Source organism: Balaenoptera ricei, chromosome 10 (assembly GCF_028023285.1).
Source record: "Balaenoptera ricei isolate mBalRic1 chromosome 10, mBalRic1.hap2, whole genome shotgun sequence".
NCBI classification, from domain to species: Eukaryota; Metazoa; Chordata; class Mammalia; order Artiodactyla; family Balaenopteridae; genus Balaenoptera; species Balaenoptera ricei.
The window spans coordinates 54,103,085-54,247,263 of record NC_082648.1 but is presented as its reverse complement, the minus strand read 5'-3'; the positions used below and the strand labels follow the sequence as shown (position 1 = coordinate 54,247,263).

General features: G+C 40.5%; 1 protein-coding gene across 4 annotated transcripts; it reads right to left on the bottom strand.

Annotated features, from left to right (window-relative positions):
• Positions 1-45,662: 45,662 nt before the first annotated feature.
• Positions 45,663-133,099, bottom strand: TBC1D30 (TBC1 domain family member 30). 4 transcript variants are annotated; one of them, XM_059936413.1, is made up of 13 exons: positions 132,490-133,099; positions 127,907-128,071; positions 88,020-88,081; positions 87,426-87,491; positions 84,697-84,822; positions 82,274-82,459; positions 72,854-73,022; positions 70,768-70,936; positions 66,502-66,607; positions 57,671-57,783; positions 55,823-55,962; positions 52,582-52,788; positions 45,663-49,344 (listed from the first exon to the last, which is right to left on the bottom strand). In XM_059936413.1, exons 1-13 carry the CDS (start codon positions 132,926-132,928, stop codon positions 48,563-48,565), a joined length of 2,730 nt encoding a protein of 909 aa, XP_059792396.1. In that variant the 5' UTR covers positions 132,929-133,099; the 3' UTR covers positions 45,663-48,562. The 4 variants fall into 4 exon arrangements, with proteins under 4 accessions (XP_059792396.1, XP_059792397.1, XP_059792398.1 ...); XM_059936414.1 differs by having other exon boundaries at positions 45,663-49,272; positions 132,490-133,096; XM_059936415.1 differs by lacking the exons at positions 127,907-128,071; positions 132,490-133,099 and adding an exon at positions 92,687-93,200.
• Positions 133,100-144,179: the final 11,080 nt, after the last annotated feature.

Genomic DNA, 144,179 nt, shown 5'->3' with positions numbered 1-144,179 from the left:
CAGGGCTTTGAAAGCCATTGCCTTCCCTGAATGATTCCAGCTGGTACTCTCCTTTGTGCTGGCTTTTACAGGCTGTAAGGACAGATACATAAGGTGTAGGTCAGTTTTTTACAGAATGTAGAAGTCTTGCCCTCTCAACTCGACACATGCTTCTCTTTTCTTCCCCCCCCCTCCCTCCTGGAATTAATGGGGATCGAGATTGCTAAAGCATCTATCTAATTAAAAGGTTTTAGATCATTGTGGTCTGTACATAGACTGACTAGAAAACTGACTTCATCTGAAAGAGGAGAATCAATATATGGGGGAAGGAAGGGAGATGTGTTTATAATATGTTTGTTTTCCTGACCCTTGTCTAACTCACAGGCAATTTCCAGAATAAAATTCTCACATGTTTTTTCCATCAAATGGAGAACTTGAATCAATATTAATAGCAGAGTTTTTGCTTATTTAAATTTCCCTCCCACCTCACAATGTGTCTGCTACAAGTTTGGGTCATAAATCCCAGCATAAAATTCCCTGTTGCTTTTTTTTTTTTTTTTTTTTTCATGTAATGTCTGAAACATTTATATTAACATGTTTCCATACAAATAACCCAATGAAAGTTTAGTATTAGTTGTTTTGTTTGTTTTTTTTATACTGCAGGTTCTTATTAGGCATCAGTTTTATACACATCAGTGTATACATGTCAATCCCAATCGCCCAATTCAGCACACCACCATCCCCACCCCACCGCAGTTTTCCCCCCTTGGTGTCCATATGTCCATTCTCTACATTTGTGTCTCAACTTCTGCCCTGCAAACTGGCTCATCTGTACCATTTTTCTAGGTTCCGCATACATGCATTAATATACGATATTTGTTTTTCTCTTTCTGACTTACTTCACTCTGTATGACAGTCTCTAGATCCATCCACGTCTCAACAAATGACTCAATTTCGTTCCTTTTTATGGCTGAGTAATATTCCATTGTATATATGTACCACATCTTCTTTATCCATTCGTCTGTTGATGGGCATTTAGGTTGCTTCCATGACCTGGCTATTGTAAATAGTGCTGCAATGAACATTCGGGTGCATGTGTCTTTTTGAATTACGGTTTTCTCTGGGTATATGCCCAGTAGTGGGATTGCTGGGTCATATGGTAATTCTATTTTTAGTTTTTTAAGGAACCTCCATATTGTTCTCCATAGTGGTTGTATCAATTTACATTCCCACCAACAGTGCAAGAGGGTTCCCTTTTCACCACACCCTCTCCAGCATTTGTTGTTTGTAGATTTTCTGATGATGCCCATTCTAACAGGAGTGAGGTGATACCTCATTGTAGTTTTGATTTGCATTTCTCTAATAATTAGTGATGTTGAGCATCTTTTCATGTGCTTCGTGGCCATCTGTATGTCTTCTTTGGAGAAATGTCTATTTAGGTCTTCTGCCCATTTTTGGATTGGGGTGTTTGTTTCTTTGATATTGAGCTGAATGAGCTGTTTATATATTTTGGAGATTAATCCTTTGTCCGTTGATTCATTCGCAAATATTTTCTCCCATTCTGAGGGTTGTCTTTTCGTCTTGTTTATGGTTTCCTTTGCTGTGCAAAAGCTTTGAAGTTTCATTAGGTCCCACTTGTTTATTTTTGTTTTTATTTCCATTACTCTAGGAGGTGGATCAAAAAAGATCTTGCTGTGATTTATGTCAAAGAGTGTTCTTCCTATGTTTTCCTCTAAGAGTTTTATAGTGTCCAGTCTTATATTTAGGTCTCTAATCCATTTTGAGTTTATTTTTGTGTATGGTGTTAGGGAGTATTCTAATTTCATTCTTTTACATGTAGCTGTCCAGTTTTCCCAGCACCACTTATTGAAGAGACTGTCTTTTCTCCATTGTATATCTTTGCCTCCTTTGTCATAGATTAGTTGACCATAGGTGCGTGGGTTAATCTCTGGGCTTTCTATCTTGTTCCATTGATCTATGTTTCTGTTTTTGTGCCAGTACCATATTGTCTTGATTACTGTAGCTTTGTAGTATAGTCTGAAGTCAGGGAGTCTGATTCCTCCAGCTCCATTTTTTTGCCTCAAGACTGTTTTGCCTATTCGGGGTCTTTTGTGTCTCCATACAAATTTTAAGATGATTTGTTCTAGCTCCGTAAAAAATGCCCTTGGTAATTTGATAGGGATTGCATTGAATCTGTAGATTGCTTTGGGTAGTATACTCATTTTCACAATGTTGATTCTTCCAATCCAAGAACATGGTATATCTCTCCATCTGTTGGTATCATCTTTAATTTCTTTCATCAGTGTCTTATAGTTTTCTGCATACAGGTCTTTTGTCTCCCTAGGTAGGTTTATTCCTAGGTATTTTATTCTTTTTGTTGCAATGGTAAATGGGAGTGTTTCCATAATTTCTCTTTCAGATTTTTCATCATTAGTGTATAGGAATGCAAGAGATTTCTGTGCATTAATTTTGTATCCTGCAAGTTTACCATATTCATTAATTAGCTCTAGCAGTTTTCTGGTGGCAGTTTTAGGATTCTCTATGTATAGTATCATGTCATCCGCAAACAGTGACAGTTTTACTTCTTCTTTTCCAATTTGTATTCCTTTTATTTCTTTTTCTTCTCTGATTGCCGTGGCTAGGACTTCCAAAACTATGTTGAATAATAGTGGTGAGAGTGGACATCCTTGTCTCGTTCCTGATCTTAGAGGAAATGCTTTCAGTTTTTCACCATTGAGAATGATGTTTGCTGTGGGTTTGTCATATATGGCCTTTATTATGTTGAGGTAGGTTCCCTCTATGCCCACTTTCTGGAGAGTTTTTATCAGAAATGGGTGTTGAATTTTGTCAAAAGCTTTTTCTGCATCTATTGAGATGATCATATGGTTTTTATTCTTCAATTTGTTAATATGGTGTATCACATTGATTGATTTGCGTATATTGAAGAATCCTTGCATCCCTGGGATAAATCCCACTTGATCGTGGTGTATGATCCTTTTAATGTGTTGTTGGATTCTGTTTGCTAGTATTTTGTTGAGGATTTTTGCATCTATATTCATCAGTGATATTGGTCTGTAATTTTCTTTTTTTGTAGTGTCTTTGTCTGGTTTTGGTATCAGGGTGATGGTGGCCTCATAGAATGAGTTTGGGAGTGTTCCTTCCTCTGCAATTTTTTGGAAGAGTTTGAGAAGGATGGGTGTTAGCTCTTCTCTAAATGTTTGATAGAATTCACCTGTGAAGCCATCTGGTCCTGGACTTTTGTTTGTTGGAAGATTTTTAATCACAGTTTCAATTTCATTACTTGTGATTGGTCTGTTCATATTTTCTATTTCTTCCTGGTTCAGTCTTGGAAGGTTATACCTTTCTAAGAATTTGTCCATTTCTTCCAGGTTGTCCATTTTATTGGCATAAAGTTGCTTGTAGTAGTCTCTTAGGATGCTTTGTATTTCTGCAGTGTCTGTTGTAACTTCTCCTTTTTCATTTCTGATTTTATTGATTTGAGTCCTCTCCCTCTTTTTCTTGATGAGTCTGGCTAATGGCTTATCAATTTTGTTTATCTTCTCAAAGAACCAACTTTTAGTTTTATTGATCTTTGCTATTGTTTTCTTTGTTTCTATTTCATTTATTTCTGCTCTGATCTTTATGATTTCTTTCCTTCTGCTAACTTTGGGTTTTGTTTGTTCTTCTTTCTCTAGTTTCTTTAAGTGTAAGGTTAGATTGTTTACTTGAGCTTTTTCTTGTTTCTTTAGGTAGGCTTGTATAGCTATAAACTTCCCTCTTAGAACTGCTTTTGCTGCATCCCATAGGTTTTGGGTCGTCGTGTTTTCATTGTCATTTGTCTCTAGGTATTTTTTGATTTCCTCTTTGATTTCTTCAGTGATCTCTTGGTTATTTAGTAACGTATTGTTTAGCCTCCATGTGTTTGTCCTTTTTACGTTTTTTTCCCTGTAATTCATTTCTAATCTCATAGCGTTGTGGTCAGAAAAGATGCTTGATATGATTTCAATTTTCTTAAATTTACTGAGGCTTGATTTGTGACCCAAGATGTGATCTATCTTGGAGAATGTTCCGTGCGCACTTGAGAAGAATGTGTAATCTGCTGTTTTTGGATGGAATGTCCGATATATATCAATTAAATCTATCTGGTCTATTGTGTCATTTAAAGCTTCTGTTTCCTTATTTATTTTCATTTTGGATGATCTGTCCATTGGTGTAAGTGAGGTGTTAAAGTCCCCCACTATTATTGTGTTACTGTCGATTTCCTCTTTTATAGCTGTTAGCAGTTGCCTTATGTATTGAGGTGCTCCTATGTTGGGTGCATATATATTTATAATTGTTATATCTTCTTCTTGGATTGATCCCTGGATCATTATGTAGTGTCCTTCCTTGTCTCTTGTAACATTTTTTAATTTAAAGTCTATTTTATCTGATATGAGTATAGCTACTCCAGCTTTCTTTTGATTTCCATTTGCATGGAATATCTTTTTCCATCCCCTCACTTTCAGTCTGTATGTGTCCCTAGGTCTAAAGTGGGTCTCTTGTAGACAGCATATATATGGGTCTTGTTTTTGTATCCATTCAGCCAGTCTATGTCTTTTGGTTGGGGCATTTAATCCATTCACGTTTAAGGTAATTATCGATATGTATGTTCCTATGACCATTTTCTTAATTGTTTTGTGTTTGTTTTTGTAGGTCCTTTTCTTCTCTTGTGTTTCCCACTTAGAGAAGTTCCTTTAGCATTTGTTGTAGAGCTGGTTTGGTGGTGCTGAATTCTCTTAGCTTTTGCTTGTCTGTAAAGCTTTTGATTTCTCCATCAAATCTAAATGAGATCCTTGCCGGGTAGAGTAATCTTGGTTGTAGGTTCTTCCCTTTCATCACTTTAAGTATATCATGCCACTCCCTTCTGGCTTGCAGAGTTTCTGCTGAGAAATCAGCTGTTAACCTTATGGGAGTTCCCTTGTATGTTATTTGTCGTTTTTCCCTTGCTGCTTTCAATAATTTTTCTTTGTCTTTAATTTTTGCCACTTTGATTACTATGTGTCTCGGCGTGTTTCTCCTTGGGTTTATCCTGTATGGGACTCTCTGCGCTTCCTGGACTTGGGTGGCTATTTCCTTTCCCATGTTAGGGAAGTTTTCGACTATAATCTCTTCAAATATTTTCTCTGGTCCTTTCTCTCTCTCTTCTCCTTCTGGGACCCCTATAATGCGAATGTTGTTGCGTTTAATGTTGTCCCAGAGGTCTCTTAGGCTGTCTTCATTTCTTTTCATTCTTTTTTCTTTAGTCTGTTCCGCAGCAGTGAATTCCATCATTCTGTCTTCCAGGTCACTTATCCGTTCTTCTGCCTCAGTTATTCTGCTATTGATTCCTTCTAGTGTAGTTTTCATTTCAGTTATTGTATTGGTCATCTCTGTTTGTTTGTTCTTTAATTCTTCTAGGTCTTTGTTAATCATTTCTTGCATCTTCTCAATCTTTGCCTCCATTCTTATTCCAAGGTCCTGGATCATCTTCACTATCATTATTCTGAATTCTTTTTCTGGAAGGTTGCCTATCTCCACTTCATTTAGTTGTTTTTCTGGGGTTTTATCTTGTTCCTTCATCTGGTACATAGCCCTCTGCCTTTTCATCTTCTCTATCTTTCTGTAACTGTCCCTGTTGCTTAACTTGCCCATAAACTTGGAGCATGTAGTCATGTTATACAATTCCTGACCTGAACATAAAGTTCCCGTAGTCTAGAGGCACCTTAAGGAGGAGCTAATATGTTCACCTGCTTGTTTTCCAGGCAATAAACCCAGAACAGGTGAAATGAGGAGGAAATTTTAAAAAGATCAAAAGACAGGTTCAAACGAATAGAAGTCATCTGGAAAGCCTCAGGGCCGCCAATCTCAAATACGAGACCCGGAGGAAGTTTAAGTGGAATTTCTAGTTTTCCCTTCTCTCCAACCTCAACTTTTCTTTAGGAGGAAGCTCATTGTCCAAGAGGATGGGTCAGACACTGGCAAGAGAAAAAAAGATGAATTTCTTCTAAGCCCGTTGTTGACAACCTCTTTCTCCTCTTCATTCTCCTGGCCTCCACCCCTGTTGCTTCAATACGAGTTTAGCTGTTGCTAGCATTTTACATTGCAGAATGAGGTTGGGGTGTGAGGAAGGTATTTGCCGAGTTAGTATAAGGGGAGCATTTAACTCTGGATTTCAAATTACTCTGCAGACGACAACACTCTACCGCCGAAAAGAATTTGCTGAACAAGAAACAATTGCACAGGTAGGAGTATAAATTGGTACAGCCTTCAATACAATTTGGCAATATGTATCAAAATTCTTAAAATTATGAACACTATTTGACCCAGTAATCCCACTTTTATTAATTCATCCTAAAGAGATAATTGTACAAAGGCAAGAAGATATATGAACAAGGATGTTCATTGGGGCATAGGAAAAGTTGGAAATAATCTAAATGCCCAGTAATGAGATTGGTTAAACAAATTCTTGTGTATTGAAAATTAAGAATATTATATAGGCATTAAAATGATGATGGAGATCAAAGGTTTTGACAAGGAAGAACATCTACTTATAATAAGTTAAAAAAAAAAAGCAAGTTACAAAACAATGTATATAGTTATTATCTCTCTAAAATTCTTTATACACATATATATGATTTATGAAATGTCTCCTATGAAATTCTTTTTAACAGACCACACATACTGAAGTTCAATAAATACAAATCAAGCAATTGTCAAGCAAAAATACCATTATGTTTTCTCTTCCAATTATAGTGAGGTAAAATCAACAAATATTTCCCATGAAGATTTGGGCCTTTAAAGCCTCTTCAATGTTGGGCTCATTAACCTCATGCTATTTTGGTCAACATGACATACATCCTTCTTCCACTTTGAAATGTTTTTCATTGAAAAAACAGGTTTTATTTGTGGGAGTTGTTAGGAGCCCTGACATAAATAAAGACACACACATCAAGGACAGCTATTTCCACATAGTGTCAGAAAATATTTCATTGTAGTGGCTTCTCTTGATTGGAGGCCAAAGCCTGAATTGGAATTGAGTAAAAAAGAGAAAAAAAAGACTGACAAGTAATTTTCTCTAAAACAGATTTAGTACACATTTCTATGAAAGAGCTTTACACACATTTCCATTCTAATTAAAAACATAATTGGTCACATACGTCTTTATGCTAGGAATATTTTGGTAAAGGAGGTTCAAAGACTAGCAGTTACATCCATCTCTCAGAAGGCTAATTATTCACTTTAAGGAGTAACACAGAAATTTTTCAACAACCAACAGCAAAAGCAATTTGCGATATTCACTTTTGACATCTAATTCTCCGACTTAGGTGACTTCCTATAAAGGATGCCGTAAGCTGGAAATCAAAGACAAGACTCTTACTTTAGCCACTAGTGTAACCCTCAACCCTGGCTGCCCCATAAAATCACCACCCCACTAGCGATTCTGATTTAACATGTCTGGGTGGGAACTGGACATCAGGATTTTTAAAAATTTCTTAGGGAATGTAATATGTAACCATAATTTAGAAGACCTGTACCTTGATAATTGCTTTCCTCCACTAGCAATTATTCAGGAGACTGAAATGGATGAAGTGTTACAGTCTGAAAGGGACTTAAAACATCATCTAAACCAACCCTTATTTTGGAGAGGGGGACACTAAGGCCTGGCAAATTCCTTGTAACAGCTTCTTTATTTTCTTATTTTGGTGACAAATAGAGGAAATGAGACCAGGGGATCTCCTTCCTCCCCTCTCACATGCACTCAGTTCTCAACCATTTTTTGCCACATATGCACAAAGTTCTACAGCCACCATCTCCCTATTCAGTGAGTGGGATTTTACATTCTTAATGAGGATTAAGACAAAAGCTACCATTTGATGAATGCTTTTGCTACATGGGGCATTGCCTCACCTCACCACAACTCTATAACATAGGTATTATTCTATTCCCATTTTATAGATAAGGAAACTGAGCCTCAAATAATTTGCCTGAGGGTAGGCAGCTAGAAATGGTAGAACTGGGCTATGAACCTACATCTACTCAACTCCAAGGTGCTCTACCCTGAGCAAACCCACAGTGCAAAATCCTAATTGTTATTACTTTAGAGATGAGATCTCAGAAGAGCCTCCCCAAAAATCTTCATTTCCTTAAGTGCTGCCAAGACAGCAGGAAGGGGAAGAATAGCAATTCAACGGGGAAATGAGAAAAATCAAGCTCTTGATACCAAGGGTAAAGGCTTTGCTGAACAAATACCATAAGCAAACTACATAGGCCTTTACTTGTAGAACAAAAGTACAGTTGGGGGCACTCAGCCTTCATGGGAAGAGCCTTTGCCGTGATCCCAAGCAAGCCACTCGAGCATGGCTAGGACTTGCTGTGATCCCAAGCAAGCCACTCGAGCATGGCTAGGACTGATGTTCTTTGACGTGTGCTACAGGTCTCACCTATCCATTTGCACATGCTCCTCAATCTTCTTGGAACTCCCTTCCCCTCCTCCTTCACCTGGCTCACTCCTGCTCATCTTTCAAGACTGTACCATCATTCAGTGTACCTGGGCCTCTCTGACCTCTGAAGACGGATTACATAGTCCTCTTTTGTGCATCCATAACATCCAGTGACACTGCACTCAAAACACACAAGGTTGACTTGTCTGTCTGCTTTTCTGCCTGTCACCAAAACACTGGTTCCTTGAGGTAAGGCCTGTGTAGACCAGTGCTTAGCCCATTCCCCAGCACAGAGTGAGCACTTAAGAAACAGGTGTGGAAGGAATACACAAATAAACAGTAAATGGGTACTCCTTACACATAGGTGGATGGAATAAAGCATCCAGATGTATAGAACAGAGAAAATATGTTATAATTTTCACAGCTGGCATGAGAATCTTGGAAAGAGAAATAGTTTGGTCAGAAAAATAATTTTAACAAAGACTGGAGTGCACAGTGAGACCCTCTCCTCTCTCCCCATTTTACCCCTCTCCCCTGGTGCAATGGACTGAATGTTTATGTCCCCCACCAAGTTCATACGTTGCAACCTATTCCCTCAACACAATGGTATTTGGAGGTGGTGTCTGTGGGAGATGACTAGGTCATGAGGGTGGTGCCCTTATGAATGGGAGTAGTGCCCTTATAATAGAGACCCCAGAGAGATCCCTCACCCCTTCTACCATGGGAGGTTATAGCAAAAAGATGGCTCTTTATGAACCAGGAAGCAGTTCTCACCAGACACTGAATCTGCCAACAACTTAATCTTGGACTTGCCAGCTTCCAAAACTTTGAGAAATAAATGTCTGTTTTTTATAAGCCATCCAATCTATGGCACTTTGTTATAGCAGCCTGAATGGATTAATACACCTGGTTAGGTCCTATATGTCGGCTAGAACCAGAGTTAATGAGAATTGGATTATTCTGTATTTAAGAGGAATGCATTTTTGAAGTTTCACAGGCAATCCAGGAGGAAGGAGTGAGGAGGAGATAAGAGAGAAACAAGTGAGATGATGGAGGTCTACATACTATGCAACGTGGTAACTCATATTGACACTCTGAAATTATTTTAAAAAACACTGAATTCATGAATTCTTAATGCAAGTAGTTTTAACATTTTATAGATTTAAAGTCTAGGCCAAGTTTCACATTGGAGTAGATGTGAAGTGAGATGGAGATAGCCCATTAGGACAAAAGAGCCAAATATAGTGATTCATCAGCTTCCTCTAATGGTCTCATCTGAAAATCAGAGCACTGAATAAACTGCTGACAACACCAACACCTAGAAGGTGACAAGCAACAAAGCAGCCACTGAAGTGAACCAACAAATGAGATGTGGCTACAGTTAACTACACCAGTACAAATATTAGGTTTACAGCTTATGTTATAGGTCTAATACAGTTAAATCTGGCCATTCAGATGCTCCAATGTCCTATAATGCCCTGGGGCAGCCTAGCACTCACAACCAGGTCTTCCCCATTTCCTAAGTCACTGTGCCATCAAGATGGCCTTGGCTACCACATGGAACACAACAGTCCAAGTCCTTCTACACGGGTGACTACAAATGCCCACTGGTTGGAGGTGAGAAGAGGAAAGGCAGGACAGCTCAGACACGTCCTGCTATGCAGAATGGATTCAGAACTAGGGTGGGGTCCCAGACACAGGAAAATGAGAATGACTGTGGACAGTCAGGCAGCTACTGAACTCTGGCTAAATAACCGGTTCTCTGAATAGATGACTAAGTAACATCTAAAATCTGCTATTCTTGGAAACTGCCTACTTCCCAGAGGTCTGCAACCTGACCACAACCAATAAATAAAATCAGTTGTGAGACCAGATGCCCTCCCTCTCCATTGACTCCTTAGGCCTATAATTAAATAATGAGGACAGAGATATGAACTATGTTAGACAGAGGGCTTAAAGAAATGAAACGTGGCAGCATTTATTTTCTAGAGAACAAATGCCTTGAAGCTAGTGCCTGATCATATTAATATTTCATTTTTATATTTCTCTTGCAAATGATCCCCCGGCCCTTTCCCGTATCACAGAATTCTCAGGCTTCAGAAGTCATGCGTCAAAAAATGTTTTTAAATACACATTCTTATAAAAACCTATTTATCCTCTGCAAGAAGGGAGGGTTAAAAACACCCAGCATCCAAAAAAAAAAAAAATTACCAACAAGCCTTTAATTTGGCACATGTCCTTCCTATGATTTAAACTCATCAAACCACAGCCATGTCTGGATAAATTTAGAATCAGACATAACAAAAACAAGACATATAGAAGACGACTGGGGACAATCTTCAGAGAAGATAAAACATAATGTAATAATAAATATATATAGAAACTTTGCAACTGTAGATATACCTAGGGCAATCTATTAACGCAAATACTGGGAAGAGATATGGCATAAAAGTTGAATAATGTTTTCTTAAAACAAGGCAGTGTTTTCACAAAGCACCTTTCATCAAGCAATCACACAGCTTCAGAAAGCACTGGAGAGAGAATGGGAAATACTCCCCAAATCCAATAAAGTTCACTTGTAGCACTGAAAATCGCCACCAAGAAATGGGACATTCAGGGACAGAATTTTGGATCAAACTACTATGTTATTATATCACTATTTAGAAATGGAAAACTCAGTTGTGCCACTGAATGGCCTGCCTGTTCATGAATTACTAAAAGGCTTTGAAAGAATACACGAAAACTTTCTTCTCAGATCCCCTCTCACTCGGATAAGGTGCTCTCTGTACTTTGCACTCAGATACACGTCTTTCAGATGCAAACTGTTCTGTCTAGAAATTCCTGTGCAAATGTATTTTCTGCCAAGGCAGATTACAAGGATTACAGCGTTTACTTTAAGCTTAGCACAATAGTGATTTTTGTATGGTGATAAGAATTTCCAGAAGTGGGTCTCAGGGGGAGACTTCGTGTTTTTGGTGGTGGTGACTTAAATTGCACACTCTCTGTGTTTTTCAAAAGCCAAACTCTCATTCACCTGTAAATAAGCTAGAAAGTGAGGTGACGTATCAGTGAAATCATGCCCCACCTCCTGGCTGATACTAACCAGTACACAGTCTAAAAGAGCACAGTAAAAAGAGACCCTCAGGCTTGAGGAAATTAAGACATGAGGATGCACGGAAAGATCAAGACAACTATCTCTGGCCCCAGTCGGGTTTTGAAAGGAGCTGATGAAGGTAAGTTTTACCTCCCTTCTGGAATTAAGAAACTGAAAACTCCTTCTGGTCTTGTAGGTTTCTTTTGAACAGAGTTAGGAATTTAACCATGATCCAGGTCCCATCTGGGGCTACTGCCTCCAGGATCAAGTTCTTCTGTATCAGGAACACCATATAACTGTCTTCAGCACAACCTCCCAGGCAGATGGAAATCAGAAGGCATCTACCACCTGAATCCTACATCCTCTTGTGTACACCTATCCCTTGGGTGGGATAGGTTGGGCAGCAACTCTGGACCCCGCATTTAAGGGGTGGGTGGGCAAGAAGCATTAGGGCACTGCACCATATCCTCTCTTCTGAATATCACTAACATCTTTTGCAAATTTTTGGTCCCAAGAGGGCTTTGAAAAATGGTGACAGAGTGGACTCCTTTCGGGTGAGATTCTTCAGGGTGAACCCCACGCAGGTTTTGTTACTCCAAGCCCAGAACCCTCCTCCAAGGTATAACCCTGCTTTAGTCTACATTCCAGTGGCGGCTTCCTCTGGAGTCCTGGGAACCCGGAAGGAAGTCGTGGGAGATCCTGCAGTACCAGGGGGAATCTCTCCACCTCCAGGAATGGGTCTTGTGGGTCCTCAAGAGGGAGAGACACTCCAGAAATGCACAGGATATAGGTAAGTGTTTTGTCTTTCATGGGAAGCAGTTTTAATGTGTCCTCAGAGACTTTATCTCTGAACATATTTCTAAATCTAACATTAAACAAATTGATGCCTCAAGCCATCCTTTGGGTTGATTACTACTTAGATTTATTTTTGTCCAGGGAGTCACTCTCAGTAGAATTCACCGGTGCCAATAATCAGTGAGCAACTGGATATAAGCCCAGGGATGAAAATGTTAGAGAAACTTTTATTCTGTGTCTTCCTCCTCCTCCCTTAGCTCTAGGCTCATTGAGGTTATGTTTCTATAATGCAGGATGCTGCCTTTGATTTTTCTTTTGGAAACTGCAAATTAAAATTTTTGAGGGCCAATGTAACTTCTTGGGAAGAACAAGAAAAAAAGACAGAATCCCAGTGGTGCCAGAAAGGCTTGGGGGTACATAAACCTCCAGGCCGGTATTGCCCAGAAGCTAAAAGAAATCATAATAAGACTTAGTGTCTTTTCATCTTCAAAGTCCTTCTAAATCATTCATCCTCACCATGCTACTGTAATCATGCGATTTGGCAGATGAAATAGACCTTTCATCTCTGTGTCTCAAAGCACTCTATAAATGCCAATTAATCCTTACAACTGGTCTGTGAAGCAATGAAATATCAGCTAACCTACTTGGTACAGAGAGAGGTTAAGAGATCTGATCCAACCCACATAGCAAATTGGCAGAAGAAGTAAGTTGAGAACTTGGTCTAGAGATTCTATTCCTGGGTTTGGAATCTGTGGCTGAAAGCCAAATCTGTATTTAAAGTACCCATATGGTAGTTGGCACATAGTAGGTGCTTAGGTAACAGTTTTTGAATGAATGAATAAGTCAGATGTCCATATCTCCAAATGCCTGCCAAAAGTGTCTGAGTGCCACTAACATCTTCAACTCAGGTTCAAATTTCCTCTCTAAACTGCCTTGGACTCTTGGGTTTCCATTCACTCATTCTCCAACCAGAACACCCACTATAGTAGAGGCCCCTTCTAAGCTTTGGAGATAGTGGGAATGAGACAGGCAGCAACCTTTTCTCAAGGAATTTACATCCAGAGAAAATGAGGCATATAATCACCAAGAAGACAAATAGCATTAGAGACAGTAAGTGGGGTGATGTGACAGGAAATAAAAACCAATCACTGAAGACCAAAGGCTCATCCAGTTGCCACTGTAGGTGCATGGCAAGAACTTTATGCCAGGGCCTAGGACACTGTAAGAATTTTGCAATATTCTAGCAACTTAGAGAATGAAATTCTGATTTGCTTCTATTCCCCTACAATTGACAGCAAAACCCTTAAGTCAAAAAAAAAGCCCAATCATTTGCCTTCAGGGTTGATGGGGAAGAGGCAAGCTTATGGTTTTGTGTTTCGAGGAGTCCAGGAACAGAGTGGGTGATGGCAGCTTCCCTGCCTGGGGCAGGGGACAAGGCTGGTCCCCAGAGGCAGCCTGCACCTGAGTGGTAACCCAGGGCATAACACTAGAAATATCCCTGTGTCCCAACACAGACAGGCCACCTCATTTATTTCACTTATCTATTCATTCACTTTATACTTATTGAGTATCTATTATGTGTCATGTTCCAGGCTCACCTCTCCTCTTGGTGACCCCACCAGAACCGAGGCCAGCAATGACCCATCCCTCTAAGCTTTTTTAAAAACATATTATATTTTCCATCATTATTATGAAATGATTTTTAGCTCAGTAACAATGAAAAAGGGGGCAAATACAGATAAATGATTGGTAATTTTCAAAGTGAACTACTCAACACCGACTGTGTTTTCTTTTTCTTTAACAGATTTTTTAGAGCAGTTTTAAGGCTACAAAAAAATTGATCAGAAAATAACAGAGTTCCCACATACTCGCTTTTCTCCCTCTCTCTCTACCCTTGGTCACTCCTGGAAATGTGCATGCCTGCTTCCATAAAGGACTAGAGAGACCACTAAGTGCATTAACCCCGTGCTTTTTCTGTTCCTCCAACTGCACAAAAACACTTAAATGTTGAAAGAACTCGGGTTACAGAAAATCTAGCTCTTGCTTTTCTGCCTCGGACTTTACAGCCAGTTGCATCCAAATAAATGTCCATTCATGCTTCTTGGACCTAAGGTGGCATTACTACAGAAGCACACCTCAACAGCCCTCGCAGGGCTCTGGATTTCATCGTAAACTACTTCTCCCCCATCCTGAGTTTGACGTAGTGGGATGGAAGAAGAGAAGGGGAGGACTGGCCCTCAGAGCTGGCCCTCCTGCAGTAGTCTCAGCAGTACCTAGAGGTCTGCAGGGATGGTGGACTCAGAAGTGTTTTCATTTATCTCAAGGCACATGAGAACACCCCAAGGCCCTTGGCAGCTCTGTAAAGAGGAATTCTTTAGTCCTGTGTTCTCTATCTTCCTACTGCTTCTCCAGGTCATTGTAGTTTCTTCTCTGAACATACCCAAGTGGGTTTAAATTCCAGCAAACTCATGTACTGTAATTCTGATTTAGCCAAAGGCAGCAGAGCTTTTCCTCACTGCTATACATAGGGTGTTCACTTCTTTTTATTTCCATTGAATCATGGAAATACCAGGGCAGAGTAGCCCAAAAGTAGACAGTAGAAGGAAAAGGTGAATTTAAAGGCTGAGAAGATCCTCAAATTAAATACTTTTTCTCTATAAGTGAGGGTTCATGGAACAAATTCTCCTGAACTCACCTTTCTAAGAATACGGTGGTCAGCTCCAAGATCTTTAAGAAAATCTGAAACCATTCAGGCACTCCAGTAAGGCATTCATAGATCAGCTGAAAACACTGACGGGTCCATCCTTAGACAGCATTTAATCCAGTCTCCTGCGGGACTTGCAGATGAAGCAATTAAGGCCCCAAACAGTGAAGGGGCCAAGCCTCTGTCAGTCACATAGTCAGGATGAGCTAGAATCTGAATGTCCATACTCTTCCCAAGGTGACGAGTTACACTCATTATGCACAGATATTGGTCCCTACACACATATTTAAAACCTACTGTTTAGAGTTTAAGGTCACCTTAATCATCTACAGACGGAAAATGAAAAGGGATCCTTTGGTGAGCCAGATAAGGTCATGTCCAAAACCCCAAAACCAAGCTGGAGAGAAGATGGCACGGCCAGTCCCAGGAAACTGAGTGTGGCCCTTTCTCCCAGACACTTTTCATGCACTCCAAGCAAAATCCTCAGTTGCACACATGTGGCCAGTGAGACAATGATCTATTCACTAGAAATCCTCAGGGCAACCAGTTGAGGTTAAAAAAAAAAAAAAAAAAGAAGCAGCCTCAATGGCTGAGCAACTGAAGCTTTCTTCTATATTCTCTGGGCTGGAAGCCAGGCTTCCCCATCCTGTTCTATCCACTGCTGAATTTAAATAATGGTGATAGCTACAATTTGATGAGTGCAAGGGGCTGGACTACGTGATTTTCTTTTTTTTTTTTTTTAACATCTTTATTGGAGTATAATTGCTTTACAATGTTGTGTTAGTTTCTGCTCTATAACAAAGTGATTCAGCTATAAATATACATATATCCCCATATCTCCTCCCTCTTGCGTCTCCCTCCCACCCTCCCTATCCCACCCCTCCAGGTGGTCACAAAGCACCGAGCTGATCTCCCTGTGCTGTGCGGCTGCTTCCCACTAGCTATCTATTTTGCATTTGGTAGTGTGTATATGTCCATGCCACTCTCTCACCTCGTCCCAGCTTACCCTTCCCCCTCCCCATGATTTTCTTACATCCTCAAAATTATCCCTATTTTCTGATGAGATTGCTGAGTCTCAGCAAGACTGGTCCATTGGTCTCCCTCCAAAACCTGCTGCTGCCCTCCTGGCCATGCATTTAGTCACCCAGGAGTGTGTGCTCTGTGTGCTCTCCAGGAGGGGAGGAGGACCTGTCCAGACCCATGGGACAGCAGGTCCAGAGGCTGAGGCAAGTGCACCTGTGGGTTTCCTGCCCCAGGCGTGTGAGGAGAGGTGCCTGACCTCGTGGAATAAAGATTCACATTATACGACATCAGGATGGCCAGTCACAGCAGGAACACTACAATTCCTCCTTGAGCTCCAAGTCCCAATATTAGATATTTTATACAATCGCTTTCACCCCTCCCTATGACAGTCTCAGATGGGGCACTGTCCTGTCTCCTCCCCTGAAAAACCTCTTCTGCCACTTCCATTCCCTGGTGAGTAACTGGCCCCTGTTGATCCTGTGTTCGTTATACAGAAGTTGTCCTCTGCACAATCTCTTTGCTTCGAGGTGGCAGAGTCAGGTGATGTCTTCGCAGCCACGTAACCTGCGGAACACTTCCGCTGCCCCAGTGAGTGCTTTGGCCAGAGTCTGCACAGGAGAGTGTAAATCCACTCCCGTGCGCGTAGGTTGTGTGTTGTGCTGTGGACGTGGTTGAAGAGATGCTGGTGCTTGAGATGAGTCCGTGCCTCAAGGGGTTTCACATAAATGTTTCTCTAACTCTCATACATCTGTGATGGCCTCTAGGCTCTGAAGTCACAGCCCAGGTGACTGAGCTGGCCTCTGAGTCAAATCAGCCTAGCTCACAGCTCATAATTAACCTCTACCAGATGCTGCCTCCTCTTTCTAGAACTTTCTCCTTCTTTCAGGTACTCCTGGGACTTTCCCACATAGGCCCGCCCATCTTTCCCATCCTTACCTGCCATAGTGTTTATTTAGTATAGCTAAGCTTTTCTCAAACTTGAGAAACATACAGAAAGAGTGATGAATTCATACCCCAGTTTAAGAGAAAGTTTAAAGCTGTCACTTTCTGTCGTCACTAGTTACGAACCTAGAAGCAAATGTGGGCACTAAAATTAAATGGCAGTGCTTGGATATGAGGTGATCACAGATATGATCCAAAATTCCACTTTTTTAAATATGGAAACATTAAATATATTTAATATTAAAGCATTGAAATAAAAAAATAAAACTTTATAACTTCTCACTGCATCTCCTGGGAATTCATGGCTGCAGCTTCAGAAATACCTTCAGAGGTGAAGCTCACTTTCCCTTTCTCACAGGTGGGCCCAGAGAGGTCCCTGTGGACTCTGTGACAGGAGACGCCGTGTGTGTGTGTGTGTGTGTGTGTGTGTGTGTCTGTGTCTGTGTCTGTGTGTGTGTGTCTGTGTGTGGCTCTGTGTGTGTGTCTGTGTCTGTGTGTGTGTCTGTGTGTGTCTGTGTGTGTTTGTGTGTGTGTCTGTGTGAGTGTGTGTGTGTGTGTGTCTGTGTGTGTGTGTCTGTGTGTGTCTGTGTGTGTGTGTGTGTGTGTCTGTGTGTGTGTGTCTGTGTGTGTCTCTGTGTGTGTGTCTGTGTGTGTCTCTGTGTGTGTCTCTGTGTGTGTGTGTGTCTCTGTGTGTGTCTCTGTGTGTGTCTCTGTGTGTGTCTGTGTGTCTCTGTGTGTGTGTGTCTGTGTGTGTCTCTGTGTGTGTGTGTCTGTGTGTGTCTCTGTGTGTGTCTCTGTGTGTCTCTGTGTGCGTGTCTGTGTGTGTGTCCATGTGTCTGTGTGTGTCTCTGTGTGTGTGTCCATGTGTGTGTCCATGTGTCTGTGTGTGTCTCTGTGTGTGTCTGTGTGTGTTTGTGTGTGTGTGTGTGAGTGTGTGTGTGTGTGTCTGTGTGTGTGTGTCTGTGTGTGTCTGTGTGTGTTTGTGTGTGTGTCTGTGTGAGTGTGTGTGTCTGTGTGTGTCTCTGTGTGTGTGTCTGTGTGTGTCTCTGTGTGTGTCTCTGTGTGTGTGTGTGTCTCTGTGTGTGTCTCTGTGTGTGTCTCTGTGTGTGTCTGTGTGTCTCTGTGTGTGTGTGTCTGTGTGTGTCTCTCTGTGTGTGTGTCTGTGTGTGTCTCTGTGTGTGTCTCTGTGTGTCTCTGTGTGTGTGTCTGTGTGTGTGTCCATGTGTCTGTGTGTGTCTCTGTGTGTGTGTCCATGTGTGTGTCCATGTGTCTGTGTGTGTCTCTGTGTGTGTCTGTGTGTGTGTGTCTCTATGTGTCTGTGTGTGTGTCTCTATGTGTATCTGTGTGTGTGTGTCTGTGTGTGTCTGTGTGTGTGTCTCTATGTGTCTGTGTGTGTGTCTCTATGTGTATCTGTGTGTGTCTCTGTGTGTCTCTGTGTGTCTGTGCGTGTGTCTCTGTGTGTGTGTCTGTGTGTGTGTGTCTGTGTGTGTGTCTCTATGTGTCTGTGTGTGTGTCTCTATGTGTATCTGTGTGTGTGTGTCTGTGTGTGTCTCTGTGTGTGTCTCTCTGTGTGTGTGTCTCTGTGTGTGTGTCTGTGTGTGTGTGTCTCTGTGTGTGTGTGTGTGTGTGTCTCTGTGTGTGTGTCTCTGTGTGTCTGTGTGTCTGTGTGTGTGTGTCTCTGTGTGTGTGTGTGTCTGTCTGTGTGTGTGTGTCTGTGTGAGTGTGTGTCTGTGTGTGTTATTGTTTTTTTCAATGATCCTTATAGTTCTCGTCCCCATTTTATGAATAATTGAGCACTGGCTGCAGTAAATCCAAGCAAATTAACTTTCTATTATTGACAGCAGAGCTAGGAGACCAAAATCAGGACCATGTCCCCCAAATAGGTCCTCACATGCTTTCTCCTCCTCCCCTGGGACCAGCTAGTCTGTGAGAGTCTTGAAGAGACAAAGCCCCTACATTTCTGTTATGAGGGTAAGTTTTGGGACAAAAATGCTGAGGCCTCCCTGGTGAGAGACATCCTGTCTGGTTTGGGGAGGGTGGGTTCCATGCCGGACTGTTGGGCTCGTTCCCTTGTCCTCCCCTTCAGGATTTCAAACAGGCAGCGAAGGACACGAGGGCTACGGCCATTGTCTTCCTGAACAATAGCTTCAGCTCCCCACCTCTGTCACTAAGGCTCCCTGTGGAGAGACTTGATGGAAGCAGCATATGTTCAGACATGATTAAACCTGCTCACTTAGAGAGGCATTAAAGGCAGGAAATGAAAAAGAGCCATATTACTCTACCTTTGGGGCCCCAGGTAGTATATTTATACGGTCACCATGAGGTAACAACATGGAAGGGCTCCAAAGATTGGCATGATCTAACCTGCAAGTCTATTTTCCTGCTTTCCGGTCTCGAATCCTCTCCTTGGGGAGGCTGAGTGCTGTCTGGGGCTAAATGTTTCCAGTCAGGGAACTTCTAACCTCTCTCTCGAGACACTCCTGAGTAAATTAGTGGGTCCGAGTCTTCTCTTTCATTTCTCCTCACTGCCATTGCTTATGCTTTGGGTATCAAGCTAAATAAGTCTTCACTTTGGTGGGTTATACCTTTCAAGTATTTGCTGTCTGTTATCATGTTCCCTGAAGTCATTTCTGGGTCCCAGCTCTGTGTTTTTGGTGTCTTTAAGTTCTCCTCATAAATCAGCACCCCTCCCATTTGCTTCATCATTTTTATTGCTTTTCTCTGAACTCTCTCCATCTGTCTACATATTTCTCATGCCGGGTGTCTAAATATAATTTGCCAGACTAAAAGCCATCTTTGGAAGGACCTCCCGAATTAATCTCCTGTCCTGAATCCTTTCAAAGGGTCTTGGGTATAGTTCTAAATACGACTGAACTGTTTACCCCACAAATGATAATAAATATCCCCTAGAACAACATGATAATGTTTGTCATGGGGGTGCATGTCACAAGACTTCCTTACAGAAGAGGCTATACACTTTCCTAGGGAAATTGTGCTATTTGTGGTTAAGGCTGGACACCAGTCCACAAAATATACCTAACCAAGTTTTTAAACTTTCATAAACCCCAGTGTGAGCAAAAGAGAGGTAAAAGGGGAACCCTCACACACTGATAATGTTTGTGTGAATTGACACAACCTTACTGTAGGGTAATTCCGCAACATGCATCCAAAATCTTTACAAAGTACACGCCCTTTGACCAAATGCTAAGCAATAAGGTTCCTTATAATAAGTTATCCTAAGAAAATAATTGAAAAGAGGACAAAGATGTATGTACAAGGAGGTTTATCCAAGTATTATTTATAGTATATATTATTTATAGTAGTAGGAAAATATTAGAAATACCTAAAATTTTTTAAAAACAGTGATTAGGTAACTATAACTGAAAAAAGGCACAAAGATGTAGATACAAGGATATTTAGCCCAGTATTATTTGTAGTAGTGGGAAAAACTGGAAAAAGCCTAAAATTCCAATGTACGGTGATTGGTTAAACAAATGATGGTCCAGCTCCATATTTATTCACACAGAAAGATGCCTCCGGCACACTGAGCCAAAAGATCCTCTTACAAAGAAGGAATCATAGTGTGATCCCAATTTTATTTAGAAAAATTTCTACCTCTATGTTCCTGTAAACATAGCAAAAGGTCTGGAGAAAAATATTCTAAAGTATTCATAGTGGCTATCTCTTAAGTGGTGGGCTGAGGGTGTATGATTCCATCCCAATGAGCCTGGTTACTTGTAAAATGAGCAAAAACAGTAAAGCTTTTTCTTTTACCTTTTAAAATTTCGATTATAACCTAATCAGGGTTTACTGAGCTTCTGCTACATGCCGGGGCACAAAGATAAATCAGGTGGCTTTCCCTGCCTCAGGTAAATGTGCGGCTGCATGCAGTGTCATGAGGGCATGCGGAAGACTGGCCACACTGAGGAAGGGATCACAGTGGGGCCCGGGAGGATGGGAGAGGCTTTAGAGCGGAGGATATTTCAATCAAACCTTAAAGGATGATCAGACAAAATAGAGAGGAGAATTCCAAGTCCAGGCAACAGAATCAGTCAAGCACCCAAAAACACACAGAGGGCAGCAAAGGGTCTCGCTTGGCTAGAGTGGCCGGTACTGGAAAGAGGTCTGGAAGAAAATAAGGCTGGAAATGTGGGCAGGGCCTTGAATGCACACTCAGCATTATCCGCTCAATCCTCTAAGCAGATAGAAGCTGTCGATTTTTAAGTTGGGGTCAAATGTGGACAGATGTGTATTTTAGAAAGACAACTCTGGGGCAGCAAGGAGAACTGATTGGAGTAATAAGGCTGGAAACAGGCCAGTCTGAAAGCTACGACAATAATCTAAGTTAGAGCATTGAAGGGAGAGGGATGGACCAAAACAAAAGACATTTTTTCAGAGAATGAAAAAACCGAAAAGAATCGAAAGAACTTGGTAGCTGAGCATAGATGTTGAAGCCTGACTGTTCAAGGTTCAAACCCTGGTTCTATCACTTACTGGCTATGCGATCTTGGGCAAGTTACTTGACCTCTCTCTACCTTAGTTTCCTCATCTGCAAAAAATATGTGGGTAATAATAGTATCCATCTTAAAAGATTGTTATAAAAATTAAATTAGTAAATATATGTGACATGCATGTAACTTGGTTCCTAGCATCTAGGAAGAGCTCGTGTGTAGCTGTTCTTAAGCTTTAGCCCTTATTCAGTAATAATTGCTAACACGTATGGAGGCTCGATTCTGAGCCTGCTGCTGAGCTCCATGCTTTACATACATTTTCTCTACCCACAATGGCAAGTGCTTTTAACAGAAGAGGAAACAGACTTGGAGACATATGTGATGTGACCAAGGTCACAGAGCTCTCCATGTCTGTAGAAAAGCTGGGTCTCTCCGAGCCTGTCTGGGGTCCAAACCTGGCTCTTTCCTCTAAACTTGCTTAGATTGCCAGGAGGTGAGGATGGGAAACAACTCAAGGAGGGCTCCATGATTTCTAGTTAGGGAACTAGACAGGTGGTGATGCCATTGACCCAAAGAAGAAAAAGAAAAGGAGACTTTCAAGAATCCTAGAGAAAGAAGACCTCTTTCAAGGTATCTAGTTCAACCTACATTTATAATTTCAAATTTTCCAAATCTCGGGCTTTAGCCCTCTCTTCATAACATGCTGTCTCCTGAGTATCAAATCTACTTTTTAACTTAAAAAAATACTTCCTGACATAAACACACTGCTATATATAAAATAGATAACTAACAAGGACCTACTGTAGAGCACAGGGAACTATACTCAATATTTTGTAATAACCCATATTACAAAGGGAGGAGAATCTGAAAAAGATTCTTTTTCAGAGATATATATATATATGTATGTGTATATATATATATATATATATATATATATATATATATATAACTGAATCACTGTGCTGTACACCTGAAACTAACACAACATTGTAAATCAGCTATACTTCCAATAAAAAAAAAGTTCTATGGAAAAAGTGAAAAAGAAATCCTTCCTTCCCAACATTCTGTTGGTCTTGAACTATCCCTTTAGTCTAAATATTGTTACAATTAATTGGTTATCTCTGGAGCACACAAGTATTTAATGCTTGTGTTTTTATTATCTATAAAGTGATTAGTCAATGTATATGACTAGCATTTGGTTGATTTTCCCAGCAACCTATTAAAAATAACAAAATTAGGGACTTCCTCGGCAGTCTAGTGGTTAACACTCCTCGCTTACACTGCAGTGGGTGCAGGTTCGATCCCTGGTCGGGAAACTAAGATCCCACATGCCACGCGACACGGCCAAAAAAAAAAAAAAATTAGAAGAACAAAGCAAACAGTTGCTTTAAAATCGGGTTCAATCAGATTCTCACTAAGGAAACACCCAGCTTAGAGTTGGCATGAACACATGTCCAGCACTGAGCTAGGCATCGCCACAGTCTCCTGCAACCCCATCCCAGCCTCCTCCTCACCGCACCCTCACACATGTCCAGTTTTCATCATCGTGCCATTAAGCTGTGAACCAAGTATTGATAAGTTCTCTTTGGTGCCACTGTAAAAGACCGAATCACATCTGAAGTTCTCACCCACTTTCCAGATTCTTGGCTCTAAGACAGAGAAGAGTTGATTAAATTCCAGATGCCAAGATGCAAGCATCATCAAACAGAAGGATGATTCCCTGTTGAGAGGCAGTATTTCTCTCCGTGTAGGTGACCCGAGAAAGCAAGGATATTCTTTTTGTGGGCACTGGCTCACACCTTGCAGGGCTCTGGTTCTTTGCACAGGCTACCAAAAGCCTTTTGCATTCTAAGTCCATGATTTACCTGCAGAACATTTTGCTGACCTGCCTCCCAAATAAAGGTCTTCACCCTCATCAAAGTAAACACCTACATTCTGAAGCAGCCCAAAAGGATAAAAATGGAGAAACCACTAGAACCCATATTGTTGCACTCTCCTCCAAATGTAGATTCACATACACACACACACTTACACATACAACATTTGGAACCAAAGAAATGATCTAGAAATGCCAGAAGGGCATTTTCTTGAATTAAAGGAAGACCAATGTCTGCAGGTAGAAAGAACTCAAGAAGTGCCAGGAAAGGACAACAATGTGAATGTTCTTAACATCACAGAACTGTACACTGAAAAATGATTAAAACGGTAAATTTTATGTGATGTGTATTTCACCACAATAATAAAAAAAAAAAGAAGTACCAGGGAAAAATGTACGTAAAGTTGATCCTGATTATATAGAATAGGCAGATAACACATACAATTCATCTGCATATGCATAGAAAATAAACTGGAAAATATTCTATAATATGAACAGGTCTTATCACTAGATGTTGAAATTTCTGGTAATTATTTTCCTTTTTTATAATTTCCTATACTTTCCAAATTTTGTATAATGAGTGTGTATTTCTTCTACAGTCAGAAGAATGCAGCAAAAAATAATATAATACTTCTCAAATCTGCCCCTTCTTCACCATAGCCTTTAGCAAGACCCCCTCCACCAGTCATGTTTCACAGGAACTATTTCCATAACTCCCTCACTAGTGAATAAGACCCTCTCCACTTTCACCTCTACACCACCACCAGACATAGAAAGAGTTCTTCAGAAGTAGAAGGAAGAGGAGACATGCCATGTAATACCACATAACATCTGCAGTAGTCATCCCCACCCTATTCCTGGTACTTACTCATCCCAAAGCCCCATTCCTCCCCTAAGCCTTGCCTTGTCCTTCAGCTCCACTCTTTCCTCTTCCTTCTCTTTGGATGAGCATAAGGATGATGCTGATTTGTAGGTATCAGGGATGAGCATAAGGATGATGCTGATTTGTAGGTATCAGGGATGGGGATGAAATAGAGGGGTGGGTTGGGTGAGGGATACAGGGCAGTGACACCTCCAGAAGTCTCTATAGGAGGGGATTCAGGTAGAAATCTAGTTAAAATTGGGGAACTTGTATTCTATATTAATTTTGGATAACTTGGGTTAGGGTGATGCAGATTAGGGGTGTTGTAATAAAATAGTGTCTGCCCACCAAGCACAATGGTTTCAGTTTGATTGTATACTCCCTTGGGTGGTGTGAATTAGGGTTGATGGAAATTATGGGGCATTCTAGTCCCATCAGGCCACCCCTGGTTTACCTCCACTTGAGCGTCCTGCTAACTCCTCATGACTCAGTCTCTCATCACTCAGTTCAAGCATCACTTTCTCTGGAGGTTATTCCCTGACACCCTAGTCTTGATCACATGCCCCTCTCCTGGACTCTCATTACACTTTGGGTAAACCTTGATCCAAGCACTTACCACACTCCAGTCTGTTGCTTCTCTTGCTTAACCTCACTAGACTACAGCTCCATCTTTCATTCTGCATCCTGAGCACCAAGCACTGTGTCTGACAAATGACAAGTGCTCAATAATTATTTTTTAACAAATAATCATATGAATGAGCAGAGAAGAATTAAAGCTATAGGTAATTCATCTCAAGAACATAAGCAATTACAGAGGGATAATTGGTCTGCTATTCTATACCTCCACAACCCTGATGATTAAGTCAAAAGAAACAGGCTTTTTGTATAGGAAGTTACAGTTAACTAGCATGTGAATCAAACAGTCATTGATGAATTAATGAACTAATGAATGCATCTAAAACAAGGCTCAGGACAAATCTTAAAACAAAATGAAACAAAAGTGTATGACTATTTGATCCCCTAGAGCTGAAGGCAGATAACAGAGAGCAACAATACCATAGACTCAGAATCTAAGAAAGTCCAGGTAGGGATTTGCCAGTCCCAGTTAGGTGATAGTTATTTCAAGATAACTATCTTGAAATAGTTGTGGGAGCATCTGATATTCCTCTCCACGGACCTCTATAGCCTTGTCTTCCTCATCTTCCCACTCCAGAGCGGTAGGAAAGCCACTCTTATTTTTAGTTGCTTGCGACCAAACATAATTAGAATTAATACAGCTTCCTAAAGGAAATGAATCTTGAACAATGAACAAAGGTTGGCCAAAGTGCAGAAAAATAGATAGGATGTTTCAGAAAGACATACAGCATGAGCACAGGTATGGAGGTATGAAACTGCATGGTGTGTGGAGAAGCAGACAGTAAGAACTCCAGTACACATTACAGGGCAGAGAAAAGCAGGATGTGAGGCTGGAAAACAGGTAGGAACTAAATCCAGGATAACACTGTATGCCACACAAGGGAGCCTAAACTTTTATGTTGACTATGGTGAGAAGCTATAAACAGTTTTTAGACAGGGGACTGATACAGTTGGATTAGCATTTAGAAAGATCACACTGGAAGTAGAGAAGGGAGCAAAGGGTAGAAAGCTGGAGGTGGATAAAGGGCTGCCACAATAGTCTAGACATCCACTGCCCTGAAATTTACCTCCACATTCAGAGCAATAGAAAATAAGTCCACCCCAAGAAGTCAGAGATTACATGGAATTTTGGGTGGAGTAATTGTGAAAAATTCATGTAGCCAACTCCAGTCCTTTATTTGAAAGGACAGCAAGCAAAGAACTAACTAGTATGGCTTAGCCCAAGTCAGCAGGTCTGCCTCTGACCCATGAAGCCAACACCTCAAAATAATTCATCCCTAGACTTTTGCCTCATTCTTGACTTGTGTCCTGAATCAGTTCAACTTGGATCTGCCTTGGCCTTTGTTCTGGGGCTCCTGCCTCATTTCCTGCTTATGGTCTTATAGTTAGCCCTCAAAACTCATGCCCAATTCTCTGATACATCCCTCTGGTCAGCCACTGCCCCATTTCTTTGCGCCCTTTGCTGCAAAACTCCTCAAAGCCTTCTCAGTACTGATTGTCTCCAAAACCTTTCCTTCCGTTCTATCTCAAACCCACCCACCACAGGCACTGAAATTTTTGTCAAGATCACCAAAGATATGCATATTGCTAAACACAATGATTGATTTTCGGTTCTCGTCTTTGAATTATCGGATGCATTTGACCTCCTCCTCCTTCTTGATAAATGTTCTTCACCTTTAGTTTTGTCCTAGTTGCCTGACTGTCCCTTCTCAGTCTCCTGTGCTGTCTCCCTCTTCCACCTCACCTTTTAAATGTTGTGGGGTGTCCCAGGCTTGGTCCTCGGTCTTCTCTTTTCCATCTACACAACGCTTTCTCAACTTGACACTACTGATGCTCGAAGCCAGATAACTCCTTGTGGTAGGGGGCCATCCTATGCACTGTAGGATATACAGCAGCGTCTCTGGCCTCTATCCACTAGATTCCAGTAGCAACCCTTCCCCCCAATTGTGACAATGAAAAATGTTTCCAAACATTGCCAAATATTCCCTGGGTGGAGTGGGGAATCACCTCTGGTTGAGAACCTAGGTCTACAGGAAATTCTCCTTTAAATATTTTAGTTTATTTTTTTAAGTGATTTTTTTCTATTTATTTATTATTTGGCTGCATTGGGTCTTCGTTGTTGTGCGCGGGCTTTCTCTAGTTGCGGCGAGCGGGGGCTACTCTTCGTTGCGGTGCGCAGGCTTCTCATTGCGGTGGCTTCTCTTGCTGCGGAGCACGGGCTCTAGGCACGCGGGCTTCAGTAGTTGTCGCACGTGGGCTCAGTAGTTGTGGCTCGTGGGCTCTAGAGCACAGGCTCGGTAGTTGTGACACACGAGCTTAGTTGCTCCGCGGCATGTGGGATCTTCCCAGACCAGGGATCGAACCTGTGTCCCCTGCATTGACAGGCAGATTCTTAACCACTGCGCCACCAGGGAAGTCCCTCCTTTAAATATTTTAGACTTTAGTGATCTCTTCCAGTCTTTAGGCTTTAAATGCTATCTGTGTGCCAATGATTCCCAAATTTATATACCCAGTCCAGACCTCCCTCCTGAGCTCCAGACTAGAATATTCATTTTTGCGTTCAAATATTTCACTTCCATGTCTAATGCATATCCCAAACTCAATACACAGTCTTCTCATCTCAGTTGAAGGTAATTCCATCCTTCCCCTTGTTCAGACTAAACACCTTGGATCCATCCTTGACTTCTCTCTTTTTTCCACACCCTGCATCCTGCCAAGAAATCCTATTAACTCCACCTTCAAAATACATCCAGCACCCAACCACTTCTCATCACCTCCACTACTCCCCCCCGATCCAAGTCACCATGATCTCACACCTGGGTTATTGCAAAGGCCTCCTAATTGGTCTCCCTGGTCACATCCTTGCACCCCTACTGTCTGTTCTCAGCAAAGCAGCCAGAATGAGTCTTTTAAAATATGAGGTCTGATCATTTCATTCCTTGCTTAGAACCCTCCACTGTCCTCTCACCTTACTCAGAGGAAACTCAAAGTCCTTACAAGTTCTTACAAGAGCTGGCTGCTTGTTACCTCGCTGATCTTATAAACTGCTACTTTCATTTATCACCATCTGAGATGAGAAAGCTGAGGGGAGCAGGTTTGGAAGGGACAACCAGGAGTTCACGTTTGGATGTTCTTAGACAAAGATGTTGTGTAGCAGTTGGATCTATAAATCTGGAATTTGGAGGGATTCTTGACTAGAAGTATAAATTTGGGAATTGTTAGCACACGGATGGCATTTAAAGACATGAGCCTGGAGCAGGTCACCAAGGGAGTAGATATAGATAAAGAGAACCAAGGACTGAGCCCCGGAGCACCCCAATATTAGATGAGTGGAAAGAAGGGGAGGAACCAGGAAAGGAGACAGAAAACAGAAATCAGTGAGGCAGGAGGGAAGCCAAGAGAGCATCGTGTCCTGCAAGCTAAGCGAAAAGAGTCTATCAATGAACTAGAATCTGTCAGTCAAAGGTTTCTTTCCAAACCTAGACTCATCTTAGGGACTTCTCTAGGAAATTATAGTCTACTTGCATAACAAAATGCAGTGGGCAATGTAAATATTTCTTTCATCACTATGCTTAATTGCTCAATAAGTTATTACATACAGTTCTTATGGTTCAGAGTCTTGTCTCCATTTAATTTCCATCTGTTTTCCTATTTATGACAGTATCACAGTCTAATTAAATAAACTGAAAGCTTAGGTGTTACGTGAATAGGGCATATTTATGTAGAAATACCGAATCAACGTGTATGAGTAACATCTGAAATGTAATAATTGCAACATTACCTAATTATTAATCTTGTCATTTATCAAAATGAGTAGCTAAGGACCAAAACTGGGAGAAAGAGCTGTTCCTAACTCTAAACTTCATCCTAACGAAACCCTCTAAACACAAAATGGCTAATATTTAATAATCAAGGTAGTATTTGTTCAGATAATATATTAATTAGTCAGTTAATTTCAAGGGTGTAGCCCAACACTTAGTGAGTGTTGGAACCACTTTGACTTGGTTATTTCTTCCAGCAATAGAGATGAGTACTGATCTGGCCAGTGTGGCATTAGTACCTTACGATAGCAAGGCACAAATGAAACGAGAATTGGAACTCAGGTCAATGTCTTTGCAAGAAAAGAGATGCCTGATGTCATTTCTAGATGGCTTCTTGGAAACATTTATTCCCCCATAAAGTGGAGGCTGCCTGTTCTTAGCTTCTGATCACCCTTCGAAATGAGTAGCTCTTGTGGTTGTACTAAAAAGGGCCTTCAAGATCTTAAAATGTGAAATTAAGTAACCATTTGAAATTTTTTAAAGCACCGTTTTTACAACACAAGGATAAATCCCAAACCCAAGCTAGGTTTCATTCATATTCCTTGATGAATCAGACTTCATAAAAATAATTCAGGTCCTTCTAAAGTTCCTGTAGAGTAAACAAGCACAAACAGTCACGATTTAGCAATTAGGATGCAGTCAGAGCAGACCTACGTTCTGAATCTGAGAATGGCACAGTCCTGGGAGGGTCAGCTATGCTAGATGAAAGAAAAGGTAGAATAGTTGTCACATCTCCTAGCCAAGTGACATGCACAACTGTGAGGTCCCCAGTACCCACTAATTGAATGAGTGGATGAATAAAAACCTGGGTTTTAGTGAAAATGTCTATGAAAAAAAGTCCAGGATGGAAAAAACTGCCCTGACACAGATCCTGGGAAAAGAGCCCTGAGGATTGAAATCCAACTCAAATTCAAATGATCCAGCATTGTTATAATACATAATAAGTTAATATAATCTTATTAGATGGAAGCTTCCAGATCAAGTGAAGTAATTGTTCCTATACTTGACATGAATTAGACCTCACCTGGAATGTTATGTTTCATTCCAAGAAAGACATAGTAAGAAGGACATTGGCAACCCCAGTATTCTCCAGAGGTTGCCCTAGATTGCTTAGCACAGGGCCTTGGACCTAAAGCCGCTCAATAAGTAAGTACTGTATTACCCTGAGCTGATATTGTAGAGTCTGGAAATCACATGAGAAATGATTAAGGGAAGTTGAAAGGAGGTGGGCTTTATTTAGCTTAACACAATGCACTTTCTAACAGAGCTGCCCCACAATGAAACAAGACACCCAACGAAGTAAGAATCTTAGTATGGAGAGTATTTCAGCAGGTATTCCAGCTCATCTACCAGGGCTGTTACCAAAGAATCACTTGTACTAAGTGGGAGATTGAAATGAATGACTTCCAAGAGCTCTTTCAGCTCTGGGGTCTCTGGAACAGAGGCCAGGGCCTACAGAGGGTATTGCCATGGCTAGTCCGCTCCCCTCCCCACTGTGAGCCTCCACTCTGCATCCTCTTCTTCAAAGATGGATGCTGTTGGGCTCCAGGCTGCAACTTTACCCTTCGCACAGCCAAGGACAGCCGCCCTGTGGGGCATCTTGTTGAGACAGAGTCACCAGCACTGGACACTGGGTACTGCCCTATGCCTAAATCGGCCATACCACTTGCTTTCCCTTGCCGTGCTTCACACTCTACTTGAAGCTGATTTTGAAGTCATTCTGCAAGAAATAATGATCTTTGGCTGGGAACTTTGTACCTGAGCTCTCCTTATCCAATAGCCAATTGTACATACTTTAAAAAATTAATAAGATAGGAGTATGGGGACGGGGCGGGGGCAGGTGCACAGCAGTAGGAGCCATCCTGGTCCCTCCCTCACACAAACACCCTGAACACTTTAAAATTCCCAGCATATCGCTAGAACTCAAGCATCTGGCGATATTGCATGAGGCAACAGTGGCACCTAGTGGTTACATAAATTTGTCACACCTATGCTCAGTTGAAGCAAGAAAAAAACAATAAAAACCCAATCTTTCTCCCCCTCCCTTTGTACCTCTTACCCAACCAGACCTGATGGGAAGTTAGTTGGAAAATAGAAAGTCAGTAAAACAGAGAATCATTAAAACGATGCATGAAGAGCTTCCTAAACACTTAATATAGCTAACTATACCTTCATTTAGCCATTGACGTATAGCCAAGGTTTCTTTCCCGAAGGTAGATCCACTAAGTCATTGCTATTCTATGTTGCATAAATCAAACATCATACATCATCTATAATATCCAGTTTTTGTTTATTTAAATAGTTGAGAACCTTAAGACACTTGTGAAATAAGAGTCCCTCCACTGATTTTTGTGGGGATTTTTTCTCTTACAGTTGTCTCTCATTACTTTTTTTTTATAATCATGACCCTTCAGCTCCAAAACTAACTTAAGAAAGGAGAGACACCAGGGTGGATTTCAGTATTTGGGGAGCTAGTTGCCCATGTGGCATTCTGCACACCATGGGAGGCCAGCCCCTGTTCCAGTCGACCCTGACTCAGAGGTGGGGAGATCTTGTCAGTGTCCATAGTACACTTCTCCAGTTGCCTCCTAGTTCTGCCTCTTTCATCATATCCAATTTTTAACTGGGGGGAGGGGCGCAAGAGGGCAGATGAAGGCACAGGCTTCTAGAAGCACCATCACTTGTTGGTTTAGGGTGTGAGAGCTGGAACCACACTCCCTGGGTTCAACTCAACTCTCTGCCACTTTCGAACTCTATGACCATGAGAAAGTTCCTTATCCTTTCTAAGCCCAGGTTCCTTCCTCATCTGTAACCTAAGAAGGAACACTAGTACCCGCTCTTCGGGTAGTTATGAAAGTTGAATGAGGTAATCCATGTTAGGCCCTTAGCACAGAACCTGTCAAACAGGAAGCATTCAATAAATAATTATTGTTATCTTGTGTTTATCTCCTTTCACTATCCCGTGGATCAACAGTTCTCAAACTTTTTGGTCTTAGGACCCCTTTACCTTATTAAAAATTTTAAATTCTTAAAAATTATAAGGACCCTAAAGAGCTTAAAGTTTATATATATTTTTTGGTATTTACTGTATTATAAGTTAATTTGAAATCTTTGAATTCTTTTTTAAATGACAATAAATCCATTAACATAAATAACATTTTACAAAAAATAGCTTCATTTTCCAAAACAAAAATATTTGGTAAGAGAGTGGCATTGCTTTACACTTTTGCAAACTTCTTTCACGTCTGGTTATTAAGATAGCTGGTTTCCCATATCTGCTTCTGCATTCAATCTGTTCTAATATCACACATCATGTAGCCTCTGAAAAACTCCTTGTACACCCATGAGAAAATGAGAGTGAAACAGACAAATAACATCTCAGTGTTGTTATAAACATAGTTTTTACCTCAGGGACCCCATGAAAGGACCTCAGGGACCCATAGGGTCCCCAGACCACACTTTGAAGTTTGCAGTTGTAGCCCATAGCACCAGTCCAGATTTTCTGCTGTCAAGATCAGTATGGCAGGGGCTTCCCTGATGGGGCAGTGGTTAAGAATCCACCTGCCAATGCACGGGACACGGGTTCGAGCCCTGGTCCAGGAAGATCCCACATGCCGCGGAGCAACTAAGCCCGTGCACCACAATTACTGAGCCTGCGCTCTAGAGCCCGCGAGCCACAACTACTGAGCCTGCGTGCCACAACTACTGAAGCCCATGTGCCTAGAGCCCGTGCTCCACAACAGGAGAAGCCACCACAATGAGAAGCCCGCACACCGCAACAAAGAGTAGCCCCCACTCGCCGCAACTAGAGAAAGCCTGCGCACAGCAATGAAGGTCCAACGCAGCCAAAAATAAATGAATTAATTAAACTAATTTTTTTTTTTTTTTTAAAGATCAGTATGGCAGAATCACTGGTTGCAAGTCAGCTCATTGTCAGAATCTGGGAGGATTTTTGTAGACTACGAGGCCAAGGGACCTGGACATGAAAACACGATTGCTGGCGCAGCCATGACCTTGCCCTGCTGAAAGGAGGCAGGAAGGCCTTTCATCCCAAGCCTAACTCATACCATCTGGTTCAGAAGCTCAGACCCAGGCCATGCAGAAGGCCAGATTCCCACTTCTCTACTGCACAGATGAAGCTGGGTTCTGACTAATAATATTATTACAGAAATCCATCCATTTCTCTGGGTTAAGGTATGCAGTTGTTTTTTGTTATTTGTTTCTTGTTTGTTTGTTTTTTTTTTTTGGAAGAGAGCGATTTCAAGGAAAGTAAGATATTCACTTGGTATAATTCCTTTTTTAGAAAATACGTCTTTTAAAATCTGGAAATCCAGTGGTTGGGTGTGACTTAATCATTAATTTGTTATTTTTACATCATTACAGGTTGAATTGTTGTTTGTGGCAAGCCTTTATACAAATTTTGATGCTGAGTGAGACCTTTTCAAAAGTGTTTTATTTATTCTTTCCTTTCTTGACCTTTCAAGCTACTTCAGTGTAACTACGAGGTGACATCATAGTTACTATGTCCCTCTGTGATACCCAAAATCCCATATGAGGCAAACTCAAGCAATGGTTTATTCTCTGCACCCAGTGAGGGTGGTTCCTCTCTGAGAGGCTTCCTTCCAGAGATTATCTCAAAGAGAGTTTTCAAAAGGAGGGCAGGACCAGGCTGGGACTGACTCTGGGTGCAGAGCTTACGTTTCACCTTCCTCAAGGCTCTATAATACAGGTTATCTCCCCCCACCCCAGCCCCACTGGTTGTAGAAACTTGAAAAGTTACCTTATCTGTCAACACCTTGAGCTGCTGGCAGCAAAACCCAAATCAAAGCGGCTCAAGTGGAGAGGGATTTCTGAAGGAGATGCTCATTTATTGGAAACACTTGCAGTGCTTCCACTCAGTTCAGGAGTGCTATGAAAATAAAAACAATATGATGTTTCAATTGTTGGCTGTGAGATTTTTAACATGGGAACATATTTGTATTAATATAAATAGGACACTAAGTGAACATTTTCCTACTCTTAGGTGAAGCATACTCTAATCTCTAGATCTATCACCATCTCTATCTCCTGTATTATCTATCTTGTGCCTATTCCTATTTTTATACCTATAGCTATGTCTCTATCTACACACATGTGTCCCAGTAACTTTGCCTTTGCTGTTCCTTCTACCTGGGACATTTTTCCCCCAAACACCGACATGATCACCTGTGACAATGGAGTGGTCCACAACATGAGCTCTCTGACCGGCTTCCTGTGACTCCCTCCAGCTCCTCTGCCAATGGTACACTCCATGCACACGGGGAGGGAAGGGACATACAATGGTGTTCTGGTAATGGTACATGGTACCATTGTCATCCGTGAAAAAGACTGGGCCAGATCAGTGGTTTTCAAACTCTGTTCTCCAGAACCCCAAAGCCTCCACAGAACAGCTTGGGGGCAACCTCAGGCAAGAGGAGGGGAAGCGAGTCGGGAGGGCTTTGGCCTCTCCACCCCTCAACCCCCAACCAGAGTAGCTCTGTTATTGCTCAGGAGATTTTCTTTGAATACAAGGTTCTGTTGCGGATCTGAAAGTCCAGAAATATACCGTAAAACATACAGGAATTTAGTATGGGATAAAAATGGCTTTACTGATTTCAAATCAGTAAAGGGAAGATGAATTATTTAATAAATGGTTTTCGGACCACTGGGTAACCATTTAGAAAAAAATGTAAAAAATCAGTTCACCAATATCAAAAATGAAGTGAAAATAAAGGCAAACAAAACTGGTCTTCTAGCACAGATGGATTAAGAAGCACTGATGCATTTAGATTTGTGACCTCAACATGACAGCCTTCTATACTTCGTATACTCCCTGTGCCTGATGGTTAAGGTGATTATTTCTGGAGATCTGAATGGCGGACTTGTTTGTGACAATGTCCGAGATTTGCCCATATAGCGTAGGATCATGAAGGTTTTTCTTCCTCCTCAATGAGTCCATTGTCTAGCAATGGTTATGTGACTTCAAGAAGAAAGCACCTGGTTGAATTCATTAAAACACTAATTTAACGTCAAACAACTGAAGAATCTTACAGCTGGTTCACTGGGAAGAAGTTTGTACACAGCTACCTGGTGCTAATCCTTTCTCACCTCTAGGGCGAGTGCCTCAGAAAGAACCAAACCAGTCCACACTCTGATCTTGGACTCCCAGCCTCCAGAACTGGGAGAAAATTAAGTTCTAGTAGATAAGCCACCCAGTCTGTGATACTTTGTTAAGGCGGCCCCATACTGTAATACACTCAATATGCACTAGATGTAGCCACGTAGGAAGACTTTCATAATAAACCTGAATTTTGTCATCAAAAAAAAAATGTTAAGAGGGAAACTAATGCATATCTTACACAAAAGAAAATACCAGTTGGATCAAAGATTTAAGCATGAATGGAGAGGTTGTGGAGAAAAGGGAACCTTCCTACCCTGTTTGTGGGAATATAAATTGGTGAAGCCACTGTGGAGAACAGTATGGAGGTCCCTTAAAAAACTAAAAATAGAACTACCATATGACCCAGCAAACCCACTCCTGGGCATATATCCAGACAAAACTCTAACTGGAAAAGATACATGCACCCCAATGTTCATTGCAGCACTAATTACAAGAGCCAAGCAACCTAAATGGAAGCAACCAAAATGTCCATCAGGAGATGAATGGATAAAAAAGATGTGGTTCATATATACAATGGAATATTACTCAGCCATATAAAAAGAATGAAATAATGCCATTTGCAGCAACATGGATGGACCTAGAGATTATCATACTAAGTGAAGTAAGCCAGACAAAGACAAATATTACATGATATCACTTACATGTGGAATCTAAAAAGTGATACAAATGAACTTATATACAAAACAGAAATAGACTCACAGACATAGAAAACAAACTTATGGTTACCAAAGGGGAAAGGGGTTGGGGAGGGATAAATTAGGAGTTTGGGATTAGCAGATACAAACTATTACATATAAAACAAACAACAAGGTCCTGTATAGCCTTGTACTATATAGCACAGGGAACTATATTTAATATCCTGTAATAAAACATAATGGAAAAGAATACAAAAAAAAATGTATATTATATATACATACATACATATGTATAACTGAATCACTTTGCTGTATACCCAAAACTAACACAACGTTGTAAATAAACTACATTTCAATTTTTCAAAAAATATTTAAGTATGAAAATGGAACCCATAAAAGTGGAAGGAAAACATTAGAGAATTTTCAAATAATTACAAAGATGTGGGGAAGCGCTTTCTAAATATCACACAAAACCCAGACGCTATAAAATAAAAGGCTGATGAATTTGAAAAGATAAAAAATGTTTTAAAATATATATATGTGTCAACAAATTAGCATAATCATTAGAATTAGAAACGAAAAAGGAGAAGTAGCAACTGACACTGCAGAAATACAAAGGATCATGAGAGATTACTACAATCAATTATATGCCAATAAAATGGACAATCTGGAAGAAATGGAAAAATTCTTAGAAAAGTACAACCTTCTGAGACTGAACCAGGAAGAAACAGAAAATATAAACAGAACAATCACAAGCACTGAAATTGAAACTGAGATTAAAAATCTTCCAACAAACAAAAGCCCAGGACCAGATGGCTTCACAGGTGAATTCTATCAAACATTTAGAGAAGAGCTAACACCTATCCTTCTCAAACTCTTCCAAAATGTAGCAGGGGGAGGAACACTCCCAAACTCATTCTACGAGGCCACCATAACCCTGATACCAAAACCAGACAAAGATGTCACAAAGGAAGAAAATTAAAGGCCAATATCACTGATGAACATAGATGCAAAAGCCCTCAACAAAATACTAGCAAACAGAATCCAAGAGCACATTACAAGGATCATACACCATGATCAAGTGGGGTTTATTCCAGGAATGCAAGGATTCTTCAATGTATGCAAATCAATCTATGTGGTAAACTATATTAACAAACTGAAGGAGAAAAACCATATGATCATCTCAATAGATGCAGAAAAAGCTTTTGACAAAATTCAGCACCCATTTATGATAAAAACCCTCCAAAAAGTGGGCATAGAGGGGACCTACCTCAACATAATAAAGGCCATATACAACAAACCCACAGCCAACATCATTCTCAATGGTGAAAAACTGCAACCATTTCTTCTAAGATCAGGAACAAGACAAGGTTGTCCACTCTCTCCACTATTATTCGACATCACTTTGGAAGTTTTAGCCACAGCAATCAAAGAAGAAAAAGAAATAAAAGGAATCAAATCAGAAAAGAAGTAAAGCTGTCACTGTTTGCAGATGACATGATACTATACATAGAGAATCCTAAAGATGCTACCAGAAAACTATAAGAGCTAATCAAAGAAATTGGTAAAGTAGCAGGATACAAAATTAATGCACAGAAATCTCTTGCATTCCTATACACTAATGATGAAAAATTTGAAAGAGAAATTAAGGAAACACTCCCGTTTACCATGGCAAAAAAAAGAATAAAATACCAAGCAATAAACCTACCTAAGGAGACAAAAGACCTGTATGCAGAAAACTATAAGACACTGATGAAAGAAATTAAAGATGATACAAACAGATGGAGAGATATACCATGTTCTTGGATTGGAAGAATCAATATTGTGAAAATGACTATACTACCCAAAGCAATCTACAGACTCAGTGCAATCCCTATCAAACTACCAATGGCATTTTTCACAGAACTAGAACAAAAAATTTCACAATTTGTATGGAGACACAAAAGACCCCGAATAGCCAAAGCAATCTTGAGAAAGAAAAACGGAGCTGGAGGAATCAGGCTCCCTGACTTCAGACTATACTACAAAGCTACAGTAATCAAGACAGTATGGTACTGGCACAAAAACAGAAATATAGATCAATGAAACAGGATAGAAAGCCCAGAGATAAACCCATGCACATATGGTCACCTTATTTTTGATAAAGGAGGCAAGAATATACAATGGAGAAAAGACAGCCTCTTCAATAAGTGGTCCTGGGAAAACTGCACAGCTACATGTAAAAGCATGAAATTAGAACACTCCCTAATACCAAACACAAAAATAAACTCAAATTGGATTAAAGACCTAAATGTAAGGCCAGACACCATCAAACTCTTAGAGGAAAACATAGGCAGAACACTCTATGACATAAATCACAGCAAGATCCTTTTTGACCCACCTCCTAGAGAAATGGAAATAAAAACAAAAATAAACAAATGGGACCTAATGAAACTTAAAAGCTTTTGCACAGCAAACGAAACCATAAACAAGATCAAAAGACAACCCTCAGAATGGGAGAATATATTTGCAAATGAAGCAACTGACAAAGGATTAATCTCCAAAATTTACAAGCAGCTCATGCAGCTCAATATCAAAAATACCAACAACCCAATCCAAAAAAGGGCAGAAGACCTAAATAGACATTTCTCCAAAGAAGATATACAGGTTGCCAACAAACACATGAAAGGATGCTCAACATCACTAATCATTAGAGAAATGCAAATCAAAACTACAATGAGGTATCACCGCACACGAGTCAGAATGGCCATCATCAAAAAATCTACAAACAATAAATGCTGGAGAGGGTGTGGAGAAAAGGGAACCCTCTTGCACTGTTGGTGGGAATGTAAATTGATACAGCCACTATGGAGAACAGTATGGAGGTTCCTTAAAAAACTAAAAATAGAACTACCATACGACCCAGCAATCCCACTACTGGGCATATACCTTAAGAAAACCATAATTCAAAAAGACACATGAACCCCAATGTTCATTGCAGCACTATTTACAATAGCCAGGACATGGAAGCAACCTAAGTGTCCATCGACAGATGAATGGATAAAGAAGATGTGGCACATATATACAATGGAATATTACTCAGCCATAAAAAGAAATGAAATTGAGTTATTTGTAGTGAGGTGGATGGACCTAGACTCTGTCATACAGAGTGAAGTGAGCCAGCAAGAGAAGAACAAATACCATATGTTAACATATATATATATGGAATCCAAAAAAAATGGTTCTGAAGAACCTAGGGGCAGGACAGAAATAAAGACGTAGATGTAGAGAATGGACTTGAGGACGCAGGGAGGGGGAAGGGTAAGCTGGAACAAAGTGAGAAAGTGGCATGGACATACATACACTACCAAATGTAAAATAAATAGCTAGTGGGAAGCAGCCGCATAACACTGGGAGATCAGCTCGGTGCTTTGTGACCACCTAGAGGGGTGGGATAGGGAGGGTGGGAGCGAGACACAAGAGGGAGGAGGAGATATGGCTATATATGTATATGTATAGCTGATTCACTTTGTTATAAAGCAGAAACTAACACATCATTGTAAAGCAATTATACTCCAATAAAGATGTTAAAAAAAATAAAATAAAAAACAAAGTAGCATAAACAAATTTAAAGATAATCAGCAATGAAAAAAATATCACAACTCATATTACAGACAAGGACATTTTTCTTAGTGTATAAAGAACTGGTATCAATAAGGATAAAAAAAAAAAAGAACAAAAATGAGCAAAGGCTATGAACAAAGGACACATAAAGAATTTTTAAATAAATGTTAACTTCATATATATTTTTTAAATGTACATTAACTACCTGATCAAAAGGTTTGGTAAGATACTGAATAATATGAGGGTAGAAGGAATTGGGCATTTTCATACATCACCAATGGAAGTCAAAATTTATATATAGAACATCTGTAGATAGTAATTTGGCAACTTTACCAAAATCTAAAATGCACATTGTTAACAGGTAATTCCATATCTAGGAATTTATCCTATAGCAAAACTTGCTCATTTGCAACATAACAACACATATACAAGGATACACATATTCCATATTGGAAGCAACCAAATTATCTAACAATGTACAAGAGGGTAAATCCACTGTGTAGAGTAAAATGAAATGCAGCAGTAAAAACAGACTGATACCTGCACTGTTATGGAATGACCTCCATGATACATTAAGTATAAAAGAAAGGTTCAAGACTTCCCTGGTGGCACAGTGGTTAAGAACCCGCCTGCCAATGCAGGGGACATGGGTTCGATCCCTGGTCCAGGAAGATCCCACACGCCATGGAGCAACTAAGCCCATGCACCACGACAACTAAGCCTGTGCTCTAGAGCCCACGAGCCACAAATACTTAGCCTGCATGCCACAACTACTGAAGCCCGCACGCCTAGAGCTGGTGCTCCGCAACAAGAGAAGCCACCACAATGAGAAGCACGCGCACCACAAGGAAGAGGAGCCCCCACTCACCGCAACTAGAGAAAGCCTGCGCACAGTAACAAGGACCCAACGCAGCCATAAATAAATAAATAAATTTATTTATTTTTTAAAAAAAAAAGGTTCAGAAGGTTATTATGCTGCTACTTATAAATATGTGTGTGTGAAAGTGCTTGAATATGCATAAAATCTTCCTGGAAGGGTATGCAAGAAAATAGTAGCAGTGGTTTCCAGTGGGTAGAGAAATTGGTTGGCTAAGAGACAAGGCATGGAGGGAGACCTAGTTTTTACCATGTGCTTTTTCGCACATTTTGAATTTTCACCAAGTGCAAATACGTGCAAAGTGAAAGTTTAAATAATTTTGTAAATGTCCTGTTGCTTAAAGATATTGAAAACCACTGAGCTCCATGATCTCTAGGTCTGACATTTAGTAATTCCGTTATTCCAATACAAACACTTTTGTTAAATAATTCCATGATTCTGTGATTTGTTTCCCACTTAAAAAATGCACTAGAAACTCCGGTCCATAGTTCCACGTGCAAAAAAAAACACAAAACTTTAAGCTTTTCACCACCTGCTAGTTTGGTTGCATATACATTTGTGGAGTTTATCAGGTGACAGTTACATGTAACCTGACTTTTCACAGACCTCAGCAAATTTTTTGTCCAGATAGGGTCCCTGTAACAACAACAACTCAAACCACTGTTCCCACAAACATCTTTTGAGGTAGGGCCTATAAAGTCTTCCTATCCCCTTAACACAGGGCAAGGTTTTCTTGAAATCCTCAAGAGGTGCTTCTCTTGTTTTCCCAAACAGGTGTGCTCCCCAGCAGGTGCTCCTACAACTCTGCTGGACACCTCAGCTCCCCAAGAGGCCCACTCCCCAACCCAGCCCTGCTGCTTCCCAGCAGATGCCACCAGAGCTGTTCCAGAGCCTTCTCTGTCAGAGAGCTGCATGGGCACCTGAGCAAGGGAAAGGAAATGCCCTCAGTTTCCATTATAGCCGGTGAGAGCAATTCCACAAATATGCTGCTTGGACTCCCAAATTTTGTGGAATTCGGTTAAAACAACCCTTCCATGTTTTGCATATAGTTTCTCTGCTCTCCACAGGACTCAGCTGTGAATGCAGATGGGGCTGGAACAGTAGGTAAGATTGGTGGAAAATCGTTTCATACTCAGAATCACTTGTCCTTCTGCCACAGGGAGACACAAGGCCAAAGAAGATCCAAAGGCTGGAGGAAAGAACCCTCTTCGTAAAACAAGAACCACTCTCCTTGACTCTATCACCAGCTTACACTATCTATTATTATGATGGGGAGGACAGAGCCCCCCAAAAATAACAGAGCTCAGGAGAGGTTTGACTCACTAAACTAAACTAAAAATATTAGCTACTTTTTACTGACTAAACTATTAGCTACTTTTTACTGACTGTACCACTATTTTGCCTTTTTAACCTGTAATCTTCATAAAATGCCTGTTCCAACTGACAGGTTTTTAATATGAATGATAGAAAACCCAACCAAACAGGCTAAAACCAAAAACTGGAATGTTGGCTGATGTAATAAACGGTGTAGAGAGATTAATTTAACTTCAGGTATGGCCTGATCCAGGGGTCATCTGATACAAAAAGGGCCTGGTTTCTGTTTCTGAGCTCTGCTTGTTCAGTGTTGACTCTTCTCCAAGAAACTCTCCTCTCATGGGGAGATGTTACAAGATGGCTGCCAGCAGCAACTCCTGGGCTTTTTCCTTTAGGTTCAAATCCACTAAAAAACGAGCAAATCAGCTTCCCCAGGAGTTCAAAACAAGAGCCCAGGAATTGAGTTTCTTTGCCCATGTGCTTGACCATGGGTCAGACACCATGGCGGGGGAAGAGGGAGAGTGCTGAATGGCTTAGCTTGGTCCCTGTGCTCCTGGGGCATCAACTTCACCAGACTACATGGAGAGAGTTAGAGGAGAACAGAGCTCTCCAGGGCACTGTTGTCAAAGGAAGGTAGTTAATTCTAGGCAGCAAAAATAGCAGAAGCCCACAACAAGCCTTATGAGGTTGAAATGATTATCCTCCTTATACAGATGTGGAAATAGACGGTCCCAGATGTTAAGAAACTTACACAACATCGTACTATTGGAAAGTGGCAGGGATTGGATCTGACCCCATTGATGTGTGTGATATGACTAAAATGATGAGTGGGTGTTTCCCAGGCAGACTGGAGCAAGGAGGGTGCTCTAGGCGGAGGTTAATGAATACACAGTTATGAGGGTGTTGGGAGAGCAAGGAGCTTTCAGGGAATTTCAAGTTGCTGTATGCAAAGTTCACAGACAGTGCAAGGCAAAGAGCTTAAGCTCTGGCGTCAGAGGGATCTGGACTCTGCTATTTACCATAAGGTAAACGTGGTCAAAGATATAACAAGTCACCCCACTTTTATCATCTCTAATACAGGAATAATATGCTTTGTGGGGTTCTTGGGAGGAATAGGCCAGCGAGATAACATATAAAGGAGCTAGTATAGTGCCTAGCAGATAGGATCTCAACAAATGGTTGATGTTATTCTGCTGCTGATGATAGATTGCAGAAGGCAATGAATGGGAAACATGGTGGGAAAATAAGCTGGAAAAATAACCACGGGCCAGATCAAACTAAGACAAGGGTTTTAGCCTTTACACTCCAGGAGATGGGAACCGATTGAAGGATTTTGTCCAGAGGAATGGTCTGATCAGTTTTTCATTTTAGAAGAATCACTCCGGCAGCAATGTGTAGCCACGGTAACAGAGAGAGGTGGGGTAGGATGGGAGAGACTAGTTGAAGGACATTGAAAATAGGTTGACCAGTGGTTGTCAAATCTAGTTCAGTATCAAAATTTCTAGGGGAGGTTTTTTTTGTTTTGTTGTTGCTTTATTTTGTTTTAATACAGATTTCTAAACTCTCCAGGGGTTGGGAGACACCTGGGTTGAAATATCAGCTAAGTCCCACCCAGAAAGCTGTTGGCCCCTTAGGGAAATTGATCCACCTCCTTCCCAAGGATCAACATCACCTAAAGAAAAACTAGAAGTGTTACAGGAATATATAGAAGGAATGCAAATATTAAGAAACAGTCAACTTTCTGTTTTCTTAACCTTAAAAAGAAGACTCTCGAGGCCCCTGGGATGCAGGGTGTAGCAGTCAGATAAGGCTTGCCTGTGCTGGAAGGAATGAAGAGAATGGGATAGAGAGTGACTTTGAAAAAGGTCAGTGGGTTTGATCAGAGCTGAGCACCGGGAAAGAAGTAGACTCAGATTCAGGACATAGGCAGCAAGGAAATTCATGGGAGCTGATCCAACCTCAAGAGTCTATGGGTCCCCATTTGGTCCCCATTTAATTGAGCCCAGGCTGCCTTTGTGGAAGAGCTACACTGCACGGTTCTTCTTTAGCCATCATCCAGTAAGGGCTTCCCATCTGTAGCTGTATCCTAGTGATTCTATGACTCCGGACTTCACTGAAACTTTCATCTGAACTGCCTCATGTGGATAAGAGATAACTGCCATTTCAATGGCCCAAATACTCATGGGCCATTGCACTTCCCTCCTGTAGATCAACCATAATTCATGCAACCATTACCCCTATTCTCAGATGTTTACATTGTTTATACTGTTTCCAAATTTCCTCTAGTAAATTTAACAGTGCGATGAAAATTTGCACATAAAACTTTCACTGCTATCACTTGCAACTCTAAAATATCTTAATATGCTTCGATGAAACCCAGTAATGGCTATTTTCTCAAGTTCAAAGATACCAAATCTCAAGCACCACTTCCTTCTCAAAGGATGCAATTAGGGATCATTTGATAAAGTTAAATATTTGTTGATTTTTTAAAAATCTCTTAGTGAGCAAAGAATAAAAGGTACTTTCCTTAACCTGATAAAAGATACCTACCAGGAATCTCAGGAAACATCTTACTTAATGGTTTTCTTAAAAGTCAGGAATGAGATATGAATGCCAATTATCACTGCTTCTATCAATGATGGAGGTCCTAGGGAAAAAAAAGAAAGAAACTACTGCCTCATCCAGAGGTGTAGAGAAACAGGCATTCTGCTTGTATATATAGTAAGTTCAATCCTCAAGGATGGCAATTTGGCGATACATAGATATAAGTTTTAAAAATGCACATACTTTCTGACCCTGCAACTCCACCTGGATGAACATACCCTAAGAAAATTCTTAGGGCTGTGTACAAAGTTATAAGTATTAGGATGTTCTCTCCAGTACTATCTACAATCAAAAAATACCTGTTTGAGATACACACTACCATATATAAAATAGATTAAAAAAACAAGGATTTACTGTACAGCACAGGGAACTACATTCAATATCTCATAATAATCTATAATGGAAAAGAATCCAAAAAATAATATATGCATATATATATGTATAACCAAATTACTTTACTATATACCTGAAACTAACACAATACTGAAAATCAACTACACTTCAATTTTAAAAAAAAAACACCTCGTGGACAATGAGACACTGGTTATGTGAATTCTGGCATAAACACATGATGAAATAACAGTTACTGGAAATGATACTGTAAAAGAGCATTTACTGGAAAGAAAGCTTAAACTAGTTTTCTCAATATACCTTTTTGTAGATAGTGGTGTGTATATACACGAACACACATAAAAAAACATAGTGGAGAGACCCATACCAGAATACCAATGATTCCTTGTGCTCTTTCTGTTTTCCAGATTTTCTTAACACATGTCATTTTTCTAATTAGGAAACTAATATACTTAAAATGCTGCCTCAAATGACGGCTGTAGGTAGCAAAAGAAAGTGGCTCAGCAGCTCTGTTTACAATAGCCAGGACATGGAAGCAACCTAAGTGTCCAATGACGGATGAAAGGATAAAGAAGATGTGGCACATATATACAATGGAATATTACTCAGTCATAAAAAGAAACGAAATTGAGTTATTTGTAGTGAGGTGGATGGACCTAGAGTCTGTCATATAGAGTGAAGTAAGTCAGAAAGAGAAAAACAAATACCGTATGCTAACGCATATATATGGAATCTAAAAAAAAAAAAATGGTCTGAACAACCTAGGGGCAGGACAGGAATAAAGACGCAGAGGTAGAGAATGGACCTGAGGACACGGGGAAGAGGAAGGGTAAGCTGGGATGAAGTGAGAGAGTGGCACGGACACATATACACTACCAAATGTAAAACCGATAGCTAGTGGGAAGCAGCCGCATAGCACAGGGAGATCAGCTCGGTGCTCTGTGACCACCTAGAGGGGTGGGATAGGGAGGGTGGGAGGGAGGGAGACGCAAGAGGGAAGAGATATGGGGATATATGTATATGCATAGCTGATTCACTTTGTTATACAGCAGAAACTAACACACCATTGTAAAGCAACTATACTCCAATAAAGATGTTAAAAAAAAAAAAAGTGGCTCAGAAAGAGTAAAGGGAGATTTTACGAGGGGAGATGGCAGGCTGTACACTTGACCACGGCTCTCCGTTATCTAGAATCCATAAGACCAGGAAGCTAAATGGCATTCTTATTGTTCTATTTTATTAAAACAAAGAAAAATGACAGATCCACAGGTTATTTTTATACACACACATACATTCACACACACATACACACATTCCTGAATAAACTCTTTTACTCATATTCGGGAACCCGCCATTCTGCCAAGTTCTTGGCAGGTCATGGGCCACTCTGCAACCCAGTGATTAGACCGGCGGAGATGGAGTTTATTGGGCTGTTCTCTTGGTTCACGCGACCAAGGTGGGGTAAAGCTGACAGGGTAAGAGAAGGGGGTGGGGAAAGTCACAACAGCGTTCTATGCAGGCGCTCAGATAAACAACATCACAACAGCTACAACAATGAAAATCTTTATGCATATATCTTTGTAATCAGTACAGTTCTTCAGAACAAGAGAGACTGATAAAGGGAATACAATATTCCAAACAGTTACAGCCCCATAGGTTGACATTACAAACTAGGTTTAAATTATCTGGAGGCTTTTGTAAGAGAACTGAGGTGCAGAGACATCAGGAGTCGGCTCCGGCCTAAGTGCTGATGGGGTACAGACATATCTAAAAATAAAGAAATCGCTACTTGGTAAGTACTTCTGGTGCTGGCATACAGTGTCCAATACAAAGAAGATAAAAGTCCATACTGGTCTCTTCGTACATGCTGTGTGCTACAGGCTACTGCAGATTCTTTATTTTCTAAAGTAGGCAAAGCTCACAAGTTGACCGATACACATGGCGATTACATGGTACAATGCATGCACTTTAACAGGACACAGTGCTTTAGCAGGAATCTGTCAGGTTTTGAAATCCTGATGAGGTCATTTTTACCTCAAAGGACTATTATCCTTTCAGTAGTTTATTCATTCATTCAACAAATACTTATCCCAAACCGTGTGCCATCACATCCATTCTTTTCTCAGGAAGACCAACCCCAGGAAACAGGTACAGCATGCGCTACTAACCCTAAGACAGGTGGCAGACAGCGATGGCACAAGCCTAAGAACTGCAGTAAGTGCCCTCCACCCCATTACCCACCTCCCCAAACCCAGACCCTCCGGGAGCTGGGAGCTGACTCAAGAGAGAAAAGAAAAATTCTCTATTCAAGTCAGACATCCCTCAAGGGGAACAAGACTATTCTGACTCACTTGGGAAGGGGGAGGAGAGAAGAATATAAGGTGGAATGTAAAGTTCAGCAGATGGAAGAAAATCGAATCACTGGCTTAACTTTGGAAAATGCAGTGGGTCTTGTCCTGGGGGTGGTATGCAAAGTAATCCCGACTCTCCACCTACACCCTTCCCAAGACACAGGCTGTGGGAGTGGCTGCTTTTTAAGAAGCTGCAGGCTAACTTCAGATGGCACAGAATTCTCCTGCAAGACCAAAACTGCAATAACTTATTAGTCATATTTTCCATCTTCAGTTCTTGGAGGGTAAAAATACCACAAAAGGGATAACTCTTCTCATTCCTGTATATATCATTCCTGTGTTTTCTGTGCAAAAAAGCCCACACAACCACATTCCCTATTTTATTATAAAAATTAGTGCCTCTCATAGTAAAAACTCTTTCTAAAACTATAGCTTTGGTTTCAGAATTAGCAATCCAATTAGCTCAAATGAATACTGACTGCATCATCAAAATGCCGGCAAGCCTAGCCGAGGTCTTCCAGGGAACGAGGATAAAAATGCCAAGTCTATCTTCTAATGTTGGTGGGAGAAGGGGATTGAGGAGTGAGCCTTTTGTCCAGCCAAAATGACAGCTGCATGAAGCATTTTTAAAATGAACTACCTTTTTGGATAAGAAGGTCAAAGCTGGTTTTATGAAATGCCATCACAGGACTCTGTACCATCTGGAGAAAGGTCCTTTGAGTCAGGAGGGAGTGCAGTGAATAGCTTCCCAGTCTTGGTTTCTAGAACCTCTGTAGCCAATGCATGTGGGTACAAGGAGCATAAAACCCACCTATTGCACTGGAGGCAATGTGCCTGAGTCACATTGAGTACCGGGAGTATTTACCTTGAGTATCTGAAGTACTACTTCACCTCTGTGTGGCTCAGAGTTCCCATCTGCATGGTGGAGATAACAGGTGCTGTCTCTGGGGAGGAATGGGTGAGACAGAGCTAGAAAGCACTGGGGTCTTCTCCAGGGAAAGGCAGTGTTCAAGTAAGAAAGTACTCAACAAAGTACTCCCACCCAAAAAAAAAGCACAAAATTCAAGTAACAGAGTTGCAGGTGCAATGTTCTGGCTTTTGAGCAGAGGCTTCTTGCATCTGCAGTGGAGAGCTGGTAGGTAAATGAGCTGCTTGGTGGAGGCCAGACAAGCTCTGTGTAGAGCCCATTGGTCATCCCACCACTGAGGACCAAAACTCTCCTTAAGAGGCGACCATGAAGCTCGAGGAAAGCTCAGTGGAATCAGCGAGCTGTTGAGAGCAACTGCTTAATGCATAACCCATTTGTGTCCTCTGCAGAAGATCTTCCAGCTGATGATCAAGCTACATTTCAACAGATAAAGGTTTTCTTCCTTTTGCAGGTAGAAATAGAAAGTGAAAGAAAGGCTATCTAGATTTTTCTCCTGCATTTTAGCACAAGAATAAAAACCAGTTTTGAGACTGGCTGAAAGAAACTACTGAAGGAAAACTCACACATACAAGCATTCCCCCCAGCGGGGCATGAAGAGGGAAATTGGGAAGTTCTTTGCAACTAAGAAACTTACTTTCTTTTTACAGTTGCTGTTCTAGCAAGCTACTGTGTGCATGCTTGAGTATTAACAACACCCAGAGAACTGGAAGGTTGGGTGGGGGGGTTGTCACAGGCACCCTGAAGGCCCTCAGAACAGGAGGAAGGAAGAGGGGTTAACAGCCTAGATGCAAAGTCTTTTCTAAACAGCTCACAATGAAAAGTTGGGAAAACGTCACACTTTAAAACCACAATATTTATTTTGCCACAAGAACCCACGGTATCGATGATCGGAAGACATCCCTATTCTAGCACCCATTATAAAATTTCCAATTCCCATTTTTATGGACCGTTGCTCATCTCTGAACCTATCTCTTCGTCAAGCTCTCTTGGAGCCATCCGGCTGGAACCCTTCTGCCACTATGAAGAGGGGAATGTGGATACACAGTTGCTGAGAGATGTCACCGTTTCTTAGTACCGCTGTTTCCACCGCTGGACTTGCTGAAGCTCCTGCTCATGTAAGGAAAGTGCACAGTTGGGGTTCTTTCTGTAGGACCATATAATCCCAAATTCCTGGCAGCGGCTGACTTCCGCAGTGGCTTGACGCTGGGAAAGGGGCTAAAGATGGGAGTTTTCGGGTGGCTGCCTTGGGGAGACTTGCCAGGGGCCTTGTTTCCTCCGGGTGCATCTGGCGGCTCCGGGATGTGCTGCTGGCAGGGCACCTTGGGCTCAGTTTCAGCAGCAGCAGCCCTTGGGTTCAGTTCCAAGGCTTCTAACTTCACCTGGACCACAGACACATCGGCATCAGCATCCCCAAACAGCGGCTCTGGAGACTGCCCTTCGATGGTCCTCCCAGTGCCGCCGTCAGAGCTGCCACCTTCCCTTTGAGCTGCCCCCGCACAATCGGAGGAAAATGCCTGCACTGCCCCCAGGTTGTGAGTCTTGCAGCCCTCATTCTGCTCTTCTATCAGCCCGACGGTGTCCCCACAGCCCAGCTGACTCTTGGTCCTCGCCGTGTTCTTTTTGTGGACCCGGATGTGAGTTCGCCATGGAGAATTGAGCTTGGTCCTAAGGTCTTCATAGGGGACAGGAGATATTTTGCCTCCTGTGTGACCAGGGATGTGGATGACAGCATTCTTGGCAGCTCTGTTTGACGTTTTCATCTTCTTTCCTAAAAGAAGGTGGTTTATAACTGGAGAGTTGTTTACCTGAGATGGGAGAATGCTGGTCACTGGCCCTTTGTCTGAAAGAAATGTTGAAAGGTCGTGTGAAAGGTACCACAGAGAAAGACATCCATCACAGAACAGGAGTCACACACAGGTTGTCCCCAGACCCTGCCCACATATTTCCCAGCTCTTGGCAGAGTCATGCAACTGAAGGCAGCAGAAACTGAATTCGATCCTAGAGCCTGGGGTACGGATTCCCTCCTCTTCAAAGAGGAGGAGACAAGGGGCTGAGGATACAAAAAGGAACAGACTCTGATCCCTTGTTACTAATTAGAGCCCAGTCTCCCTAATGTTTTTTACAGAGAGCCTTGTGCCTGAGAAGCAACCTCGGAGGTCTTGTATCTAGGAAAACTGAAGATTTTTTTTTTTTAAATAACAGATCAAACACTATGACCATATAGATTACCAGCTGTCAGCTTCTGAGAGGTAGGAAAACAACACACTGCATATTACTGAGAGACAGCAGAATGAGAGAAGTGACAAGAAGGTGGTAAAAATGCAGTGACATCACAGCTATCTAGTGCCTGGCCCTAGTTCCACTCCTGTGTCCTCAATTGACTTTGAAAGCAAATTGAAAACAGGAAAGCACCAAAAGCTGTGTTCTCCTGGAAGGCACTGTTAACAGTATTACTATCCTCATCCTGTGGCTATGACCGAGCCCCTATTTCCAATGAAGTTTCAACACTCACGGCCCCAGGGACAACAGCTTCAGGCAGAAGTATCAAGAGAAGACGCCCGCCGTCTTTGTGCGAACAGCCTTCCTCCTGACATCTAGGTCACGCGGCTGAACTCCCGTCTGTGCTTCTCGACTGCTCCTATCCATCTACCTCTGGTCACAGTCCCATCTTCACTGGAATTCTGACACCTGTTTCCTCTTCACTCTATGTCCTCTTACCTACCTCGGTTACTTTACTGCCTCGGTGACTGACCCATCCTCCACCTGCCCAGTTCCATCCTAAACCTCATCACACAGATCTGCCTCATGTGAAAAATATTTAACTCTCATATTCCTCTCTTTGACTCTTCCAGCTCTCAGACTCTCGATGTAACTATACCTGGTACTAAACCATAAAGATTTCCGTTCCTTGATCCCTCAATCTTCTCATAACCTCTCACTGTCTCCTCGGCTCACTTACACCCCTACCCTGCTAGATGCACGGTGGTTCCCTTGGACCACACCTCACCAATAACCACACATCCAGGCATCCCTATGACTTTATCACACATGCCTGGCAAAACTCCACTCTAGATCCACAATTCACATTCTCCTTTCCAAAATAGGAGCTGCTAATAGCTGCTGGGGATGGGGGTGCAGATGGGAGGAAGTCACACAGCCATGTGGATTGATATCCCTTAAATTCATAACTTCCTATTTTTGTTAGGTCCGCAGTGCCGCTGAACAAACTTTCCCTCTCCCATTGCTTCCGATGGCCGATCCAAATCTTCGTTACTTTCTTTAAGCTCCCACCCAAACTTCAACTTACTCCCAAACAACTTTTCCTCCAATTTCTTCATAAAAACAGAAGCTATCAGGACTGAAAAGCCTTAACTTCCTGTCCTCCCTAACCTAGGAAGCTGGTACCTCAACCACCATCCTTACCACCTTCCTTTAAATCTCAGAAGCTGAGGACTTCTGCCTCTAGCTCAAGTTCAATCTCTCCGCCTGTGCTGCTGATCCTATCCTACACCATCTCCTCTAAAACCCCGCTACTCAAAGTGCAATCCCCATCCAGCAGCAGTGGCATCGCCTGGAGGCTTATTGGAAATGCATAATCTCAGTCCCACCCACAGCTACTGAAGCAGATTCTTCATTTTGACACATCCCCAAGTGATGCGTATTCACACTAAAGTTTGAGAAACAATGCTCTCAAACTCTGCCCTTGAGCAGCAATCTCTCCCTAAAAATAACCACATAAACCCTGATCTAGAGTAGGGGGTCAGCAAACTTTTCCTGTAAAGGACCAGACTATAAATATTGTAGCCACTGTAGTGCAAAAGCAGTCATAGACAATATGTAGACAAATGGGCATGCCTGTGTTTCAATAAAACTTTATTTATAAAAACAGGCAGTGAGCAGAATTTGACCTACAAACCATAGTTTGCTGACCCCTGACTAGAGTACAGACACTGGGTTGATTTAGTACCCAATGGCAATTGTTCACCATTCCACCTAAATCTTCTGAAAGTGGTTGGAAAAGAACTGCATAAAGAATCAGAACATGGGGGTTCTAGCCCTGGTCTGACCACTCACTATAGTTATATAATCCTAGACAGTTGCTAAGCCTTCCTGAATTACCATTTCCTCATTTTTTAAAAGGATATAGGAATATCTGCCCTTGCCTTTCTCATAGATTTAAGGACAAATGAGGACATGTATGTGCCAATGTTTTGAAAATTAAAGTGTTATAGTTGTTAGTTCCTTTTGTGATTGCTTTTTTAATGATTCAGGATAAAGTAAGAATCTTTAAGAAGTTGCCTGCTCCTCCCCAACAAGTGAAAGGTAAATTCAGTTTTTATGCAAGATCAGTCACATGCTCACAAGCCTCTTAAACACATGTCAAATTTATATCTTGGTTAATCCTGGATTGGCATCATTTTCATTAGGATTTCACTTAAAATAAGACAAACCAATTCCCGAATCAGCATATATTAAACAATAAATCAGATTTTTCATTGGGATTTTAGGAATTTAAAGGAAAAAAGAAGCCTGGCAATCCTTGGAAAAGAGCATTTCCAACTGCAGTACAACTGTGTTCTTCTCAGCAGACTCCCAAGACACTGCTAACCCACCAGTGAGGCACAGTAATGGCTTTTTCCTTTTCCTCTGATCACAACATCTGTTATATTACTACCTAAATGACTGGTAGTAATATTATTTACCAGTACACAGATGACTAAATTCTACTTCCAAATGCCTGAAATTTAGGAGGCAATAGCTCCAAAATGTCTCAAATCCAAGGACTGCATGACTTTGCAACATTCTAATCATTTGTAAAGCCTTCTCCACAAGCATACAGAGTAAAGAGGTATTGAATACCATCAACTGCCTGGTCCTTGGGACCTTTCTCTTATTTAGAGCCTGATAAGATAAAATAAAAAGTGAGAAGATAAAGATGTTATTGTCTCCTGCCAGCTGTGTTGGTGGATGCCGAGCCAGAGTGAGCAGTAATTCCCAGGCCATCCTGGGAATACTCGGTCTTCCTTTCACAAGTTGACACGGAGCTGAAATTGACTCAAACAAAGAAGTACATTACCTGCCCTGATATACACCTGATGAACCTGCTGCTGCTGCTTCTTTTTAATCCGAGAATATTGCTGCTTCAGCGCGTTGATATCTGTGGTCATGCGTTCCATCATCATACTGTTAAAAGCTGCGTGGTATTCACTTCGGCAGGAATTGATCGCTCCTGGACTCAGCTCCGCAATGTTATTGGATCTCAGATTCTGGTCCCCATTTGGTTCTATATTCCACGGAATAGAGACAAGGAGACAGTATCACTGGAGGAGAACGGGACTAACTGGGAATTGATTACACTATATAACCTGGGGTAGTATCTTTACCTCCAGGAAATTCTGAACCACAAAAAACATGTACAGTACAATTTGTCTAGTACTTGTTTTTATTTGGTCCTGAAAATATTTCTGCATTTTCTTATTAGGCTAACTGTGAGTCTGAAACGAGCTGTGTGGGTTCATTGTTTGATTTTATTACCCCTTTGTTCATTATATGGACATAAGGTCGGCTGTTTCCAGATAAAAATCACTGTCATTTTCTAAAATTCCCTTAGAAAAATATAACTCTAGCTGTCTAAAGTCAGGGTACAGATTTCCATATAACTGCATGAGGATTTACAAGGTTCCATATAACTAACTGCATGAGGACTCACAACTATAAATTTGTAAATTTTACACTGTAGGGTTTAGTCAGTCATTAAAAGTGAGTTTTTCTTAAGTTAAAAACAGCAAGATAGGGGCTTCCCTGGTGGCGCAGTGGTTGAGAATCTGCCTGCCAATGCAGGGGACACGGGTTCGAGCCCTGGTCTGGGAAGATCCCACATGCTGCGGAGCAACTAGACCCGTGAGCCACAACTACTGAGCCTGCACATCTGGAGCCTGTGTTCCGCAACAAGAGAGGCCGCAACAGTGAGAGGCCCGCGCACCGAGATAAACAGTGGCCCCCACTCGCCGCAACTAGAGAAAGCCCTTGCACAGAAACGAAGACCCAACACAGCCATAAATAAATAAATTAATTAATTAAAAAAAAAAAACCAGCAAGACATTCTATAAGATTATCAAGACTTTAGATCATGGTATCACTAGAAATGAATGTTTTTATTCATTTAACAAGCATTTCCTGACTGTCTACTATGTGTGTTATCTCTGATGTGGTTTTTGCTCCTGTTAACACCAACAACTAGTAGATTTATCCCTTAAATAAATTTGAGATTACCTCCAAGAAACAGAAATAAGTACAGTGTGAAAATACACTCACATGCCACACAGGTAAACAGGGGATAAAATGAGGCTTTTCTAACACGATATGTAAAACTTGCCTGGGGACAAGCTTAAAAAAAAAGATTAGTAGGGGATTTCAAGTATCCTAACATCTGCTGAAAGTGTTATTCAGATAAAGACTGAACATCTGGTAAACTTTCTTTTTTATTGAAAATACTTCTCTAAGAAGAAGAAAATTAAAAGAGGACCTCTAATCTAACTAAAGTAAAACCAACGAGAAAGACTAAGGATGAAATTTAGGTGAAAATGACCATGTCATCCCAGAGCCTATAATTGCACAGAAAGAATAACAGGGGGGAAAAAATGGAACATAGACCCAGATGACAGAAAGCAGATTCAAAAACGTTAGAGTTAAAATACTTATTGATCCCGTGGCTAGAAACCAAAAGCTAAAAATCAGGCAACTAAAGAGGAGATAGAAACCATTACAAAAGCAATAGAACTCTTGTTGAGTTCAGATTTTTTAAAGTCATTTAAAAAGATGACAGGGGAGTACATACCAAGAACACACACACAAAATGACATGAACCGAACATTAAGCAGGTTAAAACTCAAAACAAGCTAAGGCTTGCAGAACATACTCAAAACTACCACGACCAAAACAACAACAGCAAAACAAACAAACAAAAAGCAAGCAAGAGGAACAAAAACAAGAAAATAGCCCCATGACTTTGAGAAGGCAGTATAAAGCTAGCAGATGGCAAAGAGAATGCAGAGGTGCCTGACATCTTTTGTTTCTGTCCTCTTTCAGCAAGGAGAATGGTCTTCAAACTAGAATAAATGTCATAAAGGAAGAGCTGCCACCAAAGATAGGAAAGATCATAGTGGGGGAAGCACGAACTGCTTCAAAAGAGTTCACTACATGAATAATGTCCGATCTATTTTCTGCAAGAAAAAAAACAAACATAGCATGACATTCAATTCAGAGCACCACTTTTTAAGAGGGATACTATCAAACTGCAGGACATTTAGAGGTGAATTTATAGAACATTAGAAGTTCTGGAAGACGTATCTTTGAGAAATTCTGAATTTGGACCATGAAGAAACTTTTGGGGGCCGTGATGACTGTCGTCGAGATTCAAAGAAACATCCAGCAGAAGAGGGAGCAGACTTGTTCTGTTTAGTTCTGAAGAGAAGAACTATTAATAGAACCAGTAAGTGGAGTTTATCTCTTCAAAACTAGAAACCCTGGGCTAAGCAGAGGAATTAGCAGAATGTCTTATGAGATAATGAGTTTCTGGTCACTGAAATTCAAGTAGAGGTACCATAATATTTTGGCTTTAGAGAGTATTTCTATAGTGGAAAAGAAGCCAGTCTATAATGAATTCACAATTTAACTCAAACAGAATGTAGTAAGCATCTATTATATGCCAGGCTCGGTGCTAAGGAACTGAGCACACAACGTTAAATCAGACGAGTGGGAGGCAAAACGAATCATAAAGAAAAAGAAATATGTATTATGCATGTAACACATAACAGAGAGATCCTCCTAAATGATAAAGTAACAGAGAAGTTACTTTTTTTTTTTTTAACGTGATGATCCATTCATTTATTTATTTATTTATCTATTTATCTATGGCTGTGTTGGGTCTTCGCCTCTGTGCAAGGGCTTTCTCTAGTTACCGCAAGCGGGGGCCACTCCTCATCGCAGTGCGCCGGCCTCACACTATCGCGGCCTCTCCTGCCGCGGAGCACAAGCTCCAGACACGCAGGTTCAGCAATTGTGGCTCACAGGTCCGGCCGCTCCGTGGCATGCGGGATCTTCCCAGACCAGGGCTCGAACCCGCATCCCCCGCACTGGCAGGCAGACTCCCAACCACTGCACCACCAGGGAAGCCCCCACAGAAGTTACTTTTAATAGAGACCTTTAATAGTGGTAATCAGTGCAGGAAACAACAGGCATTTATAGGACACAATAATACTACCCTTGCTATAGTGAACCAACACATTGTGAGTATCTAATAGACGCCACCTCTTTACCTTTAACTTGCTTTTGGTACTTCTGCAGTTCAGGTGCCAGGAGCCCACTAAAAGGTCCGAGACACCCCACTGCATTAGCAATAGCATCTTCATCGTCTGGGTCATTCTCTTCATCGCTGTCTCTGACCTTACCACGTCGTCTTGGAAAACATAAAAGAAAAAGGAATATTTTTTTCAAAAAGTGGTATTATTTTTAAATAAGTAATATAGCCACATGACTTAAATGACATATATATAAATTATATAAATTTCTATAACATATTTATATTATATTTATATAATTATATATTATACTTATATAATTTATATATACATAAAGTCCATCTCCCATCCCTGTCCAACTTCTACCCTGTTCTTGCCCCACTTAATCCCCACAGGTGACCACTGTTACTAGTTTCTGATGTATTCTTCAGCTTCCTTATCAGTTAAATAAGCAAATATGACTATACAGTCTTACTTTTCTCCTCTTATTCATAAGTATTAGCATGCTATATATAAGTATACTCTCCTGCACCTTGCTTTTATTCACCTAAAAAAAAAATCTCTCCATATTCACACAGAGCTTCCTCCTCATCCTTTTCTTAATGGCTGCACTGTACTGTATGTGTGTACTGTATTGTACGTATGTAGCCCACGTTATAGAACCAGGCTGCTAAATGATGCACACTCAAGTGGTTTCCAATATTAAACTATTATAAACAACACTGCAATAAATAACCTTATACATACTGTGTTTTGCATGTGTACAAATATATTTGTTGGATAATTCAGAAAGGTAGAATTGCTGGGTCAAAGGATATATGCAATAGTAATTTGGGGAAATATGCTCAAATTGCCTGCCCCAAATCCCATGGTAATTAACCTCTCATGAGCAAAGTGTAAGTGTGCCTGTTTCCCCATAGCCTTATCAACAGAGAACACATCAACCTTTTGAATTTTTGTCAACCTGATAGGTGAAAAAAACAGAATCTCAATCTTGCTTTAAGCTGCATTTCTCTTAGTCCAAGTGAAGTTGCCTTTTACGTAAACTGCCTATTCCCATACTTTCATCATTTTTCAGACGGTGGTCATTTTCTTATTGACTTCTAAGAACTTTATATATGAGAGGAATCAGTTACAAATATTTTTTCACAAATATTTTTGTGTTTGCTTATGAAGGTTTTCTTTTGCTCTGTTTTGGTTTTAGTCATGCAGAAAATTATTTTTAAAGTACTTAATTTTTTTTCCTTTATTGTTTTTTTTGAGTCAGTTATTAAGGCCTTCCCAATTCCAAAGAACTAAAGATATCCTTCCACATTTTCTTCTGCTTATTATTTCAGTTTTTTCCATTTAACTGTCTCATCTCTATGGAGTTTATCCTGATGTATGGTATAAAGTATGACTCTAACTTTATTTCTTTCCAGATTGAGTCTCATTGGCCCAGCACCATTTACTAAATAGTATATCTTTTCAGTGTTGATTTACATTTTCATATATTAAATTCCTGTGTGTGTGTGTGTGTATGTATATATATATATTTGTCAATTTCTGGTCTAAACTAGCTCATCTGCCTACACTTTTTTGAATCTACCCTTTTTTAATTACTGAGATTTTTAATATTTGATATTTTTAAATAAGTTGTGGGGTTGCTAAATATCCCTTTAGTTTATGTTCCAACCTTCTTTGGAAAGTACACTTTCAAAAATCTCCCTCTTGAATTTAAATCAAAACTTTTGGGAAAGAGATATTCAGATTTCAAGCACCAAACTACTTCAAATGTATTTCTGGGGTTTAACAAATATTAATAACAAATTAAGGTATTAAGTCTTCCATCATGAAAACAACAAGGAAAAAAAAAAAGGACCTTACCCAGAAACTGAGGTGGGCTTAATTGTGGCTGGGAATGGTGTAATGTTGTAGGTGTATTTTTCCCTCAGCTCTGCCAACTGTGGAAAAGGGAATGGAGCCATAGAATACACAGTCTGGAAAACAAGAACAAAAATGCCAAGTCTGAACTGGTGGCCTTAAACAACTCTTATCAATCCTGCAAAGACATTAAAGTTCTATGATTTGGGTGTGAAGAGGTAGATACTGCTCCTTACACAGCAGGTGGAGAGAATATACTTCAATATCGTTTTAGAGAAAGACAAAAGAATACTGATATTATAAAAAAAAATAAATTAAAAAAAGAATACTGATAAAACAACAGCTAGTCCCCAAATCAACCCAGCTGGGACTGGGCACTCCAACTGGTGAACATGGGTGGGCAAATGGGGACAGTCTGACGTTCTCTTGCTCATTTGATAGATGGGTTAATTCAGAAATTCACAGCTCCCTATTACTTCTTTCACAGTGAACCCATCAATCTTCTTCATATGTACCACTCGTTTTTCAAACCTTTGCTTGATGATCGTTATAGGCATTAAATGTCAGCCTTCCGGATACAATTACGTCTGGGGGACAATCTTGTGATCACCTGCAAGCTTTCTCCAAAGATACCACCTTTTCAAATGTCTGTGAGTCAATTCTAGGTGAAAATTGTTAACTGTTATTTTTAAAGAAAAAAGAAAAAAAGTGACAGGGTGTAAAGCATAGGCTGTTAAAAATCTATAAATAAAAATGGGAAAAGCACCTGTGCTTCCTCCAGGATTTTAAGATTATATACCATTCTACCAGCAGGAGGAAAATCATCTTGCTTGTTCTCTTAATTTTATGAAAAATTTAACTGCTCCAAACATATTTCTTCAATCTTTCAGGTTCTTATTCACCAGAAAATGTATATTAACCACATTAACTTTCATTTCTTCCAGGAAGCCATTCAAATGTCCTGATAACACTTTTCTAGGACAATATTTTGAAGTGGTATTTTTCATTTCAGCAGGACTGTTTTCCTGAAGGCTTAGGAGATGTCTAATATCTGCACAGGTAGGAAAAGGAGGGCTCTGAAAGGGGCTTCCTAGCACTGCAGCCTCACCCCATAACTCAGAGCCACCACCGGGACAGTCCACCATAATTTCGATTCTAAACAGTCTGCACATCTGACTGTCCCCAAACTTCTGTGGTATCCGCTTACACCTTAGTGTAACATCCCAAGATTCCAAACGAGGAAGTGTTGACTAAAATTCCTTCCCTTTGATTCTCCATTGCTTATTATGCAAAGTTACCACAAAAAGTCATCTCCAAGTCATATTATCTCACACATACTTGATTACAGACAGTCCCTGACTTACAACGGTTCAACTTAAATGATTTTTTCCACTTTACGAAGGTGCGAAAGTGATACACATTCAGTAGAAACCCTTCTTCGAATTTAGAATTTGGAACTTTTCCTGGGTTTACGATACGCCATAGGTCCTCTCTCGTGATGCTGGACAAGGCAGCTCCCCATCAGCCACGTGATCACGAGGGCAAACAACCAATACATTTACAACCATTCTGGACCCAGACAACCGTTCTGTTTTTCACTTGCAGTTCAGTGTGCAATGAATTACATGAGTCATTCAACTCTTCATATAAAATAGGCTTCGTGTCAGATGATTTTGCCCAACTGTAGGCTAATGTAAGTGTTCTGGGCATGTTTAAGGCAGGCCAGGCTGAGCTGTGATGTTTGGTAGGTTAGGTATATTAAATGCATTTTCAACTTATGAAGGGTTTATCTGGATGTAACCCCATGGTAAGTCCAGGAAGATCTGTGTACCCCAAAGGCTGAGAAGCAGTACAAATTTACTAATAGTGAACTGTTCCCCACTGGGAAGAAGCAGAAGGCACCCTGTGGTTCCCACTAGTCTGGAGTGTGAGACTAAGCTGGTTCCCAACCTCTCCAGGCCTCCTTTTTCTCACCTGAAAAAATGAAGGCATGGAACTCAGGATGCTGGTTACCTCTGAGAGGAGAGGGGGTGGCGGGATCAGAGAGAAGGGTATGAGGGTGTTCACCTGTGTTGTTAATGTTTTATTTAAGTTGGGTCGTAGGTGTGTAAGTTTTGTTATATTATTTTAATACATTCTGTATGCCTGAAATACGTCATATAATTTCATTAATAACATGGTCAGAGTACACTCTCACATTTTTTGATCCCACAAAGTTTACCAGCCCGAGAAGCTGCTTTACTGCCAGTATGGAATTCTTCCCTCCTTGCTCCTGTGACCTGTCTTAACTCCACATACCCTTTTGGGGGAAATGGAGAGATGTGAAAACCTCAGCACCCCAGCTTTAAGTCCAGAGCATGGCACCTCTACTTGGGCCTCAGTACAGCAGCGTCAGTCTCTGACACATCAAATGTTGGTCCCACTGCTGGGCCAAGAGTCAGCCTGTCCCTCCCTCATGAGATTTTTCTTCCTTAACAATTTAGAAACCTGGTTCAGATTTCAAGAAACCCATACCATGCAATGAATAGCACGGTGACTATAGTTAATGATACTATATTGCGTATTTGAAAGTTGCTAAGAGAGTAGATCTTAAAAGTTCTCATCACAAGAAAAAAAAAATTGTAACTGTGTGTGGTGATGGGTGTTGACGGGACTTATTGTGATCATTTCACAATATATACAAATTTCGAATCATTATGTTGTATACCTGAAACTAATGTAATGTTATATGCCAATCATATCTCAATAAAAGAGAAACCCACACCATCTGGATTCAAGTTTAAAAGATGAAATTATTAATGCTAGGAATTTCAAAATTCTCTACAAACAAAGTAAGATGTCTCATTGGAGACAATTAGTGGGATGTCTAGCTGAAGATTCACTTGTGTTTTATTTTTGCCAGTTTTATTAAAAGTTATCAGAAAACTCCTTTGTCCAGCCTCATGAAGGAAGTGTATAAGAAAAGAAAGGGCTAATAAGGACCTACTGTATAGCATGGGAAACTCTACTCAATACTCTGTAATGGCCTATATGGGAAAAGAATCTAAAAAAGAGTGGATATATGTATATGTATAACAGATTCACTTTGCTGTACACCTGAAACTAACACAACACTGTAAATAAACTATACTCCAATAAATATTAAAAGAAAAAAAAGAAAGAAAGGGAAGTACATCTTGCCCCTACTCTGTCCCATCCTGCTCCAGGGTAAATAGTCTGGGGTCTTACCAAGCTCCTTCAAGGGCGACTCAGCTAAAGACATTGGACCAAAAAGAACACTGGCTCCACTGAGCTGCATTCTCTATTCCTGGTCTTTCTTTCTCTATAATTTACTTTTAGTTAGCCCTTCAAAGCATACATCGGTGTTCCTGAAACAAATGTGCTTATAGTACTTTGCATATATTCACTCACTTATTTAAAGGTCTCACATGTCGGCAGGCATGTTTATCCCATGAAGGTACACCACACACACGACCACAGTCCTCAGGATACCTGAGAAGCTGTAGATTTCCAACTGTGTAAATCAGAGATTTACAACAGATTTCAAGAAAGGAATTTTACTAATCATCTTAGAGCCAAAGTATAGTACATGAATAGGGTCTTAGGGTTAGAAAGAAATTTAAACATAATTTAGTTCAACCTCCCTCCCAAGCAGGAGTTCCCTCTAAAGCATCTCCAACAGATGGTCATAAAGGCATCGCTTAAACACTTTCAGTTACGGGCACACACAATTCTGCAAGGCAGACGGTTTCATTTTTGACAGCACTAACTAATCAAACAGTAACCTTCTACTGGACAAGCATTCACATCCATGTAATTTCTACTTCATCACTGATAGAAAAAAGGGAACAGTCCAAGGGCAGGTCCTGCCTCATGGCACATGAAAGCTCCCCGCAGGTAATAGTAAATTATTGACAACCACTTTGGGCTAGGTTTTCCTAAGCACCTAAAACCCATCTAGTAAACAGCATCTAACTAACTTTTCTCTATATTACTCTTAAAGAATTCATGAGAGACTTTGTCAAAAGTCTTACTGAAATCCATATACATTTCATCAGCATTCTCCCAATATCTTTTTCTAACATTATTGTTTTTTTTAAATGGCCATTACTAGTAAAATAAAAGAGTGATGCAATTTGCAGGGAGAAAAAACCCAGTAGATTATTTTGCGTATGGCACCTAGAACTGAAAAAAATACGGAAGACCAAGCAGGGAGAACGTTTTCATCTCTTCAGCTCGGAAATAAAGATATTGTATGCAGTCCAAATTTTTCATCTGGAGTCATTTCAGGTTTGCTGACAGACTTAAAGTCTACCATAATTGGATCACAGCCATTGAATTAATTTTTTTTAAGAGTACAGAAAAGACAGTGCTTGAAATGACATTCAGCATTTCTCTCCTTAATACTCTACAATGTCAAGGAAAACCAACAAGCCTATTTACTGCCCAAACTACCAACACACATTTAAATAGACATTTATATTTAGGCACTGCTGAAAAGGAACTATATTTCTCTTTTTCATTATTGACATGCTTTAAAAGAAACATGAAAACATAAATTGTACAAAATTAGGCTCAATTCATCTTCACCAGATGTTTTCCTCGGCAGGAGAAATGCTACTAAAATGGAATTCTAATCAATCAAGCCACAGCCTACATTTTTCCTTCCAGGATTCTCTTAAAGCAGAGTAAAGAAGGGGTGCTGGGGCTTCCCTGGTGGCGCAGTGGTTGAGAGTCTGCCTGCCAATGCAGGGGACACGGGTTCGAGCCCTGGTCTGGGAAGATCCCACATGCCGCGGAGCAGCTGGGCCCGTGAGCCACAACTACTGAGCCTGCGCGTCTGGAGCCTGTGCTCCGCAACAAGAGAGGCCGCGATAATGAGAGGCCCGCGCACCGCGATGAAGAGTGGCCCCCACTTGCCGCAACTGGAGAAAGCCCTCGCACGGAAACAAAGACCTAACACAGCCAAAAATAAATAAATAAATAATAAAAAAATAAAAATAAAAGGAATTCCTTTAAAAAAAAAAAAAAAAAGAAGGGGTGCTCCTTTCTCCTGATACTTAAGACTGGAAATTCCTAAAGGACAAAGATGGAGTACCTCAACATATCTATCATTCCTTCTGGCAATGTTTAAACTGTAGGTGAGATAAAACGTTGCTCATTCTTCTAAAAGGGATTTCAGCTTTTAGAAAGTCATGTTTTCAATGAGGTGGAAGCCCTGTGTTGGGTGGTGAGGAGAAGCACTTGGCCAGGTGTCGAGCTTGGGCCCCAGTCCTGGGTCTGCCACTAGACAACCTAAGAATATGGCAAGATGCTCACTCTCCATGTCTTAGTTTCTTCTCTGTAAAATGACAGAATTAGGTTAGTGGACCGTTAAGCTTCTTTCAAACCAGTGTTTGTCTAAGTGTCAGCTCAAAGCCACTTGCATCAGAACCACCCACGGGCCAAATATCTGCCTTTTAATTCACTCTTGACATGCTGCTTATACACAGTCAAGTTTGAAAACCACTGCCTCGAGTTCTAATGTTCTATAACTCTGTGTATGCATTGAGCAACCAGGTGGATTCTTAGCACTACATTAGATGTTATGGGGATACAGAGTAGTACAAGGCCCTTATCATTAAGGAACTTGCTAGATAAGATTAACATATTTGAAAAAATACCAAACAATATAAAATAATTTGTAATGAACATTAAGTCAATCGCTGACAATCTGAAGTACTGAAGGAGTAGGGAAGAGGTATCATCAACGAGGGCTGAGATGACAGAGCCTGAGGGGAGGGGAGAACAGACTGAGTGGGATCCAGTAGACAGAAAGGATTTGCCCAGATAGGGTGTCAGAGGGAACCACAAGCCCTGTCATGGGGATGAGCAGGGCCCACAGAGGACTGGGTGGGGACAGAGCTATGGCCAGTGCAATAGGTCCTGGCTGTGAAGTAGTGGGGAGCGCCTCTGCATAGGTAAGAAATGGGGCAACCACAGAATACCTCCAATGCAACCAGTGTGAAGACAAATCCACCTTCCTCCCCCCGTGAACTTTCCCTCTTCTTCCTAAGCCAGAAACCTGGGGGCTGTCCTTGGCTCTCCCTGTCTTTCTCCCTCACCCCATGTCCACTTCCCACGGCCAAGTCCTGTCAACTTCATCTTCTAAGTACTGCCTCTGTTCCATTCTTGCTTCTACCCTTCACTGCCTCCCCACGGTGACCCCTTCAAGTCCACCCTTCACAGAGCTGCCCCTGTAGTCGACATCAGACACAATTGAGACCACTTCCCTCTTCTTCCTAAAACCTCTCAGGCCCACAGCGCTTCTTCTTCCCTTTCCAAAGGTTCCACAGAGGCCCAAGAACTCCAGCAAACACAACCTCACAACCACTGACCTCCAGGATCAAGTCCACACTCCTTACCATGGGGAGCGGTCTCCCACGAGCCATCCCTGTATACCAAACTCCTGTAGCTTCCTTCCCACACCATAAAGGTTTTCATTGCCAATGCCTTGGCTCATGCTGTTCCCTCAGCCATGAACTGCCTCTCTGCTCTGCACCACTGCCTCAAACATATACACCCACACACCCCACACGTGCATGCACCCATGCACACACACACACACACACAGACACACACACACGCACACACACAGCCCGACCTACTCCTATCCATCTTGAAAGGTAAAACCAGATATTAATTCCCTCAAGAAAGCCTTCTGACAGAGAGAGATGCTCAATTAATATTTGGAGAAGTTAATACAGGGCCTAGAAAACTAGGCCAAAACATTTTATTTACTGCAGTTAATAACAAGGAAGCACAGAAGGTTTTATGAAGAACAATAAAATGACCAAAGCAGTAAGTGTGGACGAATGCTCTGTGAGCAAAGTGAGGACTGTATTAGGGCAGAGGGACCCTAGAAGGAGGGCCATCATCTCCGAGTGTGGTTTAATTCAGCAAACATTTACTGAGAAAGAGAAGGTAGAAAACTAGTTGCAGACTCTCAGTAGATATTTGCTTAATGAATTAATACATTTACTGTGCAGTACCAGTAAAAGGCAAAGTGCTCTGTGTTATGAGCAAAGCACAGCCCCTGTCCTCAAGGAACTTACAATATCCCTGAGGAAATAAGATACAGCCTCAAATCAAGGTAGAATGTAATGAAGGCTCACAAAAGAGGTACTAGGAAAATATGGTGAGTCAAAGAAGGAGACGCTTTCAGTTGAGACTATCAGAACGTTTCACGAAGAAGATGCCATCTGAACTGGAACTTTCACAAGGAGGCAGGCCTCAAACACGTGAAGGGAGAAGAGAAAGACTGAACCGAGAGAGCAAAGGTATAGAGCAGGCATATTCCCAGGCATTTCTGGGAACACGGAAGACAGTGTGACTTGACTAGACGAGGTCAAGGGTACAAAAGGGAGGAATAGGAACTATGGCTGAAAAGATGGTTTAATGCCAGACAGTCAAGAGCACCGGATGATAAGCTGAGAAATCCATGCTTTGTGTTGTAGGCAGTGAGTAGTCACGGTAGTTTCATGAGTGAGGGAGAAGGGATGAGATCTCACAGTCCCGCTTGGGGCACGTGAACCAGGCAATTCTGTAGGATGTAAAGGATCTCACATGTGGAAAATGCCAAGCTGGGACCTCACATCCACAACAATGTTCAATAAAAGGCACTTCCCTCTAAGAGACAGAATGAGCGATGAAGCAACAGCCCAGGATGTGTGAGAGGAGTTGAAAGCAGAACACAGAGGTCAGGGGCAGATAGAGCGTTCCACCTCTGAGACAGACAGGAAAGAAGAAAGACCAGATGACAATGCAAAGAAAACGTGAAATACAAAATATGAATGTTCAGGGAAGTTATACCAGGTTGTCAGTATTCTCAATGAATCAGGCAGCTGTCTGCTAAAAGTGAGGGATTCTGAGAAAGAGCTGGAGGTAGCAGGATACAAGCAAAGGAGTGGAACCTCTTCACTTGACAAGTCCTAAATCAGGGCCTGAGTCTTTGTTTTCTAACCTGTTGACTGGGTTCCACCACCCAAAAATGACCGCAGGCATGGAACCCAACATGAAAGCTGACACCAAAAAAAAAAAGGAGAGAGAAAACACAGAGAAAGAAGGAACTAAGGCCCAAGGACAACCTTGGACAAGACCAACTGTTGGTCAGTGGGCAGGAGGAAGGAAGAACTAGGAAGAGAAGCAGTGGTCAGAAGCGGGAGGAGACTGCAGAAAAATCATGTTACAGAGCCTAATGGAAGAGAGCATGTTCACAAATCTGCTATCTCTTCTATACTCACTGCCAATTTTAATGATTTGGCGAATGTAATCTTGAGATACAGCAACATGCCAGAAAAATGACAAAACCCTTCAAGTCTTCCATTTTGAAATTTATGATTCATATGTAATAACATGAGTTGCAAATGTGGGCAAAACAAATAAACCAAAATGCTGATTAGAATAATCTCCTTTTTTATCCTCAATAATCCCTTCCCAGAAATAATTATTTCTCCCCACAAGTCTCCCTTTACGGCTAAGAATCAGATTCAGAACAAATACCTGGTGATCTGGGGGTGAGGGAGGAGGTCTGGTGGTTTTTTGGTTTGTTTTTGTATTGCACGTTATGATTTTTAAGCAACACAGTTGGAACGAAAGCCGTAACAAATATCCATTTCTTCCTTCCTCTTGTGACACAGTTAGATTCTTTACAAATTATATATAGACTCTTGGTCATTTGTAAAACTACATCTGAGGGCTGGGCAAATACATTTCCCAAGACCGCTGCTCTGGCACTGCTTGTTCCCACGGTACCAGGGTCCCCCGAGCCAAGGGGGGTGGCACTGCCCACTCACCTGCATGAGTTCATGGCTTTCCAGAAGATCATTCTCCAGCATATCCTGGGTAAGGCGCCCCATGGTGCTATAGAATTCATCTGCTGTTTCACAACATTCTATCTGCCTAGATAAAGGACAGAAAAAGGAACTGTTTAGGACACCCATGCTATCAGGTACATGCTGCAGGCACAACAAGACATGTTTTCTCCTGCCATCAAATCGACCGAGTTAGCAACCAACAAAAATCAAAATCCTATGATACACTCACAGTACAGCCTGTTTTAGGCAGAGAAAAGATTTAAAAAATTCGAAGGGCAATGTAAAGGTACTTATTCTAGGATGAGTTCCCATCTTTGCTATGCTGCTCCCCTGACTCAGAGCCCCACCTGTGGCATCTGTATTGTTTCCATGTGACACATTCTACACATCAGAATACCGATCACTGATCAGAAATTATAAACAGGAAATTGGGTGCCCAAGTACAATTATTCCCTAGAGGGAATCTGTTTCTCTGGACCTTCAAACTGCAGTGGCATCGACAGACTGAAACCAAACCATAGTAGAAGTGAAAGATTAAATATGCAAAAACTTTAACTGCATATTTCATCAGTCCACAGGATATTTTCACAGGTAGTCTTTTCAGCCCTTCTCAGGACACTGCTGCTAGTTGGAAATTACACCCTGTTTCTTGTATTTGGTTCAACATGTAAATAAAGAATCTGTCACCTCCCATCCTGTGAGACAGGTGAGACTTTAATCCTTCTTCTAGAGGGGGAAAGAATAACCCAAAGCAAAGAGACCTGTGTATTTGTTTTATCTATTATGACATTCTTCTTATAGCAGGATAACTCTATTTGCCCACCAATCATAAGACATGCTCTTTGGCATACACTAAGGTTAGGGGATTCCCATAGAGCCATCCAAAAACAATATGATGATGGGAAAATTCCATGCTCTGGAGTGCTGTTCAAATCCCACTGCCACAATCATGCAAATAAATAAATGAAATAAACGGCTGACGTGTCAATGAAAAATACCGAGTAGCATGTGGGCATAAATAAAGTGGTTATTAAGTTTATCCTGCGAGCGGCAGGAAGAGTGAGGAAGAGAAGTAATGCCTAAGATGAGTTTTGAAAAATATTCTGCAGGTTGACAAGGTGGAAAAAGCATCCCAAAGATGTGGATACAGGAGACAGAAGGCACTACCGGGGCGGGGAACTGCACGTAGGTCCCCACCACCAGCATGGGAGCGGCTGCATAGCTGGGGGCGCCAGGGAGAGCTGAGGGCAGAGAGGTGCAGAGAGCAGATCGCAAAGGCCTCCCCTGCCTGCCGGGGCCCCTCAGGACAAGAGGCACTGAAAGGCCTTTAATATGGAGTGTGGGAACAGACATGCCCTTGGCAAGGTTGCCCGGGAGGTGGCGTGGCGAGTTCGGGGTACGATGGGGAGGCCAGGGAGGACAGTGCCAGGCATGAGGCAACGAGGGAGGGAACCAAGGCAGTCAGGTCAGAGAAGAAAGGACATGTGAAGGAGATGCCAGTGGGGCTAAGGAGATGGTCTACAGCTTACATGTTCCAAACGTACCTCTGGTATGAGCAAAGGAGGAAATTTCACGTTGCAGAAGCAGGGTGATGGGAAGGGTCCCGTGGATAACCACACACAAGGCACATATGTTACTCAGGTACACATAAGCTGGAGATCACCTGCATACTGTTTACGATTTTTCCAATGGAAAGTTTGTGGACAAGATCACAGGCCCTGGAGTCTGACTGATTACAGTCAGAAAGATCCAGGATTAAGTCCCAGCTCCGCTACTCATTAGCTGTGAGACACTGAACTAGCTAATTAGCCTTCCTGGGGTAGTTTTCTCACTTGAAAAGACAGGGAGAATAATCCTACCTAATTCACAGGGTTGTGGGGAGAATCAAATGAGATGATGTGTTTAAACTTCCTAACACAATGACGGCACTGCAGGTACTTGATGTTGTATACATGTTGGTTGCCTCTCCTTTCGTTTAACAAGCTGCACGCTCAAAACATGTGTAATTATAATAAGCAAAGACTATGAAACATTTAAAATTCTACCAGTCTGATTCATAGATCCCTGAACTTCATAAACAGGAGCCATTTGTAAGCAATAGATTCACATTATTAAAAGCACAGATTATAGAGCCAAGGTACCTAGGTTCAAAATCAGGCCTTTCCACTTACTAACTGGGTGATTTGGGGCAATTTACTTAACTTCTCTGTGCCTCAGTGCCCACATCTATAAAATGGGGATGATAACAGTACCTACCTCATAGGATGATGGTGAGGACTAAATGAGTTAACTTTACATCTAGAGTGCTTAGAACCATGCCTGTCCATTGCAAGCACTCCATGAATATTGGATTTTAAGTGTAGCTATTATTATTTCAACAGTGTGCCATCCTTGGGATGACCATATGAATAAATTCTGATCCTACAGATAATGGATAGATGGGAATAAAATGAGAACCACATCTTTTCCTCCTGCCCCATAATTAAGAACTAACAAAAAGGGGACCCTAACTGACTCAGCATACAGTAAAGTGCTTCAGCATTTTAATCCCATAAGCTAATTACTCAGTAACTATCATACCAGTTAGAGTGTGATAGTGTTTGATAGAGAAATTATCAAAGCTCAAAGAGTTTACGAGGTGTAGAGTGGGTTGGAAATATGTGACTGCAGAAAGAGGTAGACATTGGAAGAAAGTAATCAGATAAGTAAATAGCACAACAAACCCCTCACAGATGAATTTATTTGCCTAGCTGAAAAGCTATGTACAATAAAACAAAGGCAAAGGAGATAGCTATATGATATTTTAAAATACTTCCACACAACAATGATTTTTTTTAATCCCTGAATTGATAGTCAGTGGATCTTTCTTACAAAAAGTAAAAAATACTGCAAGTCTCCCAGGAAACAACTTGTCATAGATAAAAAGGCTACTGAAAAAGTTTTTGATCCGTGTCGTCTATGGGTACCCGCTCAAGTCATTTAACAGCTCTAGGAAAGAAACATTAAAAACTTCTCTGCATCTTCAAGTGGCACATATATACAATGGAATATTACTCAGCCATAAAAAGAAATGAAATTGAGTTATTTGTAGTGAGGTGGATGGACCTAGAGTCTGTCATACAGAGTGAAGTTAAGTCAGAAAGAGAAAAACAAATACCGTATGCTAACGCATATATATGGAATTTTAAAAAAAATGGTACTGATGAACCTAGTGGCAGGGCAGGAATAAAGACGTAGACATAGAGAATGGACTTGAGGACATGGGGAGGGGGAAGGGTAAACTGGGACGAAGTGAGAGAGAGGCATGGACATATATACACTACCGAATGTAAAACAGCTAGTGGGAAGCAGCAGCATAGCACAGGGAGATCAGCTCGGGGCTTTGTGACCACAAAGAGGGGTGGGATAGGGAGGGTGGGAGGGAGGCTCAAGAGGGAGGGGATATGGAGATATATGTATGCATATGGCTGATTCACTTTATTGTACAACAGAAACTAACACAGCATTGTGAAGCAATTATACTCCAATAAAAATTTTTTTTAAAAATCCTCTGCATCTTCAGTTAACTGCAACAACTTCATCCTGATGTCTCTTCCATTACCCAAAAGGCAGAATTTTAATGTACTAGTCATAATATATTAGAGATAGGTGAAAATACCCTAGTTTTTTCAGCTCTGCTACTAGACAAGAATGTAAGTAAAATCTGTTTAGTAGTAACAGATTTCAACATAGAATTAACTCTTGATGAAATGAAATAAGTTCTACCGTTGACTAGGTACCAAGCACCATGCTAGATACCCTTATACATATTATCTCATTTAATTTTATCACAGCTCACAAAATAAATTATAAAGATTCAAACATAAGCCAAATTGCAGTCTTAACCAACAAACCTACCCAGTCCTCTCCAGATCTGCCTGTTCCTCTTCCACCTAAGTCCCTTTCCCTCTCCCCAACCAGTGTCAGGAAAGATGCCGACAGCTTGGACCAGGCAGGACACCAGCACTGAGGAGGAGGAGACCTACAGGCCTGAAACAGCTTGCCTCCTTCAGTAAAATGGATTCTCTCTGCCCCCCACATTCACAGAAGAGCCAGCTGAGAGTTCAGAAGGCAGAAGCAATTGCACCCAGTTCACAACTTTCTCTCCTCCTCAAACCTAAATATCAATCCTTTACTTGTTAGAGCACACAAATGGTGTAAGGCCCTCAACACCACAGAAAAGAACAGCAGTGGGAAATCACTTACTCTCCCAGTTTTGCCCAGATAGCCAGCGACACCCTTAGGATGATTTCCGAACCTTCAAAGAAGACTGAATCCCAAATCTTTAAAACCGTATGGTTAGGGAGGCACGTAGCGAAGAGAGTCAGAAACCACTGCATCGTGAAGACGTTCGTAAGTGGGGGCTCATATCCACCTGAAATAAAACAAACACTCTACATCTCTCCAGAATCGACAACTTGTAAGATGTAAAAATACCCTCTTTCAGTCTCCCATGTCCACCCAAATATGTTATTTCCTGACTGATTTCTTTATATCTCTAAATTCTGGTTCCTTCCTCCTTTTGTCCTTCCTTTTTTTTGGAAGAACATAGGTGTGTTTAATAAAAATCTCAATAATACGAACTTCACAGATTCTTCGTGATATTTCAGAAATCTTAACCTAAAATTTAATTTGGCTCTACCTATTGTGGGGTGCTGAAAATTAAGGAGGATGTTTTCCTTACCGAAAACAGGATAAAAAGGAAGGATTTTAACCTCTCAAAAGTAAAAGCTGATTTTCGAAACCTCCTAAAGCCTACCTTTATTCAAATGCTGCTGATAAAAATAAAATTGCTCATTAGCAGTTACTTGTCTACTTCTTGATTTATACATAGTTCTCAGACCACAATGGAATTAAACCAGAAATCAGTAACAGAAATAAAGCTGGAAAATCCCAAAATACTCGGAGATCAAGCAAAGTGAAATTTTACAATATTTTAAACTAAACTATACCCAGTTTTAAAGACCTGGGATCCACCTCACTTTGAAGTTTCTGGATTCACTAAAAAAAGGGTCCCCTCCGATTTCCTGTGATCACATAAGCGTGTATTTTAATGAAATATAAAAATTTAGACATTTGGACTAATTATCCCTCCAAATTACAGTCAGAAGGTGCATTTACCCAAGTACAAGCAAAACAAGATCTGTTCTCCTGCACTCATTTTCTTGCTTCTTACCTATGAACAAAGGAATATCTTTGTTCAGAGACTAGAATCTGAGGTCACCACTTAAGCAAGTACAGGGCATTTGGGGGAAACATGGAGCCCAGTAAAAGTGTGTCTGACTCCAGGACAGAAAAGTTTGGTCTCTCTGGAAGCTTTATGAAATCCCCATCGGTTCACAAGTATACTGCACAACCGAATTAAGTAAGATTGCTCAAACGACTTAGAAGAAAATTCTTAGAGACGCTCAGGTGTCACTAAAATTTCCAGTGTATTTTAATCATAGATAGGGTCCTCAAAATCCTTTCGTATTTTCCCAGATTTAAATGCATGGATCAGGAACTGGCAACCACTTAAAGGAAGCATAGCAAACTTCTGACCATTCTATTTCTGGTATCCTGAGCACAGCCAGAGAAGTGCAAGCAGTGGGTATAATGACAGCTACGAGCTCAGGTACTTGGGAAACTGGACGAAGCCGGCTAGATGGAGGAGACTCAGAGCTGCTTGCAGAGCTGTCTCCATCATTGCCCCACTCAGCCCAGTCCATTCCTGCAGGGCTCAGGTTCTAAACAGAGGTCCAGAAGAGCCCTTCTCCAGCAAGAACAGTAAATCTAAATACCCTTCGCATGAATGAATAAAAGGAGCTCAGTCCAAAGGACTGCTTTTACCTCCTACAACTTTATGAAAATACATATTCCACTCTCCATAACATCAATGGTTGAGGCAAAACCACAGTCTGTGCTATGTTGTACCTGTAGCTCAGTTTTAAAGAACTCCTATAGTTTTGGTGCCAACTTAAAGCAGTTTAACTAGATGGCAAGACACGGATACCCTTCTTTACCTAGAGTACAATATATACTTGGTGATCTGGTACTGGTGAAGTATTAGGGTCTTGACTGAGTTCCTAACCATAACCAGTTAGAGGTTCAACATTTGGCCCTCTGTTTTTTGTTCTTGGTTTTGTTTTTAGTTTTGTTTTTGTTCTCTAGAAATCTATCTCATTGCATTAAACTCTCACCAACAGAAATATCTGAAAATACGTATTTCCATTCAAGGTTTAGGCACTTACATACAGTGGAACCAGAGAAGTAAACTATTTTCAAAGGTAAAATAGCATTGAATCATCACTACCTCCACTTTCCTTGTTTGCAGTTTTCTGAAGAGTATCCAGGTGCTGAGATAATTCAGGGAGCTTCAGTCTCAAGAGGTCTCGGAAGACGGCCATATCCACAGACAGTGCCCGGAGATTGTTGACAAAATAGCTTTCAGGAAGTACCTTGTCAATAAGGTAAATCATAATCTGAAGAAAAAGATAAAGAATAAGATCGTTGGACTTCCCTGGTGGCGCAGTGGTTAAGAATCCGCCTGCCAATGCAGGGGACACGGTTCAAGCCCTGGTCCGGGAAGATCCAACATGCCGCAGAACAACTAAGCCCGTGTGCCACAGCTACTGAGCCTGTGCTCTAGAGCCCGTGAGCCACAACTACTGAGCCCACGTGCCACAACTACTGAAGCCCACGCACCTAGAGCCCGTGCTCCGCAACAAGAGAAGCCTCCGCAATGAGAAGCCCGCGCACCCCAATGAAGAGTAGCCCCCACTCGCCTCAACCAGAGAAAAACCCGCACACAGCAACAAAGAGCCAACGCAGCCAAAAATAAATAAATTTATTAAAAAAAAAAAAAAAGGAATAAGATCGCTTCATATAGGCCACGGGGCAACCAAGCCTGTGCACCACAAAAACTGAGCCTGCGCTCTAGAGCCCGTGAGCCACAACTACTAAAGCCCACGTGTCACAACTACTGAAGCCTGCGCGCCTAGAGCCCGCGCTCCACAACAAGAGAAGCCATCGCAATGAGAAGCCTGTGCACCACAACTAAGAGTAGCCTCTGCTAGCCGCAACTAGAGAAGGCCTGCACGCAGCAATGAAGACCCAACGCAGCCAAAATAAATAAATAAATAAATAAATAAATAAATAAATAAATAAATAAACAAAATAAATCTATTAAAAAAAAAAGATTGCTTCATAAAAACCGGTATACTAATATATCCTAAACAGAACATATTTAAACAGATAAAATGCAGTTAGCCAAAGCACACTATCCTTTACATATGTCAGAACCAAATGTTCTGGATTTTCAAGGCTCCTCTTCCCCCGGGTAAGAAGCGGGAGGCATAATTGCCTAAGTACCTCAGACCCCACATCTGCCAATGTCTAAAATTTCTAGCTGGGCCGCTAGACCTGAGTTCATCCTGTAAGTAGCTGTGATGATAAATAAAACCCTCAGCCTCCCTCTGAGAAGCCACGGAGCACGTGCTTTCTCAGCAGCCGGCAGGAATCTCAATGTCGGCTCCCTGATATCAGCACAGTTTTACAACCTTAACCTGAAAACCAAGAGCTGGCCTGTCATGAAACATCCCAACTGCAGCCGGTCTCAAGATTCACTGACCATCAACCTGGGTTATTCGGACAACTGATGTCGGCTTTTTGTCCACTTCCTCTCCTGGGAGAGTGCAACAAGGTTTTGTTTGAGCAAATGGTACTTTTAAATAGGGATTTCTTTCATGAGATTGTCTCATGCTCTTCAAATTACTATGTTCATTCTGACTTTTCTGATTTTTCTGCATCTTTTCTAAGATGTCAAGAACCACCAGAATGACCCAGCAAAACACACGTGAGTTCTATACGTCAGCTTGCATGCTCTGTTTATGCCCTCCTCCTTAGAAGACCTGCTCTTTCCCTAGAGCACAGAAAAAGCAAAATTAAGAGCAAAATCATAGGACTTCCCTGGTGGTGCAGTGGTTAAGAATCTGCCTGCCAATGCAGGGGACACAGGTTCAAGCCCTGGTCCAGTAAGATCCCACATGACATGGAGCAACTAAGCCCATGTGCCACAACTACTGAGCCTATGCTCTAGAGCCTGCGAGCCACAACTACTGAGCCCGTGTGCCACAGCTGCTGAAGCCCGCCACCTAAAGCCCGTGCTCCGCCACAAGAGAAGCCACTGCAATGAGAAGCCTGCGCACCACAACAAGGAGTAGCCTCTGCTCGCCGCAACTAGAGAAAGCCTGTGCGCAGCAACGAAGACCCAATGCAGCCAAAAATAAATAAATTAATTTTAAAAATAAAAGAACAAAATCATAGTGGGTCCTATACATTGGTGGAGAAGTAGCTGTCTCATACTCATATTTTGATTTTCAGCATATCACAAAACACTATTTTCCAAAAAAAATAATTTTCTCCCAGACCTGCCAAGGGCCCATTTTCCCCTCATCCTTGGCTTGTAACTTCTACTTTTAGGGTCATAGTTGTTTTGCTTTGTTTTTTATAAATTTATTTATTTTATTTTATTTATTTATTTTTGGCTGTGTTGGGTCTTCGCTGCTGCACGCAGGCTTTCTCTAGTTGCAGCAAGCAAGGGCTTCTGTTCATTGAGATGCACAGGCTTCTCATTGCGGTGGCTTCTCTTGTTGCGGAGCACGGGCTCTAGGTGCACGGGCTTCAGTAGTTGTGGCACACGGGCTCAGTAGTTGTGGCTCACGGGCTCTGGAGCGCAGGCTCAGTAGTTGTGGTGCACAGGCTTAGTTGCTCTGTGGCATGTGGGATCCTCCCAGACCAGGGCTCAAACCCATGTCCCCTGCATTGGCAGGCGGATTCTTAACCACTGTGCCACCAGGGAAGCCCTAGGGTCATAGTTTTGACTAAGTCAGTAAGACTGGGGACATACTCTCAAGAAGGCCCCCCGCGGCCTTTACTATAGGAGTGAACAGGCCCAGGGAACCGCCTTAGCCTTCTTACACAGGGTCAGAATTTACCAGGTAAATGCAGCATCACCCTGGAAATAGGAGCTTAGCAGTAAAAGCAGTACGTTCAGCCTGTGTGGAGGGAGGAAGTCCTGGAGGGCCCAGGCCAGCGAAGGGGAGAGCAGATTGTCAGCAGAGCAGAGGGCACTGTCAGGGACTTCGCACTCTACAGGTAAGGAGAAGATTTATGGGATCTGAAGGCAAAATTTAAAGGTAACAGTCTATTACTGCACTTTTCATCTAGAATAAGCTATATAATACCAAGAAAGATTTTTAAATGAATTTATAAGTTTTTATGAAGCGATTACAATCCCTCAAAATTACATGAAAACAAGAAAAAGAATTTCGATTATCACAGTAATTCTTGTGACACAATGAAATTCTCTGTCCAAACGCATCTCAAAATCTGACATAAGACATAAGAGCCAGCTATGTACTGTGTCAGCTATGTTACTTCACCTACTACTGTATTCCAAAGACCAAACATTAGATCTTTAAAAAAAAAATAGGATACATAATGGCAATAGAACAGACAGTCTCTTCAACAAATGGCGCTGGAACAACCCTACTCTCTCCACAAAAAGTAACTCAAAAGGGATCATAGACCTATGATCTAAAACGCAATACCGTAAAACTCCTAGGAGATAACAGAGCCTAGATGACCTTGAGTAGGGAAATGACTTTTTAGATACAATAACAAAGGCACAATCCATGAAAGAAATACTTGGTAGGCTAGACTTCATTAAAATTTAAACCTTCTGCTCTGTAAAAGACACTGTCAAGAGGATTAGAAGAAAAGCCACAGACTGGGAGAAAATACCTGAAAAGACAGATCTGAAAAAAGGACTGTCACCCAAAATACACAACAATTCTTAAAACTCAACAATAAGAAAACAAACAACCTGATTTAAAAATGGACCAAAGACCTTAACAGACACCCAAAGAAGATATACAGATGGTAAATAAGCTATGAAAAGATGTTCCACATCATAGTCATCAGAGAAATTCAAATTAAAACAACAGTGAGATACCACTACACACTTATTACAATGGCCAAAATCTGGAATGCTGACAATACCAAATGCTGGCAAGGATGTGGAGCAACAAGAACTCTCAGACTTTGCTGGTAGGAATGCAAAATGGTAGAGTCACTTTGGAAGACAGTTTGATGAGTTTTTTTTTTTTACAAAACTAAACATACTCCTACCATACAATCCAGCAATTGCACTCCTTGGTATTTACTCAAAGGAGGTGAAAATTTATGTCCACACAAAAACCTACATGTGGATTTTTATAGCAGCTTTATTCATAATTGCCAAAACTTGGAAGCAACCAAGATGTCCTCCAGTAGGTCCAGACAATGGAATATTATTCATTACTAAAAAGAATTCAGCTATCAAGCCATGAAGAGACATGGAGAGACCATAAATGCATATTGCTAAATGAAAGAAGCCAATCTGAAGAGGCAGCATACTGTATGATTCCAAGGATAAGATATTCTGGAAAAGGCAAAACTATGGAAGTAGTAAAAAGATTAGTGGGGGGGGGGGGTGCGGGGAATGAAGAAAACAGAGCATTTTTATGGCAGTGAAAATACCCTTATGACATTCTAATGATGACTATGTGTCATTATACATTTGTCCAAACCCGTAGCATGTACAACACGAAGGGTGAACCCTAATGTAAGCTGTGGACTTTAGGTGATTATGAAGTGTCAATGTAGGTTCATTGATTTTAACAAATGTACCCCTCTAGTGAGTGATACTGATAATGGAGGAGGCTGTCGTGTGGCGGGGGGGGGGGGGCAGGGGGGGCGCCAAGGGGTATATGGAAAATCTCTGTACTTTCCTCTCAATTTTGCTATGAATCTAAAACTGCTCTTAAAAATGAAGTATTAAAAAAATAATGGGGAAGCTTCAAATTTTTAACAAATAGTTAAAAACAAAACAGTTGGGCTTCCCTGGTGGCGCAGTGGTTAAGAATCCACCTGCCAATGCAGGGAACATGGGTTCGAGCCCTGGTCCGGGAAGATCCCACATGCCGCGGAGCAATGAAGCCCGTGTGCCACAACTACTGAGCCTGTGCTCTAGAGCTCGCGAGCCACAACTACTGAACCCCGCGTGCCTAGAGCCCGTGCTCCGCAACAAGAGAAGCCACCGCAATGAGAAGCCCACACACCGCAACGAAGAGCAGCCCCTGCTCGCCACAACTAGAGAAAGCCTGCGTGCAGCAACAAAGACCCACCGCAGACAAAAATAAATAAATTAAATTAATTAATTAATTAAAAAAAAAAAACAGTTACTAAGAAAAAACAGTAAACGCCAAAAAAGCAGGGAAAATGGTTTACCTACTCTGATAAACTATTAATTTCCCAAATAACTACAACTTGCAGAGGCCAAAAGAGCTGCTGGAAAAACACTGACATCCAATATTTCCCTTAGCATCGGAAGTGTCTTCATAAACCCAACTTTCCTCTGCATATTAAATGTCTAACCACAAGATTCCTAAATGATGATGATGTCATTTCATTCCACAGAGTTCATTTTCTTAGAGGCAGAAATATAAATATTCAGTTTCTCAGCTTTGAATAATCCATCTTTTTATGTGAATTTTTGGTTTCTCAAATATCACTGAGATTTTGTGATTTGATTCGCATTTATATCCCCTTCCTCAAACCTCTTCACCCCACTCTCTAACCCGAATTATTTATTTCAACATTTCAACTGGACAGTTCTCATTCCATAGTCATGCAAATTATACCGGAAAAAAAAAACTGACTAAAGCTGATAGGCTGAATAAACAAAATTGCTTCTTAATAAAAAATGTTTTAAACTCACGTATTTGATTTGTCACTGCCTCCTCCCCTTCACCCCTGCCTATTTGATGAACAAGTACCTTCAAAGCTGTTTCCTTAAATACATGAATGGAAAAATCGAGAGGGTGAATACAGATTTAGATCATGTCATGCTGGATTTATAATTAATTCCACCACGATGTATATAAAACCAGGAGGAAAATGTGTTTATTTTTCCATATGACATTAAGTGAGTGATTGAGAATATGACTAAGTTATTTGCCGCAATCAAACACAGAATTGGGAGGAGGGGGCGATCTTGAATACAAAGACTAAGTATTCATCCCATCCATCACACAACACTGCAATCAAAAACAGCTTCAGGGTTCAAATATGAATAAGCAACCCCATACTACGCCAAGCAAATAAGGCAGTGGCCATCCTCTACATCTGAAATGCTTCATTTCTCATAAAGACTATTTGTGGTGACTCACTGAGTCATATTCAGACCTATAAGTTTAACTTGCTAGCGAACCATGTCAAAGTGTTTCCAGAATTTTTTTACTAAAAAAAGGCCCTAGACATCAAAGATTAAAAGATAAGAAACATAATTCACTTTCATAACCTTTCTCCACGCAAACACCTTCCATCACAGACATTCACTCTCAGCCTACCTCATTCATACCTTGCCCCAGATGTGAAAGCAACCTATTAACAAGATCCAACCAGAATTAAGCATAACAAATAAGGCAGTTTACAGCGTGACCTCTCAGGATCTACACCTCATGGTCGTCACACCCTTGTATATGCCCTTCCCCTTGAATATGAGCTGGACCTAGTGACTGGCTTCTAATAAATAAAACATATACTAACAGCCATAAAAGGGGAAATCAACAGTAACACAATCACAGTAGGGGACTTTAACACCCCACTTTCACCAATGGACAGATCATCCAAAATGAAAATAAATAAGGAAACACAAGCTTCAAATGATACATTAAACAAGATGAACTTAACTGATATTTATAGGACATTCCATCCAAAAACAACAGAATACCCTTTCTTCTCAAGTGCTCATGGAACATTCTCCAGGATAGGTCATATCTTGGGTCACAAATCAAGCCTTGGTAAATTTAAGAAAATTGAAATCGTATCAAGCATCTTTTCTGACCACAACACTATGAGACTAGATATCAATTACAGGAAAAAATCTGTAAAAAAATACAAACACATGGAGGCTAAACAATACACTACTTAATAACCAAGAGATCACTGAAGAAATCAAAGAGGAAATCAAAAACACCTAGAAACAAATGACAATGAAAACACAACGACCCAAAACCTATGGGATGCAGCAAAAGCAGTTCTAAGAGGGAAGTTTATAGCAATACAATCCTACCTTAAGAAACAAGAAACATCTCAAATAAACAACCTAACCTTACACCTAAAGCAATTAGAGAAAGAAGAACAAAAAAAACCTCAAAGTTAGCAGAAGGAAAGAAATCATAAAGATCAGATCAGAAATAAATGAAAAAGAAATGAAGGAAACGATAGCAAACATCAATAAAACTAAAGGCTGGTTCTTTGAGAAGATAAACAAAATTGATAAACCATTAGCCAGACTCATCAAGAAAAAAAGGGAGAAGACTCAAATCAATACAGTTAGAAATGAAAAAGGAGAGGTAACAACTGACACTGCAGAAATACAAAGGATCATGAGAGATTACTACAAGCAACTAGTGGAGAAAAGGGAACCCTCTTGCACTGTTGGTGGGAATGTAAATTGATACAGCCACTATGGAGAACAGTGTGGAGGCTCCTTAAAAAACTAAAAATAGAACTACCATATGACCCAGCAATCCCATTACTGGGCATATACCCTGAGAAAACCATAATTCAAAAAGAGTCATGTACCACAATGTTCATTGCAGCTCTATTTACAATAGCCAGGACTTGGAAGCAACCTAAGTGTCCATCAGCAGATGAATGGATAATTATGTGGCACATATATACAATGGAATATTACTCAGCCATAAAAAGAAACGAAATTGAGTTATTTGTAGTGAGGTGGATGGACCTAGACTCTGTCATACAGAGTGAAGTAAGTCAGAAAGAGAAAAACAAATAACCCATATATATGGAATCTAAAAAAAACAACAACAAAATAAAATGGTCATGAAGAACCTAGGGGCAAGATGGGAATAAAGACGCAGGCCTACTAGAGAATGGACTTGAGGACATGGGGAGGGGGAAGAGTATGCTGGGACAAAGTGAGAGGGTGGTAGTGTATATATGGACATATATACACTACCAAATGTAAAATAGATCGCTAGTGGGAAGCAGTCGCATAGCACAGGGAGATCAGCTCAGTGCTTTGTGACCAGCTAGAAGGGTGGGATAGGGAGGGTGGGAGGGAGGGAGACACAAGAGGGAAGAGATATGGGGCTATATGTATATGTATAACTGATTCACTTTGTTATAAAGCAGGAACTAACACACCATTGTAAAGCAATTATACTCCTATAAAAATGTTAAAAAGAAAAAAACCAACACAGCCAAAATAAATAAATAAATAAATTTATAAATAAATAAATAAATAAAATGTGGGTGGGAGGGAGACGCAAGAGGGAGGAGATATGGGGATATATGCATATGTATAGCCGATTCACTTTGTTATAAAGCAGAAACTAACACACCATTGTAAAGCAATTATACTCCAATAAAGATGTTAAAAAAAAAAAAGATCACAAAAATGATGGAATGTCACCTCTGATATTAGGCTACAGATCTGTAATGTAATCTCTTCTGACTTGCTCATTCTCTTTTACTCTCTCGTTCACTCTGAGGGACGCCAGCCACCACGTTGTACAATGGAGAGGCCCACATAGCAAAGAACAACAGCCAGCAGAAAAACTGAGGCTCTCAGTCCAACAATCTATGATGAATGAAATCCTACCAACAACCACATGAATGAACTTGAAAGTGCATGCTCTCCCTACTCAATCGAGCCTTCAGATGAGACTAAAGCCCCAGCTGAGAGTTTGAATGCCACAATGATGTGACTCTGAGCCAGCTAAGCTGCACCCAGATTCCTGACTCAAAGAAACTGTGAGGTAATACACGTTGGCTGTTTGAAGCAATTAATTTGTTATGCATCACTGGATAATCAATACAGTTAGTATTTAGCTTGCTTTAAATATGATGTCTCTAAAAAGAAATGAAATTGAGTTATTTGTAGTGAGGTGGATGGACCTAGACTCTGTCATACAGAGTGAAGTAAGTCAGAAAGAGAAAAACAAATACCGTATGCTAACACATATATATGGAATCTAAAAAAAAATGGTTCTGAAGAACCTAGGGGCAGGAAAGGAATAAAGACGCAGACATAGAGAATGGACTTGAGGACACGGGGAGGGGGAAGGGTGAGGTGGGACAAAGTGAGAGAGTGGCATGGACATATATACACTACCAAATGTAAAACAGATAGCTAGTGGGAAGCAGCCGCATAGCACAGGGAGATCAGCTCGGTGCTCTGTGACCACCTAGAGGGGTGGGATAGGGAGGGTGGGAGGGAGATGCAAGAGGGAGGAGATATGGGGATATATGTATATGTATAGCTGATTTACTTTGTTATACAGCAGAAACTAACACACCATTGTAAAGCAATTAGACTCCAATAAAGATGTTAAAAGAATAAAATAAAATAAAATACAATTAAAAAAAATATGATGTCTCATAAGTGAGACTAAAAACATAATCATTCTCCTCAAATTTGGCAGCTGCATAAGTCTGTCATGTGACTAGGCTTTAACCTGGGAGAAATGGTATCATGGATAATAAGAAAGGTGTAGTCAGTACCCTGGAAGGAGGTGGAGCACCAGGGAAGAGAAATTATAGCTCCAGTATTTCCCTCTCTGAAGAATTTTAGTTGCCGTCTTCAGAGCCTGATACTCACTTTCAGAGCATCGCCTTCGTTGCCTTCCACCACTTCCAGAATTAGTGCAGCCAGGATGTTAAAGCCTTGGCAATACCCGACATTCTTGTTCCATCGGGCGTAGGCCAGCAGAACCCGCTTCAACACAACCCTGTCCTGCTCAGCCTCCTGGCCACAGTAAGAACTGCAGCCTGTGCGGTGAAGATCCTAAAATGAGAGGGAAACAACGTTTTTTAAAATACCTCCTTAAGCTCTCTAAAAAAAAAAAACTTTAGCTTTTTCTCTGCCTCAGCATTAAGTAGAGTCAGAGTTATCAACATGGATTTTAGTTTTCAAAAATGTATATGCAACTTAAACACATGGACTAAAACTTTTTTTTTTTTTTTTAGTTTTCTAATATGCTGAGGCATTTTCAACAGGAATTTCAGTCAGGCAAACTTTCTACCACAAGTATTTCCAGAGTTAACACAAAAAGGGACTCAGAATTAATATTGCATTATAATTCCAAATAAATTGACAGTTTATTTTAATCATACATCTCAAATAAACAAGTCATTTTAACACCTGTATGATAGATGATAACATTATTTCTTTCTACAAAAAATTATATAATATTTAGCTATCAAAACTCCAAATAGTATTAAGGAGCAAAATGAAAAGAATAAAAAAATATAGGGGCTTCCCTGGCGGTGCAGTCGTTGAGAATCTGCCTGCCAATGCAGGGGACACGGGTTCAAGCCCTGGTCTGGGAAGATCCCACATGCCATGGAGCGACTAGGCCTGTGTGCCACAATTACTGAGCCTGCGCGTCTGGAGCCTATGCTCCGCAGCAAGAGAGGCCTTGATAGTGAGAGGCCCGCGCACCGTGATGAAGAGTGGTCCCCACTTGCCGCAACTAGAGAAAGCCCTCGCACAGAAACGAAGACCCAACACAGCCATAAATTAATTAATTAATTAATGTTTTTAAAAATGTAACCGGTACTGTAAAGAGACAGAAAAATCATTCTCTCCAAGCTGTTTTATAAATTTGTATAAAAGAGGCAGAAACATTTACTGTGCTTTAATATTTAATGAGGGCAGGGGCTTCCCTGGTGGCGCAGTGGTTGAGAGTCTGCCTGCCAATGCAGGGGACACAGGTTCGCGCCCTGGTCTGGGAAGATCCCACATGCCGCGGAGCAACTAAGCCCGTGAGCCACAATTACTGAGCCTGCACGTCTGGAGCCTGTGCTCCTCAATAAGAGAGGCCGCGATAGTGAGAGGCCTGCGCACTGCGATGAAGAGTGGCCCCCACTTGCCGCAATTAGAGAAAGCCCTCGCACAGAAACGAAGACCCGACACAGCCATAAATAAATAAATAAATAAAATTCTTTATTTTAAAAAAAAAATTTAATGAGGGCAATATCTATAATTTAATTACCAAACAGAGACTATGATTTTCAGGAGCTGAAGTCATTTTACTGACATATCATTCATTTCAATGAGAAAAAAAAATTCTCTTAATAACATGATTGTTACAAAATGTGCATTGCCTTAATTCACAACTTAAATAGAAAGAAAATATTTCAAATATGGAATACTTCATCTCTGGGAAACATATACCTAAATTCCAAATACACAGCTCAAATGTGGATAATGCAAAGGCTTTTCAAGCATACAATATAAAAGTTCCTTTTTTATATTATATGCTTGAAACAGACCAAGTTAGATGAGAAAATAGCTCCTTTCAGTTAGTACCTCCTCCTGAAAAAAATATCTTCAAATCTGCCAAAACATTAGCCAACTTCTGGTGACCGAAATTTAGATGAAACAACTTTCCTTTTAAAACCTCAGTTTAGCATCACACGTAATGTACTCATATAAAATAAAAAGCATGTGCTAGAGGCTTATGTAAGAGAATAATAATGGGATTAAATCAAATCAGCATCCTTGGCTTTCAGTGCCAGGCTCTAATCAACTGTAATAATCCAGGTAGGTGAACCACAGCTGGCTTGAGCATTTGACCATCTGGTTTAAAGTAAACCCATCAGTCAATCTAACTATCTTCATAAAATGACAGTTAAGAAATTATCAAAATCCTAATAAGTGCCCAATTATTCTAATATGAAATAGATTTAACTTTAAATTTCTCAGTGACTTTTACATTAAAATCCAGTTAAAAGCACTGACCCATGCTAAAGAAAAAAGGAATTTCAATTTCCTATCATGTGAGCAAAATAAATACGTTGAATACGAATGGAAACGTTTTCTTCTTACTAGCAACACACAAATTTATGAGGACAAGGCATCATCAAGTTCCCCATTAAAAAGCTGTTAACTAATGAAATTAGGAAGCAGGAAATACACGGACATTCAATCCATAAGGCTTGATCCTCTGTCCAGGAAATATCTGGCTCTTAGAATCTTTCTTCTAAGTTAGGACAATAAGCCAAACTTAGGGGCATTACCTTGACTATCTGAATTCCCATCGAGTCATCATCAGGATTACTCCTCTCATTGAAAGTGAAGCGCATGGTTTTGTCCCAATCAATGGCTATACTGTGCAAATAATGGTCTGCCAAGGTCAACCAAACCTAAAATATTAATAAAAAAGAATGCTAAAGTAAAATACATAACTTCATCTTTCTTTATCAGGAAATAATGATTGCATCCAATAAGAAAATGAGAGCTGTTACTAGAACAGATATAGCCTACATGTAGAAATCTCTAAGAATCTCACTGAAAAGTTTGCTGTACTAAACTGTACCAATTAGGGGCTTTCATTTATTCTTTCAATTAATATTTGTTGAGTTCCTACTATGTACCAAGCAATGATCCAGCCATTAGGGATATTGTTAAGAAAATAAAAACGTTTCAAATTTTATTTCAGTTCATTGGAATAGCTAAATTAGCTTATGAGCTTGTTATACTTGGCTCTGGATGGCGCTCTATGCTTGGGCAAGAGCTCCCTGGTCATCCGTGGAGAATGGGCCTGTTTTTACCATAAAGTGGCCTCTGCCTTTAAATCATCCTTCTCTCACACACACAAAAAACTGGCAGATGGGTTCCTATAATGAATAACTTTTTTAAAGGAATCACTGGATATTTTTACTCCTTTCATTACCTTATCTGGAAAAGCTGTTTCATAATGCCATTTCTAATGTGCATTTTGAGGAACCAAAATGTTCAAATTCTGGGAGTATTAAGACCTGGTTTATAATACAAATGAACTTATTTACAAAACAGAAAGAGACTCACAGACTTCGAAAACAAACTTACGGTTACCAAAGGGGAAATGTGGGGTGGGGAGATAAATTAGGAGTTTGGGATTAACATATACACACTACTATATATAAAATAGATAATCAATAAGGACCTACTGTATAGCACAAGGAACTCTACTCAATATTCTGTGGTGATCTATATGGGAAGAGAATCTGAAATAGAATGGCTATATGTATATGTATAACTGAATCCCTTTGCTGTACACCTGAAGCTAACACAGCATTGTAAATCAACTATACCCCAATATATAATAAAAATTAAATTTAAAAAAAGGAATGGGAATTGTGGTTGTCAAAAAGGAAGGGGGTGGGGGAAGGATAGATTAGGAGTTTGGGATTAGTAGATGCAAGCTATTATATACAGAATGGATAAACAACAAGGTCCTACTGTATAGCACAGGGAACTATATTCAATATTCTGTGATAAAGCATAATGGAAAAGAATATGAAAAAGAATGTATATATATGTATAACTGAATCCCTCTGCTGTACAGCAGAAATTAACACAACATTGTAAATCAACTATACTTCAATAAAATTTTTTAAAAAAGGAAAAAAAGACTATGTTTATGAATTAATAAGATGGCAATTCAAGTTTTGGTATTTGAACATAATTTAGCAGGAATAACACTGATTAATATCTCCAGCCATACTTCTCTCTTAAGCATCAGGATCATATGTCAAAATGCTCACTTGAGGGAGGGAGATGCAAGAGGGAAGAGATATGGGAACATATGTATATGTATAACTGATTCACTTTGTTATAAAGCAGAAACTAACACACCATTGTAAAGCAATTATACTCCAATAAAGATGTTAAAAAAAAAAAAAGCTCACTTGACATCTTCAACTTAAACATCTAATAGGCATCTCAACCTTAACATATCCAAAACCAACTGTCTAATCCACCGCCACCCCAACTATACAGACATACACACAAACACACACACCTGCTTGTCCCCTCTCTGGGAAAGCAGTAACTCTACCCTTCCAGTAGCTCAGGTCAATCTTGAAGTCATTGCTATCCCTCTTACACTTTTTATTCAATCCAGTAGGAATTCAAGTCAACTCAGCCTTCAAAATATATCTAGAATCTGACCCCTTCTCTCCATCTCCACTACCACAACCCTGAACCACCTCTTGCCTGAATTATCTCAAGCCTCCTACTGGTCTCCCCGCTGCTGCCCTTGTCCTTCATATTCTCAAGTTAGTAGCCAGAGTGGTCCATTTAAAATATAAGTCATATGTTATTCTCCTCAAAACTTCCCAATGCTTCTCATCTCACACTGGGCAGAAGACCTACTATGACCTGTAAGGTCCTATATGATCTGCCATTCCCCTAAGGTCATCACATTACCTCTATGACCCTCCCCCCATTGCTTTCCCTTTTATTCACTGTGCTTCAGCCACCCTGGCCTCTTGCTTTTGCTTGCATACTCCTCAGTGATGCTCTCACCTGAGGGTGCTTCCTGTTTGGAGTACTCTCCCACCAGGTAGCTACGTGGCCAATGGCTCACCTCTTTAAGGGCCCTATTCAAATGTCACCTTGCCATTTAAAATGCTACCTCCTTACCTCCATTCCCCTCTCTCCTTATTCCTTTCTCTGCTTTATTTTTATGCATGGCACTCAGCATCATCTGAAATACTTTATATTATATGCATTGTAAACTCCATGAGGACAAAAATTTTGGCCTGCTGTTTTTTTTTTTTTCCACTGCTGTATCCCCAGTACCCGGCAGAACAGTACCTGGCATAGAATAGATAATCATTAAATACTTACTGAATTAATGAATAATGAAGAGAGACAGATTTCAAATTACTAAATCTAGAATATCCTTTTTGACATTCCAGACACTTTAAAGAGGGACAAAGTGATGGTCCTTTTGTATTTTAGCCATACAAATCCTCCTCACCTTTCTCCTCCATTCCTTTGGTATTCCTGTTGATAGTCTGGCAACTGCTTTGAGCGCATCATACCACTAGAAACAAAGAAGAAACGCTGTCAAAGTGATAATATTGACCTGGTTAAGCACTTTTCAACTTGTCCCCTTCTTGACGTTCGTAGACCATGATAAAATTTATACAGAACACAGGGGTAAACATTCAGAGCTTCTTTCAGCCAGATATGACTGGTCTAAGGGCTGTGACTGCCCCAAGGTCCCCCACTTAGGTACCCTTAACACACCCGTGATCCAACTGCAGTACACACACAAAGGCTGGGAACTCTGAAATCAAAACATGTATTACAGATTCGGAATAACAGCATTTGGTTTTTAAATTTTTTTTCATACTTGAACCATTAAAAGAAAGTGCAAAATTTTTCACTGCAAGTATAAATCCAAGTCACTTATAGCTTCACAAGTTATTTTATCTGTAATTTTTAAAACTGACTCATCTTCTTAGGCATATCCAAGCACATGTTAATTTTCCCACTTTGAGAATATACCTCAGTGTATCCTGTAGGTACCCCAAAATAAAGGTATTTTCAAAACCAAAAATAAAATTACCTGCTGAAAACCATTTTGACCTAAAGATGGCTCAAGGGTGAACTTCAACTTTGTGTCAACTCCTAAAAGAAAAATACATAAATAACTGTTATTTGGGGAAAAAATATGTCACATCAAAAATAAAAGTAGGTCTTCCCTGGTGGCACTGTGGTTGAGAGTCCGCCTGCCAATGCAGGGGACACGGGTTCGAGCCCTGGTCTGGGAAGATCCCACATGCCGCGGAGCGACTGGGCCCGTGAGCCACAATTGCTGAGCCAGCGCATCTGGAGCCTGTGCTCCGCAACGAGAGAGGCCGCAATGGTGAGAGGCCCGCGCACCGCGATGAAGAGTGGCCCCCGCTTGCCGCAACTGGAGAAAGCCCTCGCGCAGAAACGAAGACCCAACACACCCAAAAATAAATAAAGAAATAAATTTAAAAAAAAAAAAGAGGGGGCTTCCCTGGCGGCGCAGTGGTTGAGAGTCTGCCTGCCAATGCAGGGGACACGGGTTCAAGCCCTGGTCTGGGAAGATCCCACATGCCGCGGAGCAACTAGGCCCGTGAGCCACAATTACTGAGCCTGCGTATCTGGAGCCTGTGCCGCAATAGTGAGAGGCCCGCGCACCGCGATGAAGAGTGGCCCCCGCTTGCCACAGCTGGAGAAAGCCCTCGCACAGAAACGGGGACCCAACACAGCCATAAATAAATAAATAAATAAATAAATAATAAATAAATAAATAAATAAATAAAAAGAATCTTAACTTTAAAAAAAATAAAATAAAAGTAAAAATTAACATGATTCTACTGAGTCATCATAAAATTTTTAAAACATTTATTTTTACTAAATCGTAGTCAATTTTGTTAAAAGAAAAAGAATACTGATTATTAAGATAGAAAAATGTCCTATGGTAGTAGAATGAAGCCTATCACATAGAATGGTGGTTCCACCGCTGTCTGGAGTAGTGCAAAAACAAAAAAATGACACCACAGGCTTGGAGTCATGCACACTTTAATTCACCTTTGGTTCCTAGAGTCAAACAAATTATTTAACCTGTCTCAGTCTTAATTCTTTATCCTTAAAATGAGGATAACATCTATCTCAGTTAGTTGTTGCAATAATTAACTGTAAATCACTTAGCACAGTATAATTAATATTTATGAAACTTAGGAAGAGAATTCTCTACTTACAGAATTTGTTTTCTAGGACACTTGCATGGACTAAGTCTATTAAAGAAATGTCAGTGAAATATCAAAAGTTATAAAAATAATGTCACTGTCTTCCCACTTGTGGAATAATCCACTTTAACAAGACTATTTAGCGATTTTCGTGTATTTTTAAATTCTGTCATGATAGACTTATTCATTAAAGGTAAGTTTATACGTTTAATTATAGACTCCAAGCTAAAAATATAACTGAACTCTAATTCCAAGTTATCTACAACTTTAGATAAACTTCTTTGACTCAAATCCCAAATCTATGGAATAGAAGTAAATAAATAGGAGAATATATAAAGATTATACGCTATATTCACATTGGGCTTTTTTATTATTGAGGTGAAATTCCATGACAATTTTTTTTAACATCTTTATTGGAGTATAACTGCTTTACAATGGTGTGTTAGTTTCTGCTTCATAACAAAGTGAATCAGCTATACATATACATATATCCTCATATCTCTTCCCTCTTGCGTCTCCCTCCATCCCACCCTCCCTCCCTATCCCACCCCTCTAGGTGGTCACAAAGCACCAAGCTGATCTCCCTGTGCTATGCAGGTGTCTTTTAAAAAACATATATGGATAGACACATGAAAGAATGCTCAACATCATTAATCATTAGAGAAATGCAAATCAAAACTACAATGAGATATCATCTCACACCGGTCAGAATAGCCATCATCAAAAAATCTAGAAACAATAAATGCTGGAGAGGCTGTGGAGGAAAGGGAACTCTCTTGCACTGTTGGTGGGAATGTAAATTGATACAGCCACTATGGAGAACAGTATGGAGGTTCCTTAAAAAACTACAAATAGAACTACCATACGACCCAGCAATCCCACTACTGGGCATATACCCTGAGAAAACCATAGGTCAAAAAGAGTCATGTACCAAAATGTTCATTGCAGCTCTATTTACAATAGCCAGGACATGGAAGCAACCTAAATGTCCATCGACAGATGAATGGATAAAGAAGATGTGGCACATATATACAATGGAATATTACTCAGCCATAAAAAGAAATGAAATGGAGGTATTTGTAATGAGGTGGATGGAGTTAGAGTCTGTCATACAGAGTGAAGTAAGTCAGAAAGAGAAAAACAAATACAGTATGCTAACACATATATACGGAATCTAAGGGAAAAAAAAGCCATGAAGAACCTAGTGGCAAGACGGGAATAAAGACACAGACCTACTAGAGAATGGACTTGAGGATATGGGGAGGGGGTGGGGTGAGATGTGACAGGGTGAGAGAGTGTCATGGACATATATACACTACCAAATGTAAAATAGATAGCTAGTGGGAAGCAGCCACATAGCACAGGGAGATCAGCTCGGTGCTTTGTGACCACCTAGAGGGGTGGGATGGGGAGGGTGGGAGGGAGGGAGATGCAAGAGGGAAGAGATATGGGAACATATTGTATATGTATAATTGATTAACTTTGTTATAAAGCAGAAGCTAACACACCATTGTAAGGCAATTATACTTCAATAAAGATGTTTAAAAAAAAAAAAAAAAAGCTCCACAAAAAAAAAAAAAAAAATATATGGAGTCAAGAAGCTGAAAAGAGATGTGTCTGACTTGCCCAAGCCCGTGACAGTATGAAGATGTCCTTCTTGGAGTCCTAGAAGAATACTGTGTACACATGAGTTGGGTCCTAGATTTCTAAAGTCAAGCTGTGTGTGATACAGAATACCAGGCATCCAATCAATGCCCTGATAATTCTCTTCAGAGCTTCAGGGCCAAAACCATACTCTGCCTAGATAGGTAAGATTTTCTTCTTCGAAGGTACATTAAGTACCCCGACGGATTTCCAATTCTCTGAGATGGTTTAAATTAAGTCCTGCCTCAGTGCAGCGCAATGATACAAAGACCACAAGAGTGCCTCCAGCTGGCGCGCATGATTTAAGACACGATAAAACGGACCTCTTTGTGAGGTTGCTGTCCAGACACAGGGTGCTGAATGGAGGAGCGTATAGTCATGACGTTTGCTTTATTATAACAAAGACCAGGAAATTCGGTCCCACGCTCCTATTTCAACCGACCTAAAAGCCTCGGATTCCTTGCATGTATGACCGAATATGCTCCCTTGCCTTTTTCAGAAGTACCTGCTGGGCACGATGCCGATCGCCTTGCCGAGCTGAAACCTGGCTGGGGTTAGACAAAATCACAACTATTTTCTATCAAAAATGAGTCACAGGATTTAACTGGAATTGATCATTCGCTGCCTGCAGGCAAAAGCTGAAATCAGGTCATTTCCACCTCTTTTCTTCTAATTGAATAAGGGAGGGGGAGAAAGTTTATGTTTCATCTGGTAATCACTGGCTGTTCCGGATTCAGAAATACAAAACACTTTTAACGTGGGAAGGAGGTTTCTTTTTTTAAGGCTAAAGGAAGACGGTGAATAACTACTACAGTCTCTGCAACTAGACACTTCCTTGGGGAGAAAAACAAAGAAACCACGAGGTTCGGAAAGGCAGCGACGTGTTCCACCCTTTGGGGCTCAGTGCCTCGACAGATTCTCCCCTGCAGCCTCAGGACAGCAGGTCTCCAAAGGCGCTGGGAGGCGGGATGGGGCGGGGTTGGGGGAGGACAAACCCACCTGGAAGGACAAGTGTGCGCTACGCACGGGTACGAGTACAGCCGGCTCCCTCTGCGGCCACCCCTAGCCAGAAAGCCTTATGCCCAGGGGCCCGCGTGCCAGGGCCGGGCTCATAAAACCCTGCGGAGGGATGCCGGGTGGTGGAGCAGGCGCGGAGTTATGCAGCCTGGAGAAGCAGGGATGTGTAAACACAGGCTGACCGCAGAAAGGGCCTAGCCTAGCACAGCCAGGCGAACTCTGAGTCTTTACCTACAGAAAGAACCTCTACTTTGCAGGAGTGTTTCCTGCCCGCTCTCCACCCGGACACACAAATTAGAGGCTCCAGGTGAGACGATCCCGGCACTCACGAAGCAGGGACCCTCAAGAAAATGCACCCGATTTTTTCCTTCGCGGTCACTGCCTCCTCCTCTGACGCCAAGCATCAGACCTGTGCCTTTCTCCGCCTCACACACCTCTTTCAAGGTGTGGCTTCTTGTGGGTCCGAAGCACAACTGGTTGCTCGGCCTCTGATAGCCCGGGTAGCCGCCAACACTTTCCCACCACTCGGAGAAGACCGAGCGCATCGCTCGCCAGCAGCTCCCGGCACAAGCAGGGCTGGACCGCACGCAGGCCGTGGGATGGGGGCGCGCGGGCAGCCGGCGGCAGCAGCCGGTCCTCCGCGCCGTGGGAGGCCGCTACCCCCGCCCAGGCCTCGGTCCGCGCTCTTCCCTCCCAGGCCGACCCAGCCCCGCCTGCGCCCAGCCGCAGTACCCAGCACCGGGCGGCCGGCGGGTGTTCCCCGGCCTACGCGGAGTTCGGCTGAGGCAGAGGCACCAGCTCCGGGGTCGCCAAGCTACTTTCCAGTGCCCCATCTGCCGCCCCGGGTCCTCACCCGGCTCCAGGGTGCAGAGCAGCCGGGGCGCGGTCCGGGAAATGCAGCTGCGCTTCTTGAGCACATTGCTCAGGATGGTGCCCACGCCGCCGCCGCCGCCACTGCCGCCGCCGCCGCCCTGCCGCTTCAGGCATCTCCCTCCGCGCCTAAGGGAGCCGGTCAGCTTGTCCTGCCGCATCCGAGAGCGCCCTGGGCTCCCGTGCGGCCGCCGTCCGCCTGGGTCCTCGCTGTCCCGCCGGGGGAGCGGCTTCGCGCGCGTGGGGCTCGGCCAGACCGGTTAGTCGAGGGTCTCTCGAAAGCAGCAAGAGTGCTCGGCGGTCAAGGGATCCTGCGGAGCACCGCGGGAGCCGCCAAGCGCGGGGCGGCCGGCAGAGATCTGCAGTGCGGAGCCTGCAAGGCTGAGGCAGGAGAGGACTTGGGGCGGGGAGGAGGGCGGGAGCGAGCGAGCGCGCGGAGACGGAGGCAACGCTCCCGCCCCCAATCCCGGCATCACCGTGCGCAGGCGGGGCTGCCTTAGCTCCCGAGCGCCCCGCCAGCTCGCGGCACCTGCGCTGGGGAGCCGCAGAGACCCGGAGCCCGGGAGCGGCGGCTGAGCAACTACGCCCGGGGACCAGAAGCAGTGACAGAGATTTCCGTGCTTCTCCCAAGATCTGGAAGGTGCAGGAGGGGGCACCAAACGGAGCGAGTCTCAGGTCCAGAACGCCAGCGAGATGCAATTGCCCACCTCACCGGAGCAGCCTTGCAAGAGTCGGTCAACAGACCGCAGGAAGAATCTAGCAGCGCGGCGGGAACGTTGGTGGAAGGTGAAGCACCAGCTTCATCCCAAATTGTGTTAAACTCTTTTTCTTGGCATCTTAGAGAGGCATAGGAAGCACGTTAAAATTATTATTATTATATATTACTATTAATATATACTTTGTATATTAAATCTATAATTATTATTATAATAATGGTTGTTTCTTTTGGAAGAGTAGACTTCAAGATAAAAGTGTTCCATTAAAAGCAGAGTTTTTTTTTTTTAAGTGCTTCCCCCGTCTCTCCAGCCAGAGACTTCAGTAGGCAGAACGGTTAGTGATAATTACTTTTTTTTTTTTAATCATTCTTAAACTACGACATTACGACATTCACCAATGGATATTAATCATAATGATGAATAAGTCATAAGAAAGGAAAGGATGTGGAGGGAAATACAAAGATATTTTTATATGCTAATATTTAGAGAAGGAACACCAGATGGATTAAAAAAAACTAAAAAGTATTTATGTGGAAGGTAACAGTGTAGTAGAAGAGAGAGGAATAGAAAACAGATTTCTCTAGATGTGCCTTATGTAGTTTTGACTCTGGAATAACATCTTATATTAATAATATTAATAAATCAAGCAAAAAGAAAACCCTAAAATTTGAAAATGAATGGAAACAAATGAACCTAACTAGAAATCCTGTTGATGGCATAAGAACACAGAAAAAATGAGTAAGTTGTTTTAGAGTGTAGTGTTATGCCTGGATATCAATGGTGGTATAGACTCCAAGGGCAAAAAGAGCTGCAAAGAAATCTTAAATGTCATTCAGTAGCATTACTGTTATTAATAATATTAGTGTTATTTCTTAATTCTTATGTACACTATAGGATAACCTAAATAAATAATTATGTTAACATCATAATCAGTCTGCTAATTTGGGGTGATTTTAAATGTTTCACCAAGTAATGTTGTGATGGATATCTTTGTTGACTAAGCTTTACTAGATTTTTGAACACCTAAAATGAATTTCCACAGTGGGGTTATTGGACCTAAAGGCATAATCATCTATATGACATACATTGCTAAACTAAATCTTAAAGGATTGTACCAGTTTAGTCTCTGATTGACACCTTTTCATCCTCCATTTTCAACAGCTCTCAGTATTATCATTTAAACACTTGCTGCTTTGATAAAGAGAACTGTCATTTTGTTGTTTTTATTGGCATTTTTTATTAGTAGTACAGTTGAACTTTTTTTGGTATGTTAACTAAGCAGTTATATGATATTTTCTGTGAATTTCTTACTCAAATATTAAAGTCTACATGTTTTCTTCATGAAAAAATAAATAAATATGTTAATGTCAAAAGAAATCAAGATGTTTTCAGTGTAACAGAAAATACAAGTGTGCAACCAAAGAAATTAAGTTTTTTTAATCCTGCAATAGTATATTTTAAATGGAAATAATAGCATGAACTCATCTTTTTTCTTTTCAAAAATACATATAAAGCCACTGAATAGGTTTAGAACTAAGGACAACCCAGAAGCAGTGAACACCCCCAGCACTCAGGATGTCGTCTCTAAAAACCATTCCTGGGCTTCCCTGGTGGCGCAGTGGTTGAGAATCTGCCTGCCAATGCAGGGGACAGGGGTTCGAGCCCTGATCTGGGAAGATCCCACATGACGCGGAGCAACTGGGCCCGTGCGCCACAACTACTGAGCCTGCGCGTCTGGAGCCTGTGCTCCGCAACAAGAGAGGCCGCGATAGTGAGAGGCCCGTGTACCACAATGAAGAGTGGCCCCCGCTTGCCACAACTAGAGAAAGCCCTCACACAGAAACGCAGACCCAACACAGCCAAAAATAAATAAATAAATTAATTAATTAAAAAAAAAAAAAACCATTCCCCCCTAAAAGGAACCAGGGCTCCTTTGAGGTGCAACTGATTCCAAATCTGGGAAAAAGTACAAGATGAGCCTGAAATATCTTGATGAATTCAGGAAGGAAGGAAGTGCTCCAAGACTAATGGGGTCATGTCAAAAAGACATGAGAGCCACACAAATAGGATACTATTGGCCAAAGATGGAACACTTTGAGCATCAAAAACAATGGACTGCTAATCGACAGATGAATGGATAAAGAAGATGTGACATATATACAATGGAATACTATTCACCCATAAAAAAGAATGAAATTTTTGCCATTTGCAGCAACATGGATGGACCTACAGATTATCATACTAAGTGAAGTAAGTCAGAAAGAGAAAGACAAATACCATATGATATCACTTATATGCGGAACCTAAAACATGACACAAATGAACTTATGAACTTATTTATGAAACAGAAACAGACTCACAGACATAGAAAGTAAACTTACGGTTACCAAAGGGAAAAGGAGGTGGGGGAGGGATAAATTAGGAGTTTGGGATTAGCAGATACAAACTATTATATATAAAACAGATAAACAATAAGGTCCTACCGTATAGCACAGGGAACTATAATCAATATCCTGTAATAAACCATAATAGAAAAGAATATGAAAAAGAATATGTATATATATATAACTGAATTACTTTGCTGTACACCAGAAACTAATACAACATTGTAAATCAACTATACTTACATATAAATAAATAAATAAATTTTTAAAAACAATGGCTGCTATTGATTGAAAGTATTAACTTTTTAAAAAATGCATTTCTAATAATATTCTGAAAGAACTAAAAAAGAAGTCCTTCACATGACTCTGGCACACTTATTCTGTAATCAGCACATTCTGGACTTTGTGAATTGCCCTCAGAATTTGAGGACAATGTCAGAAATGATATAACACTAAGCATGAAATATACATTTCACATATAAAAATCTGTTGACATGACATTTGTCATCTGCAAAAGTAAAGCCAGCTGATAGGGATATAGAAGCTATTCAGTTATGCCCACCTGACTGAGATAAAGATGCCTTGAAACAGGCAGTAGTCTGCCTCATCACTTTAGAAGATAAAATCATTGTTGAACCTGGTCGTGATGAACTGTTTGGCTTAGATTTCCCAACATTGCACACCAATCTCAGGTACAGAAATCTACGCTTATTCAGCCTGATGCTTATAGTTTCAGTACATGTTTGTTCTCCTTCAGCTTTCTCTTAATTTTAATAAGATGTCCCTTGACTGCTCTGGCCTGAGAACGATAATTGAAAGATATCTGATGTTTGGCTTTGGACAGTTTTTTAGAGGACCACACAGGACCCTGGGTGAAGATGGTGATGAACACCCATAGTTAAAGGAAGAAAACTGGAAGGAGAGGGAAAATCCAGGCCAAGGTGGTAAGTGCATGCACAGTATCATCTTCCAGAGCTCTCATCTTCTCAAACCATAGAGGGTTCATGTTCTCGTTTAACAAGAAAGGCTGTTCATGCTCAGTTTTAGCAGTGGGCCAGCAGGAAAGACAGCCTCGCCAGTCAAGAGGAGGAGCAATGGGCTCTGCTTTACAACACTGAGCCCAAAGGATGTAGCCCAACACTGAGTAGAAAGGAGGACGTACAGGGCTGGCTGACATCCACCACTCAGACCATCCCACACCCTTTGGCTCAGACTCCCTGCTCACCAAGCAAACTTTTGATTGTCATTTGGCTTCCCATAGAGACTTTGCCACTGAGGAGAGGACACACTGACCAGTTAACAGTGGTCAATATCCCTGAGTTTGCTCAACTCTCAGTGAGCTGAAGAAATCAAACTTCTGGGCTGCCAAAGCTGAAGTGTAGACCCTAGATTGCCAACCCACCCAGATGTGTCTTGGCTGACAAAAAGGCCTGTCTCTGAAATTCTTCAGTTACAGCATTCTTCTTACTATTAGTGACAGGGGCTTGTTTACTTTCAAGATAAAAATTCTATTTCACTCAGATTTATTACAAGGAAAAACTGACTTAAAAAAAAAAAAAGCTTTCTTGAAAACTTCCCATTCTAAACTACATAGAAGTTGAAACTCACAAAAAAAAAATTTAAGAGTTTCTACTATTAAAGCAATACATAACGAAGGAATTAAGTAATATTATTTTGTTTACATTGGAGAGGAAAGCCAAGACTGCCAACTTTTGTAGCAAACAGATAATTAAGCACTAAAATACAATGTTCTAAAAACAGCCATGGCACAAGCCTAGCATTATATTTATTGTATGACTCATAGTTTCTTATTTGTGTCTGGAATATTGTTTTCCAAAAGCAAAAGATGTCATCTGAAGTCAACCTGCAGAGGAAACAATGCCAGCATGAGCTCTGCTTGAGGATCTCAGCTGGTGAGATTTCCAGCCAAAGCCAACTTCCCATCACTCTTCACTGAGTGATTTTTACTAATCAAATAATATCAATGAATTCACATTTGGGCAAATCGTACCTTGGCATGGTCCAGAGCAGTTATGATTTAAGCTGAATTTGGGAAAAAGGAAAACTTCACATCGGATGAGAATCTGTTACTGGCTTGCTAAAGAAAATGAGTGCTTTGAGGAAATACTCTGAATGTCTCAGAGAGTCCAATACCCATGGTACATCCCCAGAGATCTAAGCTCCCAGGCCAAAACAAGGAAGTAGGGATCATTCAGCTACCCCTGCATCTTCAGGCTTACGTGCCGGCAGTGAGGCTTTCTTGAGAGCAAACTATTCCTTTATGGAGAAAGGGGACAAGCCAGAAGAAAAAACAAGTCCAACATAAATAAAAGCTATGTCCCACGGGGCTTCCAGAAGGGAATCAGGTTTGGGATTCCTGTGGTTTCCTAATGATGTTACTTTCGTTTAACAGTAAAATGTTAAAATACAAAGGGCCTATGTGTTTATCTTCAGGGACTGAACAGAGACAGTGGTGACAGTTACCAAGAGAAAAAGCTCTGGAAACCTGAAGCAAAGAGAGAGAAAACACAGGGAGCTGGTCTGCTCTGAGAATGTGAGCCTGGAACTCATCCTCACGGCTTCAGAGGCCCCTGGCAGCTCTCCTCCAACCCACAAGTCTCAAAGGGTCAGAAGAGATTGTACCGGACATCAGGCCCAGCACTGTCTCCCATCGGGCAGGAGATGGTACATCTTTGCACTTGTGCTAGTGGAAAGGGTGGTGGTCTGGTGGCATAAAAGTCACTCTTCTCCTCTCTGCTCTCCCCACAATTTCTGAAGGTCTGTGAGCAACTCCTAAATAGGAAAAGTAATATCTCCTAAAGGGATGGTAAACTGATCAGTCACATAAGAAGCTAACACTCTCCTCAGAACTACTTAAGAGTAGGGCCTTGGGTTTCCCTGGTGGCGCAGTGGTTGAGAATCTGCCTGCTAATGCAGGGGACACGGGTTCGAGCCCTGGTCCGGGAAGATCCCACATGCTGCGGAGCAACTAGGCCCGTGAGCCACAACTACTGAGCCTGTGCGTCTGGAGCCCGTGCTCTGCAACAAAAGAGGCCACAACAGTGAGAGGCCCGCACACCGCGATGAAGAGTGGCTCCCGCTTGCCGCAACTAGAGGAAGCCCTCGCACAGAAACGAAGACCCAACACAGCCTAAATAAATAAATAAATAAATAAATAAATAAATAAATAAATAAATAAATAAAAGAGTAGGACCCTAATAAGCAGTTCCTTCAACTCACTGTCCAGGACGGAGCCCACACAACTCTGAGCTCATGGAGATAAGCATCATAACCACTTTCCCGCATGAAAGACACAGAAGCGGGACAGCAGGAAGAAACCAAGGGGAAAGGAAAAACCTTACAATTATCTGACACATCACATGATGTACATGGGACATTTTGTTTTCTTTTTGTATGGTTTCCCTTTTTAGTCATAAAAACCTATTTCTCTACTTAAATACAGGCATCCTTGAAGACAATCAGGTGTAGCTTTTGTATTTTGTTTATCACAGAGAAAGGATTCTGTCCAGCGTGGAACCGAGAAGCTTTGACATTCCAACACCAAATCACACTCAGCACCGTCTTCTACCTCCCAATAGTCCCTGCTTATGCTTTCTCAGGACCATTCATTTTAATCAGATATTTTCAAAACCAAAACCACTCTTAACATTCCCCCCAAGCACACTCAAATATTTTGGACGAAGTATTTTAAGAATAACCGGTTTTATTTACAGGCCAGAAAGTTTCAAATTCAAAACTTATCTAATATAAAAATTTAATTCCTAGCTGGAGTGAAGTCCCATTTCACAGTACCATAGTGGAAATATATGTAAAACCCTGCATCCAGGTCCATGTAACTTCAGATGCATAGCTAACCCAAGATTTTCTATTTTCTAGGAAGTATTTTCTTGCTTCAGAATAACTGAAACTGATTCAACACCACTTGAGGCAGGTTTATGTTGCCCATGTAAGACATCTTCCTATTTCTTTTATTCATTCATTCACTAGTGAAATAAACATTTATTCCTCAACTGCTGTGGGAAAGGCATTGTGCTATGGCCTGTGGGGAATAAAATTATGAATTCAGTATGTTCTCTACCCTCAAGAAGCTTATAGTTTACTAAGGGACAGACAAAGTAGGTAGTGATAGGACAGTGTGAAAGGTTCATTTAAAATACTATGCAAAATCCAAACTACAATGCGACATCATCTCACACCAGTCAGAATGGCCATCATCAAAAAATCTACAAACAATAAATGCTGGAGAGGGTGTGGAGAAAAGGGAACCCTCATACACTGTTGGTGGGAATGTAAATTGATACAGCCACTATAGAGAATAGTATGGAGGTTCCTTAAAAAACTAAAAATACGACCCAGCAATCCCACTACTGGGCATATACCCTGAGAAAACCATAATTCAAAAAGAGTCATGTACCACAATGTTCATTGCAGCTCTATTTACAATAGCCAGCACATGGAAGCAACCTAAGTGTCCATCAACAGATGAAGGGATAAAGAAGATGTGGCACATATATACAATGGAATATTACTCAGCCATAAAAAGAAACGAAATTGAGTTATTTGCAGTGAGGTGGATGGATCTAGACTCTGTCATACAGAGTGAAGTAAGTCAGAAAGAGAAAAACAAATACCATATGCTAACACATATATATGGAATCTAAAAAAAAAAAAAAAAAAGGTCATGAAGAACCTAGGGGCAAGATGGGAAGAAAGACGCAGACCTACTAGAAAATGGACTTGAGGACACAGGGAGGGGGAAGGGTAAGCTGGGACAAAGTGAGACAGTGGTAGTGTATATATGGACATATATACACTACCAAATGTGAAATAGATAGCTAGTGGGAAGCAGTCACATAGCACAGGGAGATCAGCTCGGTGCTTTGTGACCAGCTAGAAGGGTGGGATAAGGAGGGTGGGAGGGAGGGAGACGCAAGAGGGAAGAGATATGGGGATATATGTATATGTATAACTGATTCACTTGTTATAAAGCAGAAACTAACACATCATTGTAAAGCAATTATGCTCCAATAAAAACGTTAAAAAAAATTTTTAAATAAAAAAATAAAAAATAAAATACTATGCAGAAAAAATATTGCTATGATTTTTGTCAGAGTGTTCTCCCTAAGTTTTCCCCTAGGAGTTTTATGGTATCCAGTCTTACATTTAGGCTTTATTTATTTTTGTATATGATGTTAGAGAATGTTCTAATTTCATTGTTTTACATGTAGCTGTCCAGTTTTCCCAGCACCATACTGTTTTGGTTACTATAGCTTTATAGTATAGTCCGAAGTCAGGGAGTGTGATTATAGCAAACATAATTATAAATGGAGTATACCCTTTAAAAATTGTGAACCACTATATTGTACATCTGTAACTTATAAACATTGTACATCAACGATAATTCAATTAAAAGTTAATTAATTAATTAAATACTATGCAAGTACTTGGAGGGATACCATTATCTCTACCTCCTCCTAGGTATCATACATTCCAATGTTTTCCCAGGGCTTCATTTTATTGAACTATTAAATTTCACCTGAAAGCAGGCCAAAGACCAAGCTCATCTGTGCTCTTTTCATAATTGTGATATTCAGCCCTTTATCTGCACATCAGGAGTGGATCTCAGTCTGGAAGACTGAGATCCATCACTTTAGAAGATGAAATCATTGTTCAACCTGGTCACAACTGACTATTTAGCTAAGATTTCCCAACCTTTATACTAAGCCATTCTGAGATCCTTTTTGACCCAGTTGAGGGATATGAAAGGAGAGGTTTGTCATACCTATTGATGCAGATCAGTTTGGCTTAGAAATATATGTTCCTAGAGAGAAAAAAGGTGATACCTTTGAAAATAATATGCTTAACTTTGATGGTTAAGACTAGAGAGGTATTAGGAAGAAGAGAGAGATTCGAATTAACATGAATGTTGGCTTGGCTGGCCTGGGAGCCTTAGCTCTCCCAGATGGGTTCATTCAGAAGAGAAGACTGTAGAACATGTGAACTGATGAGGGAGCTCATAAAAGCTGCACCTGATAAGGCCTCAGGAGGCAATGTGGTGTATCAGAAAGGGCCTGCCCACGTGGCGGGGAGACCGAGATTAGAATGCCAACGTCCATACTTACTAGCTCTATGCCTTGGGCAAGTTACTTAAAATTTCTGCGCTTCAGTTTCCTCATCTTGAGAATTAACAATACTTACCTGAGTACTTGTGAGAATTAGGTGGCATAATGAAAGTCAAGATTCTAACACAGTAGTGGTACAAAGCAGGCACTCAATACATTTGCACTGGGGTGTCCTCCTTAGTGTTTGTTGATAATCGTACAAGATAAAGGTTAAAGTGGCCCTGCTCGCAGTCTATCCAGAAGTCTGCCCAGCACAGGATCAGGATCTGACCCACAGAGAAAGTCTGCCTGGCCAGAACACCCCCACTGAGGTCCTCACCAGATGCTCCTCTTTTACATTCTTACCCTGGTGCCCTCACTCAATGGGAGGAAAACTGAGGTTAGCTTCATGTTCACTCCAAAGTGCAAAACCAGAACTGCTAAATGGGGTTATAGAGAGGCAGACATCAAAATTTAAGGACACTATAACTGTAGTAAAACGGCCTCAGGAGATCATAAATGTCCTTTCTTTGGAGTTCTCAGGCAAAGACTGCAAGCCCAGCAGTCAGGAGTGCTGTGAAAGGGCATTTAAAACGAGGTGAGGTTCAAGCATCAGTATCAGTAAAACAGCTTCCAACACTATGATTCTCTGAAAGCAACTGAACTGATATTCAGGTCTCTTACTCTGTAAGATTTCCTCAATCCAATACAAATCCTGACCAACTATAATGCTGGGAGAATACAGTTTGGATTGTTATAGTTTCAGGTAAACTGAAGTTTAAGCAGAAGAGATCCAGTTGGCTTCAATCCTTATTAAGGATATTTTTTTTAATGTACCATTATACTTTCTTTACTTAAAAAGAGAAGTCTGAACAAACTGAATTTTTATGTATTTACTAAAAATCTAACATTATCTTTATATTATTATTCTTATTGTCTGAGAGTCCAGGACAGGTGTTAGAAAGGAACTGCAAATCATCTTAGGAACTACATTAAAAGGAAAATGGGGCTACCCTGGTGGTGCAGTGGTTAAGAATCCGCCTGCCAATGCAGGGAACACAGGTTCGATCCCTGGTCCGGGAAGATCCCACATACCGCAGAGCAGCTAAGCCTGTGCGCCACAACTACTGAACCTGCGTTCTACAGCCCATGAGCCACAACTACTGAGCCCACGTGCTGCAACTACTGAAGGCTACGCACCTAGAGCCCATGCTCTGCAACAAGAGAAGCCACCGCAATGAGAAGCCCACACACCACAACAAAGAGTAGCTCCCGCTTGCCACAACTAGAGAAAGCCCACACGCAGCAACGAAGACCCAACACAGCCCAAAATAAATTAATTAATTAATTAATTTTTTAAAAAAAAAGGAAAATGCATGTCTCCTGAATTATACGGGTGACAGATACTTGGAGGTAAGAGGAATTTTATGGTATGTCAGTCAATACAGGCCTCAGCATTTCAAAGGGTACTATATCTGGTGACTTACATCCACTTTTATCTTTACCTCCATAGATACAGGAATTCACCAGTGTAATATTTAAAATGGTCATATATGTGTTCTAGTTTTTGCAAGTCAACTTAAAGTTTTGGTACTAGAGAAAAACTCCTAAGAAAGCAGATGCTTTTAATAAATATACTTCCGATGTAATCCTTCTCTTCGAGAAACAACACGAGTGTGGCCTAATATACTCATGTACTTAATATAGCAGCACTGGCACCTTGAATTACCACCATCTTTAGTCCCAGCTTACCACAGAGTGTCACTTGGCAGTATGTCACTCTGGCCTAACACCAGCATCAATCAGATATACCAGCTCCTAAGGAGGGAATAGATTATGTCTAAATAAAGTTAACCCTGGTTTCTCTAAACTTTAAACCTTCCTAATACTTGAAAACTAAGTACCACAGTGTATTTTAGGAAAATACACAATAATTTTCTTGCACAGGGCCTGAAATACAGTAGGGACTCAGTAAAATTTTTTAATTGCATCTATGACACAAAGAGTATCAGGTTGGGATCTTGCTGACTGGACATTTTAAAATGGTACCCGCATTAACACCTGTATTTCAGATGCCACACTTCTCCCACCCCCACGTCTGATTCATCCATGCCCTTGAATTATTTATAGGCTTCTCAATAGATCATAAACTGCTTTGAGCACCAGGGCTAAGACTTCTTCATCGTTGGATCTCTCCCCTCCCCTGCCTGCATCCAGCACGGGGCTCATACACTTTCGACACTCAGTACATGAACATGGACAATAACGCCATAAACTCATCATGGCTAGACCATGAGAGCTAGACCTTCCCACTCCTTAAAAAAGGGCTTTTTATTCAACTACAAGAGAAATAAGCAGATGTGTTTATGAAAAGTTATTTTGACTGACATTTATGCAATGTACCCAGAAAAAATCCACAATCACTATTCTTAGTCTCCCTGACAAGTCTCCAAAATATAAGATGCTCAAATATCACATAGTTGCTCTACTCATCGGGTGAAAGACGCTCCTGAAATTCTAGATATAATGGCAGTCAGCATAGTATAGCAGCTAAAATCAGACTCTAGAACCAGCTACCTGGATTTGAAACCTGGCTCCACCACTCAGTAACTATCTAAACTTGGGTAAGTTAATTATTTCAGTTTCCTCATCCATAAAATGGGAAAACTATCTACTTCATAAGGGTTATTCTAAGGATCAAATGATACAGAGAAAGCACTTATGCTGTCTGTCTTATAGTAAATGACTTATTGTGCCATTAATATATAGTATTAAAGGCACTCAGAATTTTTTTTTAATATTTGTGTTGTTTTAATTTGCATTTCTGATCATGTAGATTTTTTTTTTTTTTATAAAGGGAACGCTATTTGTTTATTTATTTATTTTGACCGTGTTGGGTCTTCGTATCTGTGCGAGGGCTTTCTCTAGTTGCGGCGAGCGGGGGCCACTCTTCATCGCGGTGCGCGGGCCTCTCACTGTCGCGGCCTCTCTTGTTGCGGAGCACAAGCTCCAGACGCGCAGGCTCAGTAGTTGTGGCTCACGGGCCCAGTTGCTCCGCGGCATGTGGGATCTTCCCAGAACAGGGCTCAAACCCGTGTCCCCTGCATTGGCAGGCAGATTCTCAACCACTGTGCCACTAGGGAAGCCCGGAATATTTTTTTTAAAGGAAAAATATTTTAAGCTTATACATCAACATTGTTGTGGATTACAAATGATGCCACCTGGTCACTCAAGCATCTCTGCTCTTTAATTATGTTACCTTCCATTTGGGCAGAGATTTTAGAGCGAAACCAGTCTAGGAAGCTCATAAAAGGGAACATCCATTTAAATTGACAAACTGTTCACATTTCTCATCATCTTGATTTTTTTTTAAACATGTTACTTGGGGAGAATTCACTTCAGTGCAGACAAGCTAATCCTTCCCTGCTCTTCATAAATTAATAAAGCCCCAGCATTAATTACCCAACAGCCTCTTGCTTTGCAAGATCACTACAGGGAAGAAATCAATCTTTCACAGCAGAGTTTAAGTAAGTAATTTTCTTCTCAATCTTTCTATTCCTCCAATATTACAGCTTTTTTAAATAATGCATGCAGTTTTCTAAAATTTGATTCAATCATTTTCTTTAAAGGGTTTCCCAAATGTAGTCCATCATTCATCAGGAAGTTCTAGTCTTTCAATGTATTTTTATTATTTGCCATATAAATAAGTTGTATGGTGTATTCTATCCATTTCTACATGTATCAACATCAATTCCTCAAGTTGGGGTTGGGGGGTTACAAATACACCCTAGAAGGAGAAAGAGTTTGTCAAAAAAATAATTTTTCTAAGTTTGTCGATTTTCCAGTACTAAATTTTCTAATGGAGATGTACCAAGAGAAAAGTAAGCGTGGGAGGAGAGAAATAAGTAACAACTACCGTGTACCAGCTGTCTGCTATGGATCAGGCACTGGGCTAGGTGTTTAATTATCTTATCTCATTTTAACCCAACAAGGTAAACATTATTCCCCAAGAAATGGGGAGTAAAAGGAGAGTGTATACATATATTATCAGGGTAATTTTTTACTAAGCATGGAGGGGGGGCGGGAATGACTAAAACAAGATATATTCAAATATAAATAGTTAATTCTGAGTGGTGGGAATATGGGAATTTATTTTATTTTTCCTTGTACTTTTCTGATTTTTTTTTTTATTCCTGAAGGAAGGAAGGAAAAAAAAGAAGGAAAAAACAAAGAGGTTAAATAAGTTTCCCAAGGCCATATAACTAATAAGTGGTGGAGTTGGGATTTGAAACCAGGTCTATCTCACTGGAAAGCTACACCAAGCCAATAAAATAAAGCAGGTATTTTTGATCTGAGCAGGATCAAAAACACTTTGGAAGTTCTGAAAGGAGACTTGTTCACAGCCTCATTTATGTTACCAAGTGAATGAAACATCCATAATTTCCTCAAACTCCCCATTTATTATTTACCTACTAAAACAAACAAGATACTGGTAGAGATAATAGAGAAGCAGCATCAACAAGGTCAGCCCAGCACTGCCAGGTAAACAGAAAGATGCCAGAGCAAATGAGTGAAGCTCTTAGGTAAGGATTACAGAAGACCAGCTGTGTCCTATAGGATACGTGGCAGGGCATGCAGGAGTTCATTAGAACCCACAGCAACATGGGGCTTGGTGGAGACCTCATGGGGCAATTCTTTCTGCATCAACCCACCCTATAACTCATCCAGGAAAAATCTGGGCCACCTTGAAGTTCCCCCAAGAAACTGCAGATATGATTTGTCTCTGAGAATAATTTGTCAAATGTGAAACAGGAGACAGGAAGCTGGTTCATTAGTTGAGAAAGCAACAAGCCAAAGACCCTCTCCATAGAGAGAAAATGTTAAATGAAGAGGACTTGGGGTATAATCAGTCTCGAATAATTTTTGTGCCATTGTTGTGTTCCCCCTTGTGCACGGGCCAGCTGTCACAATCACTGTATCTCGGAGTTAGGATAACATTCGAGATGATTCAAACTAAGTTGCCCAGACTTTTAAAAATGTGTTTGAAAACTCTTGCACAATATCACAGACAGTAGAAAAATCTCATTAACCACTCACTGATGTTAAAGATTTGATGCAGTGAGTCAACGCTTCAGATGCTTCCTTGCTGTATGTCCAACAGCTGCATTACAAAATTTGGTATACAACTGGTCAGAATGGCTATCATCAAAAAAGAACACAAATAACAAATGTTGACAAGGATTTGGAGAAAAGGGAACCCTTGTACACTGTTGGTGGTAATGTAAGCTAGTGCAGCCACTGTGGAGGATTCTCAAAAAACTAAAAATAGAACTACCATATGACTCAGCAATTCCACTCCTGGGTATATATCTGAAAAAAACAAAAACACTAATTCACAAAAAATACATGCCCTCCAATGGAAGCAACCTAAGTGTCCAGGTTTAGAGTGAAAAGACAGTGCTTATATATATGTCAGTCCCAATCCCCCAATTTATCCCTCCCCCCCTTATACCCTGGTAACCATAAGTTTGTTTTCTACATCCATGACTCTACTTCTGTTTTGTAAATAAGTTCATTTGTACCCTTTTTTTAGATTTCACATATAAGTGATATCATATGATATTTGTCTTTCTGTGCCTGACTTACTTCACTCAGTATGACAATCTCTAGGTCCATCCACATTACTATATATAAAATAGATAACTAATAAGAACCTGCTGTATAGCACAAGGAACTCTACTCAACACTCTGTAATGGCCCTTATGGGAAAAGAATCTAAAAAAGAGTGGCTATATGTATAACTAATTCACTTTGCTGTACACCTGAAACTAACACAACATTGCTCCAACAACTATACTCCAACAACAATTAAAAAAAAAAAAAAAAAGACAGTTCTGCAGGGACAGACAGCACATGACAGGGGAGAAGTAGGATGGCCCCAGTCAGGACAGATGTGAAACTAGCCACTCTCCCACCCAATCCACTAACAAGGGCTGTTGGGAGTGGTGGCTATATTTTGCAATTGTCTCTAGTTCAAGAGGTCACTTTTCATTTCTCCAAGGCCTTGGAATCATGGGAAATGGGGGAAGGGGGAGCAGTAGGGGCCAAGGGTAAGGAAGGGGGGCTTCACACCGAACAGAGCATGGGAGGGCTGCTGCCAGTGGAGCCTCCCTTCTCCAATGGGAATAGCTGGCAAAGTGGAAGAGAAAAGCCTGGTGGGGTGGAGAAAGTAGAGGGGGAGGAGGAGGGGGAGACATTCTGTCAAGAGATCCCAAACCCCACGAGGTAGAGAAGCAAGTCTTCCGACTGGACCTGTAACATGACTGATCCGAAACCACAGACAAGGGGGTACGTATGAATCACACAGGCAGACAGAAACCACAGATGCAGTTCTAAGTGAAGAAAACAAGTCACAAGATCAATGCTGGGGAGACTGGAAGAGGACAGAAAGCAGATGGATGGAGAAAAATGGTTCAGGATGGAGGCTGTAAGAATTCAGGGTCTAAAAGGTGTGTTTTTTATGTGGTGCTGTATGGACGGCACAAGGGCAGACCTGTCATGCTTAAGAAGTCAGAGCTACCCCATGTTCACAGCAGCATTATTCACAATAGTCAAGGGGTGGAAGCAACCCAAGTGTCCATCAATGGATGAATGCATAAATGTGGTACATACATACAGTGGCATATTATTCAGCCTTAAAAATGAAGGTAATTCTGACACATGCTACTACTACATAGATGAACCTTGAGGACATTATGCTGAATGAAATAAGCACGTCACAAAAGGACACATACCCAATGGCGGTTGCCGGGGACTGAGGAGAGAGAGGAATGGGGAGTCATTGTTTAATGGGTACAGAGTTTCAGTTTTGCAAGATGAAGAGTTCTGGAGATGGATGGTGGTGACGGTTGCACAGCAATAAGACTCTACTTAATACCAATGAACTACGCTCTTAAACATGGTTAAGATGGCAAAGTTTATGTTGCATGTATTTTACCACAATGATTCAAAATGAACTTTAAAAAAAAGCTGGAGAGTTGCAGATCAGCGATTGGTGTTGGGCAGTTTTGAATATGTCTCTCTTACAGCAGTATCTTCCAAGACACAGTTCATCTTCCGGCAAAGGTTTTTGAGCCCCTACCCTGTGCAAGCGGCATGCTAGACACTGGGAACATCGAGTAAGTAAGGCACAGTCCAGCGTGAGATGCAGACCGGGAAACAGAGCAGGACAATTCCACGTGGCCAGGACGAGCCTGACCAGAGGAAGCACCAGATTCAGACTCTGGGGTCAAAAGTACTTTCCAGAAGGAATGATGCCTCAGCTGAATCCTAAAAATAGAAGTTACCATATAGAGGTAGCGGAGAAAAGAGTACCAAAGCAAAGAGCATGTGGCAAGAGAGAATGCGGTGAACTTTTTTACGTACCAGCTGTAATGCATCCCGCCTGGAGCACAGAGTGGGAAGGTGTGATTTGAAAAGAGGAGGATGGAGAGTCAAACAGCATCCACACATCAACAGTGAAAATTATTTTTCTGGGCAGTGACAAACCGGTTGGGGGAAGGATGCTTTAGCTTCTGATGCATGATTAATTTTGTGGAAAGAATATCATTAATGGCATATTAGGACAAGCACAGAAGAGTTGAGAGTAAATGAAACACCAACTATCCATGTGGACATAAGCTTTTTTGGTGAGGGGCGGGGGGGGCGGGTGGTAAAATACAGGTATCATAAAATTTACCATCTTAACCATTTTTAGTGTGTAGCTCAGTAGTGTTGAACTGTTGTGCAACCAATCTCCAGCACTCTTCATCTTCCCAAACTGAAACTCTGTAATCCATTAAACAATTCCCCATCTTCCCTCCTCCAAGCCCCTGGCAACCACCATTCTACTTTCTGTCTCTATGAATTTCACGATTCTAGGTGCCTCATATAAGGGGTACCTATCTGTCTTTTTGTGACTGGATTATTTCACTTAGCATAATGTCCTCAAGGTTCATCCATGTTGTAGCATGTCAGAATTTCCTTCCTTTTAAAGGGGGAATAAGATTCTACCATATGTCAAGAGAAAATGACAGTTACAATGGAGAAAAGACAGTCTCTTCAATAAGTGGTTCTGGGAAAACTGGATGGTTACATGTAACAGATTGAAATTAGAATACTCCTTAACACCATACACAAAAATAAACTCAAAATGGATTAAAGACCTAAATGTAAGGCCAGACACTATAATACTCTTAGAGGAAAACATAGGCAGAACACCCTTTGACATAAATCGCAGCAAGATCTTTTTTGACTCACCTCGTAGAGTAATGAAAATAAAAACAAAAATAAACAAATGGGACCTAATTAAACTTAAAAGCTTTTTCACAGCTCTATTTACAATAGCCAGGACATGGAAGCAACCTAAGTGTCCATCATCGGATGAATGGATAAAGATGTGGCACATATATACAATGGAATATTACTTAGCCATAAAAAGAAACGAAATGGAGGTATTTGTAGTGAGGTGGATGGAGTTAGAGTCTGTCATACAGAGTAAAGTAAGTCAGAAAGAGAAAAACAAATGCCGTATGCTAACACATATATATGGAATCTAAGGAAAGAAAAAAAAAGGTCATGAAGAACCTAGTGGCAAGACAGGAATAAAGACACAGACCTACTAGAGAATGGACTTGAGGATATGGGGAGGGGGAAGGGTAAGATGTGACAGGGTGAGAGAGTGGCATGGACATATATACACTACCAAATGTAAAATAGATAGCTAACGGGAAGCAGCCGCATAGCACAGGGAGATCAGCTCTGTGCTTTGTGACCACCTAGAGGGGTGGGATAGGGAGGGTGGGAGGGAGACACAAGAGGGAAGAGATATGGGAACATATATATATGTATAACTGATTCACTTAGTTATAAAGCAGAAACTAACACACCATTGTAAAGCAATTATACTCCAATAAAGATGTTAAAAAAAAAAAAAAGCTTTTGCACAGCAAAGGAACCCATAAACAAGACGAAAAGACAACCCTGAGAATGGGAGAAAATATTTGCAAACGAAGCAACTGACAAAGGATTAATCTCCAAAATATATAAGCAGCTCATGCAGCTCAATATCAAAAAAACAAACAACCCAATCCAAAAATGGGCGGAAGACCTAAATAGACATTTCTCCAAAGAAGACATACAGGTGGCCAACAAACACATGAAAAGATGCTCAACATCACTAATTATTAGAGAAATGCAAATCAAAACTACAATGAGGCAACCATACTCCAATAAAAATTAATTAAAAAAAAAAAACAGTAGTCCTAAATGTTGAGAAATAGGTGAGGCCAAATAAAATAAATGTGAACAATTAAAAAAAGAAACCTACAGTGAGGTATCACCTCACACCAGTCAGAATGGCCATCATCAAAAAATCTACAAACAATAAATGCTGGAGAGGGTGTAGAGAAAAGGGAACCCTCTTGCACTGTTGGTGGGAATGTAAATTGATACAGCCACTATGGAGAACAGTATGGAGGTTCCTTAAAAATCTAAAAATAGAACTACCATATGACCCAGCAATCCCACTCCTGGGCATATACTCAGAGAAAACCATAATTCAAAAAGATACATGCACACCAATGTTCACTGCAGCACTATTTACAATAGCCAGGACATGGAAGCAACCTAAATGTCCATCAACATGGAATGGAATGGATAAAGAAGATGTGGTACATATATACAAAGGAATATTACTCAGCCATAAAAAGGAATGAAATTGTATCATTTGCAGAGACATGGATGGACCTAGAGACTGTCATACAGAGTGAAGTAAGTCAGAAAGAGAAAAAAACGTATATTAACGCATATATGTGGAATCTAGAAAAATGGTATAGATGTACTTATTTGCAAAGCAGAAATAGAGACACAGACGTAGAGAACAAATGTATGGATACCACTCTCAAACGTATGGATGAATTGGGAGACTGGGATTGACATATATACACTACTATGTATAAAATAGATAACTAATGAGAACCTACTGTACAGCACAGGGAACTCTACGCGGTGCTCTGTGGTGACCTAAATGGGAAGGAAATCCAAAAAACAGGGGACACATGTACACATATAGCTGATTCACTTTGCTGTACAGGAGAAACTGACACAGCAGTGTAAAGCAACTATACTCCAGCAAAAAATAAATAAATTTTTTAAAAAAGATTCCACCATATGTATAAACCACATTTTGTTTATCCATTCATCCATCAATGGACACTTGGGGTGCTTCAACCTTTTGGCTATTGCGAATAATGCTGGTATAAACGTGGATGTACAGATACCTTTTCCAGACCCTATTTTCAATTCTTTTGGGTATACAGTTGACCCTTGAACAACATGGGTTTGAACTGTGCTAGTCCACTTATACGCAGATTTTTTCAATAAATACTACAGTTCTACACTGCAGTTGATCTGCAGTTGATTGATTCCACAGATGTGGAGCTGTAGATACAGAGAAACTTGATACCCACAGCTGGTCCTGGAACCATATGCTGCAGACACCTAGAGACAACTGTATACCCAGAAGAACTGCTGGATCTCATGGTAATTCTATTTTTAATCTGGGGGGGAACGGTCATACCATTTTCCATAGCAGCAGCACCATTTTACTTTCCCTCCAAAAGTGTACAAGGGTTTCAATTGTTCACACATTCTTGCCAACACTTATTTTCTGCGGTTGTTTTTTTTTTTTAATAGCAGCCATCCTAATGGATGTGAGGTGGTTACAACCATCTTATTAGCACTTCTGAGCCTCCAATTTCCTCATCTGTAAAATGAGCGTGTTGGACTACATGATCCCCAAGGAGCTCAAATTTCGTGATTCTATGAATTGAGAGGAGAATTAGGTTGATTTACTGGGAAAACTCAGGTCATTTACTCATTCTGAGGCTCACATTCCCTAACTATAGTCACAGCACTGACACCCACTCTGGATATGGTTTCAAGTAAAACACAGACTGAAATTCAAGTGCAAGGAGCATTAACTTAATGGGAAAGTTTAAGAGAGCCTGGTCCCAGCCATCCGTGGCAAGGATGTGGATACCACTGGATGCTGAAGGCAACTGGTCGACACAAGTGGAGTGAATTTCACATGCCACGGGTCTTCCCACAGGTGGGTTAATTATTAGTTCCCTGTCCTATAATGAGGACACCTTCTACTCATTGTTCAACTTTCACTTTCACTCGTACAAAGGGATAAATTGATTGCAACTAAATTTTTTTTAATGGTCAGGCTGGGAGGGCAGAGAGAGATGGTCATTTTCCTGGGAAATTTGTTATGTTTTTCTGATGTGGGGTGAATCCTCCCCACTCTCAAATACAACGGCTAAAACTTGAAAGAGAAAATGTATTTTCTTCAATGAGACACTCTGAAGAAGAGTCACCAGTAAATCCCCAAGAAGAATACTGTTTTTACAAACAGGTGAACAAAGGCAAGCAGGATGATTTGCAGAAAATCCAGAAACATCAAAAACAGAATCCAGGACTCCTGAACTCACAGCCCAATACTGTTTGCAAATTTAGTTCCTCCCCTATAAAGGAGAATTATTATTATCACATCTTTCCATGAATAACAACAAAAAAATCTATTAATATGGATGTGTATAGACTTTAGCTCCATGTAAATCTGTGTCTTTTTGTAGGAACACTGCAACATTGTGGACCTCGATGTGGGAATCAAATTTGAGAAGCCTCCTTAACGACCTATTAAGAATCATCCTCCAACATGAAGACCACCATCCCTTCACGTTACAAGCATTGAGGGTTGAGTCCCTTATACCTTCCGTGGGTCATCCTGGGAGAATATGGGCAGAAAAAGCTCAGAGAGGGCCACCAACGTGGGCTAAAAGACATCTGCCCCAAAGAATCAAGATGTATGGAGAAAACAAGAATGACTTTTATGTCCCTTTTCCACTAGTTTTTAATTATATTATAACTGATTCTAGAAACTGTGTGATCTGACAGATCAGAAGACTGCTGGATATCAGAGGCGACAGACTGGGCAGGAAGAAGAGAGCGCAGGTCCCAGATCAGGGAAAGGAGCAAGCCTGCCCTCTGCTGGCAATCCTGGGTAGTGGCAGTAAGATGTGAGGAGAAGATCTCCACCTTGAGCTGGAGGAACTAGACACACAAAAAAACGAAGACACCCAGCTACAGCAACTTTCATACACAGCAGAAATCTTATGGAAGAGATTGCAGGCCAAAGAGAAAACTTTGATGTTGCCTTACTGACCATGTCCTGGAACATTCCTTTTTGCAAATGGTGTTGAGAAGGCAATACTGGATGAGACTGAAAAAGAGCTCTATCTAAAAGACTAGGCATGGGCAACGATGTGCATTCATTAGAAACAATTCTCTTCCAACATAAGATATTAAAATATATTTCTATACAGAGTCCATTATAAACATCTACTTGTTCATGCCCTCCCCAGAAAAAAAAATTACATTATTGTTCAATGACATCGAAAGTAAAATCATGACAGAAATGCCAAGAAGCAGGTAGGAAAAAAAAGGTCCTGCAGTCTGGGGAGGGAGATATGTCAGATCCATATTTAGAACTGAGTAGGTAAAATTTTACAATGCTGTTAAGGACATATTCTATAAAGGCAACACAGCTGAATTATCTGTCTTTGCTATTTTCCTGCTGCCTGGTATATACATTTTCAAACTTTCTTTCTAACGAGAGTGATATCATCTAATTTTCCCTACTCACTTCATCCTCACGTAGAGATAAGATTGCACTCTCATTATCGGTTAGTATTATGTACTAAATGTTCACTTATCAAGTAGTTATTGTCAAATAGCCATATCCTCAAACAGCTTTCAATCTAGTTGAGAAGGCAGTTCACAGACACTAGTGTTCTATGTTCAAGAGGCAGTTACACTAGATTAATTCTGAGGTTCCCTCTAGCTCTAATTTTATATCCAGAAATACTAGATTACTAAAACTATCCTAAGTACCTGATGTCCTCGCAGCCTCTGCACCATTATCTCTGCCTGGAATATTTCCCCAGCCCACCTACCCTTGGCCACATAGCACATTTCTGTCATTCTTCTCATTCTAGTTCTTCTTTGAAATGCTTCAAGGAGGATTTGGGTGATTCTCACCTTGGACCCTACTGTCCTTGTACACACAGGCAGTTGCCTACTTTCAGACATAATGTGTTTACTTATCATCTTTTCAACTGAAACACATAAAAGAGGAGCAATCTCCTTGCATGTTATTGGACAAGAGTAAGCCATCCTTTCCCAAAGAGCTAAAGAAGTCTAAAATCCCTAATTATGATCATCTAATATCTCCTCCTCAAATAATCCCATCCCATCAATTTTTGTAAATGTGAGCAACCCCAACTCCAACCTTCTCAACTGCCTTCAAAAGGCAAGTATCCAAATGCTGGTAGAAAGGGCAGCCTCTAAACCTCCCCACAGCAGAAATAATGGCAATAATAGTAAGTAATATGGCCAGACACTGTTCTATAAGCATTTTATATAATTTCACTCAGTTCTCATAACCACCCTACAAAGTGGGTATTATCATCATGTCCCTTTTTTAGCTGATGAGAAAAATGAAGCACAGGGATGTCAAAGAACTTACATGAGACTGTACCTTGAGGAAGTGGCAGAACCAGGATTCAAGCTGTGACAATACAGAGAATGTAAATTTAACACGGTTCTTAGGAAGGCTTAAACGAGAAAGAGAACTCCCCCTGCTGGCTGTATATACAGTTTTCTTTTGTCACAACTGATAGCAAGGGCACCACCAACCAGGGGAGCCCTGACTGAGTCATCAACCAGTAGAGTGAGTTTCCGCAATGTTTTGTTTTTAACTGAAGTATAGTTGATTTACAATACTGGGTTAGATTTAGGTGTACATCATAGTGATTCGTTTTTTTGTTTTGTTTTTTTGTTTTGCAGATTATATTCGGCAACACTCTTAACTCTTCCGCCTCACTTTGCCCAGCCCTAAGGTTGGGAGTAAACAGAAATCAGATTTAAGTTCTCTTCCAGCTCTAAATTACTATGACTTTGAGATTCAGATGTTTTTCTCTAAAAACCAGTTCTCTCTGTAATGTGCACAAGAAACAGCTACTGTTTTGTTTTTTTCCAAAGCCACAAGAATCTCTCAGGGGCTTCCCTGGTGGTGCAGTGTTTAAGAATCCGCCTGCCAGTGCAGGGGACACGGGTTCCAGCCCTGGTCTGGGAAGATCCCACATGCCACGGAGCAACTAAGCCCCAAGTGCCACAACTACTGAGCTTGCGCTCTAGAGCCCATGAGCCACAGCTACTGAGCCCACGTGCCACAACTACTGAAGCCCATGCGCCTAGAGCCCATGCTCCGCAACAAGAGAAGCCACCACAATGAGAGGCCCGCACACCGCAACAAAGAGTAGCCCCACTCGCCGCAACTAGAGAAAGCCGGCGCGCAGCAACGAAGACCCAATGCAGCCAAAAATAAATAAATAAATTTATAAAAAAAAAAGAATCTCTCAGAAGTTAGAGGTTCAAAAGCTATACAGTACTTTCAAATATTTCACAAATTTGCAGTAAGGATAAGAATAAGTAAATTATGACAAAATGAAAAAAAAAACTCAGCTGCAAGACACTAAGAGTTTAAAGAAAATGAGAGGTGGGCTTCCCTGGTGGCGCAGTGGTTGAGAATCTGCCTACTAATGCAGGGGGCACGGGTTCGAGCCCTGGTCTGGGAAGATCCCACATGCCGCGGAGCAACTAGGCCCAAGAGCCACAACTACTGAGCCTGAGCGTCTGGAGCCTGTGCTCCGCAACACGAGAGGCCACGATAGTGAGAGGCCCGCACACCACGATGAAGAGTGGCCCCCGCTTGCCACAACTAGAGAAAGCCCTCGCACAGAAACAAAGACCCAACACAGCCAAAAATAAATAATTAAAAAAAAAAAGTGAAACAACCAAAAAAAAAAAAAGAAAATGAGAGGAAACTTGCTAAAATATGTTGTAAACAATAATAATCCAATTTCTTTCACCTAGTCATAGTCTTACTTTAGGGCAGACCACGCTGCTAATTATATATCAAAACAAACCTAAATCTGTTATCAATATTAACAAATTTATACCAAAAGTCACAACTCTGCAACCAAGTTCCAAAGTTAAGGCACATCCACCTTAATCTAAATGCTAACTTGTTTATATGTCAATTATATCTCAATAAAGCTGAAAAAATACTAATTTCTTTCCATCTAGCAAAACAAATGAGCTTATGAAAAAGGAATACATACATCTGGGTTAAGAAGGAAGATTCAAAAAAAATTCCATCTAATTTTGGTCCCCACCAAAATCACACTAAAAATACAGTTAAGAGATTTTTGTTTGTCATAACCCACAAGGACCAAGAAGTAAAAAAAACAAAAAGCATCAGAGACAACAGCAATAGAATTTTGAAGATGAAAAAACATATGGACAAGTAGAAATTGACTTAGCAGATCCTAGAAAGCCAAATCCCCAAATCGCACGGGAAAGTGGAAATCCAACCTCTATTACACCACATATTCCACAGAAGACTCAGAGACAGGCAGCCAGGCTTCATAAGGAGAATTGGGAGAAAGCTGTTGAGAGAAGCAGTTGGATCCCTATATCCTCTCCTCTACTTCACGAGGCTGGACAATTACTCCTCTTCCATCCCTGCAAAAGACCGAAGGTTTCATTTCTGAAAAGGGTTAAAACAGAGAGTTGCCGGACAACCAGCTGAGGGTGGGAACCTTACCTAAAACAGAGGGAATCCAGTGACCATATGCACACTGAATGCTGAGTGCAGAGACCCAGCTCTTAGCCCCACAGACCTTCACCATCCAGGCAGGAAGTCAGAGGACTCTTCCCTGAGGACTCTGACCAGCTCCACAAGAAAAACCTGGAGACACTGACCTGGGGGGCCCTATAAGAAAGGGCCCATCCAGATGACACTCCAGTAAAGCTCAAGGTCCACAAGCTCTACTGGGTGAGCTCAGAGTTCAACTCATTCTTTTAGATTCTCACACTTAACGAGCAGACAGTCAAGGATCACTGGATATCCGAGGAAAGACTTGAATTATAATAGCATTTTGAAGGTTTCTTTCCTCCCTGGATAATCTATTTCCTCCAAATTGTTATTTTCTGTTTGTCTCTTTTAGTCTCTATCATTAATATCCTTAGAGCAATAAGAAAATAGATTACATCTATGAAATAAGAACAGAATACCATATATATACATGAAACATTCAACTAACTTAAAAAAGGTCTCAATAACAGGAGTGGGAAATAAAGTTGTGATAATTTCTGAGTAAGTAAAGCAAAAAAAATAAACAACAGATATAGAGAATAAGACAAGAATATTACAGAACTAGTCCAGACGTTCCGACAGCCAAACAATAGAATTCCAGAAAGAGGAAAAAGGAAAAAATAAAAGGAGAGAGGAAAAGCATCAAAGAATTAATTCACATACATTTTTCAGAATTGAAAGACATAGTTGCCTGATCAAAAGAGCCCGTCTAGACCCAGCACAGTGGGTGAAAATAGACCCACACCAAGCAACATGATCATGAATTCCAGAAGACCAAGTACAAAGAAAGATCCCACAAGCTTTCAAAGAGGAAAAACAAACAGTCCAGTACAAAGGATAAGGTATCAGAAAGGCTCTAGACTTCTCTAGACCAACAATGAAAGCAAGGCAATAAAACAGGTATAGAAATGTCAATTAAAGCAAGGATATAATAAAGATATTTTCATTCCTGCACAATTTCCAAAAATTTACCTCACAGGCACCCTTCCTCAAGGGGATATGGGCAATGATATTTAAAAAGAAAGAAAGAAGAAAACACAGGACACAGGAAGTAACAGATCCAACACAGGAGAAAAAGAGAGCCTCCAGGCTGAGAGTGAAGAGAGATCCCAAGGTCATGGGTGTGCATCAGACAGGGCACAACCAGCAACAGCTGTGTTGACTGCAGTCAACATAAGATGCTTCCTGCTATTGGACCCTCTTTCTAACTCGAAGAGAGAATGCCCAGGTGAGCTGGTCCAGATTCTCACCTGTGCTTGTTTATCTCACAGTGTGCTGATGAAGTGCCTGTTCTCCACTCCCCTCCATGCCCACAAAAGTGTTCTGCTTGGACCTACTTCTGAGAGCAAGAGCAAGGCCATGTTGGCGAACTTCAAATCAAAAATAAGCAGCAGTCCACTCCTCCAGCTTAGCTGATCATTCATCAACTAGCCCAAAACACAGCCCTGGCAGATGCCACAGGACTTGCCCTCTGACTCCCCCAAAAGGGGCTCCTGTGAATTCTCTGAGGAACCCAACATCAGACTGTGACCCAGAAACGGTTTGGTTTACCTTTTGAGAGCTTTTCTCTAACAGAGGCAGCAACGTTACCCTTTCCCTACACAACTAGGCATGGGCTTGCTACTCAGCTTTTCAAAACTATATGTTGTTTAGGAATATGTACAAGAGGCAGAAAAACTATAAAGAGAAGCAAGGGAATAATTAACACAAACGCAGGGGAGAAAGGAGATTTCAGCCGGGGAGAAAGGAGATTTCAGCCAGGGAGGAACACACAAGGGCTTCTAATGTGCCAGTAATATTTATTACTCAATCTTCACACGTAGATATCCACATACATAGATTTTGCTTATTTTTTAATATATATACATGTATTAGAATACTCTTCTTTATGGTGATGCATTCTATAATAGATATCTTAAATCATAAGTGAATTTCTATTTAAATCAGTGATATTGTTTTAATATTGTGGAACACTAAAGGAACCAAAAAAATATTCTTAAAATTTTTATGCCTATAAATGTGAAAATTTACGTGAAATGGGCAAATTGTATGTAATTTACCAAAGCTGATATAAAAAGAAATAGAAAATACAAATAATCCTATAATTTTTTAAGTTGTCATAATTTAAAACCTTCCTATGAAGGAAACTTCAGGCCCAAATATTTTACCAGTGAATTCTACCAAACGTTTATGAAAGAAATAATTCCAGTCTTACACAATCTCTTCCAAAGAATGGAAAAAGAGGGCACTCTGTAACTTCTTTTATGAGACTCCCAAAACTTGACAAGAGCATTACAAGAAAGGAAAATTATAAGCTAATCTCACTCATGAACATAGCCATAAAAAATCATAAACAAAATATTAGCAAAACAAATCTAGCAATGTATATATGTATGTATGTACATATACATATTGTGTGTGTATATATATGTGTATATATGCATGTGTATATTATATGTGTGTATATATATATCTCATGACCTAGGTAGGATTTTTTTCAAGAATACAAAGTTGTTCTACCATTCAACAAAAATATAAAATTCAACATATTATCTCAATACAGCAATAAAGTATGTGATAAAATTCAGCATCTTAGCAAATTGGATGAGAGAATTTTCTTAATTTGATAAAGGATTTCTACAGAAAACTTTCAGCAAACATTGTACTTAATGGTGAAATGATAAAAAGAAAACTTTCCTTCTGAGGTTGTACATGAGACAAAAATTCTCATCTTATTTTCACTACTTCTATTCAAGATTAAACCGGAGGTCCTAGCCAGTACACAAGATGAGAAAAATAAATGAAAAGATGGTAAAGAAATCCATAAAACTGACAGTATTCACAGATGATAAAGATTATGTACTTAGAAAAAACAAATGATTTTACAAATAAAGTATTAGAATCAACAAAAGAAAAAGTAAGATTACTGGATATAGTACCAATATGCAGATAACAATCATACTTCTATGTACTAGAAACAAATAGAAAATGAATTTCTTAAAAGATACCAATTTAAAATACCATCAAGAAAACTCAATTACCTAAGAATAAATATAGTAAAAGATATGTAAGACCTCCACATAGAAAACTGTAAAATATTATTCAAATAAATTTGAATAATAATTTTAAATACCATAGTTATGGATTGGAGGACCCAACATTGTAAAGATGTCAATTCTCCCCTAAAAGCCAATAATAAGCAAAACAATCCTGAAGAAGAACAAGGTGTAAGAACCTACACTATCAGAGAGTAAGAGTTATTATAAAGCACAGTAATTAAGACAGTGTTGCACTGGCTCAAGGATAGACAAATAAAACAACAAAATAGGATAAGAGCCCCCAAATAGACCCACACACATATAGAAATTTATATAAAAATCGCACCACAGAGCAGTGGTAAAAGGATGGTCTCTGATAAACCGTGCTGAGTCAATTAGATGTCCAAATGGACAAAAATGAATTTTATTTTTCCGGACAAAAATGAAATTTGACTCCTTTCTCATTTCATGTGAACAAAATGAATCAATTCTAGGTGGCTCTTGATCTGAAAACAAAATAATAAAGCTTCCTGAAAATATAATGGGAGAATAGAAAGCACCAGCTATAAAGGCAGGACTGGTTACCTAACCTGTGGGACCCCTTGTTCAAAAATCACTAAGAAAAGCAACAGCAGAGCATTAAACCAAGTGTAGGGCCCTAAGGAGCATGGGCCCCACGTGACTACACAGATCACATGCCTGTGAAGCTGGCCCTGCAAGAAGCTAAAAGACTAGTAAATTGGACTACATAAAAACTAAGAACTCTCGTTCATCAAACGACACTTTTTTTTTTAAACTGTTCCATCTCCTTTTATTACAATCCTGTCCTTGTGTTCCAGAATGAATAGCTATTTAATACACACACCACTCCTAAAATGGATCTTAACAGTCCCATTTCTTTCTCAGTATATTAAATCAAAAGGAAAAAAAATCAAAAAAAAAAAATCACCTGGTTTAGTACATCCCAGGAACAGCACCTTTACTAAACAACAGGAAACAAAACATGCCAGAAATCTGACCAAATACACAAAGCAGCAGATGAGATGCCTGATAGGAAAGAATGACTCCCAATGGAATGTTCATAGATGCCCTCTAGATGACACTCTTAAGAGAGTGAAAATGCAAGCCAAAAAAGTGGGAGAAGGTATTTGCATCACATGTATCTGACAAAGACTCATATTCAGAATACATAAAGAATTCCTACAAATCTATAAGAAAAAGGAGACAATCCTTTTCTTAGGAGACAATTAGCCAGTAAACATATGAAGAGGTGCTGAACCACGTTAGTAATCAGCAAAATGAAAATGAAAATCACGCAGCCACTAAAACACTCACTAGAAGAGTTAAAACTTAAAGGACTGACAACACCAACACCAATTGTTGGCCGCTCCAAATCTGCCTTTTCCTGTTGTTTTTTTTTTTCCCCTATGGCACTTATCACCTTAACACCTTCTTACATACATTAAAAAAAGGGTTGAGTCTTAGTAAGCATGTGACCCAACTAGGTCAAGGAAAGTGAATTATGGGACTTTCTGGAGGTACGGAAAAAGATGTTCTTTTTGGTAAGTTTGCTGATTTGGAGCTGCTGTTGGCCATTTTGGTGTTGTCCAATACAGAGGAAAGCACAGCTAAGAGATGAAGTCATATTCTTACAGATACTCTCTGAGCACCTGTATTTACCTGACTTAGCTACACCTGAAGGCACATCCTTGGACTTTTAATTATGTAAGCCCATCAATTTCCTTTATTGCTTAGATCAGTTTGAGTTGTTTCTGTACTCACAACTGAAAGATTTGTCACTATTACAATGTGGTGACAAAGCACAATAGTAGACTGAAAAATAGTGCATTAATCATTCAAAATTATGTTTATGAATAATTTATGCCAATGGCACCAGCTTATAATATGTTACATGAAAAAGGCAGGATACAGAAATATTATACAGTACACCGACTTGGAAAAACTTCATATTAAAAAACCACTTGAATAAAAATTCAAAAACATTAAGAGACTGTCTTTAGAATATGGTATTTCCTCTTCTTTTTACACTTCTGTATTTTCCAAAGTTTCCTTATTATGATATTTTAACACTTTTTGTTAAGATATAATTCACATACCATAAAATTCACCCTTTCAAACTGTACAATTTAGTGATTTTTAGTATATTCACAGAATTCTTAAACTTGCAGGTGATCCTTTGAAAACTGTATGTTTTTCAGACCTTCCTTTTAAAATGTTTGCCTTTTAACTTATCTTGGGAATGATGTATTGAATTTGGAAATTGTAGCTACCAGTGGATGTGTGGAATTTTTAGGAATTCACCCATCTGCATTTTTCTCCTTATTATATTCTGGTAGTATTTTCAGGCAACATGTTATTTTGCTTGTAACATGTATGAATCATACACAAATCATAATGGTATGAGCCACTTTGTTCTATATTTTTGTACAAGAACTCAATTTTTTTTTCACTTTTTATTATGGAAACTTTCAAACATACATAAAAGTACAGAAGATAGTACAATAAGCCCCATGTACCCTTTATCCACCTATAATGATCATCAAATTATAGCTTTTTTTAATCAATTGTTTTGAAACAAAAAAAAAAAACAAACCCATCACCGCTATCTGACAGCACAACATTTTCATCACCCCAGCAAGAAACCCATGCCATTAGCAGTCATTTCCTATTCTCCCTACCCGCAAGCCCTGGCAATGACTAATTTACTTTCTATTTCTATGGATTTATCTATTCTGAACATTTCAAATAGAATCATAAAGTATGTGGACTTTTGTGCCTGCTTTTTTCACTTAGCATCATGTTTTCAAGGGTCATCCATGTTGTAACATGAATTAGTAACTTCATTCCTGTTTATGGCTGAATAATATTCCATCATATGGATGTATCACATTTGTTTATCCATTCATCCATTGACAGTCATTTGGGTTGTTACCATTTTTTGGCTATTATAAAAAAAACTGCTATGAACATTCATGTACCAATTTTTTGTGGGGATATACATCTCCAATTCTCTTGGGTAAATACCTAGGAGTAGATGGCTGGTTGAGTGCATTACTTTTATAATTTTTTAAAAAACAATGAGAATTGTTTCTTAGTGGAAAATGTTGAATGTCAGTGATATCAAACTCAGGGTCACACAAATTCCTTCTTCTGCCGCAGAGGACAAGGTACTACTGTAGAGAAGAGACCCATAGAAAAAGAAGAACAAAGACCACTCACTATTTGACAAAGTATCAGTCTCTACCAGGCATTTATGATAGCAAGATTTAATCATATTATCAGGATGCCAGGGTGGACACATTAATAAAATGAGTCTATAAGCTGCCTAAAATTCCTGTACTTATAGACCAGGCTAAAATAAAGATAATATTTCCATTTACATTCACGTTTTTTTTCATGCTTTTCTCTTTTCAGTTTTCCACCGCTAGATTTTATCACTTGATCTATAACACCTTTCACAAACTCAACTAGCATAACAAACATTTAATGTACCAATGCAGAAAACTGTAGAACTAGGCAATGCTGATCATTAAGATGGCCTCCCTTCTGCTTTCAGGAAAAATAGTTAAACCACGGGATAAGCAAACTACTTACAAATCTTAACATCAGAATCAAACTCCCGGCCAAATATTCACCTTATTCTTCCCATCATCTTAATGCCTTTAGGTAGATTTTCCTGCCCACCACACTACATTTGTTCCATAATCCAGCTGGCCAAGAAAAGATATTTACTTCACATGCAAACTATGCTAAAGCAGTATATTCTAATAAACCTGAAACTCTGTATTATATCCTTCGTATGTTACAAATTTCTTATTGCTCCAACAGTAATCCAGTATTATAGAAGTATCAATCTAATTGCTAAGAAAAAGCAGACCCCTCTTATGTTTACGGTACAAAGAGTGAAGTTTTGAGATACCTATCTTCAAATTCCTTCTCAACCACTAGGCAAACTATGTAAACTTTCTGAATCTCAATTTCCCAATAAAATGTGCCTAAAGACAATATACTTTTGGAATTGCTATGAGAGATAAAACCAACACTTTCACATAAAGCACATACTTAGTGAATAGTAGCTGCTGATACCATTCTTATTATTAATTTTAAGATTAATATTGAAGTGGTTATACTATGGTTACCCTTAGATAAACGGTAAAATTTAGGGAAAAAATCTGCTGTTCTATAAGGCAAATATTGATCCTGCTCTTATTCTCACCCCAGTTTGAAAATAAAGGGATTCTACCATAAGGCTTGGTGTAGAAAATCAAAAAGTCTAAGCAGTTGCATCACCTGTGTTAGAAATAAAAATGATCTAGTCATTTTGGTTCATAATCCACACTTTCTGAATCATCATCCACTTATGATTCTTATTTCAAAATTAATATATCCCCTTTGGTGTATCAACAGGAAATAATCCATTTTAATAAAAGATTAAAATTGTTTAATTCTATAATATGACCCTGTTTTTGTAAAACTAACAACAATAAAAATATTTCATGTACATGTAAAAAGAAAATTGTTTAATTCTATAGCATGTTATAAAAGGGGAAAAGTCACTTACAGAAAGAATCGTAAGCACTGAATCCATATGGAGGGGAAAATAGGGGTTATCTGACTTTTGCACATTAAATGCAAACAATTCAACACGTATGCTGTAATTCAATGCATCACTGAAAGTCACCACTAAACTGAAAGTTCAGTGACTAATCTAATTAAACATATTTGTTATTAGTTGACTTTGAGGAAAGAGGACAAATGGGTAACTACTGGAATCAGGCATTTAGTCACTAAACATCTAACCTCTGGGGCTTCTCTGGTGGCGCAGTGGTTAAGAATCCGCCTGCCAATGGAGGGGACACAGGTTCGAGCCCTGGTCTGGGAAGGTCTCACATGCCGTGGAGCAACTAAGCCCGTGCACCACAACTACTGAGCCTGCATGCTAGAGCCCGCGAGCCACAACTACTGAGCCCATGTGCCACAACTACTGAAGCCTGCGTGCCTACGGCCCGCACTCTGCAACAAGAGAAGCCACGGCAATGAGAAGCCCGCGCACCGCATCAAAGAGTAGCCCCCGCTCGCCACAATTAGAGAAAGCCCGCGCGCAGCAACGAAGACCCACTGCAGCCAAAAATAAACTAATTAATTAATTAATTTTTAAAAAAATCTAACCTCTGGAGTTCTCAAATGGATAAATAACCATTTAGTCAAATTTCTAACAACGTCTACATCATAATACTTTATCATATGATGAGAATGATAATTCTAATACACTGTTATTTCTTAATTCAACAAAAAAAAACCATTCTGTTCCATTTAATAGAGTCTTATTACCCAGGTAAGAACTGAAATCCAAGGAAAGGAGCCATTAACCCCATATTCTCTGACATGCAAAACTCTGGATTTAAAGAGACAAAAATCTAAAATACATAGGAATGCTGCACCCACAAATCCACAAATTAAATCGGGGGCATGTGGACACATTTTTCTAAAAAGACATAAAAGCCGGTCCTTTCATCAGTCAAGCAAAGTGAAATTCTAAATGATTATCAGTCTCTGGTAATTACCAGTCTGTGATCCTGTGCTAGCCTGACATTCCTCTCTGTCTCCTGACACTGGCTCCAATGCCCCCCCCTTATACTTTCCCACACATCCAAATCCATGCATTTACCACTTTGTGCTTTTAACTTCTGGTACAAACAATGGGAAGATGAAAACACAGTTGAAAAGAGAAAAATCAAAATCAAAACATTTCAAAATAAAAAGGGAAAATAATACCATTTTTACTGGACACTAGTGAATCAACCAGAATCCATGGAAAAATATCAAATACTTATAACACATGACAACTTTTTGTATACATACACATATACAGATATACATGTACTATATGGTATACATGTGTATCTATATATGTACATGTATATCTATATATCTCTACCTATTTCAGACAAGTGTCTGGCTCTGGGGAAAACCCTATTCAAAACCAGTCTACTCAATTATATTCCTGCTTCTTGTATGGACTATTACATCATTATAACAATAAAGAAGTATTCCGTTTAATACACATTAGGTTGAAACCTTCCTCAGTAAACAACATAATAATAATTTGGGGATAACAGTGATATAATAAAAGGAGAGGAAGAAAACAGTACTTTCTTTTAATAACAAACATAAGAATGGAATTTAAGTCATTAATTTTATTATCTGAAGCTAATCAAGCCCTAAAAATTGTTTTACGAAAACAGACACATCTTCATTTGGAATTTTAAAAAAAACTCTATGAAGTGTCACGTTACATACAAAATGTGACAGGGTAAAGGAAAAAGAAAAGGCAACTTTCACATGCACCTAAAAAGCTGCCACGGGCATTCTGTCAAAACACATTATCGTGCCTCTGTTTACCATACCTGAACATACTGTTCTGCCGCGCTGCATGTTAATAAAAAATAAAAAACAAAAATAGGGAAACATTAGCAGAATAAAACATAAAACTCTTGCATGGAGAATTAAAAAATCAATTCACAAGCTTTTATATCCAGTATCTAACATGGACTAGTAAGTTAATATTTTGTTTTTAACTCAGTTAATAAACCATGCATCTCTTACTTATGAATGGATTACCCACAAGACAGGTTTAATTTGTTAAAATATTTTGTCCTTTTCAGATTTCAGAGCAAGTTGTAAGATCCTGTTCCGAGAGTCTCCTTCTTTTAAATCAATTGTTTAATTCACTTATTAGAGCAACACAGCATAAGAAAGTAGAGACATGCCTTTTAGGTTGTGTCTCTTTGCTGCTGTTTTAAAAATAAAGATTTTAGTCATTATGTAGCATCAGGCAAAAATAACCATTGTCAAAGTGAAGTGCTACCTCAAATCTAGAATAAAACTAACTACATTGTAACATCAGACATGTCATATACATTTTAACTGAAAAATATAGGAAGCTGTCTGAGTTGTTCATCGTTCTTAGTTCTGAAGGTATAGACTTCCATTTAAAACTTCTCAATACATATATTCAAAAGCATAATGACTACTGGCATGGCTTCACTAACATTCCGGTCCCACGTGGCAAAAGGGCTTACCCCAATCCAGCACTTACTTCTCTTCTGAGACACAGCCTGCAGGCACGCCGTCACAACATCGCAGTTCCTCTGTACTTTGTGCACAAGTCTATCTTTCTGCTTCAGCTGCCGAAGTAATTTCGCCGATTGAATGCCAATCCTGTACTTTAGCTCTCCAAGGATCATCTTCAGTTCATTTGTGTCTATCAGTAAAGAAAAAGGAAAATAGAACAATAAATACCCTGAGAGGAATACAAATTCCAATGTGATACCAATCATGAGATAAATCTCTGGAATATCCATTTAAACCAAGTAATCCTGGATTCTCACCCAGGATTACATGTAAACATTCAGCTAAAAGGTTCTGATGAAATAAGTCACTCTTGTATTAATATTTCTTGCCCTGTCCATGCAAAGACTGTAAGAAAATTTTATTCTTGAGGCTACTTGTAACATGTAAGCAAAGACTCTTATGATATCCAGCTCTGGTTTCAAATTTATGTTTCATTGCCTTAAAATTGGCATGTATTTTTTCTATCATTAAAGTGCTCAGATGGTAAGCTTACAAGAAAAGAATCTTTAGTCTGTTAAATCAATGATAAATCTAACAGCTGATAACGAATGTTTTTTAAAAGCACTCACTTTTGTAAATGATCAGTTAAAAGTAAGTAATATTACCACATTTTCTAATATAGATAAATGTAGTGATAATGGTTTTGTTTTAAATACACAGTCTTCCCATAGCTTGACATTGAGTACAACATTTCATCTTCACATATGGTAGAAAATATGTCCTTCAAACAGATAAATAAAAGACAGTTCGCATCTATAAAACTAATATTCTCAACAGCAGTTTTTCTACAAATGAAAAAAGACTTGGGAATCAGAAGTGACCACAACATTTATACGAATAATCATTACAATTTGGGAGTCTCGTTTGTCATACTGCATATTAGTATGACTAATGTCGTACTTCATTAGTCACCATACTGTGACCGGCCAGGCAGGCAAAGCCTTCCACTCTGGCGTGGCACAGGCTAGGCCCTCGTTAGAGGTCCTGTGTGGGGTTTGGATATACTCATTTTGAAAGGGATTTGGAGAAACTAGAGAGGATCAGAAGAGAACAAACGAAGTGTGCAAAAGTAAGAAAAACATTGCAGAGATCACAGGAAGTGAACTGTCCGGGTCTGTGTCAGAGAAGTGGGTGAGGGTTGCTTTAACAGCTGTCATACTTGATTGACCTCATTATGGAAAATGCATTTGACCTTGAGTTAAAAAGGATTGCCTTTGGATCAATCCATTTATCTGTGTGATCTCAGGCAAGGCAGTGCTCCAAGTCTCAAATTCTACAAGATTATTCTGAAAAACAAATGTGAATAGCCTTTATAAACATTAATATAAAGAGCACTAAAGTAAGAATAAGGAATTACTGTGAAGAAGAAAACAACAGCCAGCTATTTCTCTCACCTTGAGTTCAAATGTGGTGAGATATAATGAGAAGTAAGAACACAGGTTAATTGAAAACATTTGGGTTCTTAGGATGATTAAATGTGGAATCGAGCAACAAGAAGACACCAGAGACTCTTCAATCCCAGATTCCTTCAAATAGAGCAAATTCGAATGTTTAAAGTTTTTCCCTCTATTAACAGAAACAAAAGGGATAGGGATATCATCATCTTATATTCAATTACACTTTCCTTCCACAAAAGAGTCATTTTCGGTGACTCTTCAGATACCTAGAGCTCTGTGATTTTCTGAATGATATGTACTGTCCAATGTAGGAAAAATCTTCAGAGTTGAACTTGAAAATGTCTTTTACAGCAACATCTGCTGGTATATAAATATCTGGAAGACAGAAATAAGGTCTCCTTTATCTTTATTATGTCCCACAGCATCAGCCATAGCTCCTAACACAGTGTTCAATAAATGAGGAAAAATGAGATCATCAACTGACAAACTGGACAATTTCCTCTTTAAGGAATTCCAGTGTATATAATAATAAAAACAATATCTCACATTTATTGCACTTCACACCCATTAACTTACATAACTCTCACTACAGCCCTATGAAGTAGTAGCATTTTCTTTTACTGAAGTATAGTTGATTTAAAACATTGTATTGTAATTGTAATACAATATTGTATTGTATTGTAATACAATATTGTATTAGTTTCAGGTATACAGCAAAGTGGTTCAGTTATATATATTTTTAGATTCTTTTCCATTATAGGTTATTACAAGATACTGAATATAGTTCCCTGTGCTATAGAGTAAATCCTTGCTGTTCATCTATTTTATATATAGTAGTGCGTATCTGTTAATCCCATACTCTTAATTTATCCCTCCCCACCCCCTTTCCCCTTTGGTAACCATCAGTTTGTTTTCTGTGTCTGAGTCTGTTGCTGTTTTGTAAATAAATTTATTTGTATTATTTTTTTAGATTCCACATATAAGTGATATAATTTTTTTTTTCTTTGCCTGACTATGAAGTAGTAGTATTATTATCCCTATTCGTAGGTGAGGAAAATGAGACTCAGAGAGGTTAAAGAGCTTGCCCAAGGTCACACAACTAGTAAGGAACAGTGGCAGGATATTAACTCAAGCTTTCTAACTCCAAAGTTCACGCCCTTAATGACAACAGTGAAAAGAGCGCTTAGACTTCCTGAGAAACCATTTTGGTGCCTCACTTAAATAAACGACCCACACATGCTAAATATCTAAATAGGTGCTACAACAAAATCCCTAACAGAGGGAAGAGCGAATTAATACACAGGTTATCTACATTATAAGAGAGTCTTAACTACATATTATGTTAGGAGGGATATTTTTTTGACCCTGAAAAAAATCAAATAACCTAATCTGTAAAATTATTTAAGTAGACAGCTGTTTCCATTACCTGATTCTTTATTCTTAGTACTCTAATGATGTTTATCGATGAAGGAAAAGGGGTATTATGTGTGTGTTTGTGTGTGAAGGACTATCATAATATGGCACCATGTACATCCTAATAGGGTCGACTACAAGGAAAGAAGAGATTAGCAGATAGGTGACCATGCAGAAAGACTGAGACTTGGGCAAAACTGACTCTTACAGGTCTTATGAATGATTAGTAGAGTGGTCACTTATTTGAAATCTGTATTTCCAAAGCTGTACTGTGACGTCTTCCTTAAACGTTAGCTTGCCAAATTTCCTCTTCCAAAAGGAAATCACTAATCCACAAAATTCTCTCCGTAATGAAAAGTAAGTAACCTTGTAAAAAACAGAAAGCCAAATCATAAGTCTTCAAAATTGATTCTGTTGGATTCTGAAAGAACTACTGCCCTGCAGAACTCTTGGCATAAACACTCAGAACAGCCAAATAATTGTATAAAATTAAACAGCACAACTCCAGCTAAAGTCCCAGGCGGGGCGGGGGGTGGGGGGGTGCGGGAAGGAAGGTGGAAGCCATTTGTAACAATCAGCTGGGAAAAAAATCCTCACCAGGAAGCCAAAAGAGGAAACTGAAAGCTGTTTACACAGATTTCAGAAAGCAGGCAAATTTATTCCTTTTCTAGTTAGGTTCCGCCCCCCGACCCCACCCCATCCCGGCACCAGCTGGACTGACTTTACAAATAGGAGACAGGAGACCCATCCATAGTATTCTTGTTCCTCCCTTTCCTGGTAATTTAGCACAAGGACATTAACTCAAGAAATGTTATAGTGGCTTAGCATGTTTTTCCACACCTCACTTCATTTTGTAAATTGAGGTCATGATATATCTATACAAAAAGACAACTGTAATAACTCTGTAAGTGCCTGAAAGGAAATCTATTATGAACAGCTGAGGAAAAAAAAAAATCTCAATTAGGACACAGCATCAGAGCCTGATAACAAAAGAAACCAAATTAGCCTCTCTCCCCAAAGCCAAGGCCATTTTGGGATCGACCTCTCCAACTGAAGGTACCGGCAGTTAAATGCTGTGATAATGACAACGCCCTAGGGCCCTCCACTAATCCTCCACCCAAGGGGGAAAAAAATCCACCTAGTGAGCTTCTTGAAACCAGACGTTCTGAGAAATGGATTTCACACGTTCTGCTTAGAAACTGCATTATTGAATTATTCTGCCTCACTAGTTAAACACTCTCCCAGTGGTGTGGCCAAGGAAGGCGGATTTAAGATAAAATTTTTAAAAAGTGGATTTTTTTTTTTTTAAACCAGCCCCAAGAGTCGCCTCTATTCTCCCAGAGCCCTCTGAGTAACTTCAGATAGACAAATCGGAAACTCCAAACCTGTCTTAACAGCTGTTCTGGTGAAATTAGAACCTGGACTGCCTCTCCCCCTGGGCCTCCACAAACACAAGGAGGATGGGGGACGGGGGGAGGGGGGAGACCCGTTGGTACCATTCCGATAACCGATGCTTCACTCGACAACTCGAGAAGGGATGGGGGGACAATAAGAACTTAGTCATGAATCCGTGACACTGTGGCCAGCCGCGCCAGATCAAAGGAGACGTCCCAAACTTAACCTCTGGGCGCACGGCCCATCAGCACAGGTGCGCAGTGGTGAGCCGGAGAGCGCGGACTGTCCCAGCGGGGGCGCGACTCCGGGAAGCTCCCGGGAACCCCCTCCCCCCGGCCCTCACCTTTCTGCCACAGGTACTGCATCTGGTGCCGCTGGCTCGGCCGCTCCTGCAGCTCCTGCAGCACACGGGAGTCGCCGGCGCCGCCGCGGCCGCCCAGGAACACGTCGGAGCCCGAGGCCTCCGTGGAGCTGTCGAGGCTGTCTCGGCGCCGCTGGCGGCCCCCGGGCCCGCGGCCCCCGCCGGCCGCCTCCTCCTCCTCCGTGTAGCTGTACAGCTCGGTGAGCAACCCGCTCACCAGGGACGCCGTGCAGCTGCCCCGAGGCTCGCCGGGCGCCGGGTCCTCCTCGCCTTCCCAGGAGTCCCGGGAGCCCCGCGTTCGCTCCGCCGGGGGCGCCCCTCGCAGGTTTACAACCAGGGGCACTCTGGGCCCCGCGTCCTCCGGCCTCACCTCAGGCTGCGGGAGCCCCGTCCGGCGCCCGCCGGCGGGCAGGACCTCCATGGCTCTCGCCGCTCCTCCCGCCGTTGCTCCCGCGGCGCCACGGCGCGCCGGCCAGTTCCGGGAGGAGGCGCGGCCTCGGCCCCGCTGGGGGTGTCCTGGGCCGGGCGCAGCGCCAGCGACCTCCGGATCCCCCAAGCGCCCGACCTCCCCCCGGGTCTGTACGCGCGCCGCCTCCCCTCGGCCCCGGGTGGGGAGGATAGGGCGGCGGCCACGCCTCTCGATACCTGGAGACACCTGCAACAGGTGAGGCCAGCCTACGCCCGGGAGCGATCTCTGAAGAGCGTCCAGGAGCAGGATGTGGCCAGAACGAATCAGGATGAAGCCTTTAGCCCGGAGGGGGAAGGGCGCTCTGGCTGCTGCCACCTTCACTTTTATGAACGTGATTAACTCAAAAAGAGGGCAGCTCTAGCATCCTATTCAGCCACCAGCTCGAAATAGTGCCCGGTAGAGTTCTAAGCGCCCATCAATAGGCCGAGGCCGGGAGCTCCCTCCTTCATCTACTCCGGGCACAATGCCCAGCCCTTCTCACCTTCCCACCTGATCTGGGCGCCTTTAAAGGCTTTCTTAGTTTAGTTTCTGACAACTTTTCTGAAGACCTGGCATATACTTGAGATTTAATAACGCTGTGAACTTTTTTCCTTCGGTGAAAGATAAAGTACTGGATTAAAATCAACTCAAGCCCTGGCACAAGACCTAACAGAGAATGAGGATTTAATACGTGTCATGAGAAGGCAAAATTAATAAATTGATGCAGCTGATTCTATCAGTAAAATCAAAAGTTTACCTGATATCCTAAGAGATGTATCTTTACCCTACACCTCAATGGAAGAACTGGGTGCCCCTCCACTGTAGATATTTTTGTGAATTTAGTAATAATTTTCAACGTTTTTGAGCACTTTTTGTGTGCCAGGCACTGTTCTGAGTTCTTTGCATGAATTATCCCATTTAATTCTCACTTTAACCCTATAAAGCGGTAAGCACTATTTTTTTATTGAGGCATAACTGACCTATAACATTATATTAGTCTCAGGAGTACAACATTATGATTCGATATTTGTATATGTTGCAAAATGATCACCACAATATGTCTAGCTCACATATGTCACCATACAGTTACAAAGGTAACAAAGTACTATTTTTTCCTCACTTTTCAGATGAGGGGGCTGAAGCACAGAGAGGCTGAATAACTACCAATTCACAAAGAATAAAGTGAACTTTCCGTAAAGCTTAAAGTGTCTGGCTTTCAGTACGGATGTGTATATATTTGTCTATCTCCTAATGCTATTAAATACTTGCCATATTTTTTAAAGGAACAGCAAAGCACCTAGTGAACAATGGTGGTATTTTATGTTTGTTCAACACACTTTTTACTTTTCAAGGCACTTTCATAATAGAGCCTGTAGAAACCTGGTGTCCCTTGGCATCACCACCAAAATACATGTGAACATAGAGTGAGAGCAATAGGACCCTTTTAGAAACTAGAGTTAATATAAGGGAAGCAGAAGTTTTATAACTTTTCCTTTATGTATCCAGAATTTAAAATTATACTAGAAATAGTATTTTATGGTTTTGTAACTGTGTTAACTACTACTGTATCCATTTAACTTTAAAATGTATGCAGTAGAAGGAATGGAATTATTTGTTATTTTGTTGTTGTTTTGTTTTTTGAGGTTTGGTTTTTTTTTTTCTGTTGTCTCCAGCATTGAATACAGTCCTGAAATCCTTCCTTCAGATGTCAAACTTTGCAACAAGCAGGACTTAAACAAAGGGAAACGCTGAAATTGGATCTCTTTTCTTAGTTGACTTCCCAGCCCTTTCTCTCTATCTCCAGTAAGAGATGTGATAACTACTAGCCTTCAGCACAATTCACATCTGGGGTATCACTATCAGGACCTATAAAGAAACTCAAAGTGAGCTGAAGTGGATGGTGAAAGAGGCCAGGAAAAACAGTAGGTCATTGACAGTCAACATTTCTAAATTAATCAAACTCCAAAATCATCTCCTGTTACCCATCATTACCAAATCACCTGAGGACAGAAAATTGGCAAAATAAAAACTAACAAGGAAAGCAGATTCAAGGTCCTTTGCCCTTGTTGGAATGATCTTGGCCCAGATATCCACGTGACTCTTCTCTCACCAGGTGAGGTCTCTGTTTAAATGTCATCTTCAGGGCTTCCCTGGTGGCGCAGTGGTTAAGAATCCGCCTGCCAGTGCAGGGAACACGGGTTCAAGCCCTGGTCCGGGAAGATCCCACATGCCGCGGAGCAACTAAGCCCGTGCACCACAACTACTGAGCCCCTGCTCTACAACAAGAGAAGCCACTGCAATGAGAAGCCCACGCACCGCAATGAAGAATAGCCCCCCTCGCTGCAACTAGAGAAAGCCTGCGCGCAGCAACAAAGACCCAACTCAGCCAATAAATAAATAAATTTTTAAAAAATAAAATAAAATGTCATCTTCTCAGTGGATCCTTCCTAACCGCCCTGTTTAAAATTGCAGCTCCCTAACCCCCAGTATTCCCTTCTTCCCTCTCCTTGTTCTCTTTTCTTCCATAATACTCACCACCTTCCAACATATTATACCATCTATGGATTTATTTTATTCTCTGTCTTCTGCCACTAAAAATAAGCTCCTGAAGGCAGGAATTTTTGTCTCCTTTGTTCACTGATGTATGCCCACCACCTAGAACAGATGCTAGCACATTATATGTACTCAATAAATATTTGTTGAATTAATTAACTGAATGAATAATATGAAAACTAGAGAAAAGATCAACCAATTACCTACTTTCCTAAGAAAAGTGAGTTCCATTAAACAGAGTCCTAGAAGAGGTGCTGGCAAAGAGCAGCCCATTTTTGTACCCTACATTACTGCTGCCCGGTGATGGGATGGTCCCCAATGAGTTCCCTAAAGGTCTGAAGCCAACTAATTGGATATGAGAGAGAACCATTGGCCTGACAGAATATGATTTCAAACTGATCACGACTAATTAATAGCTTAAATTAAATTTACTATGGTTAACTATGCTACTAATAATAATCAGCATTTTAATTTGTTTGGAACTTTAGTTTTACTATTTAAATAATTATATTAATTATTTGTATCAGATATAAGGTCCAATATTGCATTATATTTACAAGCAGCTAAGAAGCATCTATCTCTAAGTTGAGTACAATTTACTATAATCTATAGAATATAATTTATATAAATCTGTGTACAAGATACAGACCATGAACATTTTAATTATTTCCAAACCTGTATCAGGGTCTTGCCAATAACCTTCTGTCACCTGTCATTTAAAACTACCTTAACCTATATAAGATGGATTTTGTATATTGTTTTCTTGCTCAACATTTTATTATGAGTATTTTCCCTACTATCCCATTTAATAAATGATATTCTATTTAAAAAAATAAAACTACCTTAAGACTCTCAGCATTATTAATAATTTGATAATTTTTTTCAGCGTGTGCAAACACACATAAAGACGAAATTGCTGTGATGAAAGTTATGATTATTCTTGGAATGGCTGATTTGTAAAATCTAGCAGTTAACCTTTTACTCTAATCCTTCAGGGATTACTCATTCTTGAGTCACAGGAGAAATGCACAAGGTCGTTGCTGCTTTTCAGCTTCTCCTCATAGAAGCTCACTCTTTCTCAAAATTAATTGCTGATTACAATTTATTTATATCCTTGGAATGCAATACAATCTCTATTTTCAATTTAATAACTATACATGAAGAATCATATTTTTCAATCCCAAAAGTTGGGATAAGAGGTAAAAAGGGGATTTTCATACTTTAAAAAGCCACCAAACCTTAGACCTTGGGAAATACATAGTAATCCATAGTAGACAGTCAATAAATAAGAGCTATTAATGTTGAATGACATGTAAGTCATAAAATTTGAGTGCTTAGAGAACTTTGGAGATCTCATTTGACTACTGCTTAATAATTATTATACTGTATTTCAAAGTGACAGACTATAACCTTTCCTTTGCAAGAGTAGAAAAAGTAGTTGTGATTGCTCAATGCATATCAGCTGGGAACTGAACTTCTGATCTCTCACCCATATTCAAGTGACATTCTTTGAGAGTAAGTGAGGTGTCTTAGGTAGCCACCGACAAGAGCGGACTAACATCAATGGCCTCAGCTGCTTTGCCTAATTCATTGTTTAGTGCCTCTTCCATGTGAATGCTTTCTAGTGGACGTAAACACATCATACAAAGATCTTCACACTTTGTGCCTATTCCTACATGTCTATCCCTATGCCTCCACACCAGAACCCCCCATCTCCAATCTCCCAGTCATTTTCCTTCCAGGGTCATGACCACCCAGCAGAGGCCATTCACCACTGCCAGTGAGTCCATATATATTCTAATCTCAGGTCACATCTTTCTACACAAACTGGATGGTCAGGTGCATCACTGAAAGCTCTGCCCATTAAGTGGTTTTCTCTCACCACTGTCATTCAAGGCCAAGCCGAGTGAGGCTATAATGCAACCATCAACCACTTCCACTTTGCACCCATATACCAAGCTGTTCTATCCTTAAACAAAGCTCAGACTTTCTCCTCCTCTTTCAGCTGGTCTATAGTCCCCCAGGTGTGAGCTGAGATAGGAGTACGGGGCAACCATGATGAGTGAGTCTGGGCTATCTCTTCATGCACTTGCTTGTGCCCTCTGGTCTTGTTCATGCTTGGTTCCAGATGTACCATTTCATCTTCTGTAGAACTACTGCTGATCCTGACCAACTTTATGACTTGGGAATCCTAGAGGACCCAACTGGTGATGGATAATTCAGGTAGCATCGTCATTTAGTGCCTCATGGTCAAGAGTCCCATCTCTCTCAGGGCTCAGTACATTAGGAGCTGTTTTTCAAAAGATGTGTGATTCCTGCTATAGGTAGGTATCATGACCTTGCTCCAAAACCACAGGGGTCTGCATTGTGATTTTTTCCTATTGGAGTGTGTTTCACATTTCATCTGTTCCCACCACTGACACCTGGAATGCCATAGGGTCTGCTTGCAGGTATGGCCCAAGCAGAAGGGCTACCTGCATCACAGGTTGGACCTGCCACCAGGGTGGACTTCAAGATGTGACCTCTGCACTTGTACAGAGCTGCACTCTTTCAGAATGTCCCCACACTTGGCTTAATGTTTTGTTGTCATCTTGAAATTATTAACAATATTTTCTTTGAACTTGTGTTTTGTAAGTGAAGTCCAGTGCGACAATGGAAGGTGTGCAGGAGCAGTACAGATAAGCCAGGACTGGGGGGTAGAGCACGCAGCAGACAGGCACCAAGAAATTGTCACATGTGCATACCTCCAGGCGGTCCAGGGAGCCTCAGGGCCCCCAGGTGGGCAGGCAGAGACCAGAGCCCAGGTTGGTGGCAGCAACTGTAGAGAGAACAGTGGAAAAGCAGCAGTGGTGGCCAACAGCAGTAAGAAAGAAAGGTTTTCTACTTAAAACTGGTGCTGGGACCTGCTGTGGGGATCCAGCCTGCCCATCTGTTTCCTGAATGCCATCTTTGTGATGTTTGCACAGATCTTTGAGATCTGTGCAAACATCACAAATCTGTGCAAAAAATGCCAGTTTTCAGGCATTACATTTTTTCAGTAAATTATTATAAAATACAAGCACACATATGATATTGAAATAAAGCATATCAGAAAATTATTAGAATTCGTCACTGAGTTTAGTCTCTGGTTTTGAAAACTTCTGCAATGTGGCAAATCAAATTTCCACAGTCTTAGAAAGAAATTATAAAGATCAATGCATTTGATGGAAAAGAACACTATTTTCAAATATAGCTCCATATAAACCAATTATTAACGATGAAAACAACTTAAAATTTTAATTTTTTCTTATAATTGAAGATGCAGTGATAGAATGCAAAAACAGGCACTCCGAATTATATAAAAACTTGAAGCCATCTGAGGTTTCTTGTAGGCCCTTCACAAGTTACAGGAAATGTTGGAGGAAATATCACAATGTAACTATTACACCAGTTACAATTTTACAATTGCAAAATTATAATAATTTATGATTTACATTGAAATTAAATTCATATCTAAATAAAACTGATCTGTAGAGAGATTTAAATGTTTTTAGAAAAATTGTTCCACAATCATCAGCTCTACCTGTGCTAAAATTTGTATTTTGAAATAATCTGTCAAAAGTTCATCCCACTGTTATACAGCCTATAAAATACTCTTAACAGCTCCAATAACAGTTATATCAGAAGATTCTCCTCAAAATTAAAAATTATTTGCAATCAGGCATTTGCTGAGAGTCACGATATCACTTTTAGTTATATCAATTGAAAATGAAGTTGCTAAAAATACACATTTTGATTTTGAAATGAATTTGTAGGAAATTGTGAATTTGTAGGCCTATGAAATGAATTTATAGGAAAGCAAGCCAGAAAAATTACATAATCAATCAAGATATCACATTAATAATCATTATTTATTGTATTACATAAATTATAACACCAAAAGTTTCTCTGTAGTTTGTAAGATTACAGTGTTATTCATGTATCACTATAACACCCATTGCATTTTGTAAGTAATTCAATATTTTTTAATGAAAAACTTTACATTTTACCACTTTCAGTGGCACTTTTTTCCTGCTTTTTTTTTTTAATTAATTAATTTATTTATTTATTTATGGCTGTGTTGGGTCTTCGTTTCTGTGCGAGGGCTTTCTCTAGTTGCGGCAAGTGGGGGCCACTCTTCATCACGGTGCGCGGGCCTCTCATTATCGCGGCCTCTCTTGTTGTGGAGCACAGGCTCCAGACGCGCGGGCTCAGTAATTGTGGCTCACAGGCCTAGTTGCTCCGTGGCATGTGGGATCTTCCCAGACCAGGGCTCGAACCCGTGTCCCCTGCATTGGCAGGCAGATTCTCAACCACTGCGCCACCAGGGAAGCCCCTTTCCTGCTTTTTTAACAAAGGGCCCCACATTTTTATTTCACGCAGGGCCTTCCAGATTATGTAACCACGCCTGTCTGCTACAGAGTGCTTTTCTGCCCGAGGCTCCACTCAAATCTGGTATCCTTTCCTGTCATTCAGTATATGCGCTGGAGCAGTACTCCTAGGTAGAATGGGTTGCTTATGAATACTGAAAGGTCTACCAAGCACTGTGCCTCCCTTTCTGCAGTAAGAAATGCAAGAAGCAGCGATTTGTTTTTACTTTGGAGGCAATGTCCTGACACAACACTGGACCCCTAAGATCCTCTACTGAAGTGCCAAGTCCCTGAATTTTTATAGGGTCTCTCTCCTACCCTCTGGAGCACGTGTCATATGAAAGATTCCAGCATGTTAGATGCCTCTTGCTCATCCTACCTGATCAGCATGATGTCATCAATGTAATGGATGGATATGATGTTCTGCAGGATGCCCAGATCTGTTTAAACTCTATTACGACATATGGTTATAATAGGTGTTTTAACACACTGATCTGCTAATTCCTTCATCTCGTCATTTATTATCTGTTTTTACTGCCTGGTTTTTCTTTTGGTTATGGATCACATTTTCCTGTCTGGGGGCATGTGTAGTAATTTTTTTTTAATTGGATACAGGCCATTGTAAATTTCATGTTGTCAAGTATCTAGATTTTGTAGTCTTCCCTTAAAGAGTACGGGGCCGGGGCTTCCCTGGTGGCGCAGTGGTTGAGAATCCGCCTACCAATGCAGGGGACACGAGTTTGAGCCCTGGTCTGGGAAGATCCCACATGCCGTGGAGCGACTAGGCCCATGAGCCACAGTTGCTGAGCCTGCGCATCTGGAGCCTGTGCTCCGCAACAAGAGAGGCCGCGATAGTGAGAGGCCCGCGCACCGCGATGAAGAGTGGCCCCCACTTGCCGCAACTAGAGAAAGCCCTCGCACAGAAACAAAGACCCAACACAGCCATAAATAAATAAATAAATAAATAAAATTAAAAAAAAAAAAAAAAAGAGTACGGGGCCTTATTTTGGCAAGCAAGTTAAGTTTCTAGCAGATCAGCTTGACACTTTGAGACTTGTATTTAAACTTTGTCATTGTAGGCATACAGTACTTTTCACGCATGATAGTTTAGCTCTACTACAAAAGTATAACCTTTCTGGGTTCTCTACTGAATGCTCCTTGTGATCAAGAAAGACTTTCCCTCTGGCTGGTTGGATGTCAAACATTTCCAGCTCCTCTGGGAATTATTATATATCCTTGGTCATGCATTGCGTTACCTTATGGTGCCTTCACCCCAGGCATGTGCATCTTAGTGTTCAACAAAGTCTCACAAAGATATCTACCCAGATTTATGAAGCTTTGCACCTACATAGCTTCCTCCTCTTTGGAACGTTGCCCCACAAGTTCCAGCTACTTCAGTCCCCCTTAACTGTAATCTTTCTCTTTTCAACTCAACTTTGTTCTGCATGGGACCTTTTTCCTGGCTCCCTGGTTCAGGATGTGCCTCCAGGTAGAAAACTGGGGCAACTGTTTGTTTCCCTTCACACGTACTCTTTAAGGCAAGACTAAGAGGAAGAGACAAATTGCAAATAAAAGTAATAAATAGGCTCTTGAGTCATTTGACAATTTGTAAAGAGAAGTGAATCATATAAATTCATTTTAAAATGTTTAAATTTTTTTCTGATTTGACCTCAAACTGACATCAGTGAAATTCATATAAACTCATAATATGTGATTACAATGAGTGCACTGATGTACTGCCTTCAATTCAAGGAATATCTAAGATTAGTAACTGTGCAAGATAATTTGAAATGCCCATATAAAAATATTTGATAGAGCTCCTGAAATTTCACACAGACACACACACACACACACACACACACACACAAATACTGAACTACAAGGATGAAAAAATTTTTTCTGAGCTATTAATAATAAAAAAACAAATACTGATCAACCATGCTAGAGAAAAAATAAATTATCTTTGTATTCTCTCTATAGAAGATATATACAAACCATGGTCATATGAAGAGTCGATTAAAGAGTACATAGCCATAAAATTTGGGAAAAAAGTTTGGAGAGGCATGCCTGACAGTTTATTAATAAAAATATTTTGTTATTTTTACATTTTGCATTATTTGTAATATTTCTCAACTTTTAATAATTTATAATATTGTGATTTCTTTTCTCAGTCTAAATAAATATACACTTTTGTACCTAATTTTGTATTTATAATTGCTATTCTTTTTCTTAAGGAGCCCCCAAAATTGTATATAAGCTTCAGGCCACACAAAATCTGGATTTGCCACTGTTATCATCATCTCTCCACCTAACTGATCTACCTTTATCCATTCCTGTCCTCTTCTAGTCTGTACACCGTGCCACAGCCAAAAGGATCTTATAAAAATTCATGTATGATTATATTTCTCCTCTACTCTTCCAGTGATTTCCCATTAGCCTTAGGATAAAGACCAAAATCCTTAACTAGGGTCTGGGCCCTGCCTACCTATCCCCTTCCTTCTCTCTCTCAGCTGCAACCATGGTGGCTTCTTTTAGTTATTTGAATGCACCTCCTTAGGACTTTTGCACATGCTGTACTCCGTGCCTAGGAGACATTCTACCACCCAACTAGTCTATTAACAAATTATCTCCTTTAAACTTCAGACTGTCATTCAAGGTTATTTCCTCAGGGTGTCTTAGACTAGATCAGCCCCCTACACCCTTAAATGCTCATCACACTCTTTGCTTTTCCTTCATAGTATGTCTCCCTATTTGTAATTATATACTACTGCGATTGTTAGGTTGTATATTTCTCTGCCACTAGATTGCAAATTCCATGAAAGAGGGACAGTGTCTCCTCAGCAGTAGCCTAGCATCTGGAACAAAGTTGGTACCTAATTATACAATCTCTGGCCCCAAATAATTTACCATCTAGTTTTTTTTGTTTTTTTGTTTTTTTATAATTCTACAGCATTTAGCCCCACATAATTTACCATCTAGTTTTTTGGGTTTTTTTTTTTTATAATTCTACAGCATTTCTATTGATTGATTGATTGATTGATTGGCTGTGTTGGGTCTTCGTTGCTGCACGCGGGCTTTCTCTAGTTGCGGCAAGCGGGGGCCACTCTTCATCGCGGTGCGCGGGCCTCTCACTGTCGCGGCCTCTCTTGTTGCGGAGCACAGGCTCCAGACGCGCAGGCTCAGTAGTTGTGGCTCACGGGCCCAGCTGCTCCGCGGCATGTGGGATCTTCCCAGACCAGGGCTTGAACCCGTGTCCGCTGCACCGGCAGGCAGACTCTGAACAACTGCGCCACCAGGGAAGCCCTACAATCTAGTTTTGAAACAAAAACAGTGAGAAAATTTAACAATCTGGAGCATCAGTGCAGATGGAATAGATTATTTTTGTGTGCAGAAAGTCTTACTGGAAGTCTTGAAATCTGAATACATAGGGGTTGGTTATTCCATCAGTGTGCAAAATTAGCCTAGCCTGAGGCTGTAACACAGTACACTGGCCATCTGGGAAGTACTCTGACCAGATTCTCAGCACAATCCTTTTTTGCGGTGGAAATCTACTTCATTCTTATTTTCCACTGTGCTTTTTTTTCTTATAATTTTTATTGGAGTATGGTTGATTTGAAATGTTGTGTTAGTTTCTGCTGTACAGCAAAGTGAATCAGTTATACATACATTAATACATATATCCACTCCTTTTTAGATTCTTTTCCCATATAGGTCATTAAAGAGTATTGAAAAGAGTTCCCTGTGCTATACAGTAGGTCCTTACTAATTTTCTATTTTATATATTCTACTTCATTTTTAAAAGATTATCTTGTCTTCTGTAGACTTACTTTTAAAAAAGTAATAAAACTAAGGATGTTTCCTTTTGCATAAGCCTGATAGTTGTGTGTATGACATTCCCAAGCACTTCCATAATTATTTTTACCTTATATGACAGTGCTTTCACAGATTTGAAGACTTCCAGTTGGAGGGTTCAGCTTAGAGAAAATACACCTTATTTGTTAGGAACCAGGAGGTACAGCCTGTTGTTCTCAGTTGGGAATAAGTCTTGGTGGTTCACCTTGCCAGGGATATTTCTTTTGTTATTGTTATATTCACCAGTTTCTTTCATTTTTAGACTCCACATATAAGTGATATCATACAGTATTTGTCTTTCTCTGTCTGACTTATTTCACTAAGCATAATACCCTCCAAGGCCAGAGATACTTCTGTTTTCCTAGACTTGGGCAGAGGGGCAGGGTAGAGCTGTTCTAGAGCTATCACAGAAATATTTGGAGCCCTAGTTT

What these genes read in the sequence shown, in the direction of transcription:
- TBC1D30 (XM_059936413.1), bottom strand. Translation starts at nt 132,928, where the DNA reads ATGGAGGTCCTGCCCGCCGGCGGGCGCCGGACGGGGCTCCCGCAGCCT. An exon ending in GGCTGTGTCTCAGAAGAGAA is followed by an intron (nt 88,082 to 127,906) that starts GTAAGTGCTGGA and finishes TTTTTCTTTTAG; the next exon opens with GAGTTGACACAAAGTTGAAG. An exon ending in GTACCAAAAGCAAGTTAAAG is followed by an intron (nt 52,789 to 55,822) that starts GTAAAGAGGTGG and finishes CGTGGAATATAG; the next exon opens with AACCAAATGGGGACCAGAAT.